The 144179-nt window shown below is 38.4% G+C and overlaps 6 protein-coding genes and 1 long non-coding RNA gene across 8 annotated transcripts in view; 4 read left to right on the forward strand and 3 right to left on the reverse strand.

Moving 5' to 3' along the window:
* Positions 1 to 17947: 17947 nt before the first annotated feature.
* On the forward strand, positions 17948 to 18544 carry LOC117288953 (perlucin-like protein). Its single transcript, XM_033769830.1, has one exon. It carries the CDS (start codon positions 17948 to 17950, stop codon positions 18542 to 18544), a length of 597 nt encoding a protein of 198 aa, XP_033625721.1.
* Positions 18545 to 30271: 11727 nt separating this feature from the next.
* LOC117288954 (perlucin-like protein) lies at positions 30272 to 30964 on the reverse strand. The gene has a single exon (XM_033769831.1). It carries the CDS (start codon positions 30962 to 30964, stop codon positions 30272 to 30274), a length of 693 nt encoding a protein of 230 aa, XP_033625722.1.
* Positions 30965 to 38005: 7041 nt separating this feature from the next.
* On the forward strand, positions 38006 to 68246 carry LOC117289484. Its single transcript, XR_004518946.1, has 4 exons — positions 38006 to 38090; positions 39895 to 39978; positions 65730 to 65896; positions 67329 to 68246. It is a non-coding gene; the product is annotated as an uncharacterized LOC117289484 (long non-coding RNA).
* A 1307-nt stretch (positions 68247 to 69553) lies between these two features.
* Positions 69554 to 87661, forward strand: LOC117288771 (protein FAM210A-like). The gene is made up of 3 exons (XM_033769608.1): positions 69554 to 69657; positions 85167 to 85656; positions 86428 to 87661. Exons 1-3 carry the CDS (start codon positions 69570 to 69572, stop codon positions 86711 to 86713), a joined length of 864 nt encoding a protein of 287 aa, XP_033625499.1. The 5' UTR covers positions 69554 to 69569; the 3' UTR covers positions 86714 to 87661.
* Positions 87662 to 91867: 4206 nt separating this feature from the next.
* LOC117289232 (dermatan-sulfate epimerase-like protein) lies at positions 91868 to 109013 on the reverse strand. The gene is made up of 3 exons (XM_033770252.1): positions 108837 to 109013; positions 95526 to 99030; positions 91868 to 94384 (listed from the first exon to the last, which is right to left on the reverse strand). The coding sequence occupies exons 2-3, from the start codon at positions 98896 to 98898 to the stop codon at positions 94176 to 94178; spliced, it is 3582 nt and encodes a 1193-aa protein (XP_033626143.1). The 5' UTR covers positions 98899 to 99030; positions 108837 to 109013; the 3' UTR covers positions 91868 to 94175.
* A 4732-nt stretch (positions 109014 to 113745) lies between these two features.
* LOC117288755 (protein disulfide-isomerase TMX3-like) lies at positions 113746 to 137031 on the reverse strand. Its single transcript, XM_033769584.1, has 14 exons — positions 136901 to 137031; positions 134742 to 134796; positions 128804 to 128843; positions 124048 to 124171; positions 123634 to 123679; positions 123365 to 123445; positions 121847 to 121958; positions 121066 to 121216; positions 119997 to 120107; positions 119033 to 119153; positions 118516 to 118572; positions 117242 to 117374; positions 115765 to 115833; positions 113746 to 115184 (listed from the first exon to the last, which is right to left on the reverse strand). Exons 1-14 carry the CDS (start codon positions 137013 to 137015, stop codon positions 114954 to 114956), a joined length of 1446 nt encoding a protein of 481 aa, XP_033625475.1. The 5' UTR covers positions 137016 to 137031; the 3' UTR covers positions 113746 to 114953.
* A 987-nt stretch (positions 137032 to 138018) lies between these two features.
* The window catches only part of LOC117288756, a 15875-nt gene continuing 9714 nt past the window's right edge, over positions 138019 to 144179 (forward strand). The window contains exons 1-3 of one of the 2 annotated variants that reach the window (XM_033769585.1): positions 138019 to 138191; positions 141715 to 141887; positions 142975 to 144179. The exon at positions 142975 to 144179 is cut by the window's right edge and continues 7469 nt beyond it. In XM_033769585.1, the coding sequence (XP_033625476.1) occupies positions 143086 to 144179 (1094 nt within the window). In that variant the 5' untranslated portion in view covers positions 138019 to 138191; positions 141715 to 141887; positions 142975 to 143085. The remainder of the gene's footprint in view (positions 138192 to 141714; positions 141888 to 142974) is intronic. The other variant, XM_033769586.1, reaches the window with a different exon arrangement.

Here is a 144179-nt window from a genome sequence, read left to right on the forward strand (position 1 = left end):
TTTTTAGACAAGCATCAATCACAATTACTTAAAGGCAGTGGACACTAATGGTAATTACTCAAAATAATTATCATCATAAAACCTTACTTGATTACGAGTAATGGGGAGAGATTGATGGTATAAAACATTGTGAGAAACAGCTCCCTCTGAAGTGACGTAGTTTTCGAGAAAGAAGTAATTTTCCACGAATTTGATTTCGAGACCTCAAGTTTAGAATTTGAGGTCTCGAAATCAAGCATCAGAAAGCAGACAACTTCGCAAGGTTTTTTTTCTTTCATTATTATCTCGCAACTTCGATGACCGATTGAGCTCAAATTTTCACATGGTTGTTATTTTATGCATATGTTGAGATACACCTACTGTAAAGATAGTCTTTGACAATTACCAATAGTGTCCACTGTCTTTAAGAGGAAAAGCGCCCCTCTGCGCCCCTCTGCGGTCTGGTTATCACGTTACCTTAAACTGTTGTTGTTGTAAAGCGCCTGGGAGCATTTGTAAAGCGCCTGGGAGCATTTTTAATGGATTTGGCGCTATATAAATGTTTATTATTATTATTATTATTATTATTATTATTATTATTATTATTATTATTATTATTATTATTATTATTATTATTATTATTATTATTATTATTATTATTATTATTATTATTATTATTATTATTATTATTATATTATTATTATTATTATTATTATTATTATTATATTATTATTATTATTATTATTATTATTATTATTATTATTATTATTATTATTATTATTATTATTATTATTATTATTATTATTATTATTATTATTATTATTATTATTATTATTATTATTATTATTATTATTATTATTATTATTATTATTATTATTATTATTATTATTATGTTACATCACATTACGTTACGTTACGTTACGTTACGTTACGTTACTTTACGTTACGAGTGTGGGATAGTGACGTCTTAAAGCAAGACTAGGGTTGCCCTTGAATTGGTTGAATGTTTCACCACTATTTTATCTCTCAACTTTAGCGATTAAATTCAAAGAGCGGTTGAGTGGATTTTAATCATCAGTCTTTGCATATAATAAACTTTTAGTGCAATAAGTTCTTGTTGTTGGTAAAACCGTGGGCTCTGTGGAACTCTTATTTTCCTTTCGGTTGTGATTAGGGCCAACATTATTATTATTGTTGTTTTTTGTTTTGTTTTTCATCTGGGCCCAATTTCATAGAGCTGCTATAAGCAAACAAAAATGCTTAGCAAGAAATTTCTTCCTTGATAAAACAAGATTACCAACCAAATTTTAATTTGTTGCATATTGCTTATTACTGGTATTCAGCTATTATCCTGAAAATCACGAGAACATTTGGTTGGTAATCCTGTTTTTATTAAGGGAGAAATTTCATGCTAAGCACATTTTCGTGCTTAGCAGCTCTATGAAGTTGGGCCCTGGTGAGAACAACTTGGGCAATCGCGCATTAGAGAGGGTATCACGTGGTCTAATAGGGGACTAACAACATCTTGCACCAAGACCAGCCGCCCGAGTTGGCTAAAAAGATGAATAGTTTTCCAGACTCGAAATTAGTAAAATATCATAGCTCATATTTTCAAGTTACTCAACGCTTACGTAAAATTATTTTTCATCCTTTTTAAAATAACTGTCATTGAATAACATGTCGTTCCAAGTTCGAACGGATAAGTCCCCAGGGAACAATACGTGCCTGTCGTTATGATTAATATTGTCATCAGTGTGGGGAATTAACACAATAGTTGTTGACGTTTTGTTTTTTTTTTAATACCAGGCATCAAAGGCTCATTCTGATGAATTGCAGGGTCGTGTAATTTTAAAATTTCCCATTTCAAATTTTGACTTATACAAAATTGAATTCGATAATGATGATGAAAATACGTAGATTTTGTAACAACAAATTGACTTTCTTTCATCATGATATTATTGTCTTTTAGCAATTATGGTGAGTATTTTTATGCCTACTGAAGCCTTGAAAAACCACTGTGTTCTTTTCAACCCGATGAGAAATAATCGCCGTACAAATTACCGGTAGGCCGTTAACGAGAGGCCTTGATTGTTCCCGGTGGACTTTCGAACTTGAATAGTCTGTTATTCAATAACAATATTAATGAAAAAGCAGTGAGATCGTACGTCAGTAATAAGCCCGGTGTGCCTCGAAAATTGAACCACGATTCTAGGAAGAGTACTGCACGAATCTTGAAAACGTAGCATCTTTTTGGCAAACTCGTGCGATGGAGGGACTATTTGGGATAAAATTACCAAATGTGTTATACCATGCGTTTTACTAGCTTGCTATAGGCCTCTGTATCATACCACCACTCGTCACCCGCCCCCTCCCCCCCCCCCTAAAAAAAGAAGAAGATGTTTATAGACACACAGCAAAAATTAGACAGGACTAAGGCACAAATCCGATCCGAGATTAAGTCAGAAAAAAATCTCGACTAAAGCAAAATAGAAGGCGTTTCGGATGAAGAGCCGAAACTCCTATTTAAAGGCTGTGGACACTATTGGTAATTACTCAAAATAATTATTAGCATAAAACCTTTTTTGGTGTCGAGTAATGGGGAGAGGTTGGTAGTATAAAACACTGTGAGAAACGGCTCCCTCTGAAGTGACGTAGTTTTCGAGAAAGAAGTAATTTCCTACGAATTTGATTTCGAGACCTCAAATTTAGAACTTGAGGTCTCGAAATCAACCATCTAAACGCACACAACTTCGTGTGACAAGGGTGTTTTTTCTTTCATTATTATCTCGCAACTTCGATGACCGATTGAGCTCAAATTTTCACAGGTTTGTTATTTTATGCATATGTTGAGATACACCAACTGTGACTTGACAATTACCAATAGTGTCCACTGCCTTCAAGGTATTGGTAAAAAAAAAGTAAAAAAAAAAAAATTAAATCAAAATTTAAAAGATACAAAATTGCCTGAACAATTTACCAATGAGACGTTTAATGTTAAATTTGGTTCTAATTATAAGGCTAAGCAGTAAAAGCACTTAGCGCAAGACAAAGGACCATATCGGAATACATCAAACTTGATTTATGTTAGAGCCAATCAAGAAATCGAACGTTTTTACATTTATCCCAACTTTGGGTAAACAGTATTGTCCAAAGGCTCACACTTCGTGTATCGCAACTGATATAAAAAATACCTGTGAAAATTTAGGCTCCGTCGGTCATCGGAGTCGGGAGAAAATAACGGTGAAAACCCAGCCTTGTTTCCGCACGTTTCGCCGTGTCATGTTTGTGTTTAAAATAAATCCGTAATTCTCGACAACGAGAATCGATAGTTTTTTTAAGTTTTCTCGAAAATTGGAGCATTTCATTGAATAATATTTCAAGATCAGTCTTTCACCATTACCTTCTGTGAGTTATTTGTAAATCTGTGAATTTTTTTTCCGGTGCCGAAAGTGTATAATGGCTTTAAAACGAACTTAAGAATTGTTCAAACCTCAATCACCCAACGTGTTGTGCTGAAACTCATCGTTTCAGGGGCCAAGTGTAATAGAGCTGCTAAAGCAGAACATAATTGCTCTGCTTAGCAGAAATTAGCAAAATACGAGTCACAGATTGTAAATCCGAGATGGTAGTTTTGTTGATAACCTTGTTCTTGGTAGCATACTTATGTTGTGCTAAGTATAGCTTTATGATATTGAGCACAGTGACAAAATTACATTAAATCGCTCAGTCTAGCATGGGAGTGTTGGCATACATAATGTAGCATAGCCACGCCTTCGTTGCAACACTTCTTTAGCTGTGTTTAATCACAAGATCTCCACGTGGTGTGCTTTCCACCAATAGGAATGGCGAGTCTTGGGTGCGAATTGAACCTCATATAAAGGAATTCAGCGGGGAAGGGGGTGGTTGATTCTGTTTCCCCAACCCTTGAACCTTTTCATTGCGTCACATTGTCATCCGTTGCCACGAAATCGGGAAAATATTGTTGTAGGGTGACATACAAACAGCCGATGTTTTGTTCACCTGCAAATTCTACTACTTCAACGCTATCGATCTTTAAAGCTATACACATCAACTAAAAGGAGCTGAAGAGAGCAGTCATTTTCTGTTCAACCGAACATTAGACATTCTACTGGATCTATCAACAGTCTTTATTAGGTCTTACAAGAGTACGAGATAGGCCTACTTTTTGACACCTGTCATACATCATGGATGCTATTCGAGTAATTTTGGTTGTGTGGGTTTTCTCTGGTCATATTTTGGCTGAGATCAACTGCCCTCCTGATTGGCATCGATACGGCGAGTCTTGTTACTTGTTTTTAAATGACAGGATGGATTTTTACGAAGCAAATCGCACTTGTACCGAAAAGTCGCAAGCCACCCTGGCCTACCCAACCTCACAAACCGAACAGGATTACATTTGGGGGTTATTCATGGAAAAGAATCCCGCCTGGAGTCTCTGGCTTGGTTGTAATGACATCGAGGTGGAGGGAACCTGGCAGAACTGTCCGTTGAAGGGTGAGAGTAACGCTTATGAGAATTGGCAGGATGGAGAACCAAATGGTTTTTCTGCTGGAGATGACTGTGGAATGATGAAATTGGGCATAAATGGCGAATGGGATGATGATCTCTGCACATATGAGGTGTTTGCTGTCTGCAAGCTCCCCGTCTGCAGCGTCCGTCTGACACCCAAGTGCCTGCTCCGCCACGCTATTGAGGAGCTAGAGAAATCGTGCAGCGGGAAGGGTTGCCGATCACACCCTCAATATCACTCCTCCCTCATAGACAACTGCTGTGATGATCAGTAAACGACTGAACCTTTCGTTGAGAATCTGTAACTACCCTTCAATATTTATGAACAAGAAACATTGAGGCATATTATTGTATGCGGCACCCGTAAACTCTGCATCGTCGACTCGAAAGTAACTTACCCACATTGAGGAATACAAATCCTTCATCCATGCTTGAAATAAGATGGAACTAGTAAGATGGCTTGTCAGCTGAGCAACGAAATTTATACTGAAGAAGAAGCTAAATAGGAGATTGATTTGAAGAGTGACATACATATTTCTGCACGGAAACCCGTGGACTTAAACTTGACGTTAGTTTCCATTGTCAGTATTTTGTGGAGGAGCTATATAGAGCGTCGTGTCGTGCGGGGAGGCCTGCCGATCACACCTCAGATGTCACTCCTTCAATCTGTTGGAGTAAGATGAAGGGAAGATGGTGTACCAGCTGAACACCGCAACTCGCTGAGAAGTGGCTGATCTTCGATCTGTAGAAATGGAGTTTGCGATCAATTCAATGACTCAGTACTTTGGGGCGTGTTAAGCATAGAAAGGACAAGATTTGGGTGGTTCTTTTTCATTTCTTTTAGTATTTATGATATTGTGAGTTGTGACTTCATTTTTTCCCCGGATTATCGTTGTAATTTTATCAATTGTAGAGTGTCACGGCCGAGTGGTTAAGAGCATCGAATTCAAGTTCTGGTGCTAATTCACCGGAGTGTGGGTTCGAATCCCGGTCGTGACACTGGTGTCCTTGAGCAAGATACTTTACTATAATTGCTTCTCTTCACCCAGGGGTATAAATGGGTACCTGCGAGGGTAGAGGTTGATATTGTGAATGAAAAGCTTTCGGAGCGCCACGGCAGCTCGGGGCTGTATACTCCCTAATGGGAGCTGAGAAAGATTAAAGGGAAGTTTATTGGCCCAATGACCAGGGGACTAATGTAAAGCGCATTGATACGGTTTATTGTGAAATGCGCTATATAAGAATTTGTTATTATTATTATTATAATTGAAATGGCTTATAGATATGAACATAAACGCATTCATATATGTAAACGTGGTTATGTTAGCATCATTACGTTTCAGCGTTAACATGCTTAGGCGCCTTGTCAAAACCTCCCGGGCGTTCCTCCGCAGACAGTCAGCGGACTGGACAGCAAATACCGCCGTTGCTAAGGACCTCGGACAGTCTGCGGAAGAACAGCCATGTGCGTTGAAGCGCGGCGAAGTTAATGAGCTATCCTTGCCGGGCGCTATTGTTAGTATAACAATAAGTCTCATGAATAAACAAGTTGCATTTTCAGGTCATAAATATCAGCGGCTTGGACGCGGACCGGCCGTGCTCTTCCAGAACAATACATTTTTTACTCATGAATAACATCCTCCTGGAAGCGGACAGGCCGCACCGACAAGACAATTACACCATCCAGCGCTTGTGATAATCAGGGAACGATTTCGCCTGTATACATCGCAATTTGTGATGCAATTTTGATGATTTGCTATGCAATTGTAAAAAGTGCATCGCAAATGTTGCGATCCAATTTGCGAAGCATAATTTGCAACATTTATGCTTGATACAAAAATATCGATTTTTAACTTGAAACCATTCACATTTAATCGATTTTCCCGCAAGAAAAACGATGCTAAATTAATAAGAAATCACCGCCGCCGCGACTACTTAACGTTTTCTTCCATGATGTTGAATACAATATGCTGCTCTGGCAGTAGGGCAAAATCGACCAATGAAAACATTCGTTACGCGCTATATGTAAATTCAACAGCCAATAGAAACATCGGTCTCTAAAACTGTGGCTCCCCCCCCCCCCCCAGACATTGGACAAACCAGACTATCTGGTTGTTTTGACATGGAGACACACTCGCACAGGTGTGTAGATTTGTTTATTGGTGACGGTGACTTGGGATTTTATAAATAAGAAACTAATGTTTTCCGCTTGGAAAGTAAGAACGAACAGTTAAAATTGTCCCCTGGATACTCTGACAACCCTCTAGTCACTGCACCGCCCGAGTTTCTGAAAACCAATTTTTCAAGATTCTTGCAGTAAACAACTGGAATCGTAGTTCAATTTTTAAAAGATAGCTTAATATTCATGCACAATTTTTTACCCTTTCGGTAATGTTTGTATAAAAGTACAAGCTCCCATTGGGAACAATAATCGGCTCTCGAATATTTTTTTGTAAGGATAAAATGGACACAATAGCTTTTCAAGGCTTTTATCTGACTCAATGCTCAAACTAATTAAATGCGAAGGCGTTAGTTTTCGACAATATCAATATTAATGATGAATAAATACAGTTTCCTTTGTGTTTACTAATTGGTATGAGCTAAATTATTTCATCGTCATTAGCTTCGATGAAATAATTTAGCTCATACCAATTAGTAAACACAACGGAAACTGTATTTATTCATCATTAATGATGATATTGTCGAAAACTAACGCCTTTGCATTTAATTAGTATGAGCATTGAGCCAGATAAAAGCCTTGAAAAGCTATTGTGTCCATTTTATCCTTACAAAAAAAATATTCGAGAGCCGATTATTGTTCCCAATGGGAGCTTGTACTTTTATACAATCATTACCAAAAGGGTAAAAAAAATGTGCATAAATATTAAGCTATCTTTTAAAAATTGAACTACGATTCCAGTTGTTTACTGCAATAATCTTGAAAAATTGGTTTTCAGAAACTCGGGCGGTGCAGTGACTAGAGGGTTAGCTTACAACGGAGTTTGCACGTAGCCTGGAACTTTTGTCGAATCCGGGAATAAAGACAACCATTTTTAAAATTCATGTTTTGGTAATGTAGGCCCAACCAAGTCTTAAAAATCACACATTGGAGGAAATGGATTTTAGTTACACATCCACCCTCACTTTGCTTTTTAATCTGCAAATTAAGGTAAAACCATTGTTGACCACCTACGTTCCTCCGCGGTTCCGCCGGTCAGCTCATAAGCTGGACCTTACAATGGCCGACCGGTCGCTCCGCGGAGCCCCCGGAATATTCATGTTTATTGACATGTAAATGAGCCGTCGTGGCCGTGGACATGCCCGGTTGCTACGGGTTCTTTTGTTACAAAAATCCGCGGACTCCCGCAAAATGCACGCGGAATGGAACAGCTTGGAGGTTTTGACAAGGCGCCTTAGCGCAAATACAAATGCATTAACATTCTCGAGGGAGCTATTCTTCGCGTTGAAAAATTAATATTATTTCCGTTGTTGCTCTAGCTCACAAAATATCGGTGAACACGAATCAACGCATGTGAGGCCAATAGTTTTATTTTTACCAATGAAATAAACAATAAATCGGGGGGGGGGGGGGGGGGGGCTTTTAAGGGACAATATGAAAACAAATCTTCGTTCTAAAGAAAACAAATTCGTTAGAACGAAGACAAAATTCATTCGAACAAACAAATGTTTCTGACCAAAGATAATTTTCGTTTGAACGAGGATTTGCTTTCCTCATTTTGACTCAAGAGAAAAATTACAGCATTGTTTAACACACAAAAAAATACAATATAATTAATAATAATGAAATACATGTTTCATTTTAATTTGCTCAACGTTAAAAGACTTGTAAAAAAAGTTTCAACCGTTTGCTGAAAAATCCCATTCTTCATTATACAGAACGGTAGCAAGTATGCTTGTCGCCTTCGATGTTTTGCTAAAAATTGCAGCATTTGTTTGGTATGAACGGTAATTTAAATATATTCAGTTGATTGTAATTAATTTGTGAATAGAAATAGTCTGGTTAGTAATGAATGATTCAGAAATGATGACATCGTGTGCTTATCATGAATGCTTTCTGTAAACATGTAAAGGCAGTGGACACTATTGGTAATTACTCAAAATAATTATTAGCATAAAACCTTTCTTGGTGACGAGTAATTGGGAGAGGTTGATTGTATAATACATTGTGAGGAACGGCTCCCTCTTTGAGAAAGAAGTAATTTTCCACGAATTATTTTGATTTCGAGACCCCAGATTTAGAACTTGAGGTCTCGAAATCAACCATCTAAATGCACACAACGTCGTGTGACAAGGGCGTTTTTCATTCATTATTATCTCACAAGTTCAATGACCGTCTAAAACGTCTGAACCATCTAAACGCACACAACTTCGTGAGAAAAGGGTGTTTTTTCTTTCATTATTATCTCGCAACTTCGATGACCGATTGAGCTCAAATTTTCACAGGTTTGTTATTTTATGCATATGTTGAGATACAACAAGTGAGAAGACTGGTCTTTGACAATTACCAATAGTGTCCACTGGCTTTAAAGGCAGCTCTCAATTACTCGTCACCAAGAAATGTTTGAGCTAACAATTATTTTGAGTAATTAAAAGTAGTGTCTAGTGCCTTTAAAGGACCTGTGTACCTTTTGTAACACAAAACACAATGTCCACAGATTTACATTTAACTTACATCACGATAGTAGAAATCGTACCTTATTAGTTGCTGAGGTGGGAAATAACTTAAACAATGTCGTGAAAATACGTTTTTTTTACATGCTAAAATAATTTTCGTCTGATGATCAGTGATACGAAAATTATTTTCATTGTTTTACTCATTTCTTAAAAACTACAGCACTTCAGCAAGTAATATTTTCAGGGAAGCTTTCTACTATCATTATCTGCAACGGTGCAAGTTTAATGTATACATCTGTGAACATTGTGATTTTTGTCCTACAAAAAGTACCTAAACTCCTCAGAGATGATCAAAATCTATCAGATACACATCTCAATTATGTAGTTTTCTTTTTTATAATGTCTTAAACTTTCAAACCCTAAATTTTTTAACCATTTGGAATCTTAGTATGCATGCCTTAGAAAAAGAAAACACTTTTGAAAAATAATACATTATTGTCACAGTAAAGCTGAAGTTATAAATATGCACAAATAAATAAAAAACTACATTGCAGTCGCAGTAATCTGTAAAAGGACACGTCTGCTGTGGATCGGACGATTTAGTCCATGGAAAGCTTTTGATATCGTAGGTGAGCCTTTAGACCCTTTAAAGCCATTATACACTTTCGGAACAGAAACAAAAAATAAAGTTCACACAGATTTACAAATAACTTTACAGGGTAAACAGAAGGAAATGGTGAAAGACTTCAATTGAAATATTATTCCATAAAATGATTCACTTTTTGAGAAAACATTAAAACAATTATCAATTCTCGATAACGAGAATTACGGATTTATTTTGAACAGATGTCATGACACGGCGAAACGTGCGGAAACAAGGGTGGGTTTTCCCGTTATTTTCTCCCGACTCCGATGACCGATTGAGCCTTAATTTTCACAGGTTTGTTCTTTTAAATAGAAGTTTTGATACACGAAGTGCGGGCCTTGGACAATACTGTTTACCGAAAGTGCCCAATGGCTTTAAGCTATGGCCCATTAAAAACAAATTTTATGACAAAATTGCTGAACAAATAATCCCTGCTTAGCAAAAGGAAGCGAGTCCTGCCTGACCAATTACGGGAATTTTAAATGGGTTGAAAGATGAATCAAAAGAGGGCGCCGTTAGAGGAAGTTTGTACACACATCGCCATAATGGGGGAAAGGGGGGGGGCAGAATCCCCTGCCAACACCGGTGTCGTAGGGAAATCTGTCCCTGGGGAATCTGTCACCTTGGAAAAAATTAATATGGGCTGCAAGAGAAGGATTGAAAGAGGGCGCTATCAGAATAAGTTTGTACCATAGAGTTTGTACACAGTTCGTCGTTAGGGGGTGGGGGGGGGGGGTCGGGGTGGGGTAGAGACTCGGTGTAAAGGGGGGGGGGCGACGACACACAGAATCGTATGGCGAGAGAAGTTCAAATTAATTAACTACATACTGAGTTACTAAGATAATTCATTTAAGAAACATTGATTATTTTCTTGGAAACACGGAATTCAAAAACAAAAATATCTCTGAAACATGGAGTTGATCTCAAGGCGCTGCTGGTTGGGTCTTGTTATGTCACATGCAAGGGGTCTACGTCACACGACCGCTTTCCACTACTCGTTTCCAAGTAAGGTTTTATGCTTATAATTATTTTGAGTAATTACCAATGGTGTCCACTGCCTTTTCGACGAATTTGATTTCGAGACCTCAAGTTTCGAAGTTGGGATCTCGAAATCAATGTGGAAGTGTCGTGGCCGAGCGGTTAAGAGCACCGAATTCAAACTCTGGTGTTTCTGATCAGCAGAGTGTGGGTTCAAATCCCCAGCCGTGACACCTGTGTCCTTAAGCAAGACACATTACCATTGCTTCGTCCTTCGGATGGGACGTAAAGCCGTTGGTCCCATGTGTTGTTTAAACGCATGTAAAAGAACCCAGTGCACTTGTCGAAAAGAGAAGGGGTTCGCCCCGGTGTTCCTGGCTGGATTGGCAGCATATTGCGCCACAGCACCTTGTAAACCATTACATTGTGCTTAAGGATTAGGTCTTATATTATCTCAAAAATCGCCCCCACTCCTTGCAGTAATAATACCTGGCACTTTGTATCCTTTGGCTAAAGGCGCGTTATAAATACGGTTATTATTTATTATTATTATTATTATTATTATTATTATCTAAAAGCACACAACTTCGTGTGACAAGGGCGTTTTTTTCTCTTTCATTATTATCTCGCAACTTCGATAACCAATGGAGCTCAAATTTTCACAAGGTTTTTAATTTTATGCATATACACCAATTAAAATTACCATTAGTGTCCTAGTCTAGCATAATGTAGCTGACATTTTATTCCACTTAATATGGCTTTTCCACTAAAGTATTAATGAACACTACACTTTGCGTGGCCGGCCGTGCGACCGAGCCAAGGCGAGGTCTATTATCGCACGTAAACAACCCTGCAAGGTTTTAAACGAAAGTTCAAGACCAAGTCTACACTCTTTTATTTATGCACTAATACTCTTTAATTCATAATTTAGTGCCCTTTTTCCAAATGCGTACAAAATGAAATTATATACAAAATTGGTTGTTTATTTGCAGGTTACGATCTCAACCTCCGTTTCGCGAAGTGTCAACATGCACGCGACACTCATCCGCTGGCAAAATGGCTTCTTCTTCTTCCTATAGTAGAACATGTTATCCTAAAATCTGTCCCGGTTTTTTTTTTCTTTTTAAAGGCAGTGGACACTTTTGGTAATTTCTCAAAATAATTATCAGCATAAAACCTTTCTTGGTGACGAGTAATGGGGAGAGGTTGATGGTATAACACATTGTGAGAAACGGCTTCCTCTGAAGTGCCATAGTTTTTGAGAAAGAAGTAATTTTCCACGAATTGTTTTGATTTCGAGACCCCAGATTTAGAACTTGAGGTCTCAAAATCAACCATCTAAACGCACAAGAGCGTTTTTTTGTTTCATAATTATCTCGCAAGTTCAATCACCGATTGAGCTAAAATTATCACAGGTTTGTTATTTTATGCACAATTGTGTTGAGATACACCAACTATGAAGGCTCGTCTTTGACAATTACCAATAGTGTCCACTGTCTTTAATAGATTCAGAAGAAGAAAAGGTCCAAAGTACAAAGCACGATGAGTGGCAGTTTTATGTAGGCCTATACACTCAGAAAAAGAATGGTAAAAAAAAGTTATGTTAAATGTGTTAAGTGAAAAAATACTTAACATAAGTAAAAATTAATGAAAAATTTAAACAAAATGTTTGTGTAAATAAAAAACTACTCAAATAGTTAGTAAAACTAATAGTTTACATAACTTAGCAACTTTAAACACATATTATGCAAATTTTACTGAACTGGTTGTAAAAGTTTACATGGTGTTTAGTAAACCACGATATTTTACTCAAGTATTGTGCAAAATACGCAGCGTGTGACTTGTCTGCTGGGGTCGCGCTCTGCAGTACCACAGTGTAACCACACACAACGTAACGAAATGGATCTCATGAAAAAAAAACCTTCTTGAGTGGAACTTCCCTCATTTAGTTGAGACGTTTGAAGGTAAGTACTATAACATATTTCTGTATTGATGTTATTATCTGTAGTGATAGACTATACACGACTCGTTAGCACGAGTTAGCACAGATAAAGGGACAGTTGAACGTCATATTTTGACTGACAACACTTTTCAACAGTGACTTGAATATCACAAATACATACGTAGGTCTGATCAATGGTCCCCGTATTGTGCACATAGTACACGTACAGCATGCATCGTTGAAGACCATTGTACACATGTACATCGCCACTGTGTTAAAGCACCACCACTGCATACAGCCACGGTGCATCAGGCCAATGATTGGGCTAACTTTAATCTCTCATTTGTTCAGAAGAACAATCAAATAACTTTTCAACATTTTGTCTTTACAAGATACTGACAAATGATACAACTGACTTAAAATGCAATTCTGGGAGAGGGGAATCGCACAAACACATCTACCCTTTGTTTATTTTAACCTGTTAAAGGAATTATTCAAGAAATCTCACCCCCCCCCCCCCCACACAAAAAAAAAGGACGAAAGAAAAAGAACAAAAAGAAAAATCAGATAAAGATCAAGAAAAATCAAAGTTTTCAGGTAGCCTACTGTTATGTGGGATTGCATATATAGCACCAAAATTATCTCTCCTCCTGGGATCCTATCACCTTATTCCAGAACTGCAAGTCTCCATCATTGAACCTTTTGTTGATTTGTTTATTTTTTAAGCCCCTATGTATTTGTTTATTTATTTTATTTTATTTCAATTTGTATTTGTACTTTTTTAAATTTATGTGCATGTACATCATGTACAAATTGTATTGCATATACATTGCAGTACTGGAACGTTGTCTCTATTGATCTATAAGTGTTGTAATATGATAATTAAACCACTATTGATATAAAATAATGGTTTAATCTGACATTGTGTGTACCCCATCCTTAAGACAATCAGATTAAATCATTATTTTACAGCAAAATTGGTTTAATTGTAATATTACAATACTTTAAGTTCATTACAGACAATATACACGTGTCATACAATTTGTACTGCACCCCCATTGAAATTTAACCTATTGTGTTTAATATTATTCCCCTTTATGCAGGAAAACACAAGTTTGGACCAGTATTTGAAAGACATCAACAGGGACACCAGATCGCAACCATGCTGATATTAGGTGGGTCTGCACTGGCTCCACAGCAAGTGTTCGTAATTTTTGAGCAAATGCATTTGAACAGTCATCCCTTGTGAAAGCACTGGATGTGTGTTTCAAAACACATTTTGTCTTCGACTTGAGCTACCAGGAGGAGTGTTCTGGCGTTTGGGAGTTCATTGAATTGGTTGTGTTTGAACTCAAAGGCGGTGTGAAGAGCAGCACTATTCGAGAGTTCAGGGCTTACTGTTCATCTCATGATGCATCTGATTAATGTTGACCATTCCATAAGCATTGTAGTTAAAGAAGTTCTTGCACAAAATGTTTGCAAATACGTATCAAAATCATAAGAGATGTGATAGTTGTGATAGTTTGGATTTATGGAACAACCTTACAGTTTAAATAGGAACTCAAAGGTCAAATTCAAATTTGTATTCAACACCCTTCCAGTTTTGTCAAATTTGTCAAAATGTCAAATTCAACGCCGTTTTGATTGCTTAGCGACAATGAGGATAAACCAATAATTCCCCATACAAATTGTTCAAACCCAAAATTGAATTTTTACCTTGGAGTTCTTCTTTAAGCTGTGTTAGCCTGGAAGTATTTATTCTGACCTTGCCAATTAATGTAATTTGACCATTCCAGAAGCATTGTAGTTAACCCTCTAGTCCCTGCACCGCCCGAGTTTCTGAAAACCAATTTTTCAAGATTCTTGCAGTAAATAACTGGAATCGTAGTTCAATTTTTAAAAGATAGCTTAATATTTATGCACAATTTTTTACCCTTCGGTAATGTTTGTATAAAAGTCAAGCTCCCATTGGGAAAAATAATCGGCTCTCGAATATTTTTTTGGAAGGATAAAAGACACAATAGCTTTTCAAGGCTTTAATCTGACTCAATGCTCAAACTAATTAAATGCGAAGGCGTTAGTTTTCGACAATATCAATATTAATGATGAATAAATACAGTTTCCTTTGTGTTTACTAATTGGTATGAGCTAAATTATTTCATCGTCATTAGCTTCGATGAAATAATTTAGCTCATACTAATTAGTAAGCACAAAGGAAACTGTATTTATTCATCATTAATGATTGATGATATTGTCGAAAACTAACGCCTTCGCATTTAATTAGTATGAGCATTGAGCCAGATAAAAGCCTTGAAAAGCTATTGTGTCCATTTTATCCTTACAAAAAAATATTCGAGAGCTGATTATTGTTCCCAATGGGAGCTTGTACTTTTATACAAACATTACCAAAAGGGTAAAAAATTGTGCATAAATATTAAGCTATCTGTTAAAAATTGAACTACGATTCCAGTTGTTTACTGCAAGAATCTTGAAAAATTGGTTTTCAGAAACTCGGGTGGTGCAGTGAAAGTTCTTGCACAAAATGTTTGCAAATACGTATCAAAATCATAAGAGATGTGATAGTTGTGATAGTTTGGATTTATGGAACAACCTTACAGTTTAAATAGGAACTCAAAGGTCAAATTCAAATTTGTATTCAACACCCTTCCAGTTTTGTCAAATTTGTCAAAATGTCAAATTCAACGCCGTTTTGATTGCTTAGCAACAATGAGGATAAACCAATAATTCCCCATACAAATTGTTCAAACCCAAAATTGAATTTTTACCTTGGAGTTCTTCTTTAAGCTGTGTTAGCCTGGAAGTATTTATTCTGACCTTGCCAATTAATGTAATTTGACCATTCCACAAGCATTGTAGTTAACCCTCTAGTCCCTGCACCGCCCGAGTTTCTGAAAACCAATTTTTCAAGATTCTTGCAGTAAATAACTGGAATCGTAGTTCAATTTTTAAAAGATAGCTTAATATTTATGCACAATTTTTTACCCTTTCGGTAATGTTTGTATAAAAGTACAAGCTCCCATTGGGAACAATAATCGGCTCTCGAATATTTTTTTGGAAGGATAAAATGGACACAATAGCTTTTCAAGGCTTTAATCTGACTCAATGCTCAAACTAATTAAATGCGAAGGCGTTAGTTTTTGACAATATCAATATTAATGATGAATAAATACAGTTTCCTTTGTGTTTACTAATTGGTATGAGCTAAATTATTTCATCGTCATTAGCTTCGATGAAATAATTTAGCTCATACTAATTAGTAAGCACAAAGGAAACTGTATTTATTCATCATTAATGATTGATGATATTGTCGAAAACTAACGCCTTCGCATTTAATTAGTATGAGCATTGAGCCAGATAAAAGCCTTGAAAGCTATTGTGTCCATTTTATCCTTACAAAAAAATATTCGAGAGCTGATTATTGTTCCCAATGGGAGCTTGTACTTTTATACAAACATTACCAAAAGGGTAAAAAATTGTGCATAAATATTAAGCTATCTGTTAAAAATTGAACTACGATTCCAGTTGTTTACTGCAAGAATCTTGAAAAATTGGTTTTCAGAAACTCGGGTGGTGCAGTGAAAGTTCTTGCACAAAATGTTTGCAAATACGTATCAAAATCATAAAAGATGTGATAGTTGTGATAGTTTGGATTTATGGAACAACCTTACAGTTTAAATAGGAACTCAAAGGTCAAATTCAAATTTGTATTCAATACCCTTCCAGTTTTTGTCAAATTTGTCAAAATGTCAAATTCAACACCGTTTTGATTGCTTAGAGACAATTAGGATAAACCAATAATTCCCCATACAAATTGTTCAAACCCAAAATTGAATTTGACCTTGGAGTTCTTCTTTAAGCTGTGTTAGCCTGGAAGTATTTATTCTGACCTTGCCAATTAATGTAATTTGACCATTCCAGAAGCATTGTAGTTAAAGAAGTTCTTGCACAAATTGTTTGCAATAAAGTATCAAAATCATAAGAGATGTGATAGTTGTGATAGTTTTGATTTATGGAACAACCTTACAGTTTAAACTGTGTTAGCCTGGAAGTATTTATTCTGACCTTGCCAATTAGGTAGATTTTTTGTAATTTTTTAAATTCACTGAAATTGTTGACTGATTATGAAACATACAGAAAACCCCATTTTGCACATGTGATGTTTTGGATTGTTAATATTATTACCATTAAATTTTTATTAAAAAGTTGTTATCTTGAAATTCATGTTGTAGTCGCCAAGTCTCAGTATTTATGATGTGTCCATTTATTACAGCCCTAAACTCCATGAAATAACACTTTGCTAGTATTCAACACAAGCATTGTGTATATTATTACCAGTTTTAAAGGCACACAGTTTACATTAAAAATCGGTAAAATCTATACTTCAAAATTGAGTAATTATTTTACATGAGTGGATTTATACCCAGCAATTCAGTAAAAAAAAATACCCAATATTGATGTAAAGTTTTACACAACTATTTACATTGTAAAGCGGTAAAGTCTTACGTCACAATTAAGTAATATTTTACATGAGTGGGTTTACCCAACAATTCAGTAAAGAAAACTACCCAATATTTATGTAAACTTTTACACAGCTATTAAGCAAGATATTACCCAACGCCTGTTGGGTAAAGTTTTACCTAATAGTTATGGTGTTCGCCCACTACATCTAAAACAGGTAATATTTTACACAAGTTGTGTAATCTTTCCTCTGTGTGTACAGAAGAATATTTTTTGCCCATTCCTTGTGCACCAGTTGTACATTGGGTCCGGTGTGTTTATTACATTACTATTGCTTGCCACGCCTATGTTTAAACACTTCTTCTATAGCCACACGTTTAAAAACACCCCACGTGACGTGCTTATCACCATTATGAATAGCGAAACTGTCTTGTGTAATGAATTGAGCTTCCTTTGGGGGACATTTGATTCTGCGTGTCCCCCACCAGTGAACCCGTTTTCCATTGCGTCGCAATGCCATTCGTTGCCATGGAAACGGGAAAACCCTGTTGTACGGTGACTGAGAAACAGCAGATCAACGAATAGGAGTTGTTTCACCTGCTTTTACTACTTCAACGCTATAACGCTATAAAAAGCAACACATCAACTAGATAGAGGGAGCTGAAGAGTTTTCTGTTCAACCGAAAATTACCAAGAGTCTTTATCAAAAAGTACGAGTAGGCCTACTTTTTGACCTAGTCATTATTCCTGTTAGAATCATGGACGGCGCTTTTCAAGTCATCTTAGTTCTGTGGGTTTGCTGTGGCTATATTTTGGCTGAGATCTGCCCTCCCGACTGGAACCGATACGGCGAGTCGTGTTACTTCATTTCAAATACCACGATGGATTGGTACCAAGCAAATCGCACTTGTACCGAAAGGTCGCGAGCCAACCTGGCCTACCCAACCTCACAACCCGAACAGGATTACATATGGGAACTATTCCAGAACAAGTTTCCTTCTACCGATCTCTGGATTGGTTGTAATGACATCGAGGAGGAGGGAAACTGGCAGGAATGTCCGATGAAGAGCGGCACCAACGGTTATGCAAATTGGGGCGATGGGGAACCCAACGATCAGTACGAATCCGATTGTGGATTGATAAGGTTAAGTAATAACGGCCTCTGGGATGATTATCCGTGCACCCATGGGCTGTTTGCTGTCTGCAAGCTCCCCGTCTGCAGCGTACGTTTGACACCCAAGTGCCTGCTCCGCCACGCTATGGAGGAGCTAGAGAAATCGTGCAGCGGGAAGGGTTGCCGATCACACCCTCAATATCAAACCTCCCTTATAGACAACTGCTGTGATGATCAGTAAACGACTGAAAGGGGAAACTGGCCTGCGATGAGAACTATCAACGCTTCAATTTATGTACAGAAAACATTGAGGCAATTTTTCTGACACTCGTAAACTCTGCACGGTCGACTCGTAGTAACTTGAATCATGAAAGAATGAAAATACTTCCTATGCTTGAAATAAGTTGAAAGAAACATGGTTTGTCATCTGAACAACGAAACTTATACTGAAGAAGTAACTAAGTAAGAGATGGACGGTGAGAAGAATAGTGAACTATTTGATTTGAAGACTTATATATTTCTGCACGGAAAAGGAAAGGTAAAGGAACTTTTCGTTACTTTCTAAAGTCAGTAAATCATTGACGAGCTACCGGCCGGGTAAGAGCGTTGTGTGGTGCGGGAAGGCTTGCCGATCACACCCCATGTCGCTCCTTCAATCTGTTGGAGCAAGATGCAGGGAAGATGGTTTGCCAGCTGAACAACGCAACGCGCCGAGAAGTGGCTGATGGTGACATGAAAGTCAATGAAAGATGCTACTTCTTCGATCTGTAGAAATGGAGTTTCGAAAACATTTCAATGACTCAGTACTTTTGGGCGTGTAAAGCATGGAGAGGACTTTCCAAACAATATTGGTGTTTTTTCCCTCTTTAAATAAAAGTGTTTATGATATTGTGAGTTGTGACTTCAGTTTGAATATATTACTGATGATATAAAACGCATCCCTTTATTATTAACCCCCTTATAATAATGTAAGCGAGGTTGCGTAACATCATTACGTTTCAGCGTAAAAATGCTAAGCGCAAAAACAAATGTATTAGCATTCTCAAGGGAGTCATTCTTCGCATTGAAAATTTGCACACAAAATAATGGTGAACACAAATCAAGTCGTGTGACGCTAACCACCAATAATTATTTTCACAATAACTAATGATAGAAACATATGAGGGGACCTTTAAAAGCAATGGACACCTTTGGTAATATTTTTGTCAAAAACCAGCCTTCTTACTTGGTGTATCTGAACACATGCATAAAGTTACATAAACAAAATTAAAAACTGTGAAAGTTGCGAGAAAATAATGGAAGAACAAAAATCTTGTCGCACAAGTTGTGTGCGTTCAAATGCTTGAATTTGAGACCTGCTTAAGTGACAAATAATTACCTCTTTAAGAAGAACTACGTCACTCCAGAGAGAGAGAGCTGTTTCTCACAATGTTTTATATTATAGAACTGACATACAGATCCTTGCCATTTGATTGGTGGAACTTACTTCACGTGACATTCACTATTACTCCCATCCGCGCACCGGCGATCAAAAACACCTATTCACCCATGGGGAATAGCATTTCCCATTCAACAGTTAGGATCATCCTTGTTCCCGATGTTTTTGAGCAGTACAGCGCCGCCGCGCCGCTGCTAAAACAAAGGAGCATCTGTGCAAAAGATTGTGATCCGATTTGTGCATCGTTGCCGCTATTAAAGCGGCGCTATATTAATTTTGGTTGTCAGTAATTTGTGTAATTTTTCATAATGTTATACTTTTAAAATACATCAAATGACAAGGATCTATGTCAGTTATATAAAACAAATATTGAGTGGCTTTAATTCGTGGAATGGAAGGAATATTATCGCTCGGTAAACTTCATACTGTTTCATTTTACTCGGCTGCGCCTCGTGAAATAAAACAGTCCAAATTTGACCCTGTCGATAATATTCCTCCCATTCCACTCTGAGCCTCTCAATATTTGTATATTATCAACAGCTCTCGTTACCAAGTAAGTTTCGATGCTAAACAATCATTATTTTGAGTAATTACCAATAGTGTACAGTGCTTTTAAAGATTATAGATTATCAAAATCTATGATTTTGCTTTTTACCAGCTACACATCTCATGTATTTTGTATTGTCATAATATCTTAAATTATCAAACAGTAATTGGTAAAAACATTTTGAATCTTAGAATGCATGCGTTAGAAGAAGAAACAACTTTTAACTTTTAAAGAAAACAAATAATAACACAACTGCACTTGAGTAGCTGAAGTAATAAGTACGCACAAAACAAATAAAAATACATTGCAATCACAAAACTCTGTTTATTTTAGCAGTTTTTCTTTAAAGGGACACGTTGCTTTGGATCAGGTGAGTTGGTCTATGAAAAGCGTTTGAAGCCGTTGTTGGGTCGTTAAGTCCTTTAGACTTAGCCAATCCAAAATAATTTGTATGATAAAACAATGTTTTTTAAAATATAATTCCAGCTTACCAAAGGAAAGCGGGCCCGGACACATTATTGGAAATTACCATGGGCTCAGTGAATGGAAGAAGGATGATGAAAGAGGGCGCTATCAGACGAAGTTTGTACATAGTTCGTCATAATGAGGGGGGGGGGGGGGGGGGGGCAGAATCCCCTGCCAACACCGGTGTCGTAGGAAAATAATCCCCCTGGGGAATCTGTCACCTTGTAAATAAACAGGGGCTGGATGAGAAGGATTGAAAGAGGAACCTATCAGAATCGTTTTCGGTTTGTTTGTTGTTGTTTTTTATTTATTTATTTTTTTTTTTTGGGGGGGGGGGGGGGCAAAGACTCCGGGAAGGGGGGAGGCGACGATACACAGAATCGCATGCCTCCGAAAGCTTAAATTAATTGACCTAATATTACTGAATTACTGAGATAATTCATCCAAGAAACATGGATTATTTTCTTGGAAACACGGAATTTTAAAAACTGTGTATCTGAAACATAGACGCTGTTTGGGTAATGTCATAATCACATGCAAGGTGTCTACGTAACACGAACGCTTCTACAGCAGTGCTCGAGTCCTATCCTAGACTTTGATTCAAGTTTGAGATCGCGGTCATTCAGCATCAGCCACGCAAAACTCTACCACATTATCTATCAAAAATAGGCTAATTTAAGACGGAGGTTAACACACAAGAGGGCGCTATAACTAAAGCCCGCGATTACAGAATTGGAACCAAGTCTTTATCCACCAAGTAACAAGAAGCCCGTTAGCTGCTTTGAGCTAAAAACTGGTTGACCTTGATCTCATGCGGCGAGAATTCATAAATCTCATGAAACGGCACTTTGCATTAAAAAACCCACCCGAACCTTGGAGCGGGTTTGCACTTTCGTGTTTGCCCGCTGTCTCAGTACTATCAGTGCTATTATGGAGTGTTGCTAGATCGACGGATATCAACAGTTCCTAATGCGACCAGGAAGCAAGTGTTTTCGGAGTATATAATTCATTATATTATATAAATAAATCCTGATTCCCTTTTGAATCGAAAAGACTGCAGTTGATTTCGATGAGAGTGGAGCTCGAATGCAAATACAGCGAACTGTGCATATTAATTATTCAAGGCGCATGCGGCGGCAGTACCCCCCCCCCCCCGCCCCTCCGCCAAAGTGTCAGGCGTGAAAAAAGACCAGCGCGAGCAGCAAGTCTTCTCCGCTACTCGCTTGTCTTTTTTAGCGCGCGACTTTTGGGGGCGTGCCTCTGACATCAGCTGGGTGCGCTACGTGCGCCTTGACCAAAGGCTTGGTGAAATGCCACCGATTGTCTTTATCGACCTGTTTGTCAGCGTACCGAGAGGCTCCAAGGAGGTATTTGGCGGCAAAACAAAACACAGAGATGACAATGTGCTCCTTTAAAGCCATAATACACTTTCGGTACAGCAACAAAAAAAGTTCACAGATTTACAAATAATTTACAGGGTTTACAGAAGGTAACGGTGAAAGAGTTATCTTGAAATATTATTCCATGAAATGCTTTACTTTTTGAGAAAACAATAAAACAATATAAATTCTCGATAGCGAGAATTACGGATTTATTTTAAACACATGTCACGACACGGCGAAACGTGCGGAAACAAGGGTGGGTTTTCTCATTATTTTCTCCTGACTCCGATGACCGATATAAGTTGTGATACACGAAGTGTGGGCCTTGGACAATACTGTTTACCGAAAGTGTCCAATGGCTTTAAGGCCTCTTTTGGTCTGATTGAAGAGATGCTGAAAAAATGTTGAAACATTAAACAAACAATTTCGTTGCGCTGCAAGGTAACCATCGTTTCCACGGCAACGGGAAAACACTGTTGTATGCCTGGCCGGGTTGATTGTTAAGTTTCCGGTTTATGAATAGAGCAGTGTTATGATCTGGTTATACCAAACGATATCAAAACTATATGAACTAAAGGTAGCTTGAGAGAGCAGTCGTTATTGTATCTGCTAACCATTATACACTTTCGGTACAGAAAAAAAAAGTTCAAAGATTTACAAATAATTTACAGGGTTTACAGAAGGTAATGGTGAAAGACTTATCTTGAAATATTATTCCATGAAATGCTTTACTTTTTGAGAAAACAATAAAACAATATAAATTCTCGATAGCTAGAATTACGGATTTATTTTAAACACATGTCATGACACGGCGAAACGTGCGGAAACAAGGGTGGGTTTTCCCGTTATTTTCTCCCGACCCCGATGACCGATTGAGCCTAAATTTTCACAGGTTTGTTATTTTATATTATAGGTTGTGGTACACGAAGTGTGAGCCTTGGACAACACTGTTTACCGAAAGTGTTCAATGGCTTTAAAGGAAGGATGGGCGCCTCAGACAAAAAAAAACTTGTTTGTTGTACCCTATCATATACCCATAATTTAAAACAAGTTGCTATTGTTGTACAGGCTTAACTGGCCTATATTCACAAAGCCCTGCTTTAAGCTATAACAAATCACAAAACATTTTTGCTTGTCACTAATGGTTCAGGGCCCCATTTCATGCATTAAAGCTAATCAGGGCCCCAAAGGCTCTAAGGAGGTATTTGGCGGCAAAACAAAACAGAGAGATGACAATGTGCTCCTTTAAAGCCATTATACACTTTCGGTACAGCACAAAAAAAAAAGTTCACAGCTTTACAAATAATTTACAGGGTTTACAGAAGGTAATGGTGAAAGACTTATCTTGAAATATTATTCCATGAAATGCTTTACTTTTTGAGAAAACAATAAAACAATATAAATTCTCGATAGCGAGAATTACGGATTTATTTTAAACACATGTCACGACACGGCGAAACGTGCGGAAACAAGGGTGGGTTTTCTCATTATTTTCTCCCGACTCCGATGACCGATATAAGTTGTGATACACGAAGTGTGGGCCTTGGACAATACTGTTTACCGAAAGTGTCCAATGGCTTTAAGGCCTCTTTTGGTCTGATTGAAGAGATGCTGAAAAAATGTTGAAACATTAAACAAACAATTTCGTTGCGCTGCAAGGTAACCATCGTTTCCACGGCAACGGGAAAACACTGTTGTATGCCTGGCCGGGTTGATTGTTAAGTTTCCGGTTTATGAATAGAGCAGTGTTATGATCTGGTTATACCAAACGATATCAAAACTATATGAACTAAAGGTAGCTTGAGAGAGCAGTCGTTATTGTATCTGCTAACCATTATACACTTTCGGTACAGAAAAAAAAAGTTCAAAGATTTACAAATAATTTACAGGGTTTACAGAAGGTAATGGTGAAAGACTTATCTTGAAATATTATTCCATGAAATGCTTTACTTTTTGAGAAAACAATAAAACAATATAAATTCTCGATAGCTAGAATTACGGATTTATTTTAAACACATGTCATGACACGGCGAAACGTGCGGAAACAAGGGTGGGTTTTCCCGTTATTTTCTCCCGACCCCGATGACCGATTGAGCCTAAATTTTCACAGGCTTGTTATTTTATATTATAGGTTGTGGTACACGAAGTGTGAGCCTTGGACAACACTGTTTACCGAAAGTGTTCAATGGCTTTAAAGGAAGGATGGGCGCCTCAGACAAAAAAAACTTGTTTGTTGTACCCTATCATATACCCATAATTTAAAACAAGTTGCTATTGTTGTACAGGCTTAACTGGCCCATATTCACAAAGCCCTGCTTTAAGCTATAACAAATCACAAAACAATTTTGCTTGTCACTAATGGTTCAGGGCCCTATTTCATGCATTAAAGCTAATCAGGGCCCTGTTTTATTTCTTAAAGCTATTAAGCAGAAAATACCGCTTGACGAATTTCTTTGCTAAGCACAAATTAAGTGGGGCACCAGTCACAACAATGTAAACTCTCAATTAAATTTGGGCTGGTAATCTGTTTCGCAATATTGGTCTGTGCTAAGCAATTAGTTTTTTGCTTACAGACTTTAAGAAATTTGGCCCAGGCTATACTATTATCATACTATCTGTGACTGGTTAACACTCGGCCTGTTTCCTGCTAAATGGGCTGAGCTGGATACTTTGTACTTTTTTTCTGTTTTAAGCAGCCGAGTGTGAAATATATGCCCCTGGTTGACTGGGTTTGAATTCGTGTACAGCTATAATTAAATTACAGCAAAGTGCAATATCACAATACGAATCACAATGGGAACATTGGCATTTCATCTTTTGATAAATACAGTATTTGTAAGTAGAAATCAGGCCATACCAATCGCAGTAACATTTGAAAGAATTTGCTCGTTTACGTTTAAACAAAAACGTAAATAATACGACACAGCCAGTGCATGTATCGAGTGTTAATGGTTGGATGAAGTTATTTTTACCGACCTGCAAAGTTAACCACCGTGAAATTTAAACTTTATTATTCAAAATATTTATTTTTTTCCAGTGGACGATTAAATCGCTGAATCGCTGAAAACACTTCTACATTTCATTCCGCATGTCTTCGGTATCAGGAATATTATTAGGTGCCTAAAAAGAATAAGGACACTTCGTGGATTTGTTTTTAAGTGTCTATACCTTTTAGAGGAACATTCCAGACTTGGTTTTGCTAGCAAAAAAGTTGCTCGCAGTGTAACCACTGTATGTAATCCACCATAGTTAATACATAAACTGACAAACCTGTAGAAGTTTGAGATCGATCGGCCATCTGGGTCACGAGAGAATAGTGAAAAACCGATTACAAATTTTGCATTACATCAATGCCAAAATAAAAATTATCAAGCCGCTCCCTGCCTGAGCGATAAACTCCAAACGCGAAATTAGATTATTTATTTCTCATCAAATATGAAATTTCAGACAGAAATATTTCAAGTGATGTTTTCTACTATCATCATCATTAGATCGTGTAAGTTTTATGTAAAACAGTTTTATGTAAAACTGTGATCTTCACGATTTTTGTTTCTTACCAATTCTGTAACGTTCCTTTAAACTAGGCAACATTTTTAGCTAATATTGTAATTTTTTCTCTCTCAAGAATGGAGATATTGATCGATTAATCTTTGGGTCGATAAAGTTAAACCACTCTACATGAACCTTGCACGGTTTCATATGAAACACTAAATTTTAGTCATTGACGTTCGCTTTATACAAAGGCCACTTTTTAAATCGTTTTAAGTTGTCCCTGATGTGTCGTCATCAGATGCACGGGTGTGTGTAGGATCTGTTCATTGTTGGTTTGCTATTACGGACCAAACAACATACACCATTAATTTTGACTCTCTCTTGGTTTAACCGAACGAGGAATTAATTTTAACTTCAAAACAGTTTTCCCGATATCAGAGCAAAAGGGAAAGCAAGAATGAATTTGATTCAACTGGTGTGTCTCGTTGTTTCTGTTGGTTCAACCACTACGTCGACTGAAATCTGCACTACCGGTGAGCGATACGAAGGGTTGTGTTACTTCATAATATCACCGGCCAAGATGACTTGGTACGAGGCAAGGGTGCAATGCGATGAATCGGGAGCAACCCTTGCCATCCCAAGCTCCCAGTCTGTACAGGATTTCATATGGGACATAGCAGAGGGAGAATTCGACCAGGGACTGCAGCGCACCAGTCTCTGGATTGGTTGTAATGACATCATGGAGGAGGGAAACTGGCAGCACTGTCCGTTGAAAGGTGAGACCACCAACGCCTTTGAGAATTGGGCTGATGGACAACCCGATGACGACTATGGAGCCGATTGTGGTGTGCTGTGGGAACCACAGAGTGGTGTATGGGACGACCAAGACTGCACTTATCCTGCAAACTACCCGGTCTGTGAGATCCCTGTCGTAAGCACCATCACCCCGCAGATCGACGCTGCCGTTCGCCTCACTCCTCAGTGCCTGCTTCGACGCGCAATGGAGGAGTACCAAAATGGCGCCTCGTCGTGCCAATCACACTCCCGATGTCACTCCTTTAATCTGCTGGAACAAGATTGTTCGACAAGTAACAAGACTACTTAGACAACGACCGACGAAGAAAAAGATGGAGGCATATATGACACCGCTTGTTTCATCTGAACTGTGGACGCAATCCTGTCTCTGGTGGTATATTGCAAAATACCGGTACTCCATATACTGGACTCGATGTACAACTTTATAGTATTACAGTAGTAAAAGTGTAAATTAGCTGAACTCTATTAAATACCGTCGCGTGGGTAGTTTTAGTGGTAATTGTAATATTGTCGTCAAATATTACGACTCTGCTTACTCTAATTATAAGCAACACTTTTTATCTATACACTTGATGCCGTGTCAGCAGAATAAGCTATAAAGCATAATGTCAAGTTAGGAACTTTTTATTTGAGATCGTTAACGTTACATGAGAAGAGGACACGGGCGTGGGCTCCACCAGTCATTTTTAAGGCATGTGATCTGAGTAGATACGGAGCTTTAATAAGGAGGACGGAGCCCAAGCCGCGGTCCAAACCAAGCCTTCGAAAAATGGGCACAGGCTTGTTGTTTCGGTTGGAGTTTAAAAAAGGCGCCCTCCACACGTTTTACTCATAATGACAATGATGTCTCAGTATTTTGAACGATGCTCACGACGACCCGGGCCCACTTTCATGGCTCTGCTTACCTCAGAATTCTGCGCTTACGATCGTGATTCCCCGCTTACGTGCAAGCGCCGAATTTCTGCGCTAGCCTTGTAAGCGTAGAATGCCTAGTAACGTACGCGCACGCGCAGAAGCCAAAATTCGCCGCTCACCCGTGAAATACGCTTGCCGTAAGCACAGAATTCCCTGCTTCCGTAAGCGCCGATTCTGTACTTACGGTAAGCAGAGCCATGAAATTGGGCCCTGGGCACTATTGGTAATTGTCAAAGACTATTCCAGGTTGGCGTATTATGCATAAAATAAAAAACCGGTGAACATTCGAGCTCAATCGGTCGTCGAAGTTGCGAAATAATAATGAAAGAAAACAAAACACCCTTGTCACACGAAGTAATAATGTCCGCCGGACGGTTTTGCATATGCAATCATGTCCGCCCGGATGCTGCTGCATAATGCAATTGTGTCCGCCCGGACACATTTGTAAATGCAGTTGTGTCCGCCCCGTGCAAAACCGTCTTGCAGTAAACGCCCTTGGTTCGACGGAACACGTTCGCCATTTTTTTTTTTACAAGCGAAGTGCATATCATGAATGAAATTGGAAATGTTCGGCCGTTGGGTATTCACTGCAATCATAAAATACTTGAATATTCATGCTGCGTATACGTAGGTTCAGTGCATGCCATAGGTACAGAATATTCTTTATCTATGGTGCATGCACGCTCGCTTTACGCGCGCACAAATGTACAGTCATGTTCATGTCCACCGGACGTTTTTTTTTTCATAGCCCCGGACACGATTGTATATGCAAAAGTGTCCGGAGCGAACAGTATTGCATGGCGGACACAATTGCATCTGACACCGCCTATTGACCTGTTGCATGAAAATTGGCAACAAGTAATCTCCCGGCCGCTATTATCCAAACATGCCAAACGAGCCGTAACAGTAATTACTGAATTCCCCAAAGTACGAACGAAATGAGGCGACCAGCCTTTAGCCAAGCGGAGAAGTTGGAACTGCAGAGAAGTTCACGATATGTATCATCATCATCATCATTATGCCTCTAATGGGTGTAATCTAGCTCTAATACGGTCTACCCGTAGAGCTCTTTGCATCGAATAATCTTACAACTACCAATTATTGCAATGCAATCTTTAAAAACCCAAACAAATACAATTTATAGCAATCTAGTCTCAAGCTACCCGGTGTCAGATGCAATTGTGTCCGCCATGCAATACTGTCCGCTCCGGACACTTTTGCATATGCAATCGTGTCCGGGGCTATGCAAAAACCGTCCGGCGGAAATATTTATGTGCGCGCGTAAGCGAGCGTGTGCGGTGCATGCATGCACTGAACCTCTCATGTCATTCATGGAATGCACTTAGCTTGTAAAAAAATAGCGAACGTGTTCCGTGGACCAAGGGCGTTTAACTTACTGCAAGGGCGGTTTTTTACGGGGGCGGACACAACTGCATAGGCAAATGTGCCCGGGCGGACACAATTGAATTATGCAGCAGCGTCCGGGCGGACACTGTTGCATATGCAAAACTGTCCGGTGGACATTATAGCATATGCAATAATGTCCTCCGGATAGTATTGCATAGGGGACATAATTGCATGAGACACCGGCTTTACCGGTATAGCGCAAAGACCGGTATATATTGCTTGGTGCAATACGCCCAATGTCACACAGAGCATTTTTTTATGAGAAGGAAAAACATTCAGTCACTTTCCATAGGCCTACTTTTCTTGGGGACGGTATACTGCATGGTAGAAAAGCGACTATTGTTCCTTCTGAATGATGTACAATTGGTTGCTGCGAAATTGCCTTAAAATTTGCCCTGCTATCTTACAATATTAGGGCCTATGGTCTATAAAGATGTTCGCTTGTTAAATGATGACTACTTTTTTAAAATGGACCTCCAGAGTCCACTCATAGCGACATACAGCATCTTGAATTGTCCATTATACAAAGCGAGATTTATCTAAAAGCTAAGCACCATAGCATGACCTGCTTGCTGTGTAATAACTAATACATGTAATAACAAACACTTTAAAAATAAAATCGAGATATTGCAGCAACGTATACCACAAAGACAATCATTTATAATAAAATACTAGCACACTGTGCTTGTGATTATCCAGAGATAACGAGAACTGATTTAGTTATAAATGAATAAAGAATAATATTGACTATTGTTATGCGGATCAAATATTATAATAAAGACTAAAAACTGCAAGTAAAAGGTAAAAGTTTGTCTTTGTGAGAGAAAGTCTACCAATCACATTATCGTGAGTGTACTCGTTCTCAATATCGATCCCCTCTCGACACGCTGATGGCACAAGGTAATGCAAACCATCTTCAGATAGCTCCTCCATAACATAGTGTAGCATGTACTTAAAGACAGTAGACACTATTGGTAATGGTCAAGGAACAGACTTCTCACTTGGTGTATCTCAACATAATGCATAGAATAACAAACCTGTGAAAACTTTTACTATCAACCTCTCCCGATTACTTGTTACCAAGTGAGGTTTTTTGCTAATAATTATGTTGAGGAATAACCAACAGTGTCCACTGCTTTGATGGTGTAAAACATTGTGAGAAACGGCTCCCTCTGAAGTACCATAGTTTTCGAGAAAGAAGTAATTTTCCACGAATTTGATTTCGATACCTCAGATTTAGAACTTGAGGTCTCGAAATCAACTATCTTAACGCACACAACTTCGTGAAACAAGGTTTTTTTTCTTTCACTATTATCTCGCAAGTTTGATGACCGATTGAGCTCAAATTTTCACAGGGATGTTGTTTTATGCATATGTTGAGATACACCAACTGTGAAGGCTAGTCTTTGACATTTACCAATAGTGTCCACTGTCTTTAAATAGAAGTGAGGTAGGCATCAGTGCCGGTCTGCAAGTAGAATGCCCGGATGTCGCTGTAGTCCATTTCTACAGATCGAAGAAGTAGCATCTTTCATTGACTTTCATGTCACCATCAGCCACTTGTCGGCGATTTGCGTTGTTAAGCTGGCAAACCATCTTCCCTTCATCTTGCTCCAGTAGATTGAAGGAGCGACATCGGGGGTGTGATCGGCAAGCCTTCCCGCACGACACGACGCTCTTACCCGGTAGCTCCTCCAAGACGTGGTGCAGCATGTACTGAGAAATGAGGCGACCGTCGTTGCCGGTCTGCAGGCAGAGTACCGGGGTGTTTGTGATGGGGCGCTCGCAGACTGCATGAAATTGGTATATTGACGAAGAGCACAACTTGTCATCCCAGTTGCCATTCTTTGCAACCACCATTGATCCACAATCTTCATCGAACAGATTATTGGGTTCTCTATCAGCCCAATTCTCATAAGCGTCGGGTTCACCCCTCAACGGACAGTCCTGCCAGGTTCCCTCCTCCTCGATGTCATTACAACCAATCCAGAGATCGGTAGAAGGGTTCTGATCAAACTGTTTTAGGTATAGTTTCCATATGTAATCCTGTTCGGATTGTAAGTTTGGTATGGCCAGGTTTGCTCTTGACTCGACACAAGTGCTCCTTGCTTTGTACCAATCCATCTTGTCCTTTATAATGAAGTAACACGACTCGCCGTATCGGTGCCAATCAGGAGGGCAGATTTCAGCTGCAGCCATGATGCAAAAGATAATGCAAGAAACTGGATACATTAGTGAGCGAAGCATCATCCTCTTTCGGTTTATATCTGGACCAATGTGAACAATAAAAGAGTTAAGTTGTAGTGTAGTGTCTCCAAGCAACTTGGTGTCCTCGTCTAGGTCTATGAGTCCCTGCTCGCCTTTTGATGATCTGAAGTCAGGGCAGTCGTGAAATGAATGATGTGACTGATGGTTTGTGTTCTGCCACTCTGCTGACACAAACTCAAGCTGGTAGCTCCGAAACTATGAAAGGAACTAGGCGTACGGCCCTAGCTAGTTCTTGAACGAGGAGTTGGACCCAGGTCTCACGAGGAAAATTCCACAGCCTGAAGGTTGAAGTTGGAATCAAATTTGCTGCAGAACTTTTTGTGACTTACTAACTTATTCAGTCTATAAGGTGTAATGGTTGCTCTGTGGTGCGAGTAATGGTTTAGTGAAGACTCATTTTATAGGCATAGCAGCGATCAGTGATCTTTCACCGAAAAGGCACAACGATTTTCAGAATTGTTTACCATCCATTTTCGCAGTTTCCAAGGGAACTGGAATTAGATCGCTCCATTAATTTTTTATTTTACATATTTAAACCATCGCGGCTGTTGCATGAATTATGAGATCTGGCTTTAATGTGAATAGTTTTAACGTGTGGTATTTTGTTTTTATATGTTGTACAGTGTGCGCCATTATATATTCTGTACGGTTGTGTTTTTGTTTTTTTTATCTTTTATTTATTTCAGGCCTAAAGGCCAGACCAGGTCAAAACTAAATTATTGAGGCATTGAACAGTCACTTAGTTTGATATTCACGCAAGGTGGTGTAGGCTTAGGAAGAACATGCTCTAATAAGACTCTTTTAGTCCAGTCCGGTTTAAAGGCAGTGGACACTATTGGTAATTACTCAAAATAATTATTAGCGAAAACCTTACTTGGTAACGAGTAATGGGGAGAGGTTGATGGTATAAAACATTGTGAGAAATGGCTCCCTCTGAAGTGCCATAGTTTTCGAGAAAGAAGTAATTTTCCACGAATTTGATTTCGAGACCTCAAGGTTTGGAACTTGAGGTCTCGAAATCAACTATCTAAACGCACACAACTTCGTGTGACAAGGGTATTTTTTTCTTTTATTATTATCTCGCAAGTTCGATGACCGATTGAGCTCAAATTTTCACAGGTTTGTTATTTTATGCATATGTTGAGATACACCAACTGTGAAGACTAGTCTTTGACAATTACCAATAGTGCCCACTGTCTTTAATTTGAACACAACATAAGCTGTGGCGTCCTTGTGACAAAAATGGCACTTATCTTTTTCTATTCCTTCATTTTAGTTTTGTTTTTAAGGGAAGGTACACGTTTGGTAATTGGCAAAGACCAGTCTTCTCACTTGGTGTATCCCAACATAAGCATAACATAACAAGCCTGTGAAAATTTGAGCTAAATTGGTCATCGAAGTTGCGAAAAAATGATGAGAGAAAAGAACACCCTTGTTGGACGACATTGTGTGCTTTCAGAAAGGAGTAAAAGACTTATGGCTAGAAGTCTTTTATTACTTTAGTGAGAAATAACCTCTTTCTAAGCTACTTCAGAGGGAGCCGTTTCTCACAATGTTTATACAACAGCTCTTCAATGCTCGTTACCAAGTCAGTTTTTAAGTTAATATTAATGTTTTGAGTAATAGTTACCAAACATGTACCTTCCCTCTAAGATGAACAACTGAAGTTTGGAAACTGTAGGAAAATATCACACCAAAAAGGTCAATACTAAATTAAAGAGGCATTGAGTATTAAAAATGGTATGCTATATTCAGGCAAGAGCAAGGATAGCTCAAGGATAGCATGATGGCTTAAAATATTGCTATGCCACCGTGGCCGTTCGTCCTTCTTGTGACAACAGAACCATTAATTTTGTTTCTATTATTTCATTTTTTGTTTACGGCAAAACACTGAAGTATTTACTTAACTGCAGAAAACAAAATAATTAAGTGGGTCAATACTAAATTAACGAGGCATTGGATTTCAGTAATTTGGTTTGCTGTGTTCAGGCATAGAAAATATTGATATCCTAAGACTGATTTAGCTAAGCCTGGTTTAATTTGAACACAAAATAAGCTGTTCGTCCTTCTTGCGACAAAAAGGCCAACGAATCTTTTGTCTATTCTTTCATTTTTGTTTATATAGAACACTGAAGTATGGAAACTGTGGGAAAGTATGCCATAAAATTAGTCATTACTAAATTAAAGAGCAGTGAACAGTAAATTTCGTTTGCTGTATTGGGGCAAAGCAGCGTAGCATATGCATAGAAAAACAATTATTACCATAATAAGACTGCTTCAATTTAAAGGCAGTGGACACTATTGGTAATTACTCAAAGTAATTGTTGGCATAAAACCTTACTTGGTAACGAGCAATGGGGAGCTGTGTTGATAATATAAAACATTGTGAGAAATGGCTCCTTTTGAAGTGACGTAGTTTTCGAGAGAGAAGTAATTTTCAACGAGTTTGATTTCGAGACCTCACAACTAGATTTTGCGGACATGTAATCAAGCATCTGAAAGCAAACAACTTTGTTTGACAAGGGTGTTTTTTCTTTCATTATTATCTCGCAACTTGACGGCCAATTGAGCTCTAATTTTCACAGGTTTGTTATTTTATGCATATGTTGAGATACACCAAGTGAGAAGACTGGTCTTTGACAATTATCAATAATGTCCAGTGTCTTTAAGTCTGGTTGAACACAAAACAGATTAATCTGTTTCGTATTCTAGTTGTTCCCCGTTTTTAAAGTTGTTTGTATAGGTGTTTTTTTTTCGGCAAAACACTGAAGTTTGGTAACTGTTTTACCGATATAGGAAAACAAACGCAAGTCAGATGCAATGAACAGTTGTTTTGTTTATGCTGTTTTCGGGAAAGGGTAAGGTAGCGTAGAATGGCTTAGAAAATATTACAATTGGCATACAGTTAAGCCTAGTTTAATTTGAACGCTAAATAATCTGTTCGTCCTTGTTGCGACAACCGAGAAGTAACCCTATTCTACAACGAATTTGACACACAATTAATGACCATTTGCAGGGTAACACACTGTGTTAAACAGAATATCATCAACTTCATAATTTCGAACTCGTTTTTTTTCCATTGATCTGAATAACTATTTGATTGTCCATCCGCGATATATAAGACAAACTATTACTCCCATCGACCTATATTATATTTTTTAAAACATCATAAAGTAAAAATTATGAATATTGGTGAAGATTGTGAAATGGTGAACAAAAGACCGATGGTTAAAGGCACTAGACACTATTGGTAATTACTAAAAATAAATTATATAAAATGGTAACGAGCATTGGTAATATGTTGATAGTAAAAAAACATTGTGAGAAACGGCTCCATCTGAAGTAACGTAGTTTTTGTGAGAGAAGTAAATTCCTCACCAAGATGTAATTCGGAATTACATCTTGGTGAGGAATTTACTTCTATCGAGACTTCAGCTAAGGTCTCGAGTTCAAACATCTGAAAGCACACAACTTGTGAGACAAGGGTTTTTTCCCTTCTCTTCTCTCGCAAGGTTTTTTATCTGATGCATGTTGAGATACACCAAGTCAGACTGGTCTTTGACAATACCAAACGTGCCCAATACCTTTAAAAGCCTGGTCGAAAGTATACAGCAAAGGTTGACAAAAAGTGTAAGTTACATTTAAAAACCCCATTAACACACCCAAGCTTTAAAGTGGTAAGAAATAATTTGTATTTTGGAAATTCTTTAACTCGCAGAGGGTTTCAATTCACATTATCTTAGAGTTTCAAGACTCAAATCACAACAATTTTACAGGAGGATCCTCTCACAATGTCACATGAACATCTACGAAGTCTAATTTAATGCTTGTAATGATTCTATAAAATTACTTGCATGATATGTTCATACGCTTTTTAAAATTGCCACTTGACTTTTTTTTATTACTGCGTTATACTCTAAACTAGAACATTTAAATTTAAATATTGGAAAAAAGTAATGTCCTTGCAAGTGTACTGACCTTTAACTGTCCGAATTTCTTGATACACCGAATGTCTTGATACACTTATTTTCTTCTACAAGTTTACGTTCTTCTTATATACAAGATTATGTAACATGTAACCTAAACATCTTCCAGATTGAAGAAGTAACAGTTCTCCATCACCTCCATGTCTCCTCGGGTCTCAGCCTCATTTCGTGTCGCCCCATTCAGCTCACAATCCCTCCTCCTGCCACCTTGCTTCAGATTGAAGGAGCGACATCTGGGGTGTGATCGGCAAGCCTTCCCGCACGACACGATGCTCTTACCCGGTAGCTCCTCCATGACGTGACGGACCATGCACCGGGTGGAGAGGCGGCCATCCTTGTCGGTGTCCAAGCTGAAAACCTGGGTATCTCCATTTTCGACAGCTTGAAGCTCACATATGGCGTATTTCGTTCGAGAAGTGCAGTCATAACTGCCCCATTTACCATCAAATGCCGCCCAAAGTAAACCACAGTCTGAGCCCGGCTGAGGTTCATTATCATCCCAGTTTTCAAAAGCTCTCATACTGTTCCCTTTCTGTGGGCAGTTTCGCCATTCCCCTGCCTCTTTGTAGCAACCAAACCACAGACTCTTCTCGTCAGGGTTGTTCTTCTTAAATGTCTCCCAAATAAAGTCCTGTTCGGACATAGTGGTTGGGACAGCAAGTGTTGCTCCCAAGTCTTCACAAGTGCGATTTGCTTGGTACCAATCCATCTTAATGTCCGTTTTAATGAAGTAACATGACTCGCCGTATCGGTGCCAATCAGGAGGGCAGATTTCGGCAAACAGACCTCCACCAATGCACAAAACAAGGAGCATATATTCAAAAATAATCATGGCTGCACTAATTTGTCTCGCATACTGCTTGGTGATATCTTATGGTCCTACCTTCTCTTTAAGGTTTATTACACAAAATGAATTTAATAGTTTTCTTACATCACGAGACTGCCTTCCACCATGCTTCCGTTGCATACGCATCCCCTTGGCAACAAGTTTGGTCGCAATGATCTCAACAAAAGACTATTTTAATTGTTAACCAGCAACACAGAACGCCCATTTCACATGCTCTAATTGAGCCCACGAAAAAAATCAACATCGGCGGTATAGTGTCTTTAATGAAGGTTAACAAATCGCAACCTCTTTTCCATGGCTGTGAGAATCCCCGGGTAATTATTTTTTTAGTGCAGGACTAGAGTACACTGCTCGACCATCATGGAGAAGACGGAACGACACACGGGGACAAGGTTGGTTAGCCAAATCAACTATGAAAAATAACAGTATTCGGACACCTAGCTTGCATGGAGGAGGCAGTACACTAATTATTATCATGCTTTGCCTGTCTTCAAGGTTCGCCCAGTTTTTGCACGGTGATGGGGTTTCGGCTTTCGAAAGTCTGTTTTGGGGGTCTCACCGTCTGCTAACTATGTTGACTACACATTATCCGTACACACCACTTTCACAATAATTGTGCAACTCAATTGCGAATTTCCTCAAACACCTTTGTCTACAGTGATATCTGTTATCCCCTCCCCCGGGGGATAACACACGAATATGGTGCTATCCTCTGCCCCCTAATCTTCCTTACCGTACAGCCACTGAACACTTTCGGTAAACAGTGTCCAAAGGTCCACACTTCGTGCATCACAACTTATAATATAAAATATCAAACCTGTGAAAATTTAGACACAATCGGTCATCGGAGTCGGGAGAAAATACGAGTGTTTAAAATAAATCCGTGATTCTCGAGATCGATAATTGATAATGATTGTTTTAATGTTTTCTCAAAAAGTAAAGCAATTCATGGAATAATATTTCAAGAGCAGTCTTTCACCATTACCTTCTGTAAACCATGTATTAAGTTAATTGTAAATATTTTTTTCTGTCTCGAAAGTGTATAATGGCTTTAAGCCATTCAAGCCCCGATTTGGTTACAGATGGTTAATACAGCATGGGTTACAGAGATTTGAACTGAGAGTTCGAAAAAACACTGCTTGATTATGAGAAAGGGTCATTTAATAGTGACCTAGTTGCAGTGCGGCCGTTGTCTCATGCAATAATGTCCTCTCTGCAATACTATCCGGAGGACATTATTGCATATGCAACAATTTCCGCCGGATGGTTTTGCATATGCAATCATGTCCGCCCGGACGCTGATGCACAATGCAAGTGTGTCCGCCCGGACACATTTGCATATGCAAATGTGTCCGCTCCGTACAAAACCGTCCTTACAGTAAATTAAACGCCCTTGGTCGACGGAACACGTTCGCCATTGTTTTACAAGCTAAGTGCTTGTCATGAATGACATGGGAAATGTTCGGCCGTTGGATCGCTGCAATCATAAAATACGTGAATATTTCTGCTGCATAAGAGGTTCAGTGCATGCACGGCTCGCTTACGCGCACATAATTATAAATGTACAGTCATGTACATGTCCGCCGGACGGTTTTTGTGTGCAAAAGTGTCCGGAGCGGACAGTATTGCATGGCGGACACAATTGCATCTAACGGAGGCTGGTCATCTCGCCACCTAGCAAGCTCGCCACCAACACAGTCGCCCCTGCAAAGTCGCCCCCTAACCGGCTCGCCCCGGGTCGTTACAAAAAGTCGCCCCATGTCGCCGCCTAGCAAAGTCGCTAGGACTGGGCCTTGCGTTTTCTTGATCTTATATTTTCAAAATAAAAACAATCTTATTTTTGTGCCCTTTAAGTAAAAAAACAAACAAAAACAAAAACATACGTGGTGATAATTATCGGTAATGTTGGTTTTATTTTGGGAAACCACTGCAATGAAAAAGTTGAAATCTTTTTCAGAATTTTTAAAATAATACCCAAGGAAAGTCAACAAACCTAAATAAACCACTGGTTAAAAGACTACTTTGTGATCAATATTCATTTTTTCCGAAATACGGCGATGCCATTGGATAAAAAACCTAACCATTTTGACGTCAACAAAAGCGGTGACACCCCGCCACCACACCGCACCGCTAGCTAGGATTTAGCAGTGCGCATGCGCGAGTTGAGCAGCGCCATTACAATTAAGAGGATCGGTGACGTAGTTCTTCATTTCACCAAGAAAAGGTAAATCTTTCTTTGTTTTAATTTCTTCCTTTCGAAATGCATGTTTCAAATGCATTTCCATAAAACCGCTGGTAATTCGTGCATGGTAATATTTGGTTATTTAGCCCTTAAAACACATGTACAAAATCCGCTCTATTTCCTTCTGACTCCGTGCCCAAAACACACTGTCATGAATGCGTGTTCTGTTCACTGTGTGTCACTCACTGTGGTGGTGCCACAGGACCTGCCTTACCGCATGGTATTCAGTAAAGAGACAAGACAAAGAGAAAGTGGGAGTCCTTTAGGGATAACTCTCCGTATGGCGCCACCACTTTTTCACTCATTTTTACAAAAAGGGATATATCAATCAGGTAAATTAGATACTATATTATTTTATTTCGAATGAAAAAGTGGTGGCGCCATACGGAAACTTTTCCGGCTATTTGCATGATAGTGCGTTTGTTCTGTTCTATGTGTCATCGAACCAAAAAATTGCAGCAAATTTGAACGCACAATCTGCTGATGAACGTACAAAACTGCAAGCGTCATGTGCGCCATGTTTAAAAGGCGCGTATATTTTTTTAGTACGTCAATCAAGTCGAACTTACAGTTTTCGTAGCGCGGATGTCGGGAATGGGCAGTCGCGTACGAAAGCGCACATGCCGAATTCCAAAAAATGGATAACTTTCCGTATGGCGCCACCACTTTTTCACTCATTTTTACAAAAAGGGATATCTCATTGAGGTAAATAAGATACTATATTATTTCATATCGAATGAAAAAGTGGTGGCGCCATACGGAAACTTTTCCCAAAAAATTGCGGCAACGTGTGTTCTCTTAAAATTAAAATCGTTCCGTAGTCACGCAACACATCAGACATGTCTACGCTCAGGGTGGCTTCAAAACGCGGAGCAAGTTAGCGCTCTAGTCAATATATATAGCTCTATGGTCTGCACCTGCTAGTTTCCACCTCAGCCAATGTGCGAGTAATAATAATAATAATATAGAGGAGGTTTCTGCACAGTATAGGAAGATGAGATGATTGATGATGATCTGAATAAATAATTAGTACCGCTTCTTACGTGGCCCTATGTCTATCTACTCCATGCCAGGAGGTGAAATCGTTTTTTTTAATAGAAACATCGTTTTTATGCGGATATCCTTGCCCCTATTTGTGTCACCTACCGTAGCGGGCACATTGGCCTGAAGAGCACATTCACTCGAATGTGGCGTTAGTCTTGGTGTATCTCTAGCAAAATCATCATCTGCCCAATGGTTGTATATATATCTGCCATCTCACATCTGGCGTTTATTGAGTCTCGTCTATAAATCTCGCATTAGGTTTTTCATACACGAATTGGGTTTTTCCATATTTTTTTTACGCGCAGAATGGTTAAGTCCAACTCTGTCACGGCTCAGCGGGTCATCAAGTATTCGGGTTGGGATTATTCCACTCATAGAGGGCGATCTGAGTGGTGATCGGTGATCTCTGTGGCGCTGAGCCAATAGAGGGGGTTTCGTGATAGTCGAGTATTGCTCAGCATGCCTAGTCTGTTTAAAAAAATGTACTTGTCGTACAGTTGGAGATCGTGTGTACCGTACCATTCAGCCGTCAAAGTGTCTGACGGGTCAAGTTGATATGACCTGTGGAATCGTCAAGTACAAATTGTTTGAACTCCCATTCTTACTCGTGACCATGTGCATCGTTAAACTTAATTTAACATCGGAGGTTGAAATAGGGCCTTCTGGCTCTCTGGTTCATTACAGAAAATGATATGAACCACATCTAGCCCTTTTAATGGAAGTTCTTATACTTTATTTGCAGATGTGGTTGAAGATGCATTCAAGATGTTTCAAGACTCAAGGTTGGATCTTCACATCAAGCTTGCAAGAAGAAGATTGGAATCAGGTCAGTGCAGATCACATCCAGAAATGGATCCAGTTGTATCAATGAAACATTAATTCTGTAAATCTGTACTCTTTAGTAAACAATCACAGTGCTAACTGTTGCTTCAGTAAATTCCAGTAATGATTGATGTAAAATTACAAATTCCTATGTTATGACAATCAGGGTTAAAATTGTGTAAATGGTTCTGCAGAACTCATGCAGCATCAACTTGTAAGTTCACTCAATATGAATGGCCTATTTTTGTTGTTAATGTATATCCACACATTATGTTTTTCGAATGGACCATGCAATACTACATATAAAATAGTATCAAAAAATCATTGAGGTCTTTAAAAATCTACACTTAGTATTGATATATCCAAATCATTTAATTTACTTCATACAATGGCTTTTGTGGAAATTGATTTAGTCAGAGAATAGACTCTGAATTGTAGAATCATTTAACTACAAAAGTTCTTGCCTTCAGCTCGTACATTCAATAAACAATTAGTCATTTATACACCTTCTTATGTGCTACTCAGAACTATAAGGTCGCTAATGGCTTTTTTATATTTCTAATGATCTCCAGATCTCCATGATCTCCAGATCATTAGGTGAAAAATGCATACAAATTTGAAAAAAGTAGATAAAAATCAACAAATTAAAAGTTTACTTTGAAATGATAGTTTCTGTTTTCCAAACAATTTTGAAGAACACTATTGATTAATAAACCCCATTTACTAGAAGCTCAACAATACTGGTTTAATTAAATTGGTGATGTGGTTCTCTTTGAGGCCAAGTTGTGGGTGGAGAATCTTGGTGAGATGTTGGCCTTGTTGTAGGTTGTTGAAACCCTGGGCGCCACGATGGGACGGAGGGGAACATCGGGATTGTGAACTTGGGTTGATCGAAGACACAAGGGCAGGTAGATGCAGAGGTCTTTTGATGGCAGTACCTGGGTGAGCTGATGGCCTTAGACTGATGGAGAGATCGGAGCTTGTTGCTGATCTTGCATTTAATGGCCAAGATGTGTTTTTTTTGGTAGGCGTCTGTAAGTGTCAGTCGACAGAATTTTAGTCACCTTGTGGTCATACTTTAGTGGTAGTTATGTCCACAGTGGTGTGTCGGCTGGCATGAAGTGGATGGATTGGTCTTTAGGTAGGGCTTAGATGGCAGCATTCTATTGCTTGCATTTGAATGGTCTTGGTAGGTTAGTGTTCTTGAGGATTAGCAGGATCTGGATATGGACTTGAGTTAGGTTTAGGGTAGAGTTATGGTTGAGTTAAGGTTAGGGTTTGTGGTCGAGTCCACATCTGACTTATAACCTCAAGGAGACTGCGATTCTGTCGACCAACACTTACATACATTTACCAAGAAACTCCATTCTGGCCATTGAACACAAGATCAGCAACAAGCTCCGGTCTCTCCATCAGTCTCGTCTCAAGCCATCAGCACACCCAGGCCATCTCAAGACCTCTGCATCCACCTGCCCTTGTTTCTACGGTCAACCCAAGATTTACAATCCCAATATTCCCCTCCATCCCATCGTGGCGCCCAGGGTTAAAACATTCTACAACATGGCCAGACATCTCACCAAGATTCTCCACCCACTACTTGGCCTCAAACAGACCACATCACCAGTTTAAGCCAGTTCGTCAACATCATAAATGACATTCACCTTGGTCAAACCGACATTCTTGAGAGTTTTGACAAAGTCTCTCTCTTCACCAACATACCGTAGAAAGAAGTATGTCTCATCGTCAAATAATGCCTACAAGTTAATCCCTCCATATGACAGCCCCACAAGCCTCACTATTCAACAAGTCATCTATTTTCTCATTACCTGCGTATTTTCAGGGACTAGTTCTATGATACAAGTTTCTAGTAGGCTTCATTATGGTCTTCCTTGCACACACTTAAATACCTCAATGAATTCTGATACTATTTTATTGGTAGTAATTGCATTGTTTATTCTTAAACATGATATGAGTTATTTGTAACCTATACAAATAGGGCATTCACCACCTTGAATGGACTTTTCACAGGACTCAGGAAAGTACTGAGTAAACAGTGTTAACACACATTGGTGTAAGGGTTAAACCAAAATTATCAATCTTTATCCTGGATGCAAATTTAACATCTTTTAAAATAGGAATGGTAGTTTTACATGGATCATTACTAAATTTTACCAAAGCAACAGCTGTCACTGCAGTGCTCAGAACTATTATACAGTCTTTGTTGCAATTTGTATGGGTCTCATAAAAATGCTTTGCATATTGTTTAGCTCCTGGTAATTGTATATGAAATAAATTAAATAAATTTGATTTCTCAATAATAAGTGTACATGTAGATTCCGCGAACGGCCACAAATCCCTGGCAGCCAAAAATGTATGTTTGGAGAAACCATTTTTAAAGTTTAGAAGTTAATTTTGAAATTACTGGCTTGTACATGGAGACTATTCACGGTTTAATTTTTTGAAATTTTACACTGGCAGCTACTTGGTCCTGTTACCGTAAACGTTAATATTCAAAAGTAACTTTTATCATCATGTTGTTGATTTGTTGAGGAACATTACATAATTGGTATGAACAACACTTGTCGAAGATCACAGATTTACATCAAACTTAACTAGGTTTATTGATGATTGACACTGACAGTAGAAAACATCCCTTTGAATGTTTCTGTCTGAAATGTCATATTTTATGAGAAGTTTATAAAACTAATTTCCCGTATTGAGTTTGTTGCAGTGTGAGCGAAAGTGTGTTAAAAATTTTCACTATTTTCTCGTGACCCAGGTGGCTGTTCGGTATTAAGCCTATACAGGTTTGTTTATGCACATTGTAAATGGTGGATTAATGTGCTTACACTGCCAGGATTGCCAGCAACTGTATTGTTAGCAAAAGCCAATAATGTAATGTTGCTTTAAACATAACTTTTACATTGTATTATTTTGTGTATAGTGTGATGAATTGGTTATAAGGCTAGTTATTAAGTTGTTTGCTTGTGGGACAGCCGTGTATTGGACCATGGTCCCTCTGTAATTTTCCTGAAATATAAAGAGAGTTTTATCAAAGGGTGTATAGAGGCACTGGACAATATTGGTAATTGACCTACTTTGTAACCAGCAATAGAGAGCTGTTGATTGTATGAAACATTGTGAGAAATGGCTTCCCCTGAAGTAACATATAGTTTGTTTAGAAAGAGGTGATTTCTCATTCAAACAATAAAATATATCAGCTTATATGCATCTTAAAGCACACACATTTATGCAACAAGGGTGTTTCGATGACCAATTGAGTTCAAATTTTCACAGGTTTGTTTTTTGATGTATGCATTAGGATACACCAAGTGAGAATACTGGTCTTTGTCGGTTACCAAGCATGTCAAGTACCATTAAATGCTTTATACAGCGTGTATGATTCCTTGAGTTTATTATAATTTTGAGTAGGAGTCTTGATCCACTTTATAAAACAGTATTCACATCTCTGGCAAAAATGATGGCATTCTTTATAGTTCAATGTCTGATCATCTTGCAATATTTGCAGTACAATGAAGGGAATATTTAACATTCATTCAATAAGCACATTCTGTTTCAACTTTGATCTTGCATTGCGTCTCTATTGCTGTTCGCTATTTTAATTTCAGTTTAAGTTTCACATAGTTTATATTTTATTTTATCTATCATAATAGTGTGATTGCAGAAAACAAATCACATACGTTTTGTGAAGTGTGTCTACTCCTGTTTAAACCCTGGGCGACTTGTGTGACTAGGGTCGACACTATTGATTGCTAATTAAACGTATACATTATTCCCATTTTTGCTTGTGATTTATGTATCTAGTAACTTTAAATGAATGTGTCATACAATGTAGTTACAATTCAGCTGTAATCTTGTGAAAACTTTACCTCTGATCTATATTGATCCATCTATCTATCTATCTTTCTTTCTTTCTTTGAACCTGTTGATCAATGGAGCCGAACAGCCAGCCACAGCGCTTTTCTCGAAATAGATAATAGTTTAAAACTGACATTGGCTCTAACGCCCGCGCTTAACTGGAAGGAAAGGTCAAATGGGGTCACACTCTGTGTAGCTTTTGTTTAAAAGTATGCAAAGCCCATGCAATGATTTATAGATTGTACAAATCCATTGTGTGGTTTATGTGTTATGTTTTTTTAAAGTTTTTTTTATACTTTAATTTAATGTATTGCAGTACATAATGTAGGATTTAAATTGACCAAAACATGGGGACAAAAAATCACCCAAAATATTCAACATGGTGTTGGAAGAGGTTTTCAAGAACACTTTACTGGATGAGAAGGAAGGGGTACATTATCGATGGGGAAATGTTATTAGATCTTTGCTTTGTAGATGATGGCTCTATCACCTCTTCTGCTATATGACTTAGAAGTGCAAATAAATGAGGTAAACAGCAAAAATAAAGACAATGATTTGAAGATGCACAAGGAAAGGTTCATGACCAACTTCAATACAGATGACTCAACACTGGTGACGGACCAAGGGATCGCCCGGGTCAATGAATATAAATACTGTACCAAACAGTAAAACTGAACGACGTCACAAAAGATGAAGCATCAACCAGGATTAAGACAGGATGGAGCTCTCCTTTGGACGACACAGAGGAATATTTTGTGATAGGAACATACCTACATGGTATATGGTATTGAGGAGAAAAATAATAGGATCATGGAGCAGAAATATGGACAGACAACAACAAAACTGATAGAACATAAACTTTGCACACCAACAAAAGCAATGGAGAGATGAGTGCTACATTTCTTAATATAGAGACAGGATTAAATGCACAGAAACAAGAGAGAACAGAGGAATATATGAAAAAGCCTATATGGAGATGGGATGGACACTTTACCCTTAGAACTGACAATAATTATATGGACAACAAGAATCATGGATTGGCAACCAAGGACAGGGAAGGGGAAAAGAGGTAGACAGAGAAGAAGATCACCATGGAGAGATGACATCATGCAGGAGCAACATGAACCAGAACTGCAAGTAATAGAAATGAATGGCATTTACAAGAGGAGGGACATACACTGGATGCGTACACAGCCTAAGTGATGATCTTTACAAGTATGGAATCGATCAAATGGAACTGGAACTGTTCGAATGACTGTTTTAGTTAACTGCTACGGGCTTACAGTGGACCAAATTGTTCTGGCTGGTGGACTCCAAGAGTGGATAATGGAATGAAGACCTGTGTGGATAATGCTAATTGCGTGCAGGCTTCCAGTGTACAGTGTGGGCGAGGGTGCTTTCTGCATTTCTGGTGACTTAAACATCATGGAAGATGATGGTATTGCTCTCCTTTAGTTCCATGGTCAATTTGATGAGTGCATGCTGTTTGTTCAGGTGTTGGAGGAACTGATGATCAAGTGTTGTCTTGACAAAACTGACATGAATGTTGAACTTGTGTTGGTGATATGGTGCTGTGTGAGGCCAATTGGGTGGAGGATCTTGGTGAGATGTCTGGCCATGTTGTAGGTTGGTGAACCCCTGGACACCACTATGTCGTGGAGGGGAGCATCGAGATCGTGTATCTTGGGTTGTCTGAGGAAACGACGGCAGGGAATTCAGAGAGCTCTAGAATGCAAATTAAAATTTCGCTAAATTGGTGTGCTAATGGCTTGAAACAAATGGAGCTGCTATTTGATCTTGCATTCAATATCCAGAATGGGGTTTCTTGTTGGTGTCTGTCCCTAACACAACTCTAACCCTCATCCAAACCCTCATCCTAACCCTAACCCTAGTTCTACCCGGGAGTTCTATCACTCTAACCCTTAATGTAACCCTAACCCCCTCACTCATGACCATCACTTACCGACACAAATGACTAGGCCTACAACCGACCCTTACAGACACTAACCTTCACTTAGACACCATCTGACACTTACAGTACCAAAGAAACCCCATACCAGATATTAAATGAAAGATCACATACCAGTTCCGGTCTCAAGCCATAGTGTTCGGTGCAGCGCAATGTGGCAGCTTTTGCTATTGCTCTACTGCAAATGTCTCTGTCTTCTCATGTTTTCGTGCTACATTGGTTGTCTGCGTATGTGCATCATGTCGCTTTCAAGGTGTTTGAAGTTTGATTCGCCTGGAGAGTTGTGCCATCCCTCGTGTGGACAGGCGGGTCATTGATGTTGCAAGGTTGTAAGCGATCACCGATTCTTCAACAAAAGAACTGGGTACAGATGCTGATTGCTGATGCCAAGATCAGGAGAGCATACTACTCTGACAAATTCTGCAGTGCCAATCCCAAGGACATTGTGCATCCTCTGACAAATTCTGCAGTGCCAATCCCAAGGACATTGTGCATCCTCTGACAAATTCTGCAGTGCCAATCCCAAGGAAATTTAGCATCCTCTGACAAATTCTGCAGTGCCACTCCCAAGGACATTGTGCATACTACTCTGACAAATTCTGCAGTGCCAATCCGAAGGACACGGTGCTTACGCAAATTCTCCAGTGCCAATCACAAAGGACATTGTGCATGTGTCTCTGACAAATTCTGCAGTGCCAATCCCAAGGACACTGAGCTTACGCAAACTCTCCAGTGCCAATCTCAAGGACACTGTGTGCACACTGCTCTGACAAATTCTCTGGTGCCAATCCCAAGGACCTTGTGCACACTCTACTTTGACAATGTCTGCAGTGCCAATCCAAGGACATTGTGCTTACGCAAATTCTCTAGTGCCAATCCCAAGGACACTGTGCAGACTACTCAGACAAATTCTCCAGTGCCAATCCCAAGGAAATTGTAAACCACAATTTAATATGGTCTATTGACTAACTGTGAATAACTCACTGGAGGTATTCTACTTTGAAAGCTGGAGATATTCTACTTTGAAAGCTGGAGATATTCTACTTTGAAAACTCATCCCCAGCAGACAAAGATGCCCAAAGACGACCTTTTTTGATCAATTGATGGAGGATACTGGATGCAGGTGCGAAAATCAACAGAGAAAGATGTAAGAAACATGTCAAAGAAAGCCGAGCACGCCCGACCTGAAGAAGATGATGAATATCTGTACCTACTGTAAAGCTAATGTCATGAAATAATAGTTAAATGTATAATTAGCTTAAACTAATTAGTTAATTTGCTTAATATTGACATAAAAAATGTTTTGATGAGAACCTTATCATCTTTTTGGGGACGTTAAATCAATGCAAGCACATTGAGATAGGTATTGTGAAATGCGCGCTATAAAAGTTTTATTATTAATTTTATTTATTTAATATTACAAAAATCTGGAGAGCCATAAAAGTCCCAAATGGAAGCACCACATGTTTTATTGAATAGGTTCGCTGTGCTCCTTTTCTATTTCCTCTTCTACTTCCCCTTCTCTCTTTTCAAGGAACACCATGCCAGTTTAGTTTTAGCTTTTGTTTAGTGTACTGTATATATTAGGAGGCGCCTGGACTCCGGAATGGTCGACACTTCATTGATGTCAGTTGGAGTATATACACACAGATCTCCTGCTGGCGGGAACGGCGTATCCCCACACTGCGGTATGGGTACTGGCCTGGTGTTCTACAATACTCTTTCTGTTGTGTTCCTCAAACCTCTTACACGTAGGTTATATTTTGTCCAGACTATTCCAACAAAGAATGCCACAGTGGACAGTACCATTTGTGGACTTGTATAAAGATTTTAGTAGTACTGCTGGTTAAGTGGGAATGATGTTTGAGGTTAGTGTAAAACAAGGTTGAAACAGACATGTAAAACATTATCCTTACACTTTTTTGTAAATTAAGATAAATGTCAGTAGATTTGACAATTTTAAGTTTCCAATGAGGCCTAGAGTGTTTAAAGCCATTGGACACTTTAGGAAGAGAAAAAAAGTTCACATATTTACAAATAACTTACAGGGTTTACAGGAGGTAATGGTGAAAGACTTCTCCTGAAATATTACTCCATGAAATGCTTTACTTTTTGAGAAAACATTAAAACAATATATCAAATATCGATATCGAGATTTACGGATTTTTGTCATTGATTATGTTTCAGTTAAATGGTTTTCTCAATAATAAGTGTACATTCATAAGATTACTGATATGCAAACATATTCATATGCTGGTCAGCATTCATTTGGTGTATGATCTTCAAAGAGAACAACATGCGGACCAAGAGAGGCCATCAGCAAAGCTCGATACTACACATGCGTACCAAGAGAGGCCATTAGCAAAGCTCGATACTACAGAGTCTGTAGCACATTCAATACATCTTCCGTCTCTTTCAACTCGGGAGAACTGGCATCTTCATCAAAAGACAGCCATCATCTCACATTATCGTTACCATTGTGATTCTAAAGTAAACTCATCTTGCTATTGATTAGATTGTCTATCATAGCTTTTAAAGATTATGTCTTTATAGTATAGTGTGACGACTTTTTCAATGTTTCCGGCCTAATTGTAAAGGCACTGGACACATTTGTTAATTGTCAAAGACCAGTATTCTCACTTGGTGTATCCCACAACACATGTATGCTTAAAATAACAATCAGTGAAACTTTGGGCTCAATCGGTCATCAAAGATACATAAGAAAATAATGGAGCCATTCCCCACAATGTTTGTTACTATCAACAGTTATCCATTGCACATTAACAAGTCAGTTTTTATGCTAACAATTGTTTTGAGTAATTACCAATAGTGTCCAGTGCCTTTAAGGCTCTTGTTTGTAGTTCTGTTTATTGCTACAGTTTAAACTCTGTTTTGTTTAAAGTTGTCACTCGGTAATTTTGTCTAATCAAGGGAGGTTTACAATACAGAGGACAATCATAATGTAGATATCCTACCACCACTTTTCCATTCATTATGAAATAATTTTAAATTGAATTTACTCAAATGAGATAGTCCTTGAGTAAGTTAAAAAAAGTGGTGGCAGGATATGGAAATTATTGCATATCAGTGTACAGTGTATGTTTCCTTATTTTTATCTAATTTTGTGTACTTTGTCAAACATTATCTATCCAGTACAGTGCCAGTTTGCTCAGTTCACAATTAAATTATTTTAACTGGAAAGTGTTTTGGTAATTGAAAGATAACATGTTTTAAGCTGTGTTTTGTTGGACATCATGTCTCTTTTTTTTGCAGTTGAGTGTAGACACACAAAAATAATCTACACTTTCATCAATAAAGTTTATTTCATTTGAAATTAAAGAGCGTCGAATTCAAGTTCTGGTGGTTAATCACCGGAGTGTGGGTTCGAATCTGGTCATGGCACTTGTGTTTATGGGGTATAAATGGGTACCTGTGAGGTTAGGGGTTGAAAAACCAAGCACCATACTGCAGCTCAGGGCTGTATGTTCACGGGGAGCTGAGAAGGATTACAGGAATTATATTGGTCCAATGTTGAGGTCACTTATGCAAAGCGCATTGATACAGTTATTGGAAAATGCGCTAAACACTAAAAACTAGTTTGTATTAAAGGAACAGACTGAGCAAACTTGTACTGGCTAATACAAAATATAGATTGATTTGAGAACATTTTTTGATGAATTGTAAAGGCACTTGGACACTTTTGGTAAGTTAAAAAATAGTATTGTCATTTGGTGTACGGTATATCTCAAAATATACCCAAAATAACAAAAGGGAAAATTTTGGCTCAATTGGTCATCGAAGCTGCAAGAAAATAATGGAGCCGTTTCTCCCAATGTTTTTTTAACTACCAACAGGGAAAACAAGTCAGTTTTTATGCTAACAATTATTTTGATTAATTACCAATAATATGCAGTGCCTTTAAGGTTTCTGTTTAGGGTTCTGTATTGGTACAGTTTACTCTGTTAAAACTTGTCACACTTTAATTTTGTTTAATCAAAGGGAATTTAAAAATATAGAGGATAACGCCCATATCCTATCACCACTTTTTCATTTATAATCAGAGATAACTTTGTATTGAATTTACTCAAATGAGATACTCCTTGAGGTACACATTTAAGTGATAAAGTGGTGGCAGGATATGGAAATCTTTCCAAGATAACAGTGTACAGTGTATGTTTCCTTGCATGTAATTGCGTCTAATTTTGTGTACTTTGTCAAGCATTATCTGTCCAGTACAATGCAAGTTTGCTCAGCTCACAATTAGATTATTTCAAATCAAAATGATTTGGTACATCGAAAGATAACTATTTTAAGCTGTGTCTTGTTGGACAATGATCATATTTATTTTATCTTTTAATTTGGGATGACAGCTATTTTCAAGTTGAAATATTCACTTTAGTCTGTAACGAATTGACAGTTGAGTTTAGATTAAATAAAATAATCTACACTTTCATCAATATAGTTTATTTCATTTAAAATTAAAGGAAGGGTGTCGTGGTTAAGAGCATCAAATTCAAGTTCTGGTGGTTAATCATCGGAATGTGGGTTCGAATCTTATCATGGCACTTGTGTTCGCACAGGGGAATAAATGGTCACCTGTGTGAGGGTAGGGGTTGAAAAGCCACTTGCACCTTACTGCAGCTCAGGGCTGTTTACTCCATAGAGAGCTGAGAAAGCTTAAAGGAATGTTATTGGCCCAATGACGAGGCCACTAATGTGAATCACATTGAAATGTGCTAAACACTTAGAACTAGTTATTATTAAAGGAACAGACTGAGCAAACTTGTACTGGCTAATACAAAATATAGATTGATTTGAGAACATTTTTTAGGCCTGGTGAATTGTAAGGCACTGGATACGTTTGGTAATATTTTGAAAGACTAGTATTCTCACTTGGTGTATGCCAAAATGTGCATAACATTACAAACAGTGAAAATTTAAGCTCAATTGGTCATCAAGTGCAAGAAAAGAATGGAGCAATTTTTCTGAATGTTTTAAAAAAAACTATCAACAGGGAGAAAGGTCAGTTTTTATGGTACCAATTATTTGGATTATTTACCAATTATGTCCAGTGCCTTTAAGATTTTTGTTTGTTGTTATGTTTATTGCTACAGTTTATACTCTGTTAAAATTTGTCAATCTGTAATTTTGTTTAATAAGGGAGGTTTGAAATATAGAGGATAATGTCCATATCAAACCATCACTTTTTCATTCGTTATGAAATATTTTAGATCGAATTTACTCGAATGAGATACTCCTTGTGGTAAAAATAAGTGAAAAAGTGGTGGCAGGTTATGGAAATTATTCCAAGATTACAGTGAACAGTGTAAATGTTTCCTTATTTTTATCAAATTTTGTGTACTTTGTCAAACATTATTGAGCACAATGCCAGTTTGCTCAGTTTACAATTAAACTATTTTAAATGGAAAGTGTTTTGGTATATCGAAAGATAACATGTTTTCATCTGTGTTTTGTTGGACAATGATCATGTTATCTTTTAATTTGTTGAGGTGGCTATTTATCAAGTTGAACAATTCACTTTAGTTTGTAACGAATTGACAGTTGAGTGTAGATTCACTAAAATAATCTACACTTTCATCAATATAGTTTATTTGATTTAAAATTAAAGAAGGGTGTCGTGGTTAAGAGCGTCGAATTCAAGTTCTGGTGGTTAATCATCGCAATGTGGGTTCGAATCGTGTCATGGTCACTCTGGGGTATAATGGTACCTTTGAGGGTAGGGGTTGAAAAGCCACTAGCACTATACTGCAGCTCGGCTGTCCATAGAGAGCCGAGAAAGATTAAAGGAATGTTATTGGCCCAATAACGTGGGCACTAATGTAAAGCGCATTGATACAGTTATTGTAAACTAGTTATTGTAAACAGTTATTGTAAAGTGCTTAACACTAATAACTAATTAAAGCCGTCACTCAAATCATAGTAATTTAATTTGTTGTCATGATTGGTAAAAAATGTAAAAAAAAATTATGCAAGTCGCCAGACACAAGAGGCCTGAAGGCCACTTCAAGGTGTGGGCTACAATTTTCTTTTTCAGAGGTCATTCATTGCCACCTACTCCTAGGGCTGAAACAGGGTTAACCCCTTTTAAACTCCATACGAATGTAGGCTTGGGTATCATCAGTCTGAAACCTGGCCGGTAGGGCAGAAAGCACTACGTCCCCAATTTTACGTAGCAATAAAGACAATTGTAAAGTGCATAATAACGCAAAAAGCCTCTCTAAGTGCCTAGCTAGAACAATAAAGTGTATGTCTGATGTACATTAGATATCAATCTGCTTGCAAACAAGAAGTATAAATAATTAAACGTATACATTATTCCCATTTTTGCTTGTGATTTATGTATCTAGTAACTTTAAATGAATGTGTCATACAATGTAGTTACAATTCAGTTGTAATCTTGTGAAAACTTTACCTCTGATCTATTGATCCATCTATCTATCTATCTTTCTTTCTTTCTTTGAACCTGTTGATCAATGGAGCCGAACAGCCAGCCACAGCGCTTTTCTCGAAATAGATAATAGTTTAAAACTGACATTGGCTCTAACGCCTGCGCTTAACTGGAAGAAAAGGTCAAATGGGGTCACACTCTGTGTAGCTTTTGTTTAAAAGTATGCAAAGCCCATGCAATGATTTATAGATTGTACAAATCCATTGTGTGGTTTATGTGTTATGTTTTTTTAAAGTTTTTTTTATACTTTAATTTAATGTAATGCAGTACATAATGTAGGATTTAAATTGACCAAAACATGGGGACAAAAAATCACCCAAAATATTCAACATGGTGTTGGAAGAGGTTTTCAAGAACACTTTACTGGATGAGAAGGAAGGGGTACATTATCGATGGGGAAATGTTATTAGATCTTTGCTTTGCAGATGGTGGCTCTATCACCTCTTCTGCTAATGACTTAGAAGTGCAAATAAATGAAGTAAAGAGCAAAAATAAAGACAATGATTTGAAGATGCACAAGGAAAGGTTCATGACCAACTTCAATACAGATGACTCAACACTGGTGACGGACCAAGGGATCGCCCGGGTCAATGAATATAACTACTGTACCAAACAGTAAAACTGAACGACGTCACAAAAGATGAAGCATCAACCAGGATTAAGACAGGATGGAGCTCTCCTTTGGACGACACAGAGGAATATTTTGTGATAGGACATACCTACATGGTATATGGTATTGAGGAGAAAAATAATAGGATCATGGAGCAGAAATATGGACAGACAACAACAAAACTGATAGAACATAAACTTTGCACACCAACAAAAGCAATGGCGAGATGAGTGCTACATTTCTTAATATAGAGACAGGATTAAATGCACAGAAACAAGAGAGAACAGAGGAATATATGAAAAAGCCTATATGGAGATAGGATGGACACTTTACCCTTAGAACTGACAATAATTATATGGACAACAAGAATCATGGATTGGCAACCAAGGACAGGGAAGGGGAAAAGAGGTACAAGTAGACAGAGAAGAAGATCATCACGGAGAGATGACATCATGCAGGAGCAACATGAACCAGAACTGCAAGTAATAGAAATGAATGGCATTTACAGGAGGAGGGACATACACTGGATGCGTACACAGCCTAAGTGATGATCTTTACAAGTATGGAATCGATCAAATGGAACTGGAACTGTTGGAATGACTGTTTTAGTTAACTGCTACGGGCTTACAGTGGACCAAATTGTTCTGGCTGGTGGACTCCAAGAGTGGATAATGGAATGAAGACTTGTGTGGATAATGCTAATTGCGTGCGCGCTTCCAGTGTACAGTGTGGGCGAGGGTGCTTTCTGCATTTCTGGTGACTTAAACATCATGGAAGATGATGGTATTGCTCTCCTTTAGTTCCATGGTCAATTTGATGAGTGCATGCTGTTTGTTCAGGTGTTGGAGGAACTGATGATCAAGTGTTGTCTTGACAAAACTGACATGAATGTTGAACTTGTGTTGGTGATATGGTGCTGTGTGAGGCCAATTGGGTGGAGGATCTTGGTGAGATGTCTGGCCATGTTGTAGGTTGGTGAACCCCTGGACACCACTATGTCGTGGAGGGGAGCATCGAGATCGTGTATCTTGGGTTGTCTGAGGAAACGAGGGCAGGGAATTCAGAGAGCTCTAGAATGCAAATTAAAATTTCGCTAAATTGGTGTGCTAATGGCTTGAAACAAATGGAGCTGCTATTTGATCTTGCATTCAATATCCAGAATGGGGTTTCTTGTTGGTGTCTGTCCCTAACACAACTCTAACCCTCATCCAAACCCTCATCCTAACCCTAACCCTAGTTCTACCCGGGAGTTCTATCACTCTAACCCTTAATGTAACCCTAACCCCCTCACTCATGACCATCACTTACCGACACAAACGACTAGGCCTACAACCGACCCTTACAGACACTAACCTTCACTTAGACACCATCTGACACTTACAGTACCAAAGAAACCCCATTCCAGATATTAAATGAAAGATCACATATCAATTCCAGTCTCAAGCCTAGTGTTCGGTGCGGCGCGATGTGGCAGCTTTTGCTATTGCTCTACTGCAAATGTCTCTGTCTTCTCATGTTTTCGTACTACATTGGTTGTCTGCGTATGTGCATCATGTCGCTTTCAAGGTGTTTGAAGTTTGATTCGCCTGGAGAGTTGTGCCATCCCTCGTGTGGACAGGCGGGTCATTTATGTTGCAAGGTTGTAAGCGATCACCGATTCTTCAACAAAAGAACTGGGTACAGATGCTGATTGCTGATGCCAAGATCAGGAGAGCATACTACTCTGACAAATTCTGCAGTGCCAATCCCAAGGACATTGTGCATCCTCTGACAAAGTCTGCAGTGCCAATCCCAAGGACATTGTGCATCCTCTGACAAATTCTGCAGTGCCACTCCCAAGGACATTGTGCATCCTCTGACAAATTCTGCAGTGCCAATCCCAAGGACATTGTGCATCCTCTGACAAATTCTGCAGTGCCACTCCCAAGGACATTGTGCATCCTCTGACAAATTCTGCAGTGCCAATCCCAAGGACATTGTGCATCCTCTGACAAATTCTGCAGTGCCACTCCCAAGGACATTGTGCATACTACTCTGACAAATTCTCCAGTGCCAATCCAAAGGACATTGTGCTTACTCAAACTCTCCAGTGCCAATCTCAAGGACACTGTGTGCACACTGCTCTGACAAATTCTCTGGTGCCAATCCCAAGGACCTTGTGCACACTACTTTGACAATGTCTGCAGTGCCAATCCAAGGACATTGTGCTTACGCAAATTCTCTAGTGCCAATCCCAAGGACACTGTGCAGACTACTCAGACAAATTCTCCAGTGCCAATCCCAAGGAAATTGTAAACCACAATTTAATATGGTCTATTGACTAACTGTGAATAACTCACTGGAGATATTTTACTTTGAAAGCTGGAGATATTCTACTTTGAAAGCTGGAGATATTCTACTTTGAAAACTCATCCCCAGCAGACAAAGATGCCCAAAGACGACCTTTTTTGATCAATTGATGGAGGATACTGGATGCAGGTGCGAAAATCAACAGAGAAAGATGTAAGAAACATGTCAAAGAAAACCGAGCACGCCCGACCTGATGAAGATGATGAATATCTGTACCTACTGTAAAGCTAATGTCATGAAATAATAGTTAAATGTAATAATTAGCTTAAACTAATTAGTTAATTTGCTTAATATTGACATAAAAAATGTTTTGATGAGAACCTTATCAATTACATGATAAGCTTACTTGGTAATTGCATATCAAAACACTTGATGCATATAAATACATGTATGTTATAAATCTTGTCTGAAGTGTGATCCCATGTGACTTTTACTTCTGGCCAAAACCGGGAGTTCAAACTCAAGAGTTCATGTCTCATGAACCAAACTAAATTCATCTTTTGGGGACGTTAAATCAATGCAAGCACATTGAGATAGGTATTGTGAAATGTGCGCTATAAAAGTTTTATTATTAATTTTATTTATTTAATATTACAAAAATCTGGAGAGCCATAAAAGTCCCAAATGGAAGCACCACATGTTTTATTGAATAGGTTCGCTGTGCTCCTTTTCTATTTCCTCTTCTACTTCCCCGTTCTCTCTTTTCAAGGAACACCATGCCAGTTTAGTTTTAGCTTTTGTTTAGTGTACTGTATATATTAGGAGGCGCCTGGACTCCGGAATGGTCGACACTTCATTGATGTCAGTTGGAGTATATACACACAGATCTCCTGCTGGCGGGAAAGGCGTATCCCCACACTGCGGTATGGGTACTGGCCTGGTGTTCTACAATACTCTTTCTGTTGTGTTCCTCAAACCTCTTACACGTAGGTTATATTTTGTCCAGACTATTCCAACAAAGAATGCCACAGTGGACAGTACCATTTGTGGACTTGTATAAAGATTTTAGTAGTACTGCTGGTTAAGTGGGAATGATGTTTGAGGTTAGTGTAAAACAAGGTTGAAACAGACATGTTAAACATTATCCGTACACTTTTTTGTAAATTAAGATAAATGTCAGTAGATTTGAACATTTTTAAGTTTCCAATGAGGCCTAGAGTGTTTAAAGCCATTGGACACTTTAGGAAGAGAAAAAAAAGTTCACATATTTACAAATAACTTACAGGGTTTACAGGAGGTAATGGTGAAAGACTTCTCCTGAAATATTACTCCATGAAATGCTTTACTTTTTGAGAAAACATTAAAACAATAAATCAAATATCGATATCGAGATTTACGGATTTTTGTCATTGATTATGTTTCAGTTAAATGGTTTTCTCAATAATAAGTGTACATTCATAAGATTACTGATATGCAAACATATTCATATGCTGGTCAGCATTCATTTGGTGTATGATCTTCTAAGAGAACAACATGCGGACCAAGAGAGGCCATCAGCAAAGCTCGATACTACACATGCGTACCAAGAGAGGCCATTAGCAAAGCTCGATACTACAGAGTCTGTAGCACATTCAATACATCTTCCGTCTCTTTCAACTCGGGAGAACTGGCATCTTCATCAAAAGACAGCCATCATCTCACATTATCGTTACCATTGTGATTCTAAAGTAAACTCATCTTGCTATTGATTTGATTGTCTATCATAGCTTTTACAGATTATGTCTTTATAGTATAGTGTGACGACTTTTTCAATGTTTCTGGCCTAATTGTAAAGGCACTGGACACATTTGGTAATTGTCAAAGACCAGTATTCTCACTTGGTGTATCCCAAAATACATAGTATGCTTAAAATAACAATCAGTGAAACTTTGGGCTCAATTGGTCATCAAAGATACATAAGAAAATAATGGAGCCACTCCCCACAATGTGTTTTACTATCAACAGCTATCCATTGCTCATTAACAAGTAATTTTTTAAGCTAACAATCGTTGTGAGTAATTACCAATAGTGTCCAGTGCCTTTAAGGTTCTTGTTTGTAGTTCTGTTTATTGCTACAGTTTAAACTCTGTTTTGTTTAAATTGGTCATTCTGTAATTTTGTTTAATCAAAGAAGGTTTAAAATATAGAGGACAATTACATGTATATTGTTCATATCCTACCACCACTTTTCCATTCATTATGAAATAATTTTAAATTGAATTTAATTAAATGAGATACTCCTTGAGGTACACATAAGTTAAAAAAATGGTGGACGGATATGGAAATTATTACATATCAGTGTGCAGTGTTTCCTTATTTTTTATCTAATTTTGTGTACTTTGTCAAACATTATCTATCCAGTACAATGCCAGTTTGCTCAGTTCACAATTAAATTATTTTAACTGGAAAGTGTTTTGGTAATTGAAAGATAACATGTTATAAGCTGTGTTTTGTTGGACATCATGTCTGTTTTTTTTTGCAGTTGAGTGTAGATTCACAAAAATAATCTACACTTTCATCAATAAAGTTTATTTCATTTGAAATTAAAGAGCGTCGAATTCAAGTTCTGGTGGTTAATCACCGGAGTGTGGGTTCGAATCTTATCATGGCACTTGTGTTCACCCAGGGGTATAAATGGTCACCTGTGTGAGGGTAGGGGTTAAAAAGCCACTCGCACCATACTGCAGCTCAGGGCTGTATACTCCCGGAGAGCTGAGAAGGATTACAGGAACAATGTTTGCCCAATGACGAGGCCACTTATGTAAAGTGCATTGATACAGTTATTGTAAAATGCGCTTAACACTAAAAACTAGTTATTATTAAAGGCACAGACTGAGCAAACTTGTACTGGCTAATACAAAATATAGATTGATTTGAGAATTTTTTTTAGGCCTGATGAATTGTAAAGGCACTTGGACACATTTGGTAAGTTAAAAAATAGTATTCTCACTTGGTGTATATCCCAAAATATGCCCAAAATAACAAAACGGTAAATTTTGGCTCAATTGGTCATCGAAGCTGCAAGAAAATAATGGAGCCGTTTCTCCCAATTTTGTTTAACTGTCAACAGGGAAAACAAGTCAGTTTTTATGCCACCAATTATTTTGAGTTATTACCAATAATGTCCAGTGCCTTTAAGGTTTTTGTTTGTGGTTCTGTGTTGGTACAGTTTACTCTGTTGAGCTTGTCACTCTTTAGGCCTAATTCTGTTTAATCAAGGGAGTGTTAAACTATAGATAGGATAATGTCCGTATCCTACCACCACTTTTTCATTCATTATGAATTCATTTTAAATTGAATTTACTCAAATGAGATATTCCAAGATTACGGTGTACAGTACAGTGTAAATGTATGTTTTCTTGTTTTTATCTAATTCTGTGTACTTTATCAAACATTATTGAGTACATTGCAGTTTGCTCAGTTTAAAATTAAACTACTTTAAGTGGAAAGTTTATTGGTATACCAGTATCAGAGGATAACGTGTTTTCAGCTGTGTTTTAATGGACAAGGATCATGTTATCTTTTAATTTGGGAAGACGGCCAATTTCAAGTTGAACAATTCACTTTAGTCTGTAACGAATTGCAGTTACGTGTAGATTCACAAAAAAATAATCTACACTTTCATCAATATAGTTTATTTCATTTAAAATCAAAGGAAGGGTGTCGTGGTCAAGAGTATTGAATTCAAGTTCTGGTGGTTAATCATCGGAATGTGGGTTCGAATCTGGTCATGGCACTTGTGTACACCCAGGGGTATTTTATGGGTCTGTGGGTAAGATGGACGCATACGGCCCACTGGGAAAAAGCATTGTGCACGACGCCATTATTTGGCAGTTTTTGATTTTTATTTCAAGACATGCAAGAGGTCTACTTTCTCTAAATCATAAAAGTTTGTTGGATACCTATCTTTCTGAAATGAATAAATCAGTAACAATTACATACTGGTATGTAAGTGGTTTTTTTTTAATTTTTTATTTTTAGAAAAGTAATAGTTTGAATTCAATAGAAGATATTCTGGGAGAAGGAGTGGGCCTACATGTTGAATATTTGTAAAACCTGAAATGAAATTTAAATTGCAGTACAGAACTTTATTTAAATTATATGTGTTTTATTTTGTAATTTCCTATTTAAATTTTTCGACATTTGGTTTGCAATCAAGTGCTCCAGTATAAGTGAACCGGTTGGAGTTGAACTATTTAAACAAGTGACTCGTGACTCTGACACAGACTTGACCCAAATGATTCGTGACTCGGACTCGGACTCAAACAAGTGACTCGGGACTTGGACTCGACCCAAGTGACTTGTGACTCATGACTCGGACTCCGATTTGACATAGGTGACTCGACTGCAACACTGCTTAATTGTATCTAATTTTGTGTACTTTGTCTTGGCCGTTTGACAATTGGCAATTGAACTATTTTAACTGGAAAGTGTTTATGTAAATCAAAAGATTACATGTTTATGCATCCAACATTAGCTGGGTAGTGGCACATTGAATCTCGCACATTGTAGGCCAACACTGAAAGAAATAATCCGGCAGTTCTTGCCCTCCTTTTTGGCATACAAAACCTAACTTAGTCTCATCATCTACTTGGGTTTTTCTTGTTTTTTTCTTTTTTCGCCATAACCAACAACTTTTTCTCTTGTGTCTCTTTTCTAAAATGCTCTGGGACCGTTATGTTTTTACTGCCCTCTCTACTCTACCAGTTGTTCCTGGCTACACTGCTTGCATGGTTGTCAAATGCACCCTGGTATAACTCACTCCACTACAACAATCTTGACTTCTCTGTCAGGGCATGCAAAAGGCTCTGCAAAGCCCTGTATGAACCCTGTATGGCCAAGAATCCTTCAAACTCTTGGGGACAGGTTTACCTTCTGTAGTCTATATTGAAACACCTTTGTACAACATTGGTAGCCCACAGGCTATACGAGCGTTCTATCGCACCTCTTTTCTTTATGCCAACAACCTGTCTTTGTATCTCTCCTAAGGCAGTCAGAGACCCATCTTGGTCTCTGTTTTACTGGCCTTGCATCTCCAGTGGTTATGTGGTGTTTCATAACATCCGTCCTACCTACATGTATATCGTGACCCCCACGTCTTCGAACTCTACAAACACATCCTGACTGGAACCACTTACTCGTTTTGTACATTGTCTTTACTTCCTGTAAATAAGTCTAGTAAATGCAAAGACAAACCCTGCTTTGGCTCACTAGCCTCATTTTTGCCTTATTTTTAATAGCCTCATGCTCCGCAGTGGAAATTAAACCCACTGTGATAGTTTTTCGAGCCACTACAGAATCATCTGGTTCCTTACTCTACAAGTGATCTGGCTGATACTACTCTTTTCCTTTATCTAACACTCTAGCCTATTCCCTTGTGATAAATGTCTGTCCTCATGAGCTTTCTATACTGAGCTACTCTGTCCTGGCGTGTTATGTTTAAGTCTATAAACAATCCAAGTACAGCGGTCTTCATTTCTTTCTCTATTTCTCTGAGAATTGAGTAGATCCAATGGCAGCCTCAGCGGTTCCCTCATTTGAGTGGTCCCTCCATCGGAAGCTTGATGAAGATATGCAAGTAATGAGAACAACTGTCATGGGGTGATCAACTTGTAGGCGTTGTTTTGTGATGAGGCATGCTTGTTTCGGGGTATGTTGGTGAAGAGAGCGACAACGTGTACGTCAAAACTTACAACAATGTCCGATTGACTGAGGTAGATGGTGACGAAATGACTTCGGTTGGTGACGTGATGCTTTGTGAGGCAGCTTGAGACTAATGGAGAGATAGGAGCTGGTTGGGGATCTTGTGCTCGATGGCCTGGATAGGGTTTCTTGGTAGTTATCTTTCAGTGTCGGTTGAGCGAATCTCAGCCACCTTGTTGTTCGTAGTCAGAGGTGGACATGACCGCAGTGGCGTTACCCTTGTTGGCTGATGTGTAGTTGGATTGGTCTTTAGGTATAGGTCAGATGGCGGCATTTTATTGCTGCGTGTCGTGTGTTAGGTTTTGGTAGCTTAGAATTCTTGATGGTTTGAAGGATCTGAATTCGGACTTCTTTAGGATTAGGTTTAGCATTAGGATTAGGGTTAGCATTAGGATTAGGTTTAGCATTAGGATTAGGGTTAGGGTAACTTTGATAGTGGATGTAAGGTGTTCAGGTGTTGTAGGAACTGATGAAGTGCTGTCCAGGCCATTGAACACAAGATCACCAACCAGCTCTGATCTCTCCATCAGTCTCAAGCTGCCTCACAAAGCATCACATCACCAACCGAAGTCGGTTCGTCAACATCATTAAGGACATTCACCTCAGTCAATTGGACATTGTTGTAAGTTTTGATGTAGTCTTTCTCTTCACCAACATACCCACGAAAGAAGCATGCCTGATCACCAAACAACGCCAACAAGCTGATCCCTCCATGACAGAACACACAAGCCTCACTCCTCAACAAGTCAACAGTCTACACCACTTTCAGTCTCTCTTTCATTTCTTAAACTGTGTTACCTAAGACATTCAAGTCCTCTACATAGGTCAGCAGGATTTCCCACTGCAACACTCTCATGACCTTAAAAGTAGCTGGGTCATTACAGAGCCCCAAATGCATACATTTCCATATATTTAGTCCATTTCTCTCAACAAATATGGGATTCTGACAGATTCATTATCTAAAGCAACCTGCTAATATCCCCATGCCTAATCTAGTGTTGAGAACCACTCACTCAAGGGTAAAGAAATGTCTCACTCTTTGGTTGCGCCGTCAACAACATAAATATCTCTTTCTTCGGCTGTGCTGTCAACCACAGAAATATCTCACTCTTTGGTTGTGCTGTCAACAAAATAAATTTATATATCTTTGGTTGTCAACCACAAAAATTGCCATGCTTTTGGTTGGCCCATCAGCAACCACATAAACTTCTAATTATTTTGGTTGCACCACGCCGTCAACCACAGAAATTTCCATATCTTTGGCTGCGCTGTCAACCACAGAAATTTCTATATCTTGCAACCAAAGAAATGTCTCACTCATTGGTTGTCGCCGTCAACCACAGAAATGTCTCACTCTTAGGTTGGCCTGTCAACCACAGACATGTGTCACTCTTTGGTTGCCCTGTCAACCACAGACATGTGTCACTCTTTGGTTGCCCTGTCAACCACAGACATGTGTCACGTCTTTGGTTGCCCTGTCAACCACAGACATGTGTCACTCTTTGGTTGTCATCATCAACCACAGACATGTGTCATTCTTTGGTTGCCCTGTCAACCACAGACATGTCTCACTCTTTGGTTGCCCTGTCAACCACAGACATGTGTCACGTCTTTGGTTGCCCTGTCAACCACAGACATGTGTCACTCTTTGGTTGCCCTGTCAACCACAGACATGTGTCACTCTTTGGTTGCCCTGTCAACCACAGACATGTATCACTCTTTGGTTGCCCTGTCAACCACAGACATGTGTCACGTCTTTGGTTGCCCTGTCAACCACAGACATGTGTCACTCTTTGGTTGTCATCATCAACCACAGACATGTGTCATTCTTTGGTTGCCCTGTCAACCACAGACATGTCTCACTCTTTGGTTGCCCTGTCAACCACAGACATGTGTCACTCTTTGGTTGCCCTGTCAACCACAGACATGTGTCACTCTTTGGTTGCCCTGTCAACCACAGACATGTGTCACTCTTTGGTTGGGCTGTCAATCACAGAAATGTCTATCTCTTAAGTTGTGCCGCAACCACAGAAATGTATTGCTCTTTGGTTGTCATGTCAACCCCAGAAACTTCTATCTCTTTGGTTGTCATGTCAACCCCAGAAACTTCTATCTCTTTGGTTGCGCTGACTACCACAGAAATGTCTCACTCTTTGGTTGCCCTGTCAACCACAGAAATGTCTCACTCTTTGGTTGCCCTGTCAACCATACAAATGTCTCACTCTTTGGTTGTCCCCGTCAACCACAGAAATGTCTTATTCTTTGGTTGGCCTGTCAACCACAGACATGTGTCACTCTTTGGTGGCCCTGCCAACCACAGACATGTCTCACTCTTTGGTTGGGCTGTCAACCACAGAAGCGTATCGCTCTTTGGTGGCCCTGTCAACCACAGAAATGCTTCGCTATTTGGTTGCCTTGTCACTAAAATGGTTGTGCCAGAAGAAATGTCTTATTCTTTGGTTGCCCTGTCATCCACTGAAATGTCTTTCTCTTTGCTTGTGTAGTCAACCACAGAAGTTTCTATATCTTGAGTTGTGCGGTTAGCCACAAAAATGTGTCACTCTTTGGTTGCCATGTCAACCACGGAAACAATGTCTCGCTCGTTGGTTGCCTCACAACCACAGAAATGTCTCGCTCTGTGGTTGCCCCACAACCACAGAATTATCTCACTCTTTGGTTACGTGGTCAACCATAGAAATGTATCGCTCTTTGGTTGCGCCCTCAACAACGGAAATTTCTATCTCTTTGGTTGCGCCCTCAACCACAGAAATTTCTGTCTCTTTGGGTGCGCCGACAACCACAGAAATGTCTTGCTCTTTGGTTGCCCTGTCAACCAGAGAAATGTCTCAATCTTTGGTTGCATCATCAACCACAGAAATGTCTCGCTCTTTGGTTGCGTCATCAACAACAGAAATGTCTCAATCTTTGGTTGCAGCATCAACCACAGAAATGTCTCGCTCTTTGTTTGCCCTATCAACCACAGAAATGTCTTGCTCTTTGGTTGCGTCATCAACCAGAGAAATGTCTCACTCTTTGGTTGCGTCATCAACCAGAGAAATGTCTCACTCTTTGGTTGCGTCATCAACCAGAGAAATGTCTCGCTCTTTGGTTGCGTCATCAACCAGAGAAATGTCTCACTCTTTGGTTGCGTCATCAACCAGAGAAATGTCTCACTCTTTGGTTGCGTCATCAACCACAGAAATTTCTGTCTCTTTGGTTGCAGCATCAACCACAGAAATGTCTCGCTCTTTGTTTGCCCTATCAACCAGAGAAATGTCTTGCTCTTTGGTTGCGTCATCAACCACAGAAATGTCTCAATCTTTGGTTGCATCATCAACCACAGAAATGTCTCGCTCTTTGGTTGCGTCATCAACAACAGAAATGTCTCAATCTTTGGTTGCAGCATCAACCACAGAAATGTCTCGCTCTTTGGTTGCGTCATCAACCAGAGAAATGTCTCGCTCTCTCGTTGCGCCGTCAACCATGTAAATGTTTGCTCTTTGGTTGCCTTGTCAACCACAGAAATGTCAACCACAGAAATGTCTCGCTCTTTGGTTGCGCCGTCATCCACGTAAATGTTTTGCTCTTTGGTTGCGCCGTCAACCACATGAATGTATTGCTCTTTGGTTGCCATGTCAACCACCAAAATTTTCATCTGTTCGGTTGTGCTGTCAACCACGGGAATGTCTCACTCTTTGGTTGCCCTGTTAACCACAGAAATGTCTCACTCTTTGGTTGCGTCATCAACCACAGAAATGTCTCACTCTTTGGTTGCCCTATCAACCATACAAATGTCTCACTCTTTGGTTGCCCTATCAACCATACAAATGTATCACTCTTTGGTTGTAGCTGTCAACCGTAGAAATGTCTTATTCTTTGGTTGGCCTGTCAACCACAGAAATGTCTCACTCTTTGGTGGCCCTGTCAACCACAGAAATGCCTCACTAAATTGTTTTGTTTACTTTGTTTAGGCTTTTACTGTGTTTTTCTTTGTGGTATTTAAGGTTTTGAAAAAATTCATTGTAGGGTTTAGGTAACTATTCATATTGGTCTAAAGATGTTTTTTATTCTGCTTTACCTTGTAAGTTCCGTTAGTCGGATTTGTGAATAAACTCCAGCAACTAATGGAACACACTAACTTCCGAGTCCCAGCAATAAAATAAGTATTTGACCCACTGCATCATTGTCGTTTAAGGCTGCTGATTGCAGCATTTGCCATTATGCGAGTCAAATTGCATATGAATTTTATGGTAGGCATTTAAAAATCTTTTTAATGAATTGAGTGCCACCTAATATGTGCACTAACTGGACAATCATGGAGAAATTCATTGTACACTCCCAAAATGGCGCAACATGGCACAAAAAAGATTTTCCTGATCATCAAATTTAAGTTCTGGTGGTTAGGTCATCGGAGTGTGTATCGAATTCTGGTCGGAACACTATAAGTGGGTACCAGCTAGGGTAGAGGTTGATACTGTGTATGAAAAGCCCTTAGAGCATAGGGTTGCCCAGGTTGTATACCCCCAAGGGAGCTGAGACAGATTAAAAGAATGTTATGGCCAAATGACCAATGCAATAATGTAAAGCGCCTTGAGAGGGTTATTGTGAAATGTGCTCTATATAAGAACTAGTTATTACTACAGATATTATTAAACATCAGGTGGTTTGGGTCAATAAGTTGTTTTATCATGTGTTGTTATCTTTACTTATTTCACTTATCAAATAATAAACCTCAAGGTAAACAGACTGGGCATTTTTTTCTTTGCTCAATCCCAATATTCTTTTTTTTACTTGTAGGAATCCTTGAGAAGATGACACTCTGAGATGTGCGGGAAGATGTGTGGGGAGGCAGCCCACCTGCAAGGCCTCTCCTGAAATGGCTGCTGAAGAGACTCGAGTACATAAAGTGCCATAGAAGCTTTACTGTAGTGAAATATTGGCCATCATCCTGCAATACACACATGGTAAGTTGCAGTCAAGTTTGTTGTTATTCTATCTTTAAATAAATTAGCTAAAGACAGGACCCAATTATATGGCTCTGCTTACTATAAGCACAAAATTTAGGTTACGGAAGCAGGGAATTCTGTTCTGACAACAAGCGTATTTCACGGGTTAGCGGTGAATTTTGGCTTCTGTGCGTGCATACTCCCTGTTACTAGGCATTCTACACTTAAGGCTAGCGCAGAAACTCGGTGCTTGCTCATAAGCAGGGAATCGTGATTGAAGCACAGAATTCTGCAGTAAGCAGAGCCATGAAATTGGGCCCAGTCCCGCTAACAAAAAGCTTTTACCAAACTCCTGTATTTGAGATTTGCTTCCAGAGTTGAAACAGTTTTCATTTGAATGATTTTGTTGTGGCATGTTATGGCCAAGTTTCTGCGACTGCCTAGTGCCCAACTTTATGGTGTGTGCCAACCAACAATGTCTGTACAGGTATGCATGAATATATTCAGGGTATTTCATTGTCACCAATTGAAAGATTTCACTGTGCACATTTTTCTTTACCAGAATGTATGGTGTGATCATAACCCCAGCGGTGCGATTTGGCAGTTGTAACGAATAATATTTTTGGTTGAATCAGCCAACAGTTAATCACAGGCCAATAATCAAAACTTTTATTGGTTACTGTCGCCAAAACGCACCCCTTGAAGTGTAACTTTGAAATATCCTATATTTACATTAATCCTGTGATTGTTCATCTTATGGTGAAGACTATACAGAGCGTACTGTAAAAAGATGCATCAAGATAGAGCTACTGGTCCCCTCTCAATGTTATTCGATCTTGCGGAATGCTAATTGCATACAGTTTTAGGTCATCATGTAAAAGCATGAAACACAGGCAATTTGACACCCATGTACTTAAAACATAACTGTTTTGAATAAATGGATTAAAGGAGCACGTTGCCTTGGATCGGTCGAGCTGGTTTTTGAAAAGTGTTGCAACTGTTTGCTATAAAACGCATTGAATAGAAAGATATTTTAAAAGTAGAGTACAACGATCCACACATATTTGCCTCGAACTTGGGTAGTTTCCTCATACCTCGTCGAAAAACACGGTCGGCCATTTATGGGAGTCAAATTTTGGACTCCCATAAATGGCCGTCCGTGTTAGTTCGCAAAGTGAAAGGAGAACCATGCAATTTCGACGCAAATATGTGTGGATCATTGTATTCATTGTATCCAAGGCAACGTAATGTGACAGCACTCTATACCAACTGAGCTATCTAGACCTATGTCGGTGTCCCTATTTTGTACATACATCGTTTTAAACTGTCGTGTAGCCAGGGATCATATGACACAGTTGGTAGAAATGTCTACAGGTTAATCTGGAGGTGGTTGGTTCGAGTCCCACTCTAGTCAATTTTGTTTTTCAACCCGAAATTGTTTTCTTTACAGGTCTAAAAGAGACATGACAAGGGTGACTCCAGGAATGCGTCCCCATTACAATGTGAGCATGAGGCGACCACGGACACATGTTTATGCCAGACCACAACACTGTACTAATGAAACTCAATGCATGCATCAAGGACATTCACCAAGCCACTGCAAACAAGATGATGCTAAATGCTGCAAAGCATTGGTTATCATTTTACATCAAGATTTTTACGACAGCCACTTCCAGTCATTTCCACCATGGTTGGTGATGTGAAACCATGAAACGTAAGCCAGAAATCTCTGTTCAGTCATGGATGAACATCTACATGTATCACTGGAGGCCCATCACCACCCTATGCCGCTCTTCAATGACTGTCATCCAAAGATGTTTAAAATTTAGAAAATAATGATCCGCACAAATACACCTGGAAACTGTTTGGTTTTCCTTGGCCGTCTTGAACTAACATGATCTGCCATTTGGTTGATGCAGTAGTTTGACTCCCCAAAATGGCAGACCATCATAGTTCACAAAGTATTTGGAGAACCTCACAGTTTTAAAGTACATAACCTCACAGTTTTAAAGTACATTAGTTTAATTATCCACTAGTTTTAAATGCTTTTCTGTCCAACCTGTATCATGTCATAACAAACTTTTTCATAGCCCAAAACGCCCAAAAGCAATATGTATCTCTAAAAAATGTACTTGATGAAATAAATGAAATCATTGATTGTGCTTGCTATGAAATGGATGACGTTGGAAATGTTTGATATGAATGATAATTTTAAAACAGGTTTCCCAACCAGATTCATATCCACAAACACTTCACAGTCTAAAAAGCCAAATATAAAAGCAATGTGTTTCTTAAAGGTTTTAATAATAATATTGTTGAAAATCGAGATGTGATGAATTTTTAAAAAGGCAAATTTTGATTTTGTGTACTGAGCCTGACCTTCTAATTGAATTGGATACATTATACAATTGTTGCAAGCTGTGATGGGGTCCATGGCGTTTTGTACACCCGAGGGGGGAAATGGAACCCGAGGCGAAGCCGAGTTAAGCAATACTTAAGAAATATTTCATAAAAATTAAGAACCATAAAAATATGTTTGGCCTATCATTATATTTAAAATTACCCTATAAAATAGTAGAAATTTTCTTGCACAAACTGCAAAGGAAAGTTCATTTTCTAACATTTTTTTCCATTTTAGTTCACATAAATTATGCTTTAGAAAGATGTCTTTTTTAAACGGTGATTATTAATTTCTGAGTAAATGTCCAAAAAACATTCTCATTGATATTTTAGTTTTGCACTTAACAACTCATTATTAAGCTTTCCACCAAGTATCCACTATAGAAACAGTTAGTCTTACGATTTTTTTTAAATGTTACATCTGTAATTCAGTTATTGCTATTTAGCCTATTAATATTATTGGTTTAAAAAAACAAAAAGATTAAATATTTGTTTGGTTAGTTTAGCGACGTTAATAAAATCATTGACCTAAAATTTGAACTTTGTGCATGGAGTTTATTATTATTGATGATGTTTTTCCTCAAGCAGACTTTACTTTATATTATTTCCAGTACAATACTTAAGCCATTATCATAAAGAATCCTTAATAATTTTCTGGGGGCGAATTTGCTAGGGGGGCGACATTGTCTGTGGCCGACTTTGTCAGGGGGTGACATATCAGGGGCGACTTTGTAACGACCAGGGCGAGCCGGTTAGGGGGCGACTTTGGGCAAGTTTGAGTGAGGCACTTTAGTCGATAATAGTCAACTACAGTCAACCATTGGTTGAGATGACCAACACTCCATCTGACACACCAGCACTGCAAGTCACTCCAGGGCCCAATTTCATAGCGCTGCTAAGCACACAAATTTGCTTAGCATGAAATTTCTTCCTTGATAAAAACAGAATTACCAACCATATTTCCATTTGTTGCATATTGCTTGTTACTTGTATTCAGCTGTTGTTTATTTATCCTCAAAACCACGTGGAAATTTGGTTGGTAATTCTGTTTTTGTCGAGGCCAAAATTTCATGCTAAGCAAATTATTGCTATGAAATTCGCCCCGACATCGACACGACGAGAGATCATCACGAGCGGAGACTAGCACATCACTAGTCTGGTAACCTAAGAGGGGCAAAATTTAAATAACTACTTTGAACGTTGGAGGCGTCTAAGTATGTTCTCACTATTTACATTTTGTGGCTTACATGTACGTGCAAATCGATGCATGCTTTCTGCACAGACAACAAGCATGGCGATGTTTCGGAGCTACTGCAAACTGCAGAGAGCTGTCGTACCAGAATTAAAGATTTTGAAGGATAGCTGCTCTGCTGTAAAAGGTTAGTTTGGATATGTGGTTGGCTATGTTGTCTATAAGATCTGACGGCTAAACATGAAATGAGAATAACTTTTCATTTGTAATGATCTGTTGGTTACTCCTAGTCCTAGAACTATTTCGGTTTCGTCCGGCTATCGTCTCCCGTAACCTCATAGGTTTATATCTCTCACGCGTTAAACGATCATCATGGTTCAATCATTGTTCAATGAATTTTGGAATCAGAAATCTCTCTTTATTTTTGTTTTAATCTCGCCAAAATTAGGCTCTATGTGTCCTTTGATATCTCAATGTCCGAGGGGGCGACCCGAGAACCCACTCCGCAATCTCAAAAAATTTTAAAAGTTATAAATTATTACCGTAATTCAGTCCCCAAATACTCCGTGTTACCACTACACTACAAATGCTTATTTTTTTGTCCTCGAACGCATCGCGAAGTCACGGCACGTAACGAGCGTGCGCATATTATCTTTAATAGAATAAAAAACACTCGATCCGTGCTTTGCGTACAAAAACATATGGACACACGTCTGGGAACCAGACGTGTGTCCATATATTTTGTACACAAAGCACGGATCTAGTGTTTTTTTTAATTCTAGGACGGACGAACGTGTGCAAAAATTCTCCACGTTTGTCATGGAAAAAAAATAATGCACATGCTCGTCACGTGTCGTGACTTCGCGGTGTCCGGCAGAGTGCGGGGACAATCAGCATTTGTAGTGTAGTGGTAACACGGAGTATTTGGGGACTGAATTACGGTAAGAATTTGATACTTTTAACGTTGTTTGAGATTGCGGAGTGGGTTGTGTGGACTCCCCCTCGGACATTGAGATATCAAAGGACACATAGAGCCTAATTTTGGCGAGATTAAAATTAAAATAAAGAGAGATTTCTGATTCCAAAATTCATTGAACAATGATTGAACCATGATCGTTTAACGCGTGAGAGATATAAACCTATCAGGTTACGGGAGACGATAGCCGGACGAAACCGAAATAGTTCTAGGAGTAATATGGACACACGTCTAGGAGTCAGACGTCTGGTTCCCAGACGCGTGTCCATATGTTTTTGTACGCAAAGCACGAATCAAGTGTTTTTTTATTCTAGGATAAACGTGTGTAGATAATTTGTGCGGTTTGATGTGTAAATTAACAAGCCCGCCAAAACAAAACTGCTGGCGCTTTGATTAGTTAAAGACAGTGGACACTATTGGTAATTGTTGAAGACTAGTCTTCACAGTTGGTGTCAACATATGCATTGAAATAAACAAACCTGTGAAAATTTGAGCTCAATCGGTCGTCGAATTTGCGAGATAATATGAAAGAAAAAACACCCTTGTCACACGAAGTTGTGTGCTTTCTGATGCTTGATTTCGAGACCTCAAATTCGTAAATTGAGGTCTCAAAATCAAATTCGTGGAAAATTACTTCTTTCTCAAAAACTTTGTCACTTCAGAGGGAGCTGTTTCTCACAATGTTTTATACCATCAACCTCTCCCCATTACTTGTAATCAAGAAAGGTTTTATGATGGTAATTGTTTTGAGTAATTACCAATAGTATCCACTGCCTTTAAAACAAAAACACTGTTATACATTGATTTGCTACCTTATGTAAGACAGCATGACCCAGAAACACAGCAATGAGTTTGGAACTCTGCACTATGCAGGACAGGCAAAACAACAACTTAATGCTTGAAATTATGCCCTGTGTGTAAAAAGCTGGGAACATGCCAAGCACAATGAAGGTTGCGCTGAGTCATGTGAGAGTAAGGCCTTTTATCCTTTACTAGCGGGATGCCGCGCTTTGCGCGCAACCCCGCTAGAAATCTTTGTGTATAAATAAAAATGCAGCAAATGTAGCATTGTGTACAGGGGGAGGGGGTACAACACATTCACCGTGCTTTTGTTAAATCGTATACACTTGCCCAATTGTTTTCCGTTTCTCATTATTTGTTGATCTCCCCATACGATATTTTCTAGTTTCGCAGCGTGGACCCGCGAGTGGTGGACCCGCAAGTGGTTCTTTACCAGTCCCGTTTATTTCCCGTTAAGTATTTTTTTTCTAGGTTCAGTTTATTACTATTTTTTCACCTTTCCCGTAGGCCTATTATTTGCCATTCCCCCGTCCCCTGAAATTAGAAACCGTACACTTGCCCGTCTTTTTTCCCACTTCTTTTTATTTGTCGGTCCCATCTATGTTTTCTAGTTCCGCGCGGGTCCCGCTAGTGGTTCTTCTCAGTCCCGCTCATTACCGTTTCGCTTATTTTGTTCCCATTCAATTTACTATTTTCCTGTCCTGTATCGTTTTCAAGTCCAGTTTTTCCCTTATTATATCCCCAGCCCCGTAATCCCGCGCCTCCTTGCCTCCTGTCCCCGCTATCCCATATGTTGGGATTGTTTGTTGCTTTCCACTGTTTGGCCATAACTCATGTTTCCCAGTTTCGCGCAGGTCCCACTATAGTGGTTCTTTCCCAGTCTCGTTAATATCTCGTTCTAATGTTTTCCAGTATTGCACGGGTCCCGCTTTTACTGTGGCTCTATCCCAGCCGTTCGTATGGTTTGATTTTCTCCAGTTCGGTTTAATAGTTTCCTTTCCCATATCTTATATCTTCATAGTCCTTTTTCATTTTTTCATGTCCCTACCCAGCCCTGTTAATTTTATCCGTCATTTTTGTTTTTACCGTTCCCCGTCCCCCGGCCCCCGTCCCCCGGCCCCCATCCCCCGTTCCAAAGACGTACCACTGTGTGCCCCTACCCACCCTCTCCCAGCCTGTCCCACGTGCTCTAATAAACCCACACATCCATTGTGCCTCCACTGTGATCCCCGTAATGATCCCGTGCATTGTTCTTTGCTTCCACTGTGTACGCGCCAAAATACTGCTAGCTCGCTCGCGCTATGACTGTGACATCACAAAGGGCGCTTGACGGTTATGAAACAGTCAGCCCGAGTCCTGGACCAACTGGTTTCCAGGATGGTTCACCAAAAAAGATTTCTACTCAGCAGAATAGACGCATCACATATATGACAGTCTTACACTTCACAACGTCAATCCTGGCCGTGGCAACACTCGACTCCGATTAAACAATAGTTGAAAGGTGGCGTTGGAGTTCGAATAGTACAGAATGCGAGTGCCATAGTATTTTCTTACAGAATGGTGCTGGCTAGTCTGTCTACAAGATTCATGATTCTGAGTAAGGCTAGCTCCTTTGCTCAGCAGAACAATAGAGACAAACAGGGCAAGCTTGACCAGTTTCATTGTTAGTGAAGATGTCTATTGTTCACAGTCAATTGTATTCCCTACACACCCCAGCGAGCAGGCTGCTGTACTATAACAATATGGAGTATTATAGTCACCTTTATGTAGAATATGAGCCACAATTTGTTTCAGGTAAAACATCACACCAGGCACAAATTAGGCTGTAACTGTAGTCCAGTAGCTTCCACAAACTTATTCCAACAAGTCATGAAATTACACGAAGCAGAAACCTAAGCCAGAGAGCGCCCTCTCCATCGTGCAGACACGATCGGCTTGTCTGGGCCACCAGCGGTGCTCCGAAGGGGAGTTGTGCTGGCGCCCCTTACCGGTCGATCGGCACCGCCGCTACACTGCCCCCTCCTAGGACCCTTTTTGTCCCAGAAGCAGGCAGTGAGTGACATCGCTCGCCAGCGAAGCAATCCCTTCACAATGGCAATTAACAAAACAAATATTATGTGGAAACTGTCCTGTGATGTGTTCCAGTCTGTCTGCACTTCCTGCCTGCATCACAAATTTTTTTATTTTCGACCAAAAACACAAACTCACAAAATTCTTTAAAAATCCCAAACTTTCGCTAATTTACCCAGTCCGCACTGATAAAATGTCTTCAGTAGTATCATCTGTATCATTTGAAAAGTCACCGAAATTTTTTTCTCCCCAAATCTGAAAAATCGACCCATGCCGGTGTGGCGGTTTCAGTCTTTCGCCGTGTTCAGTTTTCCGGATAACGTAGTCGGGCATATCAGCACGTTGTTCGAACCATTTTAGCTTTTCGGCGTGTTCAGTTTTCCGGATGACGTAGTCGGGCATATCAGCACGTTGTTCGAACCATTTAAGCTTTTCGGCGTGTTCAGTTTTCCGGGTGACCTGTCAGATACCGCCGCGAGTACCCTGGCGAGTACTGTTGTTCTCTCAGCAGTGACCCCACATTGTTTATATTACGATTCTTTTCTGTGTAGTCACATAATGTATTCATGGGTACAACTTTAGGCAGGTCACACTCTGCTTGCATAAAAAACAACTCATACGATCCACGCGTTTGCCGCTAGTTGTACTCGACTCGTTGACGTCGCCATAACAGCTACCGGAGGGTAACGGATGACTCAATACAGCACTAAAAATGGACTACTTTCGCTTGCTGTGCGCAGGCATCACATGACGTAATGCTACCGTATTTGGTCATTCGGAAAACTGAACACAGCGGAAAGTTGAAACCGCCACACCGGCATCACAGATTTTTGGGGATTTTTGACCAAATACACAAAGCAGAAAGTCTACGAAATTTTTTTTTCCCCAAATCTGAAAAATCGACCCATGCCAGCATCACAGATTTTTGACCAAAAACACAAACTCACAAAATTCTTTAAACAAATCTCAAACTTTCGCTTATATACCCAGTCCACACTGATAAAGGTCTTCAGTAGTATCTTCTGTATCATTTAAAAGCAGAAAATCACCGAAAGTTTTTTCTGAAAAATCGACCCATGCCGGCATTACAGATTTTTTGGGATTTTTGACCAAAAACACAAACTCACAAGATTCTTAATAAATCTCAAACTTTTTCTAATATACCCAGTCCGCACTGATGAAATGAATTCAGTATTATCTTCTGTATCATTTAAAACCATAAAATCACAAAAAATTTGTTCACCCCAAATCTGAAAAATCAACCCATGCCGGCATCACAGATTTTTTGGGATTTTTTGCCAAAAACACAAACTCACAAAATTCTTAATAAATCTCAAACTTTCGCTTATATACCCAGTCCTCACTGATAAAATGTCTTCAGTAGTATCTTCTGTATCATTTCAAAGCCGAAAATCACCGAAAATTTTTCCACCCCAAATCTGAAAAATCTACCCATGCCGGCATCACAGATTTTTTTGGATTTTTGACCAAAAACACAAACTCACAAAATTCTTAATAAATCTCAAACTTTCGCTTATATACCCAATCCGCACTGATGAAATGTCTTCAGTAGTATCTCCTGTATCATTTAACGCCATAAAATCACAAAACATTTGTTCACCCCAAATCTGAAAAATCACCCCATGCCGGCATCACAGATTTTTGGGGATTTTTGGCCAAAAACACAAACTCACAAAATTCTTTATAAATCTCAAACTTTCGCTTATATACCCAGTCCTCACTGATAAAATGTCTTCAGTAGTATCTTCTGTATCATTTAAAAGCAGAAAATCACCGAAATTTTTTTCACCCCAAATCTGAAAAATCGACCCATGCCGGCATCACAGATTCTTTTGGATATTTGACCAAAAACACAAACTCACATAATTCTTTAAAAATCTCAAACTTTCGCTTATATACCCAGTCCGCACTGATAAAATGTCTTCAGTAGTATCTTCTGTATCATTCGAAAGCATAAATTCACTGAAGTTTTTTTCACCCAGAATCTGAATAATCGACCCATGTCGGCATCACAGATTCTTTTGGATTTTTGACCAAAAACACAAACTCACAAAATTCTTAATAAATCTCAAACTTTCGCTTATATACCTAGTCCGCACTGATAAAATGTCTTCAGTAGTACCTTCTGTATCATTTAAAAGCAGAAAATCACCAAAATTTTTGTCACCCCAAATCTGAAAAATCGACCCATGCCGGCATCACAGATTCTTTTGGATTTTTGACCAAAAACACAAACTCACAAAATTCTTAATAAATCTCAAACTTTCGCTTATATACCTAGTCCGCACTGATAAAATGTCTTTAGTAGTAGCTTCTGTATCATTTCAAAGCTGAAAATCACCGAAAATTTTTCCACCCCAAATCTGAAAAATCGACCCATGCCGGCATCACAGATTTTTTTGGATTTTTGACCAAAAACACAAACTCACAAAATTCTTTAAAAATCTCAAACTTTCGCTTATATACCCAGTCCGCACTGATAAAATGTCTTCAGTAGTATCTTCTGTATCATTTGAAAGCATAAATTCACAGAATTTTTGTTCACCCAGAATCTGAATAATCGACCCATGCCGGCATCACAGATTTTTTTGGATTTTAGACCAAAAACACAAAGTCACAAAATTCTTAATAAATCTCAAACTTTCGCTTATATACCCAATCCGCACTGTCTTCAGTAGTAGCTTCTGTATCATTTCAAAGCAGAAAATCACCGAAAATTTTTTCACCCCCAAATCTGAAAAATCGACCCATGACGGCATCACAGATTTTTTTGGATTTTTTGCCAAAAACACAAACTCACAAAATTCTTAATAAATCTCAAACTTTCGCATATATAGCCAGTCCGCACTGATAAAATGTCTTCAGTAGTACCTTCTGTATCATTTCAAAGCAGAAAATCACCGAAATTTTTGTCACCCCAAATCTGAAAAATCAACCCATGCCGGCATCACAGATTCTTTTGGATTTTTGACCAAAAACACAAACTCACAAAATTCTTAATAAATCTCAAACTTTCGCTTATATACCCAGTCCGCACTGATAAAATGTCTTCATTAGTAGCTTCTGTATCATTTAAAAGCAGAAAATCACCGAAACTTTTTTCACCCCCAAATCTGAAAAATCGACCCGTGCCGGCATCACAGGTTTTTTTGGATTTTTGACCAAAAACACAAACTCACAAAATTCTTAATAAATCTCAAACTTTCGCTTATATACCCAGTCCTCACTGATAAAATGTCTTCAGTAGTATCTTTTGTATCATTTCAAAGCAGAAAATCACCGAAAATTTTTCTACCCCAAATCTGAAAAATCGACCCATGCCGGCATCACAGATTTTTTTGGATTTTTTGCCAAAAACACAAACTCACAAAATTCTTTATAAATCTCAAACTTTCGCTTATATACCCAGTCCGCACTGATAAAATGTCTTCAGTAGTATCTTCTGTATCATTTAAAAGCAGAAAATCACCGAAATTGTTTTCACCCCAAATCTGAAAAATCGACCCATGCCGGCATCACAGATTTTTTTGGATTTTTGACCAAAAACACAAACTCACATAATTCTTTAAAAATCTCAAACTTTCGCTTATATACCCAGTCCGCACTGATAAAATGTCTTCAGTAGTATCTTCTGTATCATTCGAAAGCATAAATTCACAGAAGTTTTTTTCACCCAGAATCTGAAAAATCGACCCATGTCGGCATCACAGATTTTTTTGGATTTTTGACCAAAAACACAAACTCACAAAATTCTTAATAAATCTCAAACTTTCGCTTATATACCCAGTCCGCACTGATAAAATGTCTTCAGTAGTACCTTCTGTATCATTTAAAAGCAGAAAATCACCGAAATTTTTTTCACCCCAAATCTGAAAAATCAACCCATGCCGGCATCACAGATTCTTTTGGATTTTTTGCCAAAAACACAAACTCACAAAATTCTTTATAAATCTCAAACTTTCGCTTATATACCCAGTCCGCACTGATAAAATGTCTTCAGTAGTATCTTCTGTATCATTTAAAAGCAGAAAATCACCGAAATTTTTTTCACCCCAAATCTGAAAAATCGACCCATGCCGGCATCACAGATTTTTTTGGATTTTTGACCAAAAACACAAACTCACATAATTCTTTAAAAATCTCAAACTTTCGCTTATATACCCAGTCCGCACTGATAAAATGTCTTCAGTAGTATCTTCTGTATCATTCGAAAGCATAAATTCACAGAAGTTTTTTTCACCCAGAATCTGAAAAATCGACCCATGTCGGCATCACAGATTTTTTTGGATTTTTGACCAAAAACACAAACTCACAAAATTCTTAATAAATCTCAAACTTTCGCTTATATACCCAGTCCGCACTGATAAAATGTCTTCAGTAGTACCTTCTGTATCATTTAAAAGCAGAAAATCACCGAAATTTTTTTCACCCCAAATCTGAAAAATCGACCCATGCCGGCATCACAGATTCTTTTGGATTTTTGACCAAAAACACAAACTCACAAAATTCTTAATAAATCTCAAACTTTCGCTTATATACCCAGTCCGCACTGATAAAATGTCTTCAGTAGTAGCTTCTGTATCATTTCAAAGCTGAAAATCACCGAAAATTTTTCCACCCCAAATCTGAAAAATCGACCCATGCCGGCATCACAGATTTTTTTGGATTTTTGACCAAAAACACAAACTCACAAAATTCTTAATAAATCTCAAACTTTCGCTTATATACCCAGTCCGCACTGATAAAATGTCTTCAGTAGTATCTTCTGTATCATTTGAAAGCATAAATTCACAGAATTTTTTTCACCCCAGAATCTGAATAATCGACCCATGCCGGCATCACAGATTTTTTTGGATTTTTGACCAAAAACACAAACTCACAAAATTCTTAATAAATCTCAAACTTTCGCATATATAGCCAGTCCGCACTGATAAAATGTCTTCAGTAGTACCTTCTGTATCATTTAAAAGCAGAAAATCACCGAAATTTTTGTCACCCCAAATCTGAAAAATCGACCCATGCCGGCATCACAGATTTTTTTGGATTTTTGACCAAAAACACAAACTCACAAAATTCTTAATAAATCTCAAACTTTCGCTTATATACCCAGTCCGCACTGATAAAATGTCTTCAGTAGTAGCTTCTGTATCATTTAAAAGCAGAAAATCACCGAAATTTTTTCACCCCAAATCTGAAAAATCGACCCATGCCGGCATCACAGATTTTTTTGGATTTTTGACCAAAAACACAAACTCACAAAATTCTTAATAAATCTCAAACTTTCGCTTATATACCCAGTCCGCACTGATAAAATGTCTTCAGTAGTACCTTCTGTATCATTTCAAAGCAGAAAATCACAGAAATTTTTGTCACCCCAAATCTGAAAAATCGACCCATGCCGGCATCACAGATTCTTTTGGATTTTTGACCAAAAACACAAACTCACAAAATTCTTAATAAATCTCAAACTTTCGCTTATATACCCAGTCCGCACTGATAAAATGTCTTCAGTAGTATCTTCTGTATCATTTCAAAGCAGAAAATCACCGAAATTTTTTTCACCCCAAATCTGAAAAATCGACCCATGCCGGCATCACAGATTTTTTTGGATTTTTGACCAAAAACACAAACTCACAAAATTCTTAATAAATCTCAAACTTTCGCTTATATACCCAGTCCGCACTGATAAAATGTCTTCAGTAGTATCTTCTGTATCATTTAAAAGCAGAAAATCACCGAAATTTTTTTCACCCCAAATCTGAAAAATCGACCCATGCCGGCATCACAGATTCTTTTGGATTTTTGACCAAAAACACAAACTCACAAAATTCTTAATAAATCTCAAACTTTCGCTTATATACCCAGTCCGCACTGATAAAATGTCTTCAGTAGTATCTTCTGTATCATTTAAAAGCAGAAAATCACCGAAATTTTTTCACCCCAAATCTGAAAAATCGACCCATGCCGGCATCACAGATTTTTTTGGATTTTTGGCAAAAACACAAACTCACAAAATTCTTAATAAATCTCAAACTTTCGCTTATATACCCAGTCCGCACTGATGAAATGTCTTCAGTAGTATCTTCTGTATCATTTAAAAGCAGAAAATCACCAAAATCTTTTTCAGCCCAAATCTGAAAAATCGACCCATGCCGGCATCACAGATTTTTTTGGATTTTTGACCAAAAACACAAACTCACAAAATTCTTAATAAATCTCAAACTTTCGCTTATATACCCAGTCCGCACTGATAAAATGTCTTCAGTAGTATCTTCTGTATCATTTAAAAGCAGAAAATCACCGAAAATTTTTCCACCCCAAATCTGAAAAATCGACCCATGCCGGCATCACAGATTCTTTTGGATTTTTGACCAAAAACACAAACTCACAAAATTCTTAATAAATCTCAAACTTTCGCTTATATACCCAGTCCGCACTGATAAAATGTCTTCAGTAGTAGCTTCTGTATCATTTCAAAGCTGAAAATCACCAAAATTTTTTCACCCCAAATCTGAAAAATCGACCCATGCCGGCATCACAGATTTTTTTGGATTTTTGACCAAAAACACAAACTCACAAATTCTTTAAAAATCTCAAACTTTCGCTTATATACCCAGTCCGCACTGATAAAATGTCTTCAGTAGTATCTTCTGTATCATTTGAAAGCATAAATTCACAGAATTTTTTTTCACCCAGAATCTGAATAATCGACCCATGCCGGCATCACAGATTTTTTTGGATTTTTGACCAAAAACACAAACTCACAAAATTCTTAATAAATCTCAAACTTTCGCTTATATACCCAGTCCGCACTGATAAAATGTCTTCAGTAGTACCTTCTGTATCATTTAAAGCATAAATCACCGAAATTTTTTCACCCCAAAATCTGAAAAATCGACCCATGCCGGCATCACAGATTTTTTTGGATTTTTGACCAAAAACACAAACTCACAAAATTCTTAATAAATCTCAAACTTTCGCTTATATACCCAGTCCGCACTGATAAAATGTCTTCAGTAGTAGCTTCTGTATCATTTCAAAGCAGAAAATCACCGAAAATTTTTTCACCCCAAATCTGAAAAATCGACCCATGCCGGCATCACAGATTTTTTGGATTTTTGACCAAAAACACAAACTCACAAAATTCTTAATAAATCTCAAACTTTCGCTTATATACCCAGTCCGCACTGATAAAATGTCTTCAGTAGTATCTTCTGTATCATTTAAAGCAGAAAATCACCGAAATTTTTGTCACCCCAAATCTGAAAAATCGACCCATGCCGGCATCACAGATTTTTTTGGATTTTTGACCAAAAACACAAACTCACAAAATTCTTAATAAATCTCAAACTTTCGCTTATATACCCAGTCCGCACTGATAAAATGTCTTCAGTAGTAGCTTCTGTATCATTTAAAAGCAGAAAATCACCGAAATTGTTTTCACCCCAAATCTGAAAAATCGACCCATGCCGGCATCACAGATTTTTTTGGATTTTTGACCAAAAACACAAACTCACAAAATTCTTAATAAATCTCAAACTTTCGCTTATATACCCAGTCCGCACTGATAAAATGTCTTCAGTAGTACCTTCTGTATCATTTCAAAGCAGAAAATCACCGAAATTTTTGTCACCCCAAATCTGAAAAATCGACCCATGCCGGCATCACAGATTCTTTTGGATTTTTGACCAAAAACACAAACTCACAAAATTCTTAATAAATCTCAAACTTTCGCTTATATACCCAGTCCGCACTGATAAAATGTCTTCAGTAGTAGCTTCTGTATCATTTCAAAGCTGAAAATCACCGAAAATTGTTTTCACCCCCAAATCTGAAAAATCGACCCATGCCGGCATCACAGATTTTTTTGGATTTTTGACCAAAAACACAAACTCACAAAATTCTTAATAAATCTCAAACTTTCGCTTATATACCCAGTCCGCACTGATAAAATGTCTTCAGTAGTATCTTCTGTATCATTTAAAAGCAGAAAATCACCGAAATTTTTGTCACCCCAAATCTGAAAAATCGACCCATGCCGGCATCACAGATTTTTTTGGATTTTTGACCAAAAACACAAACTCACAAAATTCTTAATAAATCTCAAACTTTCGCTTATATACCCAGTCCGCACTGATAAAATGTCTTCAGTAGTAGCTTCTGTATCATTTAAAAGCAGAAAATCACCGAAATTGTTTTCACCCCAAATCTGAAAAATCGACCCATGCCGGCATCACAGATTTTTTTGGATTTTTGACCAAAAACACAAACTCACATAATTCTTTAAAAATCTCAAACTTTCGCTTATATACCCAGTCCGCACTGATAAAATGTCTTCAGTAGTACCTTCTGTATCATTTCAAAGCAGAAAATCACCGAAATTTTTGTCACCCCAAATCTGAAAAATCGACCCATGCCGGCATCACAGATTCTTTTGGATTTTTGACCAAAAACACAAACTCACAAAATTCTTAATAAATCTCAAACTTTCGCTTATATACCCAGTCCTCACTGATAAAATGTCTTCAGTAGTAGCTTCTGTATCATTTCAAAGCTGAAAATCACCAAAATTGTTTTCACCCCCAAATCTGAAAAATCGACCCATGCCGGCATCACAGATTTTTTTGGATTTTTGACCAAAAACACAAACTCACAAAATTCTTAATAAATCTCAAACTTTCGCTTATATACCCAGTCCGCACTGATAAAATGTCTTCAGTAGTATCTTCTGTATCATTTAAAAGCAGAAAATCACCGAAATTTTTTTCACCCCAAATCTGAAAAATCGACCCATGCCGGCATCACAGATTTTTTTGGATTTTTTGCCAAAAATACAAACTCACAAAATTCTTAATAAATCTCAAACTTTGGCTTATATACCCAGTCCGCACTGATAAAATGTCTTCAGTAGTATCTTCTGTATCATTTGAAAACGGAAAATCACTGAAATTTTTTTCACCCCAAATCTGAAAAGTCGACCCATGCCGGCATCACAGATTTTTTTGGATTTTTGACCAAAAACACAAACTCACAAAATTCTTAATAAATCTCAAACTTTCGCTTATATACCCAGTCCGCACTGATAAAATGTCTTCAGTAGTATCTTCTGTATCATTTAAAGCCAGAAAATCACAAAAAATCTGAAAAATCGACCCATGCCGGCATCACAGATTTTTTTGGATTTTTGACCAAAAACACAAACTCACAAAATTCTTAATAAATCTCAAACTTTTGCTAATATACCCAGTCCGCACTGATAAAATGTCTTCAGTAGTATCTTCTGTATCATTTAAAGCCATAAAATCACAAAAAATTTGTTCACCCCAAATCTGAAAAATCGACCCATGCCGGCATCACAGATTTTTTTGGATTTTTTGCCAAAAACACAAACTCACAAAATTCTTTAAAAATCTCAAACTTTCGCTTATATATCCAATCTGCACTGATAAAATGTCTTTAGCGCATAAAAGGTAATTACTGATTACATAGGCCTATCTCTGCTGACATCAGTAATGTTTTGACCTTTTCAGGAGACAGACGCCTCAAAGGCTAACTATGCTAAAATTCTAAACTAACTGGCAAGGTGACCACAGAAGAAGACATAAAAAAGCTACAAAGCGGTATTAAAAAGATAGGTTTTTATAGAACATTTAAAAGAGATGAGTTTCTGTTAGCTACGTATGTGAAGCAGTAGCGCATTCCAAAGCAAAAAAAACCCTATCACCAAATGCACTCAACATTTTACCAGAAGGATAATCCAAGAAAATACCATTATTCCCTGACCTAAGTTTATAAGAAGATACTTGCCGGATGGAAACAAGATCCTGTATGTACTTTGGAGAAAGACCATGAAGAGCTTTAAATGTCAACAACAGGATTTTAAAATGAATCCTGTGCAAAGCAGCCAATGTAATTGACGAAGTATAGGTGTGATGTGATCAAATCGATGTGTTTTCGAAACAATTCTGGCAGCTGCGTTTTGAACCCTTTGTAGTTTAGCTATCTGTGACTTTGGCAGACCATACAAAAGGCTATTACAATAATCAAGACGACTGGTCACAATTGCATGAATGAGTTTTAAAAGAGAGTCTTGTGTAAGGAACTGACTAATGTGTTTGATGTTGTAAAGATGAAAAAGGCTGCAGAGCAAGATTTATTGATGTGGGTGTTCATTGTAAGTTCAGAATCGAACCGAGACTCCAAGTTACGAACACATGTTGTAGGAAAAACAGTAGCTTCACATATCCTTATATTGGAAATATTAATTTTCTTCAATTGCTGCTTTGATTCGATGATCAAAAATTCACTTTTAGCATCATTAATTAAAAGCCGGTCGTGTATCATCCATTGCCTGATGTCCCTAATGCAATCTTCGATTATAGTCACAGCAGCTTGACAAGATTTGTCATCGTAGGGTCTAAAAGATAGATACAGCTGAGTGTCATCGGCATAGCAATGGACATCAGGCAAATGATGCTCAACGATGTCAAACAATTTAGAGGCATATACAATAAATAAAAATGGTCCTAAGCAGGATCCCCGAGGAACACCACTGTTGATGTTAAACTTCTCTGATAAGGTACCTTGAATGGATACACATGATCAACAGTTAACATGTTGGGAATTCATCCTCATCAGTAAATCAGTTTTAAGCTTTTAATAAGAGCCGTCTCAGTACTGTGATGCTTCCGGTAAGATGATTGGAGAACCGGAAACATGGAGTGTTTTGACATGTGACTATAAAGTTGGTCACAAACAGCCCTCTCAGTTAATTTAGAAATAAATTGCAAGTTATAGATAGGCAAGAAGTAATGGATGGTCCAGTGGATTGCTCAAAAATCATCATTTTTTAGCCGGAAAATTTCCATTAGTGGACTTCTCAATATACTCAACACCCTATTTTTTGGTCACCAAGCGCTGTACACGCGGGCACCAGCCCACTCGCTTGTCGAACTGCCAAGCCCCGCCCGAGTTAGACTAAACCATTCTGTAGAAGGGGTGTTACACAGCAGTGCGTGTGCACGATATGTATGAACGGCGGGTATCATTAGCGGCCAGTGTGCCCACGCTACCGTGTAAACACCCTATTACAAAATGGTTTAGTCCAACTCGGTCGTGGCCATGCTCTGAATCTTGTTGATTTGTGAAAAAAACAGGGTAAAGTTTTGTCTTTTTCCAAAAGGATTATGAAAGAAGAGAGTTTATTAACCTACAGGAGTAATTTGAAGCCTAGACAGTGTCTATGGTCAAAGAAGCATTAGTTTGAAAAATCTATTTTTTTTTGTGCGGCCAGAACAGGAAATGTCAATATCGCACTACCTCTAACAATGCTATATAGAGTAGTACTTTTTAAAATAAGTTGTAAAACCAGGACTTGATGAAATCAACACATGTTAACTACTGTGTTTAAATATTTATACTTAAACTGAGCAATGACATTGTATATTATACATGTAGCTCCACCTGTGTGGCCAACTCGTCTCCTTTGCCACATGGAGGGAACCATATTTTGTGCAGCTTTGCTGACCCCATTTGACATACCGCACTTTCTACAAAATTCTACCGGCATTTCACTTTTTCTTTAAGCGGGCCATATTGTGATTGCCAGGCCTGGATAAACACAGAGGCATTGTCCTCTGTTGCCCCCAGTATTGGCCTTGGTACCTCCTTCAAAAGGTTTACATATAACATTAAGATTTTCCAGTGCAACTGCCCTAAGTGGCAGAATGCAAAAGGCCTTGGCCTCTCTGAGATGGAATTCCAGGCCTGGATTGCAAAATCATTATTGTAAAATAATTAATTTTTTTATATATTCTTCTTCCTTATAGGATCACCTCTCCAGAGAGTATTCCAGTCCAGCCAAAACATTCATCACTTCGCACCAATAACATCCGCCCATCAACACTTGAGACTCAAAGCCAGAACACCTTGTACTACATTGCCAAACAGCAGCTCAATCTTGGTGTGCAGTGGTTTGAGTCTTGACTTTAGTCACAGCTGCTTCCACAGCAGTGGCCATCCCAGAAACAACAGCACCTCCACCAAGACGGAGAAGAGAGACGGTGAAGAGGACGTGCAAAGAACATCACCGAGCAATGAGGACAAAGCGAGTGATGGAACTGAGAGACCAAAGAGTCAGATTGTTGAGGAGGAGGACGATGACGAGCCGATAGTTGCTTTGTACGACGAGACGGGGAAACCGTTGAGTAATTGGGTACGGATGAAGATGATGATGAAGGCATATGGGTATGTGATCATACCTGTACATTGGCTCATCGCTCCGGTCTGGTTTGGGGCGTTCTACTACACGATCAAGATGTAAGTATTATTGATAATTGGTGCTTTATCTATGGGTGCCTCAAACCAACAATTTCTATGGGTTTAGATCCAATGTTTAAGAAGCCTCCCCGAGAAACCTCAAAATGCCTTTCCAAGAGCCTCCCCAAGTAAACTTCAAAAAGCCTCCGAAGGAAGCCTCCCAAAGAAGCCGCCCAAGGAAGCCTCCCCAAGGAGCTTCCCAAAGAAGCTTCCCAAAGAAGCTTCACAAAGAAGCCTCCCAAAGAAGCCTCTCTTAGAAGCCTCCCCGAGAAGCCTCCCCAAGAAGCCTCCCAAGGAAGCCTCGTAAAGAAGCCTCCCAAAGAAGCCTTACAAGGAAGCCTCCCAAGGAGCTTCTTCCCAAAGAAGCTTGTCGAAGGGAAGCCTCCAAAAGAAGCCTTTCAAAGGAAGCCTCTCTTAGAAGCCTCCCAAAGAAGCCTCCTCACTTTAAACCTCCCCAAGGTAGCCTGGCCAATTAACCATCAAGTAACCCACTTGAAACCTCCCAAAGTAACCACAAAGAAGCCTCCACAATTAACCTCTTAAAGATACCTCCCAAGTAACCCTAAAGAAGCCTCCACATTTAGCCTCCCCAAGTAACCCCAAGAAACCTCCCCAATTAACCTTCCAATAAAGGAGCCTCCCAAGAAGCCTCCCCAGTTAACCACCCCATAAGCCTCCCCAAAGAAGCCTCCTAGGGTTACTCCCTCACCTCAATGTCTTTAAACAACCACCCTCACCTTTTCCAGTTCACCTTTTCCTTTCCTCCTCCAGGGGTGTAGACATTGGTCCCTTCCTCTTAAAGATCGGGGTCAGCGAACACCATGTTGAGACACTCAACAACTCCAAGGCAAGCAACGCCCTGTTGGCATATGCCCTTTACAAGATCTTCACGCCTCTGCGATACACCGTCACCGTGGGCTCAACGGAGATGACGATACGTTACCTGAGACGGAAAGGGTACATCAAACACGCTCCTCGCAAGGAGAAGACGTATCGAGAGTCACTTAAGGAAACGGTTCAAGGAGTCAAAGAGAAAATTAGAAAAGACGAGACGTAAGCATTTTTTTTTTTATATACAAGTTTGCACCAAAATCAGGATTGTAAACAAAATAAAAAATTAAAGGGTTGTTTATCAATGGTTTTTTTTTTCTTCATGCAACTTGTTCTTATTAAATGAACTTTAAATCTTGACGTCATTAACTTATACATTTCTACCATTCATTCCAGCTGTTTTTTAAGTTTGTACAAAATTATGTCGTCATTTTACACAGTTAACCAGTTGTCAGTTACATGGCTTTTGACTGCCACCCCCGAAGAAATATTTTAACAAAATAGGGATACCGCCAACATAGGACTCGATAGATGAGTCGGTAAAGAGTACCGTCACACTAATCCGGAGTTCGTTGGTTCAAATCTTGCAGAAGTCATTTTTCTTCTTTGTTCAACCCCAAATCATTTTTGAAAATAATAATTGATAGGAATTGATAGCAGCTACACTCTACGCAGCTACATTTTAAGTGAAGTCATCTAAAGAGCTTCCAACTCTTCTGGATTCTGCAGAAATGAAAACTAACCAATCTTTCCATGTTTTGATGAAAAACATTGACAATCTGGGTTTTCTGTGTATAACTCTAAATGTCCGGCTGTTGTAAGAAATCTCCCTGCAATGTGTAAATGTTGGCAGCTCTGTGTAATAATTGGTTTTATATAACACCCAAGCAGATCCTTGCCATTTGATTGGAGGATTGTCCGTCACATGGTAGCAAATAAAAGTACTATTGCAAGCTACGTCACTCACTGTGCATTTTTCGTTTCATCCGAAAAGTACTTTTGCAAGCTGAGTAAAAACATCACTGCGCGTGTCTAGTCTTTGGTAACGCACCAGTGTTACAAGGCACATACTACACAAAAGAAACGGGTGTACTTTCACAAAAATTGTAGGCCTACACTTTTGTAAAGTTATATCCTCCAATCAAAATAACAACGATCTACTTGGATGTTATATAAAACAAATAATGAATGTTTTTCATTCGTGCAATGGTGCAAATATGTTCATTCGTTGAAAGCTGGAATGTTCCATTCAACTCGGCTCAGCCTCGTTGAATAGAACATTTTATATAACACCCAAGCCGATCCTTGCCATTTGATTGGAGGATTGTCCGTCACGTGATAGCAAATAAAAGTACCATTGCACGCTGAGTCACTCAACGTGCTTTTTCGTTCCATCCGAAAAGTACCATTGCACGCTGCCAGCGTGCAATGGTACTTTTCGGATGGAACGAAAAAGCTGAGTAAAAACATCACTGCGTGCGCGTCTTTGTAACGCAGCAGTGTTACTGCAAGGAATAATATTAGTAAAATTACTAATACTACTAGCATTCGGATTATACTATCAAAAATTGTAGGCCTACGCTTTGTTTGTTTTGAAAGTTGTGTCTTTCAATCAAAATGACAAAGATCTACTTGGATGTTATATAAAACAAATAATGAATGTTTTTCATTCGTGCAATGGTGCGAATATGTTCATTCGTTGAAAGCTGGAATGTTCCATTCAACTCGGCTCCGCCTCGTTGAATAGAACAATCCATCTTTCAACTCATGAACATATTCGCACCATTGCACTCATAAACATTCATTATGTGTATAATATGTATGCATGTGTATCACATGTGAAGTTTCCATGCTTACTTATGTAGTTTATTTTAGTACGCGTACATGTACATAATGCAGATGAAGCGATCAGACATGATATTATTTATATTTTAATTAAACTTGAATCCTTAACCACGGTGTGATATTATTAGTTATCAGCCAAGCTCAAGTTGATTCTTTGAAAATGTAGTGCATCTGCTTTCCATATCTAAAGAGGCTGAAGAGCACTATCTTTGTCCATGTTCCACGTGTGATAGTGAGCAAACTTAAAATAGTACAATGTGTGGACTGACAACAGCGCGATAGACTTGATATTGTGGCAAGTGGTTTTGCATGTAGGATAGTATAATATCACACTATTGTTACTATGGATTGACCAATCAGAACCAAGGATTCAAGTTATATCCAGGAGTGCGTTTTGGTGACCCCAACCAAAAATGTTTCGGTTGTTGGTCAATGGTTCTGCTGTTCAGACTGAATGATAACCGAGTTGTGAGCTCGGTTACCGTTTTGGTTATGACGTCAGAAACAGTTTTTGGTCGGGTTCGCCAAAACGCACTCCAGGGGCCAAATTTCATAGAGTTGCTTATTGGCTGATTTTTTGCTTGGATGTTATGTACAATTTTCATTTCGTAGCGCTGCTAATAACCGTAGGCACACAATAAGGCATGCTAACCTTCTGGTGCTTACTCAAATTGTATACAAATTATAATGACAAGACAATGCAAATTCATATAGTTAGCACGAAATTTGCCCCTCGGTTAGCAGCTCTATGAAATTGGAAACTGTTAGTAAGGCTGATGTATTGAACAACCTGTAATCATAATCACTTATAGCAATTTCTTCTGGAAGCGACAAGTACATCTTGAAAGTGATTGATAAGCATTATAACTAAAAAATCTATTCAGAAAATATGAATGTTTAATGCTTATAGTCAATGTATTATACACATGAATTAATTATTAAATTTGCATTATAATGTCTATGATAAGCAGTTTTACAATGTTTGTTTATTGTTGTGCTGACTGAGTAGCAAGCCTTGCAATTTATTTTGAACTGTGGGCTACAATTTGATAAAATAACAAGGGGTAAGCCTTGCAAGTTTGGTTAACATTTGGGCCAAAATATTGATAAAGTCAAAAGGGGTAAGTAAGCCTTGCAATTTGTTTTTAAGCATTGAAATTTTTGTAGACATTTTGCAATTTTTGTGGAAAGTCTTGCCAAAATCCCAAGGGTAGGCATTGCAAGTTTTGTTGATACACTGGCTTAAATCACAAGGGGTAAGTCTTGTATTTTTCTTTCAATTTTTGTGGCAATTTTGGCTAATAGTACAATTTTTGGGGAAAGTCTGGCTTAAATCCTGCATTGCAAATTTTTGTGGATATTTCGGCTTAAAGTTTGCATGTTTTTATGTAAATTTTTGCTTAAATCACTAGGAGCAAGTCTTGCCATTTTTGAGAGATTTTGGCTAAATTCGAACAAAATCACATAGTGTAAGCCTTTCAATTTTTGTTGTTGAAATTTTGGCTAAACTTTGATAAAATCAAAAGGGGTAAGCCTTGCCATTTATGTGGAAATCACAAGGGGTAAGCCTTGCAATTTATATGGACATTTGGGCTTAAACTGCATAAAATCATAAGGGGTAAGCCTACAAGCCATATAAATTAACAAAACGGATAAATTGACAAAAACAAGTATCTCAGCTTCAAAATGAAGTTGTTTATTGTTAAGATGTAAAGAGTAAAACGGATCTTTGAATTCATGTACTTTACATAGTCAGCACCAAAGCAAAAAAGGTAGTTCGTTTATTACAAAAGAGGTTATGTTAATACATCTATGCAATAATACATAATCAATGGCAAATATTGCATAGTTTTTGACACTTAAGTTCTCGACGATTAATTTATAACAACTTGTTTGAAGCAGATTTTATGCAAAAAATACTAGTAGTAGCAAAAATAGTCTTGAAGTATTTTGGAAAAACATCTTATTTTTATTTTTGGTGGTAAACTGATGGATCGGATCATAACAAAATGTATTTTGTCCCATACCTTGAGAAAATCCAATGATTATTGCTGGCGATGAGGGCCCAAATTCATAAAAGCTATTAAGCAGACAATTACACTTTGGACTTTCAGTTCCTGCTGAGTAATATTTGTTTGTGCTTAGCAAGTCTTTGTGATTACAGGCCTTATGAATTTATACCCTTTTTGCTTACATTATATGAAAAAAGAACATCTTTAAACCGCTACTGCGTTCAAACTTTGAGTTTCACAAATCAACTTTTTACTGATAAAAACGGTTTAAAATCTTTATTTTTAACACCACACTAACTACTTTGAAAAATAGTGTTGGTTTTATCATAAAGGCCTCGTCAAAAAAGGAAACACTTTATTAGCACACAAAGGTAGTTTTTTATAGCTTTTATAAAATATAAATTGGGTGGAAATTCAAATGATAAAACCCCCTTTTTTTTCTTCTTTGCCTTGAATAGGTTGCCTTTAAAGGCAGTGAACACGATTGGTAAATACTCAAAATAATTATTAGCATAAAACCTTTTGATTACGAATAATGGGTAGGGGTTGATGGTATAAAACATTGTGAGAAACGGCTCCCTCTGAAGTGGAGTAGTTTTTGAGAAAGAAGTAATTTTCCACGAATTTGATTTCGAGACCTCAGATTTTAAATTTAAGGTTTAGAAATCAAGCATCTGAAAGCACACAACTTCGTGTGACAAGGGTGTTTTTTCTTTCATTATTATCTCGCAAGTTCGACGACCAATTGAGCTAAAATTTTCACAGGTTTGTTATTTTATGCATATGTTGAGATACAGCAAGTGAGAAGACTGGTCTTTGACAATAACCAATAGTGTCCAGTGTCTTTAAATTGCCTGATAGATGTGGTCCTTAAAGGCATGGACACTATTGGTAATTGTCAAAAACCAGTCTTCTCACTTGCTGTATCTCAACATATGCATAAAATAACAAACCTGTGAAAATTTGAGCTCAATCGGTCATCGAACTTGCGAGATAATAATGAAAGAAAAAACACCCACACCTGTGAAAATTCCAAAATCAAACTTCGTGGAAAATTACTTCTTTCTCAAAAACTATATAACTTCAGAGGGAGCTGTTTCTCACACTGTATTATATTATCAACAGCCCCATTACTCGTTACCAAATAAAGTTTTATGCTAATAATTATTTTGAGTAATTACCAATAGTGTCCACTGCCTTTAAATGCAGTTTGTTGACCAGCATCAATAACAGCAAAAGGGGTTAATCAAAATCGAAAGCTGCATCTAACGAAAGCATGGAGTAAAAAAGCAAAAAAAAAAAGCAAAACATTTGTGGTAATTGAAGTGCATTTTTTTTTCAAGCATAAAGCTTACAAGAAAGTATACACCATTCTAAAGTGTGGTTCAATGTGAACCATGATATACCGAGTCTGCAAGCAGTACAGACAAGCCACTTTATTGTAGACAATATTCTAGGGACTAAAAATAGGCACAAAAAAAGAAAATCAGCTGGAGTTGCATGCAGGTACAAATAATTTTAAAAAAAAACCTTACCCTGCTTAAAGTCTGGTTCATATTCCCTGCGAATGCGAAGTGAATTTTGACATGAAGCGAATGTTTCACAAGAGTTCAACACATTTCAATAGTTGCGATTTTTTTTGTTGCGAATTTATGACGTCAAAGTTTGCTTCACCATCGCATTCGCAGGAAGCACATATATTTTCTTTCTACCTGTCTGACGACAAGGTTGTTATGTTTAGCAGTACCCTGTTGACGTTGAGATCTACAAGTCTTAGATGGCGGACCAAGACCCAGAGGTTCAAGAGATCACAATCAAGACACAAAGATTCAAGAACTAGTTCCGAGGGTCCAAAAAGAACACCGAAACCTTCAGTGTCAATGGTACAAAAATATATAAAAATGGACAGGGTTAAAAAAAAAGAATTATAAATTATATTTTTAAATCTTTACTGATTGTCAAGTTCATATTAGAACCATTTTAGGAGGAAATATTTCCCTCAAATATAAGTAATTTTTGGAAAATCTGAAAACCTAAAAAAAATAGAAATGCAATTATTTTTTGTTTGTACTTACATGTATATCTGACCACATTTTTACTGGTTTGTTAATTCATAGGTGGATCACAAAAAAACATGAACTGTCTTGAATTGTGATCAGTTTGTCAGCTCAAACAATCATGTAAAATACCTTTGAACTTGATGCAATCAAACAAAATGAGTTGTTTGTCGACCCAGGTCATTAAACAAAACATTTGTTCACATTTGAAAAGAGCATAATCTTTGCTTTGATGCTGTTGGTATTTTGATAACATTTATTTTTGGTTCAGAAGTTGTGAAAGAAGAAACCCCAAGAGCATTTGTTTTTTGTTTTTTTTAAATTGAGTTGTTTATTGAAACATATTGGCACATCTTTTTTAAATGCTAATTTTAACCCCTTTCTGATGTCATTTATCAGGAAGTGAGTTTGCCAGTATCAATTTTGACGAATTTTGGCATTTAAGTTTTCAAAACAAATATTTTGAAATAAATTCACCCGCTAGCTTGTTTACTGATTTTTCTGACAACTGTCTCATTTAGCTTGATGGTATCATTAATAGTAATGCATATTTTGTTTTACTTCTAACTGTTTTATGTGTAAGAACTGGACGGCACTACTTCGTCTTGCACATTAATTACATACATTAGTCGTAATGTCAAGGTGGTTGATTTCAAGAGGCAAACAAAAAACTGGTTAAAAAAGTAAAATGGTGGAGTGAGGAGCTGTCAGCTTGAAGATCTAAAAAGTTTGAAGTATATAAAATGTACTTGACAATCTCTTCTCTTCTACATGTTTTTATCACCCAGCCAGGTTTCCCCAATTTATTTTAGGATTTTACTGCGATATTAGAGTATGATCAAATCTTGTATATTTCAGAAAAATTCACAGAAAAACCGTGACTTTACCCAAACCAGTAAGTAATAAAGCATTGGGAAACTTTAGGGAAAAAAACTTGGTGATCATTCATGATAATTGTTTGTGTATAAGTGTCAAGTTGTGAACCACCAATTCGTTTAAGAACCGACACTACTGAAAAGAGATTTTTCACATGTTACCGCAAAACCTCACCTACTTATAAGTGCCCCAATGGCGCAGCACCTAGTTACCTGTACCTATCATCTTGCCTGTCTCAAGCCTTCGCTCAGCATCTGACACTACTCGCCTCTGTCAAGCTTCTCAAGTCTGCATCAAGTCGCACCTTTTTCTCATTTTGCTCCCCATACCTGAAATGCACTTACTATCTCCAAAAGAGTATCTGACTCTTAATGCAAATACAAGAAGTGTATACAAAAGTAGTTAAATACACAATCTAATATGCTGCGTTATGGATGCACATGTAGTATTGGCACTATATAAATGCCTTTTATTATGAAACTAGTGAGGGAGATGCCATTAGCTAAGATCAAAACCAGACCTTCCTCAGAGGCATTAATACAAGGGTATGATGGTGGTGTAGCGGGCCTGACATTTCATTCATACAGAAACGTATGGCCATTTTCAATAAAAATAGTGAAGAAGGGAGACCAGGGCTGCAAGGTTGAGGCTCAATTTCGTCGAGCTGCTTAATGCAAAACCAGATATAATAACCAGAATAAGGCTATTAATTATAGGCCTTTTACTCAGGTGGGATAAGGTGCCCAGGTAAAATTATACCACCTATGACTGGCGTCCTGTTTTTGCTGAGCCGAAAAAATTGTTAGCAGTATTTTTCTGGTTAAGCAGCTCTAAGAAAACAGTCCCAGGTGCAACAGAGATTGTATTCTCACATAAATTCAGAAGCAGTTATTTATTCTTAGCTCTTGGTCTCCATGGGTTTGTACTCCAGTTCTTTCATTGCGTGTGAGCAGATAGCTTCGATATCTTGGATTTGGCTTGAGGTCAACTCCGTCTTCCAGATGTTCAGGGACGACGGACGGATGACGCCCTCGTGCGGGTTGAGGACCACACCGCTGTGTGCAGCTTGGACGAGTTGTTGCTCCATGGAAGGGGGCAATGGGAAACCTGAAGCGGGGAGGAAACGTGAAAAGTAAAAAATAAGTTGATGAATCTGGGGTCGGTTTCACAAAGAGTTAGGACTAGTCCTAACTTAGGACTAGTCCTTGGAGATAATAAAACATATGGCAAATCCTATAAGTTAGGGAGAATAACTTGTCCTGACTTGAGATAAGACTTAGTCTTAACTCTTTGTGAAATCCTCTACTGGAGAAACCAACAAGTAGCCTCTTGTCAAGGCCTTCCTTGCTTGGACAGCTTCATAGAGCCGCTATTCTAACTAAGCAACTGGAAGGGGAGGCTACGCAGCGAGTTCGTCTTTATAAATCTTGACTTTTGCTAACAAATCGGTAGCATTATATAAAGGCAGTGGACACTATTGGTAATTGTCAAAGACTAGCCCTCACAGTTGGTGTATCTCAACATATGCATAAAATCACAAACCTGTGAAAATTTGAGCTCAATCGGTCATCGAACTTGGGAGATAATAATGAAAGAAAAAACACCCTTGTCATACGAAGTTGTCTGCGTTTAGATGGTTGATTTCGAGACCTCAAGTTCTAAATCTGAGGTCTCCAAATCAAATTCTTGGAAAACTACTTCTTTCTCAAAAACTATGCCACTTCAGAGGGAGCCGTTTCTCACAATGTTTAATACCATCAAACTCTCCCCATTACTCGTCACCAAGAAAGGTTTTAATGCTAATAACTATTTTGAGTAATTACCAATAGTGTCCACTGCCTTTAATTGTTATGCGTCATTTAACAAAATAATTTTATTGAATATTTGTTAAATTTTTAAGAGTAAGCCACCTTGAATTAACCGGCTCAACCAGTCATATACCATTTGGTTCAACGAGCCTCGTCACAGCAGTTCAACCAAACATGCGAAAATGCTCAACCAGTAACCAAAGCTCAAACACGTTTTTGGATTTGGGCGCCAAATAGCACCCCTGGGGTTGTGATCAACCAAGGCATTTTGGCAAAAAATGCGCGTGAAGATTAAAAACAGCACTGGGAAAGATTGATTTGATTTTTTTTCCTTTATGGGCACTCCTCACAGTGAGGTGGTGTACACATGATGGCTGCAAAACAAAACAAGGACAAAAACACTCCGAGGGCCAAACATCCGAAGTCTTAATAACACTCACCTATAAATTTATAGATGTGGTCAGCCATACTCCTGGGAGATTTCACCAAGTCCTCATATTTAACCACTCTGTATCGTTTGCCAAGTTTCATCACTGACGTCAGCATCTTATCTGTATGCGCAGCCCACAGCGTAGCCAACAACTTGTGCGGCGTTGGCCTCAGTGTCTTGTACATCGCACTGTCCAGTGCATTGTAACTGCACGATGCATGGTGCTGCTGCTGCTGAGTGAGGGATTGTATGTGCTGCGCCACGTTCATCGAGTCGTAAAGCTTCATGTCGTCACGCAGAAAGTTTGCTACCCACGCCCGAGGGTCGCGGGCGACGTACAGACTGCGCAGGGTGTCGCCCAGAACGCTTTGCAGCCACTGGAGTTTGAGTCCCCAGCTTCCGCTCTGGAAGTGGAGGATGCTCTGGGCATTGGGAAACTCACTCTCGTGATTAATCAGATCGTCGTCCGTGTAAAATTTGTAGTTGACCTCTTCAGGTTTTTTGGCACTTGCCTCCCCTGTCTTGGCGGCCAACAAGTTTCTCATTTGCGAGCCTGATTGGTCATCCCGGTTACTATCCAACTGCTCGTTGGTTTCATTCCACATCATCAATTTCCTGGACTTTTTCTTCCTGCCGCCGAATATTTCATGTCGACTCCAGCGTAGCATTTTTATCCTACTCGCAAAGGAGGGAAATCGACTGACTTCCTTCTCCGTCCAAACACAAGCATCGGCGAAAGGATTAATGGAAGCCTTCTCGATCTCTGGAAGCTGAATTAGGTCTGATGGCACCTTCAAATGAAGAAAGTCAGGGTTATAGTAAAACAGCCATCCAAGTATTTCTGACCCTGCTCCTGGTAGAGATGTTATCACCACCGAGGGGAGACTCAAGACTGATTTGGGAATCTTGAGTTCTTTCTGTCCAACCTGAAGCTCTGGAGTTCCAATCAAGGGAAGGCAACTGGCGTTCTGGCACTCCAAGCCGTACCTTGATAGTGTGATCAGACATGTAAAGATGACCACAATGATAATGATGTTCTTGCGTTTTGTAATCTTTATGCGGTTGTTTCGTTTGGTAAAGTACAAAAGGACTAGTCCGAGCATGACGGCCAGGAGGAACAGGCTCATTTTGGTAATATTGTCCGACTTCTTAATGGGTTTACTGTTGAAATTGGCGGCATCTAGCGTTGTGTTGATGCCAAACTTGACGATTCGTTTTCCCCGTCTCACCACCACGTACCCTGGATAGCCAAGGTACTGCTGACGCGCAACGGGATCATTGTGCTTTGTGGCCATCGTAATGCGGTATTCCATATTGGCCATCTCTAACTGAAGTGAGACACCATTCTCTTTGGATTCCAAGAAGCCCATATCCAGAACCGTTTCAGACGGACCAACGAAAACATACGCCATACGTGTCACACGAGGCCTAAGTTTCATGGTGACGTTCACAAAGTTAGTCTCTCGCTTTTGAAACTCTGACGGGTGGGACTGCTTCGATACAAATGCCCTGGGACTCTGACCTTCCGGCGTGACCCAAAACATTTTATACTCCAAGTTTTTGATGACCGCTTTGGCGCCGTACATTTCTCTCAGTCTGGCTTGCTTGAAGACGGCCTCGACATTGTGGAAGAACGCGGCAGCGTGAGTGAGCGGAGATGTCGTCTGGGTTTCTATGTGATCCAGAACCACTAAGACATTTGGAGTGAGGAGGACCAGACTACGATAGACTGAATTCAATCGCATGGCAGGGTGATAGCTATCCCTGGCCTCGCCGCTAACATGCACCATACCGTTGGAAGAACTCGCTGTAATCAAATCCCCGCCGTACTTCTCGCTTTCCTTCAGCCGCCAGCCGAGCCACTTTGCGCATTCTCCCAACTGCCCTTCCCAGGGATTGAAACAACGACTCGTTGGAGACGGGGAGAACACAAGGACATTGTTTAGATATGTGTACTTAGGTCCGTACAGTCCATCGGAAATGAAGAGCTGACCGTTAGGGGCAAACACAAACATGTTCTGATCGGGATGCTCGTGCCCCGGGTTGAAACTCCTCCATTTGTTGACCCATGATGAATACATATTCCTCTGGACCACGTCAAAGATCCCCCGCCCGTGCATCTTGCCGGACTTGAAGGCGAGGAAGGTATCGTCGCGGTATTTCGGCGCCACCCTACTGTAAGTGACCACGCCCCAGTCACTGAACACATGCAGGTTGGGTTTACCGCTCTTGGCTGGTGCAGTCGGTGTGAGGGTGGGATCATACCACAAGAACTCAGTGTGGAGAGTGCACCAACGCTGTGATTCGGATGGGGCCAATTTGTTTTTTGGTTGCGTAACCCGATGGCGACGTATCTCTTCTGCTAACCAGTTCCCGTGCCCGTTCCTCAGCACGAAACTATCGAGGAAGACGAGCTGGCTCTCGGGGCCGTAAAACCAATTGTTATTGCTGTCTGCGATACCAACAGTGCGCTGAAAGTTTGGTAGAACAGTGTTGTAATAAAACCAGTAATGCTCTTTTAACCACAAGTCTTGTCGGTGGTCCACGCCAAAGTGGCGCAGGGCCAAATACACATACTGTGTCACCGAGCGAGCTGTGTAGCTGCCATAAGCAACACCTTCATCCAAAGTCCCATCTATAATATGATTTAATAGAACCATTGTCTTCTCAAAGTTCTTTCTGGCATGGGCAATCCATGTGTGTGCCTCTGGTGAATGCAAAGACACAACAAGGCTACCGTGCAACAGGGCCAAGTAATTCGTTGCAACATGATTCTGCAAATACTGGCTTCCCCACGAACGGATTTTAGATAACTGATAAAAGTCTCTCGTAACATCGGTGATTCGTTTTAAATAAGATGACCGCCGCTTTTCATCCATTACCGGATACAGAAAGTCAAACGCTGTCGTGAACCCCGTTAAAGAATGGGCGACTGGTACCTCGTCCTCAGGGATGCTAATCACCTGCCATTTGGGCAGGGTCACCATGTTATCCATGAAATTAAACGCAAACTCACGAGCTTCGTAGTCCTCAGGGTAAAGAACGCAGTACATAGCCAGTGCGGCTAGATTGTTCCCGTACACCTCATTCCAGTGGCTGCCAAACTTTTCATAGTTGGTCGACGGTAAATAATGATTTTTTTCTTTGATCATTGTCCGGGCGACTGTCTGTAGGATACTCGATACTCGAGTGTGAGTAGTTCTTGAGTTCTGAATCAAACTTGGTACTTTCTCCGCATCGTAGAACAGCATCGGATGGGTTGTGAACTCCGTATCCACAGGACTTAACAGTGCCATTGTCAACCACATCATTGTATGCATGGTGGAGATCAGTTTGGGCAGGGGTAAGGCACCACCCTTCAGAGTTCTTGACCTGTCTGCCATCTGGATTCCTGTGACCTCTACTTTTCACAGGCCAAAAGGTCAATGATATGGATATGGGTGTAATGTCAGCTGAAAAGAATCTCCATGTCGTTTATTGCTTGCTCGTTCACATTTGCCTCAATCCCTGGTCATCTGTGGGTAAAAAAACAAAATGTCAATCAATCAGGAAAAAGTCTTTTTTTTTTTTTTAATCTTCAGACAAAATAAATGAAACCAATTATTCAGGGAAGTCTTTAGTTCTCCTTGTGAATGTAAGAAAATATGCAAAGATTTGAGCAAAATTATCATATCTTCCAATACTTTATTATATTTCCGGATGATTTTAAATGACACTCCCTGAAGCAACCTGCCTGCATGTCTACATTGTATTTTCACGTACATGTACATGTTATTATACCTGTCACGTTTGTAAGACTAATGTTCAGTTAGTGACCTTCCACGATTTATACACACAAACCATGAACCATAGTAAGCCAAAAACCATAAGGAAATGTGTATTTTTAGATGCACAGCTGCAACAAATCAAAAAGTTCCACAACTTAATGACTTTACCAGGCAATGTGAGCGCCCTATCAAAGGAATACAAATAAAGCTGAAGAAGTGAAAGATCATCTGCAAGTTAACATGAGATCACTGTAAAAAAGGAATCTGACTGCCCGGCTGTATGAATACATTATGTTTACGTTAAGAAATACTTACTGATTATGTACATTATTGTACGTATGCATCGTTAATAAGAAGTTTGTTTGTTGTCTTTATATGGTCGACCATTGCTCGTGTTTTCATTAAGTCGTATTTTCATTTTGACAGTGGTAGGCCTATTATTATTACAAAACTTTTCACTCTGAAAAAAAAATTAAGAAACCAGGAGGGAACAAACACAAATTTTGTCCAACATGTCCAAGGCCACCCCATTTTATGGTACATGTACGTATTTGTATGTAACTTGAGATTAATTGATTGGACTGTACATGTACATGTACATGTACAGTACCACAGTGCTAGTGAACAGCTGATGTAAAGTGCATTTATAAGTAGGTTGATCCTGTGGCACTGGCTAATCACCCAGTGTTCAGTGTTCAGTGTTCGAGTGACCTTGTTTCATGCAAGTCACCAGACTAAAGGCACCCCCTGAACTTGCTGAATGATTTCTCTCATTCAATGACACCTGGGGATGTTATGCTGGGTGAGCATTCCATATTTAACCATGCACCAGACCTATGACCTTCAAGCACTAACCTGCTAACTGGGCCCTACTGCTACATAGTTAACAGCATTGAAAGAGTAACCAGAAAGCATACACCCTGTGACCCAACGAAGTACAAAGGGGGGGGGGGGGGGTCAATCCACTCTAAACAAGAAAACATTTTATATTGAAATATTCCAAAATAATCTACATCCAAACTAGCGCCAACAACAGGATGAATAGGAAACCAGAAGAAATGTGAAGTTTTAGATGTAGGCCTGTGGGCATGATAGGGAACGAAAACCCAATCCACAGTAAGCTTGGGCGATATCACGATATTATCGAATATCGCGATATAAATTTGGAAACGATTGCGATATCGGATGGATTTGGTTTTAATCGAAATATCGATATATCGATATATCTCGATATATTTAATCGATGCGATATATCGCGATATCGATTAAATATCGCAATGTATTTGCTAGCTGAGACATCTTGCACCCCATAGGTTTGGAGTAAAACCAGAAGAATAGGTCATTATTATGCTATGACTGTCTCTTCTACAACTTTCACTTGGAGTTTGAAGACTGATGATGTCAAATTTAATCAATCGCGATTATATCGAATATCGCGATATATAAATGTCGGCGATATATTGTGAATAAAATAAATCGATTTCGCCAAAGCTTAATCCAAAGTACAAGGCTCTAATCTGAGTTGGGATTTGAACCGTGGTCCTCAAAGGTGAACGGCAAGGAAAGAGCTAACGTGTTCCCCAGTTCGTGAAAGGAGAACTCAAACTAGGTCTGAAACCCATTCCACCTCCGAATCAAAGGCGAAAAGGCAGGGGGAAAAACCACTGAGCTAAACTGATCCCCAGTTGCGAAAACAAACCTGATTGGACACCCAATACACCTCCAGAAGACTAAAACTAGGGGAAACCCGCACCTGATGGGAAACCCAGTCCACCTCTGAATCTGAAGTGGAATTCGAAACGGGTCTACAGACACGACAGAGGTGAAAAGCAGAGAAAGAAACAACTGAGGCAACCTGCTCCCTAGTTCTGGAAAGAGGACGGGTACCCCCCCCCCCCCAACCTGATCGTAAACCAAGTCGACTTTCGGATTTGAAGTGGGATTCACACTGGGGTCCATAGAGGTAAGAGGCGGGGTAGAAACTACTGAGTCAACCCAAGACCCAATTTCAAAAAGCTGTGAAAGCAGAAAGTAATGCTCGTCAAATTTATTTGCTTAGCAAAAATTGAATCATAATAATGCAAAAATTGAATCATAATAATGCAAACTTAATGTAACTTGGGCTGGTAACCTGTTTCTTTTAAGTAATACTTGTCTGTGCTTAGTACGTGTAAGTTTGAATGCTCACAGGCTAAATATGAAATTGGGCCCTGATCCCTAGGTAGGGTACTTTGATTACTTTGATCAATAGAGCAAGGACCAACAAAAGGTCCTTGCTTGCTCTTGCTGACGACTAGGAAATGTGGGCCATGACATGCTGTCATGGTCTTGGCCTTGGTCTCAATTACAACAACAAACATTCCCAAAGACTTGTGTGATTCTAAGAGCCTTGGCACACAAGGCAACTTTTACCGGCAACTTGGAGGCAAACCAACTCCAGCGCATGCTACGGAACCACTTTAGCTAGCACATGAGTTATTTGTTTTTACATTGTCTTCCTATCTACAAGAAAAATAGGTGAACATTGAAATGTGAATGGCATTTCTGATTGGAGACTGCCTGGAACTGGTTGCCTGTAAATTGCCAGATGTGCCATGGCCTTATAATGCATGACAAAACTTTTCGGTTTCCTGTAAAATGCTGGAAAAGGGGGTCAAGTATGGGAAAACAAATAAGGTCACTAAACAGTTTTCAGATCATGTTATACATGCCCGGCAACCCAAGAAATAAAGCATCACCAAGGATGAATAAATGTTCTTCTGAGACACCTACCCCAAGTTTTAATTTTCAGAGAGCGTTAATATCAAAGATTTTTTTAAATGCCGGCCTTCTCTTCACCAAAAGTGGATTATTCCTTCATACTTTTATATTTAATGAGTTTTGGCAGTGAGTCAGAAAATTGTAATATTATGTTTTAGAATTAAAGATGCTATGTCAGATTTTTGCCCGATTTGACCCGAAAATTTTGATTTTAAATTCAATACGTATTTTGATAGGGGTCAAGAAAGTTACAAGCTTTCATTTGACCCATTGCTCGAAAAAGTCCGCCAATTATTAGTAGCAGTGTAATAAAGTGCTCAAAATAAGTTTTTGTCGAGATCCCGACAATATATCATGTGACCAATTCATGTGTTTTAAATAAGAAACGTTTTAAATTTTTGTCATGGTTCCTGACCATTAAAGGTAAAAGTTTTTCGTAAGAGCGGATGATACTCTTTGAAATACCATTCACTCAAAAAAATGTTTGGGGCCAAAAATCTGACATAGCATCTTTAAGGCCTGATGCTTCAATTTTGAGGGTTTTTCTATTATAGAAAGCAAACTCCATGAGACAGTTAAAATAATATTTGTAAATTTCTATTCAAACATTTTATGGGGCACTAAGGCAATAACCAGGGGCAACAGAGGCAACACTTGTCTCCATTGGCTCTGTGAAGTACTATGCCTGCATATTGAAACAATTGTTACCATCAGCAGGTTTCTGAACAAACTCAGGTCACAGGGAACGAACAAAAAATTGTTTCTAGTCAATGGTGGCCTTTCCATGACCACAGGTAGTCCTGCCCTGGAGAACTGGAATTCTTCCGGAACTGACATGAGTGACCTTGAAGCTTAGAGCTGAACAAATTACAAACAAGATTCAAAAGTAAAGTTTACAGTAAAATTGCATTTGTGCCATTATAATACTGTGTATTTTCCCCCACCGAGTTGTTTTAACTTGCTTTAAGGCAGTGGACACTATTGATAGTTACTGAAAATAATTATTATCATAAAACCTTTCTTGATTAAAGCCATTATACACTTTCGGTAAACAGTATTGTCCAAGTTCCACACTTCGTGTATCACAACTTATATATATAAAATAACAAACCTGTGAAAATTTAGGCTCAATCGGTCATCGGAGTCGGGAGAAAATAACGGGAAAACCCACTCTTGTTTCCGCGCGTTTCGCCATGTCATGACATGTGTTTAAAATAAATCCGTAATTCTCGCTAACGAGAATTTATATTGTTTTAATGTTTTCTCAAAAAGTAAAGCATTTCATGGAACAATATTTCAAGAGAAGTCTTTCACCATTACCTTCTGTAAACCCTGTAAATTATGTGTAAATCTGTGAACTTTTTTTTTTTCTGTACCGAAAGTGTATATTATGGCTTTAAAGCCATTGGACCCTTTAGGTTCAGAAAAAATAAAACAGTAAATCTGTGAACTTTTATTTTTAGGTATTGGGAGAGGTTGATAATATAAAACATTGTGAGAAACAACTCCCTCTGAAGTGACGTAGTTTTCAAAATCCCACTATTTTCTATTCAAATTGATGGTATACCAGTTCATTCCGTCGACAAAGCAAGAAACCTTGGTGTGACATTTGACAAATCTTTTGCCATGGATAAGTTTGTCAATACAAAATGCCAATCCGCCTCGTTTGCTCAACACAAGATCGGAGAAATTCGCCAGTTCATAAATAAAACTACAGCAGAAAAGCTCATCCATGCTTTTGTAATTTGTCATCTCGATTACTGCAAAAGTCTTATCTATGGATTGCCCGACTCACAGCTCAGAAAACTCCAACTCATTCAAAACTCTGCGGCTCGTCTCATCACCCGGTTAAAAAACGCCATTTAATTACTCCAGCTTTGCAATCTCTCCATTGGCTTCCTATTCATTCTCGCATCATCTTCAAAATTCTCCTTCAAACATTTCAATGCAGTCGTGGAAGTGGACCAACTTATACCTGAAAGATCTATTAACTCCATACACTCCTACTAGAAACCTCCATTCTGCTAACAAAGACACCCTCGTTATTCCTAAATTTACACCAAAGCACATGGTCAACGTAGTTATCCGTTTGCTGCTCCTCACTTATGGAACAATCTCCCTCTACACATCAAACAAGCCACCACGATCTCAAGTTTCAAGACTCTTCTCAAAACATGTCTATTCAAATCTTAATATACTTAATTATTCTTTTGTTTTCCTCTGAGTGCTTAGAGACTTTCTTTTGGAGGTGTTAGGCGCTATAGAAATACGGTTGTTATTATTATTATTATTATTATTATTATTATTATTATTATTATTATTAATGCTCAATGGTTTTGTTTCCATTTTCCAACAGCAAATATGTAAGAAAATAAACATTATTTAAACTGAGAAATTTGATTATCTTAGTATTCTCCTTTTTTAAATTATGAGTGAACCTCCCTCTGCATTTTCAATAACCGTGATGAAGTTGTTGAAAATTACCTTCCAGACCTCCTTTCAAAAGAAAAGTGAAACAATCAACAAAGTGACCTTTCCCATCTAATACACTAAAAAACTGTCTGAACATGTTACACCAATCATCCAACCAGCCCAATTGACCCTCACCTGCCAAAGGTCAAGCTTCAGAAGCTTTGCTGTGGAGTCACCATGGTATAGTGGCATAGTTCAGCAATGTAACCCGGATTTTTAGTAGAGTGTGGGAGAAATTGATCACAACAGCATTTTTTCAATTTGGGGAGTGGGAGGGAGTCGGAGGGGATGGGTTCAAAAAGAGTTTTGGAACTTTTGACTGCCCCCAAAAGTGATAACTCATCGGGTTAAAAGCAAACCCACAAAGGAAAATGTGTTTTTTTTTTGTTTTTTTTCAACAACATTTTTTATAGGCCTTTTGCTATCATTAATGTTCCAGTTGCTGGTCTAGTATTTTGTGGTAAAAGTTAATTAGCTTTGGAACTGTACCAAAACTTCAGTTAAACTGCCATGGCCTATAAATATGCACAACAAAGCAAGTTGGATAGTTTATTCACTTTTAGTGTTAATTGGCACGTAGACCTACTACATGTATGTGTAGGGCCTACATGTATGTTGAGGGCTGAGCCCATATTTTCTTCATAAACTTCCTCTTGAAAAATCTGTTTTGTTTTTCAAGGGAAACACAAGGGCTTAGGCCAATGTTTGAACCCACACACAGTTTTTTCAGTGTGGAAGTTGCTCTGCAAGAAATTTTTCAAACTACCGCGATTCCCCGCCATGCCGCGAAACTTGAATTCTTCCATCACCCACCACCGCACACGAGTTTGTGGCTTTCAGAGAATGCCCTCTTTTGGTGATATAGTCGCAACAACGTGTGTGGGTCGCGTGATTGGTTTTAACCAAGTTCTAGTAACTAGTAAGCGTGTCTTGCATTTTGACTGCAATGACACATTCAGAGTCAGCAAACCTTCACTAGCCCATACAGGGTTTCCCATTTTAAAACTTGTTTATCACTGACTGCCAGCAGGCTTGACGATCAACTGGTATTTTTGTTATTTGGCCTTAGCTTGTCATTTTACTAGTCCACCAGTTTTTCCACCAGTCTATTATTTGAAATGAAATAGGATTGTTTTTCAACACTGAACTAACAAGCAGTGACCAGGTGGAGTGAATTTTGCCTGGTCCTCAAGTGTTTTAACTGGCATTTGTCAAGCCATACACATGTAGAGTAAGGACAGAGACCAGCGAACCACTTTTACATGTAGTTAGGAGAACGCAGCCACAAGTCCTGTACCTCAGAACTGGACAACATAAAACCAATTTAAAACAAGAACTCATTTCTCTTTCCATTTGCTATTTGCTGACATGTTACTATGGAGGTTTTGAATTTGAAAAGCATTTGGAAAGCATTATTTAAAAGATGTAGGCTTAAGTCTGTAACAATTCAAGCACTTGACTGGACTCAGCCCAGCAGGTATTTTCAGCCCTGGTGCACAGAATGCAGACTAAACCCACATACAATGGCTAAAAAAAGGTAACAAACATGTGTGTCACACTATACATCACCCTACAATACCATGGACTTTTCCTCAATCACCTAGTTGCTATTTAGGATGGACTCAATGAGATGTTTACAGACATACGTACAAAACACTTTTGTTAAGAAGACTTTATATACTCAAAGGAGGCAATTACAATTGCCTGCATTGAGTATCATCTCAACAATGCCCCTGGTTACCATTGCCTTGGTGCCTCTTGAAATGTTCCAACCCTTCCAATTTGTATAATTTCTCTTGAAAAAAAAAAATTCCTTGCCCTTACATTGACGAAGTACCATGGGCCTGGTTACTATGTCTCAGTTCTTCTCAAGGCTAAATAAATACCACCACAACTTTGTTTGTATTACTTAGAATGTTAGTACATGTAGGCCTAAAGCTGAAAACCGTTCTGATACTTCATTCAAAAAAATGAATTTTTCAAATTCTATGTTCATTAGCTTCGTAACCAATAAATGATCATCTTTAAACTAAAGGAAAATTACAATGGTAATTGTTGTTGTGTAAACAGTGGATTTGTGAGGTAGGATACAAACAAAAGGAAATGTCCTTTCTTTGACCCGTTAGAAATTGTGTTATGACCTGATGACTGTCGAGAAAAAAACCAGAGCAAATGGTGCTCTTTTAAGCCCTCATACCAAAATTGTTGTATGGAAAGCTCATACATTGTTCAAATGATGGTCACCCATCCAATAAACTTTTATGCACACTTTGGAATAATTTACACTTTCAGTCTGAAGTAAGTTATAAATTAGTTTACTAGAAACTTACAAACACATTTTTTTGAGGTCTGCAATCAGATGCAATCTCAAAGTAACATAGCCAAAAAAATTGACTGACCCTATTTTGTGCAGCACACAAAACTTTGACTCCCATAAATGACCGACAGTGTTAGTCGACGAGGTAAAATGAAAACTAGGCACAGTACTTTGTCAGATTTCAGGCCACCATTTTCATTGACATTGAGCAATTTTCATTTTTCCACATGTACCATTGGAAAACCTGAAAGTCTACAATGGGAACTTGTGAAGGGGCATCGAGGCCAAGACCAGGGCAATGGAATCAATGGGGCCTTCATTGTTTTTATGTACTTCCAGGATTGGGATTTTGATAAACTGATTTTCAAGATATAACTGATGTATACAGTGGGTTGAGACAAACTTATCTAGCAATAAGTTTAGTACACACAAATAATATTTGGCATGGAGTAAATATACATGTAAAACATAGAAAATTGTCTAAAAGTTCCTAAGTTCTTCATTCTACAGGTTGGGCTGATGGTTGTAATGCACCAGGGTGCTATAGTTCAATGGAGCTGTTTTATGTTAGTAGCACTAAACTGGCGCATACATTCAGTTCAAGTTGCCAATCTATTCACATATTAAAAACAGCTGTTCTTGAACTATGTTCGCATTGTCGCTCTGCCTGTGCTGGTTGATGACAACATGACTTGATTGCAGTCATTCAAAAAGGGCCGCGCTCAGTAGGATACATTGAGGGAAGTTATTGGGGGGGGGGGGGAATTATATTATTATTATTATTTTTTTAAATCTTTTTAAAAGGTTATTTATTTAAACATCCATTTAAAGCACTCAGGGCAAGCTCAGTACATACAATGTGGTAAGAGGAAGTGAACACAAAGTTTAGTTGGTTTAAACCGCCAACCCGCCAGTACAGGAAGCGCCTTTGTTGATTGCCGTTGAGCGACTAGTGTATTTAAGAAATGGGGCCTTACACGTGGCCAGGGGTTCAGAGGTTGGCCACACAAGAGGGGCTACTTTCAATTACACTGCTGGTCAACAACTACCCCAATCGAAAGATCAACAGTGTAACTAAGTGTGTACTGTAAGTGCTCCATTCAAAGTTCCACGGGGCAACACCAACCCATTCAAGTACTCAGTCATCAATAGAACAATATTTACTTTAATAGTAGAGTCAGTTCTCAGTCGCAACCCTCACCCACCACCCCCCCCCCCCCCCCCAACAGACGTACACAGTTTACTGTAAAGTAGGGATTATTATACATTGTAACCATTGTGAAAGTAAACACGGAGGTAGACCCAGTAACTAGGGCGCTGTATTCCTTTTTTCAAAATTTTGACATTAAATTTTGACATTATCTGTCATACTTTTCTAAATTGTTCTCTCGCAACTTTGACGGCCAATTGAGTTCAAATTTTCACCGTTTTTTTTTATGCATAAACAAATGTAGAGTATGACAGATAAGATAATGTCAAAATTTATTGTCAAAATTTCGAAAAAATGAATACAGCGCCCAAGTTACTGGGTCTACCATGGAGGAAGTTCCTCCATGAAGTAACTTTACTCTAGTATAGGAAGGATAGCATTAAGCACCAGCACTTGAGCCTGAGGGTAGTTCAAGCTGCGATATATAAACGTAACCCTCCTCCCGACAGCAACAACAGCAAGGCAAGGGGGCACTTCAAAATCAAATACAATTTATTATCATGGAGAATCAGTAACGACCAGCACCCAGCTAGTTTAGATTCATCCTACTAGTCATGCTAGTGACACTGCCTGCTGTACATCAGCTGAGCTGTGCAGCTGAGTGAACACAGAGCAGATGGAAACAACAGAACGTGACTCCCTTGGACTTTTATAACTTCTTGGGTTTTTTTACATTCTCACCGTCCCACGTGCAAAATAAACTACTCCAACTCATTAACAACATAGAGACCTATGGATTGAAGCATAAATTAGATAATTTACCGACGTAAACCAGACAAAAATACAGTAATTTACCTTCACTTCACAAGACTTCGACGTTCGGTCCGGACGAAGCAGACTTTCAGGTACTTCAGCAGCCAACTTTACATACGCTTCCTTATGGTTTTAGTTCCACATGTGCGCTATCCGCTCGTCGATGCCACCAGACCACTGGGTACCAGACCGCTTTTGCAAGGCCGTACGGTCGCACAAGTTTCGTACGTGGCATTTTGTGTGAGTTTCGAATCATTGAATGATCAAGTGCTTGAGTTCGCGAGATGTCAAACTTGAAAAGGAAGTTGGTAAAATTTAATTTGATGATCTGCCAGAATGGTCGAGGTATAAAATAAACTACGTCGTTTACATAAATGACGTAGTTTGGCAGTCTATAACTCAATAGACTCTATTGTTTTCATAATCTAATTAGAAAAAAAATATAATCCTTATTTTTCAAAGTTCCGACTCCGGCAGGTTATCAAGCAATGCAGAACAAAAAACGGGCTGTCATCAGAGGGTCACAATCTTTAGCGCTCTACTGTTTGTAAACAAAGAACATCATGCACAACAAAAAGCTTCTTCAATCTGGCCACACCCTCAAAACCCCTAGAGAAAATTAATGTGCGAGTCACTCATAGTGAATCAACCATAATTTCAGAGTCACTATAATTATAGGTTAGACTGCGTGAGATTTCCGGTGGGGTTTTCACCATCGGGTAGAAAGCGGGCATATAGGCCTATGGCTACATAATCGTGCATCTCTCTTTTCATGCAGAAAAATTATCTAAAAATTTTCTCTATGAAATTATCTTTGTTCAAACTTGTTCATAAGAGTCTAATTCGTTTACCCGACAAATTTTCAATGTGGTAATGAATGCACCTTTACCTTTAATAAACTGATGGGTGGAAGTCGTCCATGGAGGCTGATCTGAAACATGGAAAACGTGCCAAAAGTGGGCGTGGCACAAATAAAAGAAACGCCCTTTCAATATGAGGCTGCTTGATGCACTAAAGACAGGGTAAGAAAATCGATGTTTTGACCCACATCCCAAATTCCGAATTTAAAAATTTAGATAAGAACAATGAAGCAGATTATTTTAGATCTTGAGGTCTCCAAAATCGGTAGAGTTCAATGTGAAAACAACTTTTACTTTTTGAAAATAAAGGCAGTGGACACTATTGCAAATTGTCAAAGAACTAGCCTTCACAACACAGTTGGTGTATCTCAACATATGCATAAAATAACAAACCTGTGAAAATTTGAGCTCAAGCGGTCATCGAAGTTGCGATATAATAATGAAAGAAAAATAACCCTTGTCACACGAAGTTGTGTGCGTTTAGATGGTGGAAAATTCGTAGAAAATTACTTCTTTCTCGAAAACTATGGCACTTCAGAGGAAGCCGTTTCTCACAATGTTTTATACCATCAACCTCTCCCCATTTGCCATTACTCGTCACCAAGAAAGGTTTTATGCCAATAATTATTTTGAGTAATTACCAATAGTGTCCACTGCCCTGTCCAGCTGGGTATTTTGTCTTCTTTGTATCGATTTTCTGGAAATTTCTTTTGACCCACCCACGCTCAATTTCGAAAACACTTAATGTATTTTTTTTACGTTGACTTTTTTTTAAACAAAATCTAAAAGCCCAACTGAGGTAATGTAGGCCTATTATTTTAATCAACAATTAATGGCTACTAGTTGAAGTAGGCCTACCCACACAATATACATTTTATGCATTTTACGGAGTTGTGTGGGATAGAAATCTACCTTCCTTCCTCAGATGCTTCTATATTAATGGCAGCACTCACCGACAATGCTTTTCCTTCAACTATTTTATTTCCCTCTCTATGGCCGCTTGGGGGTGTGGGGTGTATGGGGATGGGAAGGCTTATAGGCACATCTGTGTGGGGTTACCTTGGCATGTGTTTTTTTTTAAACTACTGGGGTTTGGGAATTTAAAATCTTGATAATCAAAGCATCTCCTTAATTATATAGAGAGTCTTGATAAATCAGCGCTCTCTCTCTCTATATATTATGCACTGTGGAAACTTGGGATCTATAAAAAAAAAAAGGGAAGGGGCAATATTCTTAAAACCGAGTCTTTTATTGCTGTTGGATTTGAGTTGCTATCTTTCAACGTTTTATTCATCTCTTATCAACTGTTTTACAAAATGCAAGTTACATCACAATTATTTTGAGATAATTTTAAGAAATTGAAAAGGTCAAACTGCTTGATAATTTCCTGCTTGACAAAATTAAGCAGGGAACCTGTTGCCTGGTAACCTTTTTCTGCTAAGCACAGTTGTTTGTGTTTGGCTAATTGTTTGCTTAAGCAGCTCTATGAATTTTAACATTGTTTTGTTGTGTATACACTTTCGGTACAGAAAAAAAAAGTTCACAGATTTACAAATAATTTACAGGGTTTACAGAAGGTAATGGTGAAAGACTTCTCGTGAAATAATTATTAGTCCATGAAATGCTTTACTTTTTGAGAAAACAGTAAAAACAATATAAATTCTCGATACCGAGAATTACGGATTTATTTTAAACATATGTCATGACACGGCGAAACGCGCGGAAACAAGCGTGGGTTTTCCCGTTATTTTCTCCCGACTCCGAGGACCGATTTTGCCTAAATTTTCACTGGTTTGTTATTTTATATAGAAGTTGTGATACACGAAGTGTGGGACTTGGCTATACTGTTTACCGAAAGTGTATAATGGCTTTAAAGTAATAAAAGGCTTGTGAGTAACTATCCAGAAAGTAATAGGAAAAGAGAAAAACCAGGCAAGAAAAAAGAGGAAAGATAATATTCCTATATTCCTATACTTTTTTTTACACAGAAAGTGAATGGAAAAAAAGGACAATCTCACATGCCTGTTATAACCTCTGTAGACATAGTCATTATCACAATATAGATCCATTGTGAAAAATATTGGTTTTGTGATATTTGTTTTCTTCAATTTCTCACAGATTATTAAACTTTTCTTGAAGACAAGAACATTTAAAACAATGCAATCATTTAAAAAGAAATTCCAGTTCCACATGTTTTAAAACAAAATTCAAGTCCAAACTTGGCTTTAATACCAAATTCAATTATTTTTACCAATTCTCTAAGAATTTTACAAACAAATGCCTAGCATTTCACATTGTAGGTATAATTTATGAAATAAAATAACTCAAATGCTGAAATGTCATTTTTTACAATGATACAATGGTTGAAAAAAAGTGAAGATTAATAAACTTTTTTTTTACGAGTACATTTTCTGAAAGGATATTGCACACTGCACATTTCAAATGTTCATGTAAATTATATCATCTAATAAACATACAAGTGTCTTTGTGATATGTTTTCAATAAAAATAATACAAGGACTAGACTAACATTTACTTTTGTTAATAAAAAAAAAAAGCTGAGGTAATCGCACAGTACTGGTACAAAACCGTCAATAGTTGGTCTTGTTTTGAACGAACACACTTTTAGTTTGCCAATATCAAGGTCCACTTTGCAGTACAATATTATGTAGGTCGGTCCCAAAGTACACCATTTTAATTTCTTTTTTTTTCTAGGCCCGTTTTTGTAGAGCTGCCTATGCACAAAATGATCTTTCTGCCAAGCAGAATTGAGTATGATACCAGTCACAGATAGTACACTTGACGTGGTAGTTTGGATGGTTACCATATTCTGGTAAGCAAAATTTTGTTGTGCTTCGTTCTTTTTTTTTTTTTTTTTTTTTTTTTGCCGAAGCAGCACTATGAAATTGGGTCCTGGGGTCGATTTCCCAAAGAGATAGGACTAGTCTTAACTTAGGACTAGTCCTATGAGACATTAAAATCTTACGGGTAGTCCCAAGTTAGGACGAGTTATACTAGAGACAAGACTAGAGTCTTAACTCTTTGTGAAATCCACCCCTGGGTGTGAAACCAAGGGCTCTCAGAACTTAATCACTGTACTAGCCAAAAACCCAGTGGTGATGAGAAGACAAGGAAGTTTAAGTTTTAGTTGAGGAGGAAAGAACAAGAGAATTAGGAGCAAAACCAAACGGAATCATTCCAGGGAAAACCGATGCAGTCAGACAGGGACTGTGTAACCCAATCCACATAGTGCCCCACATGGGATTCGTACCAGGGTCCTAGAGGTGGAAGGCGAGGTCAGATACCACTACACCAATCAGACCACCAAACCATCATTACAAACAAAATTTGGTTTTACCTTTGAACGCGTCAACTGTTCTTTTCTGCTTATAAGCAGCTCTATAAAATTGGGCCCAGGTGCTTTGCCGAGTCTTTATACACCAACAGACAAATCTTCTAAGTTACAATCTTAGGCCTAAAGGCTGAGTCACACTCCAGCGATATCGAAAAACGATAACAATCACGGCGCAAAGAGGACGCATTGAGTTGGTCGAGTTGCTCAATTAGTCCAGGGTGTGCACTGTTAACATTCTCCTTTTCATTCTCGCTATTGAGGCCTGTGTGACCGGGCCTTAACAGTTACTACACCCTACATCATATCTACATTTACTTATTGGTTGTGCTTTAGTGTGCTTAGCTACTTGTTGTGCTTAAACAGCTCTATGAATGGGCCCTGGGCAAAACATCAAATGCTATATTGTTTGTGGTTCCCCATAGTCACAATGTGTAGTTTGGCCAACACGTAGGTATTCCATACTTTCCCAGGACCCTACAGTGACCATATCTTGTGCGCATTCCAGGCTATTAATACCTTTGTTTAGTGAATACTTCGACCCTACACTACATAATTTGAATTTTAAATGTTCAGTTTTCCTCACTGCATCACAACTTACACAAACCTGCACAAAATTCTCTCGAAGGAAACGCTGGAAGTCCACTGAGGAATAATCTTTCGTCATTAACCTGTTTATTTCAATCACACTATTGGATTTCAGAAGTCTTTGTCTCGCCCCCCCCCCCCCCCTCCCACCCCCAAATGAAAATGTTTGGTTATGTTGGTTATACATGTCATTACAGCATGAGAAGGTAAGTACTTCTCATTTTTTGTGGGGAATTATGAGCTTCCAAGCGTTTTGAAAACTTTTGGTAATATTTAGTGGAAAATCTAAGGTGGTAATTGTTAGCACCAATCCCCATTAATAATTAATTGTTGTAGCTCCTTGGTATGTTACATGGTTGGGAAACAATAATGCCACTTCTAGAATAGTTAAAAAGTAAAATATAAAAATTAATAGCACTGTGAACAAAAAAACATCACAGCAAATTATGATATTACCTTAATCTTTCAGATATTATAACAGACAAAGAAATAAAATCGAACATTCATTTTGATATGAAACTGTTGTTCTAACAAACTATTATTTGACCACAAAATGGTCTACCCTCTAATCCCCTTACTGTGTCTGTTCCACAGGCAAAATACTGTGAGATATTCTACCGGAGTTTTCCCCTCGTAGTGCTGCACTTTAGAAATCCCATTATCTCAATGGGAGACTTTCTGGAACGATAGAGGGCAGCAGACTTACCGGGTAAATCCTTTGTTCTCAGAAGTATGCGCATGTTCAGAAATACGTAAACAATGGAAATTTACCCGGTAAGTCTGCTGCCACCTAGCGGTGGAAAGTCTCCTGTTGTCCATCATATACATATGTCATATACTGTGTTCCTCTTCACATTTTTCTTGTTTGAGGTCACAATAATCACACTAATAATCTGAATGGAAATAGCAATTAAGTTTTATCCCTTCCCAAGCCTCAAAACAACCTTGGCACCCACAGCGACTACCATGGTGCCATGTGCTTTTGCTGTGGTGCCCCTTGCTCAGTTTCAATGAAATTGTAAATTTTCCTCATATACATGTAAGTCCCCCTTACCAGAGGGAAATTGCTGTGCCCCTTCATAAATGAAGTTCGAGGACTGCTACAGGATAGTGTCAGGTGAAAAACAAATAGGACAATAGTGCACATACATGTAAAAATACAATTCTGTGCATTGACAAGCCTTTTTTTAATATTTTTACTATGACTATTTTTGACCCTAGGCAAGGTATGTTTTGGGTCCTTGGGACAAAAATAGGAAAATTGTTTCAGTACAAGAGCTGACCTTCATGATTTAGTATTCATAATAGACTTTCAGGCTTTCAGTTTTTCTGACTTTTCCCAAGGGTAAAAAGCTTTCACCTAGGCTGACTTGAGATGCCCTTCTGCCTCGTCCTCTAGCTCCTCCATCTTTCCTTCTTCCTCTTCTTCTCCTTCCATTTCTTCGTCTTCATCCTCGTCTTCGCTGTCTGGAGGAGGGTCACTCTCATCATAAGGGTCAGCCGACCAGATGCTGTAGCAGATGAAGATCATGAGGAAGGACGGGATGACCAGGAGACCGGTGGTCAAGATGGGGCTGGACATCCATAGGGCCTGAAAGATAGAGGATAGGATTAAATACAGGTGTTATAAACTGAGCAATTAGTTCCAGGCCAAATTATCATGTCACATATACAAAAAACTTGCGACTGGTATCCTGCTCATTTCTGCTGAGCAGAAAACCAGTAGCAACATTTTCTACTAAGCACCCATATGAAATTGTTGAATCCTTCTCCAAAATTCCTACCCTCAGGTTTAAGAGTCCATAGGTGACAAAAAAAGTATTAAAGTAGGATCCCAAATTAAGTTGGCAATTTCCACCTGTTTGTAATGGGAAACTTCTGGAAACAAACTTATACACGACAATAAAAACTATCCCAACCAGCTGTTTGTACTATTCAACATGATGGTCTAAACATGCACAATTCACTGATACAAACTAAAATAAAGCATTTATCATGTGATGGTCAAAACATACAAAAGCAACGTTTGTTGCAACCAAACTAAAAATAGACTTTCAGAAAATGATTGTAAAAACTAAGTAAAACACTGTTGTGTTTTTTTTTTCAAATAAAAAATCAAAGCAATGTCATATTCTTATTTTCACTCTTCACAGTGTTGTTGCTCCACTCACCACTAAACTTCTGACAACTTCGTAGATAACTCTGTAGATTTTCCTATACCAGCTGTTGCCACCTAATGGCTGTGGGAGTTAAAAGAAGAAAAAAGACACAATTTTAAGTAGGACAGCAAAAAACTTGCTAAGCACACAAAAGTCTCGCTTAGCGAAAATACAGTGACCGTGGGTAGAGATGTTTCAGCGCTTTGAGAACCTTTCCAGTGTGAAAACGCAGTATAAAAAACAACTATTTTTGATATATCTATATTATAAAAGCGCTTAAATCGCATGGGCGCCGCCATGTTGTTTTCATGTTAAGTGGTGCCTGCACCCTGCTAAAATGATGCGTCCTGGGGTCAATTTCGGGGTACCCGTGGGTTGGGATATGTGTTGTTTGTGATATCATAGTCAAGCGCGAGCGTGTATAACTTTGGGATTGAGTGCATGCGTCCTTTGTGATGTCACAGTCACAGCGCGAGCGTCCAGTAACTTCGCGCGTACATACAGTAAAGAACAATGCATGGGATCGAGGCACGACGACAGGACGAAGGCTGGTGGTGGTGGGGGTTATTAGAGCACCCTATGGGACTGGAAAAAATAAGTTGTGGGCAAACAGTGGCAAGCAAAGAACAATGCCAATGCACGGGATCGCGGGGACGGGAGGCGGGTAGATATGGGACGGGATAGGTTGAAGGGGCACACGGTGGGACAGGGAGTTGGGGGAAAAATTAACGGGGCTGGGGAGGGGAAAAAAGAAATAGGACTTGAAAACGATACAGGACAGGAAAATAATAAACCAAACGGGAACAAATAAACGAAACGGGATATAAACGGGACTGGGAAAGAACCACTATCGGGACCCGCTGGAAACTGGAAAACATGGATGGGATTGACAAATAATGCCGAAACGGGAAAAAACGGACAAGTGTACGATTTCACAAAGCACTAAGATTCGTCTTAGCTTAGGATGGGTGGTTTGCCACAGTGATTTGTATTGTGACCCTGCCCAGCCACTTTAACCCTCCCCTGTACACAGCGCTACACTTGCAGCATTTTATATGTAGAGCTTTCTAGCAGGGTTGCCGCGCGAAGTGGGCATCCCGCTAGTATAATATTACAGGCCGAAATACTGTACATTATTTTTCAAAAAATTTCCAAGCAGAATTTTCTAACACGGGCGGCCATTTATGGGAGTCAAATTTTTGACTCCCATAAATGGCTGACCGTGTTAGTTCGCCAAAGCAAAATGAAAACCACGCAATTTCGAGGCAAATTTGTGTGGATCATTGTATTCTACTTTTAAAATATCTTTCCAACCATATGCATTTTATAACAAACAGTTTCAAACGCTTTTGTTAGACCAACTCGTCCGATCCAAGGCAACGTGTGCCTTTAATGTGAGGCTCAGTTGGTAGAGTGAACGAGGCAATTGAGTATGTAAGGGATCTAAGCCTAGGTTTGGTTCATGGGTTTAAAGGCCCAATATACCTACCTCGATATTTCCCTCTTCAATGCTGACCAAGAATTCGCTCAATGATTCTATGGTAACCTCTAGCGGCTCTTCAAAATTATAGTATTCATAGGTGTCTGGATTGACCACCAGGATACCAGGTCTTTCTAACTGACTGTAAAGCAAAGAGGAAAAAAAATTCAATGAGAGATGTGGCTTAGGAGTAACAAAGAATCCGGATAAGAGCACCGAATTCAAGCTCTGGTGATTCTGTTTAGCGGAGTGTGGGTTCGAATCTTGTGTCCCTGTCCCTGAGCAAGACACTTCGCCAGAATTGCTACTTCACCCAGGGGTAAAGTGGGAACCTGTGATGGCAGAGTTGGTTCTTGTGATTGATTAGCCGTGATTGCGCTACATATTTGGCGGCACAGGCTGTATACTCCCCAGGGAGCTGAGATGGTTTTAAGGAATGATTTAAAGCCCAGTGACCAGGGATAATCATGTTGAAGCGCCATGAGCGCAGTGACGGACCTGAGCGCTATATAAGAAGCCACTATTATTATTATTATTATTATTACTAAAATAATTCAAAAGCAAATTACAGTTCAATTCCCTATTTTTTATGTTTTATATTACACAGTGAGGTACATGCATTGATACTCATTTAAAAATCACAAGAACGTCGGACTAGTCTGATCATACGTTTACTGGCCCGACACTTAATGGGAAGGTACATGTTTGGTAATTACTCAAAACCAATATTAACTTAAAAACCGACTCGGTAACGAGCATTAGTGAGCTGTTGATAGTATAAAATATTCGGGAAACAACTCCCTCTGAAGTAACAAAGTTTTTGAGATTTTCTCACTAAAAATACTAAAAGACTTTATTTAGCTAGAAGTCTTTTATTCTTTTCTCGTAACTTCGGTGACCAATTGAGCCCAAATTTTCACAGGTTTGTTATTTTATGGTTATGATGGGATACGCCAAGTAAGAAGACTGGTCTTTGACAATTACCAAACGTGTACCTTCCCTTTAAACCATAGACCAAATGTGTCTAGTGCCTTTAAAGGGAAGGTAAACGTTTGGTAATTGGCAAAGACAAGTCTTCTTACTTGGCGTATTCCATCATAACCATAAAATAACAAGCCTGTGAAAATTTGGGCTCAATTGGTCATCGAAGTTACGAAAAAATGATGAAAGAAAAAACACCCTTGTTGGACGCATTTGCCCACTTAAACCACTGGTGTCGGGCCTGTAGTCCAGTGTAACCTTTGAGCTCTGGAATGGTCCCCAAACTACGTGCAACTACTCACCTCAGAGTGATATCGTTTGCTATATCGTTATTCTCCATGAAACCAAACTGAAACTTTCTGCAAAGAAAGAAGAAAACAAAAACAAAATTTAGGTATTGATCAAATTCACCTGAAGAAAAGTAAAGTGAAGTTTGTCCCGAGCCAGGTTACTCCAAAGCTCTCAACAGTACTAATGTGCACTCCTGGCCGTAGAGAAGCAATTATGGTAAAGTGCCTTGCTCAAGGACAAAAACAACACATAATTTCAAGGGATATTGTTGTGAATTACAAATAAGGGCTGAGGTACTTGTGTATACATGGTGTAGGGTTAAATAGACTTTTTAGGCTATTAAATAACATTATTTGTTTAAAAAAAAAAAAAAAAAATCTCAGGGGCAAACAAAATTTGGTAATCAGACTAAACATGCTAAAGAAGGAAAAATATTATGCCTGGCATAATGATACTCTACTTTTAAGATACCTTTCCAACCATATTTAATTATAACAAATGACAACCCATGGGGGAGATAAGACTCACTCATGAAACTGCTGCCTGTGTTCCAGGGCCACTTTGCGTACAGTGTCCTTCATGATGTAATGAGGATGCTTCTTGTGATTGTCTACGCTAGGATTCACTAAAGCTAATACCAAGAATTTATCTGTAGACGGGAAAAAAACAATGACACTGTGAAAAGAAAATGTTTGAGAATAGCTAAAAGTCCAACAGATTAATTGACTAGAGTGGGATTCGAGCCAACGACCTCCGGATTAACGTGCCAGCACTCTACCAACTGAGCTATCTAGCCCTATATTGGCCGAGTCCCTACTTTGTCAAGATCTTTGTTCGGGGGTGCCAGTCAGAAGCCATACAACCGTTAACTGCCGTGTAGCCAGGGATTACACCAAAATTACGATACAAACTGGGAAGCCGCAGCCAGGAGATCACCTGGCACGTTAATCCGGAGGTCGTTGGTTCGAATCCCACTCTAGTCAATTCTTTGTTCAACCCCAAAAATCATTTCAAAATTTACCCAGTCAGTTTCCATTGTGGTTTATATTGATATAGATTAAAAATTTAATCCACGGTAGGGTGGCACTGCTTATTGGTGCACTCTATCCTGCCGGTAAGCTATCGATTGGACAAAACCACAATAATTATACAGTGGAAAGTAAAAACTGAAACCTTTATCCACTATAGGGTAACACAGGTACTTGTAGTTTGTATATGACACATTTGTATAACATAAGAACAAAGGTCTAGAACCAAGGATTACAATAAGCAATGGACATTGTATTTTGTGTTCTACAAAAAGTACCCAGACTCTTTAACTTTTTATCAATGTTGACCTTACCATCCTGTTGCAACTGGGAAAAAGAGTCACCATTTACTTCTGTTGAGACACCGGAAGGAAGCTGATCCTCTAAAAACAAAAGGGCGAGGATTCGCCAAAATATAATTGATAATAAATGCAATGATGACTTGGGTTCCCCACATTACATACCTAATTGTGCGAGGAGGTTTATGTTGTTATTCTCGATCAGAGGGAATGCTTGAAATCTTTCATTCATTATCCACGTCTTAACATCCTCCTCAGTCACTCCTCCTTCAGGAGCTAAGAAAGAGAAAAAATCAACAATTGAACATTTTTAGTGAAAAGTTTTCAGCGATATATTTTACAAAGGTGTAACAGTGAAAACAAATTATATTATTCTTAATCCCCGATGCAAAACTATCATACATTAAATCGTTGCGGTACCCGCAGCTAAAACAGAGAATTCCAACTGCATCTAGCCACTAGGGCCCAATGTCATGGCTCTGCTTACAGCGGACATCTGCGCTTACGGTCACGATTCCCCGCTAACTTGCAAGCGCTGAATTTCTGCGCTAGCCTTATAAGCGTAGAATGCCTAGTAACATGGAGTACGCACGCGCAGGTGCCAAAATTCTCCGCTAACCCATGAAATCGGCTTGCCGTAAGCACAGAATTCCATGTTTCCATAAGCACCGATCTTGTGCTTACGGTAAGCAGAGCACCATAAGCACTGATCCTGTGCTTACGGTAAGCAGAGCCATGAAATGGGGCCCAGGTTAGCTCAGTGGTCTATAGAGTTAAGACTTCTGCAAAACATGAGAAAGTATACAATACTTAATATACATTGGTGTAAGGGTGAAGGGTAAGAAGAGTTTGCTCCGAGCATTGATTGATGCTGGCTTAGTTGCCAAACACCGATGCATCTCAGAACCAACACTACTCAAAAGCAATTTACACAAGGTGCTGACGCAAACCTCAGCTGAATAGACCCTTCCCATGAAATGTGTAAAGTGCACATAACCCGTGCGCACTAACGTTTTGGTTGGCAAAATGAGGGAACATCGCGCCGTTTTGTACACGGCTAATGGGTGCGTGACGCAGACGGGATTGCGTGTCTGCTTAGTAAACCACTCTATGGCGTTTGCCAACCAACAGGGTCTGTACGCATGCGTGAATGTAACTAGCATATTTCATGGGAAGGGTCCATTGTGATGTAATCCCACAGAGAGACGGACGAACAGATGAATGTCAATCCTACCTTCATACTTGTAGTGCTTCTTATCCTTAAATACAACCAATGCCGGTAAGTCTTTCTCATCCACCTTCTTATCGGCCGGTAAGACTTTATTTGACCCTTGGTAGTAAAAACTCTCTAGAATTTTTGCTTCTGCTACAGTGCTATATAATTTCTGAAAAAGAGAGGCAGATACACATAATTGGAGGGTCACAATGGACTGTTCAAGTCTCGCACAAATCAAATCGAGAAAACAAGTCAAATAAGGACAAGATTCTTTGAACATTCTGTTCATTTATACATAGTTTTTAATGATTCCTGTAAGTGGCGGCTATCCGCTGTTGGATATCAACAATAAATAAATAAGAAAAAAAAATAAACCAGAATTCTTGAAAACTCTCATTTGAAACCTTTACATTGATCAAATATTTTGTTTGCAATTATCATAGAAACAAAATTAAAATTTGGGAGAAGGGTGCTTATTTGACCTAAATGATTCCAGCCTACGTGTGATTCAAATTGTGACTTATACCAAGGTTGTGCAGCCGTTACGTTACGAGCAGCAGAGTGTGGGTTCAAGTCCAGGTCTGGGCATTTACATCCACAAGCAAGACACTTTACCATAATTGCTTTGTGGAAGTCTGAGGAATAACCCTGGTGTTTTGGGTTCACATAGCAGCCTTGTTTACAGGTTTCCTCAGGCTTGCGAGCTACAAAGATTAAGTTCACTTATGAGGCATCCTTGGTTTCATTACCAGAAATATAGAACCTACTGATAACAAACAAGGAAACCTCCTGGACTCACAGAAAGATCGGACTCTGGATTCTGCTCCGCAGTCACCAGAAGAAAGAATGCTTTATGGTCCTTGACAGCTTGCTTGAACTCGCTGGTTTTGGTCATCTTACGTACTGCTGGCCTGAGTAAATAGAGAACCACATAAATAATGATAATAATAACGCTGGGTCTGTGGGTTCTCTTCAAGCCATTGGACACTTTCGGTAAACAGTATTGTCCAAGGCCCACACTTCGGGTGTCACAACTTAAATATAAAATAACAAACCTGTGAAAGTTTAGGCTCATTCAGTCATCAGAGTCGGGAGAAAATAACTGGAAAACCCCAACCTTGTTTCCGCACGTTTCGCCGTTTCACGACATGTATTAAAAATAAATCTGTAAATCTCAATTTCGAGAATTGATATTGTTTTAATGTATCAAGAGAAGTCTTTCACCACTACTACCCTGTAAGTTATTTGTAAATCTGTGAAATTTTCATTTTGTTTTGTTCCGAACGTGTCCAATGGCTATTAAGAATCAGAATTAGAGTAACAATTTATTTATTCAGCCAATAATAAAAAGTTAAAAACCAAAACAATTATAGTGCACCTTGAACTCCCTAGAAAAACACTAACAAAGAAGATAAACATATATTAAAATAAACATATCGGCTACAACAATAGCACAATACAAACTAGTTCCCATAGCGTTTGGTCAGTCACCTTAGGGTGTATCAAAGCGCTTATTTAAAAAAAAAGAGATTAAGCAGGAAATATACTCCCAGGCATGCAACTGCCCGTTGAAAACAAAAAGGGGAAAATTTTCGAAGGCACAGTTTGAAGCCATTGGACACTTTCAGTAAACAGTATTGTCCAAGTCCCACACTCCAGGTATCACAACTAATCTATAAAATAACAAACATGTGAAAATTTAGGCTCAATCGTTCATCGGAGTCGGGAGAATATATTGGGAAAACCCACCCTTGGTTTCCGCACGTTTCGCCATGTCATGACATGTGTTTAAAATAAATCTGGGATTCTCGCTATCGAGAATTGATATTGTTTTAATGTTTTCTCAAAAAGTAAAGCATTTCATGGAATAATATTTCAAGATAAGTCTTTCACCATTACCTTCTGTAAACCCTGTAAATTATTTGTAAATCTGTAAACTTTAAATTTTTTTCTGTACCGAAAGTGTATAATGGCTTTAAGTGCAGAGCGAGGCAGCCGAAACGCCACGGGAAACGAGACCCACAATGGTACCCTAGAAAATGTTGAGGTTTATTATGCTCTAAGGTGCATTGTTAGCATGTACTAGGCTTATTTAACATTATTGTAGTTGTACATTGTTGTTGCCAGGCATATACTAGGCTAAAAAAAAATTACGGCAATCATTTTCTTTTACGCGGAATTCCGCGGAAACGCGGAAAAGTTGCATGTCTGGATGAAGACCCAATTAGGTGACACCTTCTAAGGGTTTAAAAGGTGTTGATCAACTAGGCACATTCAACAGCTCAATGGTGTATGCCTTTATGTAAGTGGTTCTTACCCATTGGCCTTTACTGCAAAATCTACAATATCTTTAATTGTTCTGCCTCCTCGGTGAGTTAGATCCTTATCTCCATGTAAACTGAAACAAAAAGACATCAAATTAATGGTAAGTGACAAAAGCAAGTGTTTACTTCTTAAGTTACTGTCATTGGTATTAAATCGTCTTCTAGATCAAGCCAGCATGCCAAAAATTATGATAAATATAACACTTTGCGTCCTTATTGTCCAAAGCAGTTGCTGGTCGTCTTATAAAAAAAATGTACTCACAATTTTATTGTAGGAAACCCTCTAACGTCAAAGTTGTTCATAACACCTATGAAAAGAAAAAGAGAAGTATGGGTGAATAGCCTCCTACATAATAATTTCATAGAGCTGCTTAAAGCATAAAAAGTAGCTAAGCACAACAAAATTATTGCTTACCAGAAAAAGGTTACCAGCCAAAATACCATCTCGCATGTACCATCTGAAGCTGGTATCCTGCCTAATTTTGCCAAGCATAAATTTTTAAAGGAGTATTCCCGCTGAAGAAACTTCTCTTGACTTTTTTACTTTTGACTTTGCGAACCGGCGCCCTTGATGAATGGCACTTTTTGTCAGATACTTATTGTTATTATTATTAAACTGAGCCCTGCTCATTTTGTTTATAATACCCTCCTGCTGAAAGAAAACTGTTTGACTTACTTGAGAATCGGGTGCCGTCCAGCTTACCCACTCGTATATTGGGGTTGCTTTTGGCCAGTTTGGTCCCCACCTCCTGCCAGATCGGGGCGAGCTTTTGACAGTGACCGCACCATGGTGCATAGAACTATACATTTTAAAAGAGGAAACAAAAAAATAATAAGCAATATGGAATGTAGTTAAACTTGTTTGAAATGCATTGCATCGGGGAATCACACAGAGGCAACACTACACAGGCCGAGAAAGAAGAAATTTTCCATTAAGTTAATTTTGAGACCTCAGAATTAGAATTTGAGGTCTCGAAATCAAGCATCTGAAAGCACACAACTTCGTGTGACAAGGGTGTATCTTCTTTCATTATTACTTCGACAACCAATTGAGCTCAAATTTCCACAGGTTTGTTATTTTATGCATATATGTTGAGATACACCAAGTGAGAAGACTAGTCTTTAACAATTACATGTACCAATAGTGTCCAGTATCTTTAATGCAAAAAATTGTAAAGTGAAAGGCTATTGCAATTAGTGCAATGAACTTCTTTTATAATGAGAACTTGCATTTACAATTGGGATGTAATACATAGTACAATGTAGATGGATTCAGTATGCATATAGTGTTAAGTTTTCTCAATTAATTTTCTTTGTTCATAAACAATTTATTCACACAATTTTAAGGTAATGAGAATTTATTTTAATTTTAAACTAGCCTTACTAGGGGTAAATTTGTAAACACCAATAATATACTTGGCGTGTCGTGGCCGAGTAAAAAAAAAAACTGGACTAAAGCTCTGGTGTTTCTGTTCAGCAGAAAGTGGGTTCAAGTCCCGGTCGTGACACTTGAGTCCTTTTAGCAAGACACTTCACCATTATTGTTGCATCCTTCAGATGCGATGTAAGCCATTGTATGTGTTGTGTAATGCATGTAAAGGACCCCAGTGCACTTATTGAAAAGAGAAGGGGTTAGACTTGTTCAAGACTTGCTCAAGAACATGTACATTGTACATGTACTTCAAAAATGTAGCATCCAAAATACCTTGCATAAAAAAATTGAATGTTGATGCGCCTTGAGCAACGGATATGAGCGCTATACATTGTATAAGAAGCCACTATTGTTACTATGAATGGATATTGTTCTGTACAGCTACTACTAGTCACAGCAATGGTTGCCAATGACAACCTTATGTAAAACATCACCCAAGTCCAAGCAGAATTAATATCTGTGAATGAAGAACCTGGGCAATTAAACAGGGCCGAGAGTCATCGTTGATAAGTCTAAAACTATAGATGAAATGTTAAAATGGTGGCATAGCTGTTACCTAAAATGTGGGTTTGTGTGATTTATAATAAAACATCAGATGCTTTCTTTGATATCAATCATCGATAATTCTCTGAAGGTAACAATAATTTTGGTGAATATTTCACAATTTCTATTTTTCTTCTGAATGGCAAAAAAATATGTGTCATTTTTTTCAGTATAAAACTATTTTACAATATTAATAGGTATTTATAAAGCACCTTTACATAAGCAGCACAAAAAAATATAAGGAAAAAAAGAAAAAAAAGGTTAAGAGAAAACAAATATTTTAAGACAATTCCTAAAAAATGTTTACTACCAAAACTACCACTTTTGAATGTTTGTGTTGTTAAAAAAAAATGTCCCAAATGCATCGCAGTGTTAAAGGAACACGTTGCCTTGGATCGGACGAGTTGGTCTATAAAAAGCGTTTGAAACCGTTTGTTTTGAAATGCTAATGGTTAGAAAGATGTTTTAAAAGTAGAATACAATGATCCACACAAGTATCACTCAAAATTGCATGGTTTTCATTATACGTCGCGAACTAACACGGTCGGCCATTTATGGGAGTCAAAAATTTGACTCCCATTAATGGCCGACCGTGTTAGTCGACGAGGTAACAAGAAAACCACGCAATTTCGAGGCATATTTGTGTTGATCATTGTATTCTACTTTTACAACATCTTTCTAACCATACCGATTTTATAACAAACGGTTACAGAACGCTTTTCAAGGACCAACTCGACCGATCCAAGGCAACGTGTTCCTTTAAGGAACAATCAGGTGTGAGGGAGAAGCTCTGAATGACCTTGGTGTAATGTTATGCAGTATTAAAAAGGCAGACTCTTACACTATTATCATAATATGTCAGATAAACGCTTGTGTGCTGAAACGAGCACAAAGACTGTGTTCGAACTGGTGAATACGGCTATGTCTGTTGCTATAATGGCAGCGTGGATACATGTAGTCTTGGTACAAGACGAATTTGTTGAGTAAGGCCTGCATACTACACACCCAAAAATAAACACGTTGTAACTATTCCACCAATAGAAGTTGCTTGATCCGGCCACGAGTTTCATCTTTGAGAGGGCAACTTGGCCGTTTTCATTTGTATAAAGGAAAGGACACCTTCATTTTGGCAAACTTTTAGTCTACCTGTATGGGGAATTTGAAAGGGGCACCAAGGCCAAAACCAGTAGCCTTTGTGTACAAGTAATTACAGGCCTGCATAATCACAGAGGAGTGAGGGGCGCAACAAATAAAGTAGAAATTGCAAAATTAAATTATGATTACATCTTCCTGTCTTATTATTGAAACGCTTGTGTATCTTTAAAACTTCTTTCCTAAATTAGTAGATTTATGATTTTTTCTGGCTTACTAAAGGCAGTGGACACTATTGGTAATTACTCAAAATAATTATTATCATAAGACCTTTCTTTATTACAAGTAATGGGGAGAGGCTGATAGTATAAAACATTGTGAGAAACAGCTCCCTCTGAGGTGACGTAGCTTTCGAGAAAGAAGTAACTTTCCATGTAAGTATTTGATTTTGAGACCTCTGATTTAGAATTTGAGGTATCAAAATCAAGCATCTGAAAGCACACAACTTCGTGTGACCATGGTGCGACAAGAGTGTTTTTTCTTTCATTAATATCTCGCAACTTTGACGTCCCATTGAGCTCAAACTTTCACATGTTTGTTATTTTATGCATATGTTGAGATACACCAACTGTGAAGACTCCCAGGCGAGATGAAGTTCATGACTTTATGAACTTTCAAGAACGTTCATGATCAGTTCATGAACATTCATCAACAGTTCATAAAATGTGCATCACAGCAGTTCATGAACCAAGTTCATGAACGGTTCACCATTCAATTAATGAACATTTGGTGGACTTTTATTAACTTCATGATCAGTCCATGATTATTCATCAACAGTTCATAAAATGTTCATCACAGTAATTTTTGAACCAAGTTCATGAACTGTTTGATGGATTTTCCTGAAATTCTATCTCACCTTTCTATGCATCTTATGAACTTTAGGCTAATGAATAATCATATTGCAGATCAACAGGAATCATGAACGTTTGATGAACGTTCATGGTTTACAATGATCGTGAACGCCACAGGTTCATGAACACTTTTTTTTTTAAAATGAAGAACAGTGATGAACATTGATGAACTTCATGACCTTCATGACCTCATTATATATTCATAATGTAAAAAAATAGACGTTACATTGAACTAATTCCAAGGTTTTTATGTATAAAAAGTGGTCATTCATATGATGGCCATAACTTGGGTTTAAATTTGATGGCCAAAATATATAAGGTTTTAATTGTTCTTTATTATTTAACTGTAAGAAGTAAAGTATAAAAAAATAAAAGAAAAGTGGATAAAATCCCGCCATGACTAAAAAGGAATTTGAACAGGGGCACTTAAATAGGAAACCTGGTGTTCCTAAATTTTGTATAACATAGCTGTATTTATGTTTATCTTCAAATATGCGCTAATCCTCCAATCAGATTGGCAGAATGGAGTGGTGATAAAAACCTATATTGCACGGCTAATATCACTACCATGCGTCTTGTGTGTTCTATGTCACGCGCCAAGTTTGCTTGAAGATATATAGCGCGTCTGCGTCCCATATCCAACTCGGCCTTCGGCCTCGTTGGATATGGGACGCAGAAGCGCTATATTTTTCCGTATTCCACTCGCGCTTGTGTGATAACTTATAATGTATATAGTGTGAAACATGTAATTGTTAAGGTCACTGTACTTAGTACAAATGAAATATAATGACTATTATTGATTATAATATAATTCAAGTGAATTATAAGTTATTATCTGCCTGCCGCTGAGCAGAATCTAGAAAACGTCATTTGATTTTCTTCATGATGTTCATGTACAGTTTATGAATGTTCTTGAACAACAAATGAGACAATTGGTTGAAAAACTTTTCATGAACATTTGTTCATGAACATTTGTTCATGAACATTTGTTCATGAACATTTGAACATTTGTTCATGAACAGTTCATGAAAGTTCATGAATGCAATGTTCATGAAAACTCATCAAAAATTCATGAAAAGTTCATGAATAAATGTCCATGAAAAGTTCATCAACCAAATTGTCTCATTTGTTGTTCAAGAACATTCATGAACTGTTCATGAACATCATGAAGAACTTTGATGGCCAGGTCATGAACTGATGTCAATGAACAACCATGAACTATTCATGAATATTCATGAACAATTCATGATCATCTCGCCTGGGCGTAGTCTTTGGCAATTTCTAGTCGTGTCCAGTGTCTTTGATTTATCCTTTTATCTGTTATGCCCTTTGATCATGTTTTGGAAAAGTGCAGTGTCAATCCCTTTATTATTATTTACTATTATCTTTGGTCAAACTGAACCCCTTTCCTTTTTAGCATGAGAGGGCATTTTCTTTATACAGTAATACATTACCTCAATAAGCCATGGGCCTTGGTTCTTAGCTTCCAGTATCCTGCAGAGCAAAGAATGAGAAATATGTAACTCATATCACAGTCATCGTGTGAACGTGACACGATCTAACGAAATTGCAAAGAATGCTTTCATGAAAATTATCATCCAAAATTCACTAAAGCAGGGCTCGTAGTTTACAGTGGAATGCAGCTTGGAGGCCAGTGATTTTAGTGTTGGGACCAGTACTGTCATAACTGAACAAGTCCGGTGATCTTGTGTTCATTTTTTTTCTTCAAATATTGACTCTCTGATTAAATATCTATCAATTCTGTTGATTAGGCTATACCTATTGAAGTGTACTTAAACCCATATAACAAGTGAGAAATCTACTCTTGTTGAAACTATACATGTACACTTAAAATGATCCAAACTTTGGTCTTGTGAGGTGACATGTACACATTGTTCACGCAACATTGTGTACTTTTGCATTGTGTACTTTAGCCCAAAAAGAAACCAAGCACAAAATAATGATGCTTACCAGAATAAGATTACCAGCCAAAATACTACGTCACATGCACAATTTATGACTGGTATCCGGCTCCTTTTTGCTTAGCAGAAGATATATTATGCAACATTTTCTGTAAGAATTGTTTGAATTCACTTTGCATGGTGTGAAGAAAAAGGAAGAACTGTACACATGGTTGATTACAATTTATTTCAAGTTTCTTCGAATATTTCCTGCTTTTAAAAGCAGTCCATGAAATTTAAGCCCTGCTGACAGTTGTGCAGTATTATTCATTTCTTGCTGCTCTTGAAAAAAGGGGTTGGCTGGAAAATAATTATTTGTACCTTTTCAGGTGTCTGTGTTCAAATTAAAATTGCCTGGTCCGGTTTTTGTGTAAAGAATTTGATTCTGAAGAATTTGGACAGGTTATGTTGTTTTCAAAACCCCCCCAAAAACGTATTTTGTAGGATAATATGACACAAATTGAACACTAAACAATTCCTTAGTTTTGTATTAACCACCTCTTATTACCTTTGGGCTTTTTTCGTTTAACACATTAATAATGAAACCTTATTTGACTTTTTCATCTTAACTTGGGGATCAACTACATGTAGGCTATAAACCAGACCTCATATCATATAATAAATAATTTATTCAAGCGTGAAAAAAAAGTAATAGAACCTACACCACCTTCATTAAAAAAAAAAAATTTGTGTGATTAAATACCCACTGTAGGTATTAATTCAAATTAAGTAAAATTACTGCCACATGGCAGCTTCAGGCAGCTAGATGTAGGTTACTTAGACTAATTGATTGATGTAATTTTTAAACAATAATATGTGCGTTTATGCAGGTACCTTGAGCACTCTGTTTGTCAGGAAGACTCGTTGAAGCAATTAATTTTAAACCACCAATGTTTGCATAATTGGTAGAGCTGACAAAATAGTGGCAGACAAAATTTATGTTTCGGATGATCAATTTACCGTACATGAAATTTCTATAACAAACTTACGGAAATTTAGGCATACAAAAATAATTCTTTGTGCAAGTATTAAGGAGAAAGACCTGTGCACAATTTTAGTGTGTAAATGTTATTGTCCTCAATTTTGGGTGTCTCCCGAATCAGCTGGTTGTTTTTTAAAGACATTCAGACACAGTTTTCCCAAAATTGTGTAGGGTGTTTCATAGAACAAATAGCTGTTAATATGAACCTAATCAGTACATGTAGCTGTGACTGTGAGACTAAAATTAAGCAATGATGTGTTTCAACCATAATTATCCTGTATCTTGAGGGGAAGGTACACGTTTGGTCATTGTCAAAGACCAGTCTTCTCACAATAGTGTATCCTAACAAAAGCATAAAATAACAAACCTGTGAAAATTTGAGCTAAATTGGTCATCGAAGTTTGAGAGAAAAAACACCCCTGTTGGACGAATTTGTGTGCTTTCAGATAGGAATAAAAGACTTCTACAATCCCGGCCATATCTCGTTGGGCCCCCCTGCCCCCTTTGAATGTTGGTTTCAATTGCTGATTGAGTTACAGTCAAACTGCTGATTGAGTTACAGTCAAATTACTGATTGAGTTACAGTCAACACAGTCAACATTGAGCGGGGGGCGGGGGACAAATGTTTTGAATGTGAATGGGAAGTGCACAGGGAATCGTTGTATACAACGTTAGGAAAGGGTGGCCCAAGCATTTTGGCCGGGATTGTAGCTAGAAGTCTTTTATTATTTTAGTGAGAAATTACCTCTTTTTTCAAAATCTATGTTACACAATGTTTTGTACTATCAACAGCTCTCCGATGCTCGTTACCGAGTCAGTTTGTTAGTTAATATTTGTTTTGAGTAATTACCAAACGTGTAACTTTCCCTTCAATACCTTTACTCAATTGGTCCCACACATTATTCACTGCAAGGTTAAAGGAACACGTTGCCTTGGATCGGTCGAGTTGGCCTTTGAAAAGCGTTTTGTGACCGTTTATCATAAAATGCATATGGTTAGAAAGATGATGTAAAAGTAGAATACAATGATCTACACAAATATGCCTCGAAATTGCGTGATTTCCTTTTTACCTCGTCCAATAACACGGTCGGCCATTTATGGGAGTCAAAATTTTTACTCCCATAAATGGCCGTCGTGATAGTTCGCGACGTAAAAAGAAAACCGTGCAATTTTGAGAGATACTTGTGTGGATCATTATATTCTACTTTTAAAACATCTTTCTAACCATATACATTTCATAACAAACGGTTTCAAACGCTTTTTATTGACCAACTCGTCCGATCCAAGGCAACGTGTTCCTTTAATAATCAATTTCTAAGGTTATTCAATTCAGAATTATCTCACCAGAATCCTTCATCATCTGGACAATTTTTTTTCATTTTTTGTCTTAATTTAAAAGAAGTTCTTCGTAATATGTCTTTTACATGTTTTTTGTATCTTTGGTTTTGAAAGCGTTTTAAAAAGTGCAAAACTATGGGCACTTTTTGTGAATTTGAGATGAAGTAAAGTAAAAATAAACCTACATGTAATGTATGTCAATATTAATAATGTTTTTTTCCTATTGGCAGCAATTCATAACAGACAGCAACTGGCCTATATAGGGAGAACACTATTAATGCAACAGGAAGAACAATCTACTAGGACAATGTACATTAATGATGCAGAGGATAGTGATGCTGTTTTGCTTGTTACGTGTACGTATTATACACACACAAAAAAGGTTCCTTTTCCCTGACAAACCTAATTAAAAAATTAGTTACCCAAGCAATAAACCACCATTGGGAATACCAATGTTAATTGTAATTAAATTTGGGGGTGAACAAAGAAATATTATCCCTGAACGAGATGTCCTCCAGAATAATTACACACAAAAAACGTTCCTTTTCCCTGACAAACCTAATTAAAAAATTAGTTACCCAAGCAATAAACCACCATTGGGAATATCCATGTTAATTGTAATTAAATTTGGGGGTGAACAAAGAAATGTAGCCCTGAACGAGATGTCCTCCAGAATAATGTACTGGTATGTACCAGCATCCTACCATACCAAAGTATCTAGCCACAATGTTGGCTATATCAAATCTCCCTTTGTTTCGGGAGTGCCAGTCAAAAGCAGTTCAACCTTAAACTGCTATCATGAAGGATTCTCACTTAACCTCAACCAGATACACTTCATCTTACATAATTGATGTTTTTATGCAGCAGCACCAAACCTTTGGAACAATCTTCATTATCAAATTCGTCAAGCTAATTCACAACCCTTTTTAAAAATATCACTCAAAACTCACCTTTTCCATACTTATATTGCTTACTACATGTAGGTATGTAGGCTATTTATTTATTTCTCATTGCTTTGTATTATTAAGTTTTGATTGCTTGTAATTATTGTTGTTAAGTGTTGTGGTACCTTTTACGTGTAAAAGAAAGAACGCTACAAAAATTCTTAGATTATGAAGCTTGGGATCACACTCACGGTCATATACAACTCAGGAAAGGACAGTATACAAGGTCAACATTTATGGAAGGGACTGGGGACAAAGTCATTTTCACTTTGCAAAGGAAAATGTTAAAATCTATGATGATTGGGGAACTTCTGGAGGGGCACTAAGGCCAAGACAAGGGCAGGCGTGAATCTTCACAAAGACAACAGAGGCGATTGCCTCGTTGCCCCCTGGTCATTGCCTTGGTGCTCTTGAAATGCTCATAGAGAATTTCCTTGTAGGGTGCCCTTTACCAGCTCCAAGAGAATTTAACAATTTCCTCGTAGGGTGCTCTTTACCAGCTCCAAGAGAATTTAACATATTTCCTCGCAGGGTACCGTTTACCAAGGAGAGAATGCCTTGGTGCCCTTTCCTATTTCTAAAACCAAGCATATACAGGCCTGCATGGGGCAACAGCGGCCAGGCCTCCTTGGCATACAACTGTATGTTCCAGGTCTTCATTCACAATTTGCAAAGGGCACTTCCTTTCCTACCCACTCTTAATTAATTCTGCCAATTTCCTATCGGTTAAGAGTCTACACTGAGTGAATTTTTGTTTTTACTGTAGGCCTTTGACACAGACTTCTCAACCATCCAGGAACAATTGACTTATTTGCTGTTGAGGTTTGAACTGTGGTTTTAAAAGGTTGTTCACAGGGCTAGTGGCTGAGCAGTCATGGTGATGTGTACATTCACCTCACTCAGTATTTAAAGGCATAGACACTCTGGTTATTACTCAAATAATTGTGGGCATAAAAAATTACTTAGTAAGTAAAACGCGCAATGGAGAACTATTGATAGTATAAACACTGTGAGAAACGGCTCCCTCTGATGTGACATAGTTTTTGAGAAAGAAGTAATTTCTCGCTAAAATGTTTGAATTGAATTCGAGACCTCAGCTGAAAGGTCTCGAGTATAATGATCTGAAAGTACACAACTTATTATCGCACAACTTTGACGACCAATTGAGCTCAAATTTTCACAGGTTTGTTATGTTGTGCATATGTTGAGATACACCAAGTGAGAAGACTGGTCTTTTACTATTACTAAATGTGTCCAGGGGTCGGTTTCACAAAGAGTTAGGACTAGTCTTATCTCGAGTTAGGACGAGTTACTCGTCCTAACTTAGGACTACCCATTCATTTTTTATATCTCCTAGGACTAGTCCTAACTCTTTGTGAGTGCTTTTTAAAGTTGCACAACCTATAATAAGAGGTTTGAAGAGGTTGTAGGGCTACGTATGCTGAGCAGCATAATTTTCCCTCTTTTTCATTCATACATTAAACTCAGTATTGTTACATGTATTTAAGGTTTCAAAGTTCACTCGATTGGAATTTGAAATATTTTAAAACATAAAACTGTTGAGTGGAAAGGCTACAATGTCAAAATTGAAAGGTCAAAATTAGTTTAAAATGTGTCATTGTAGACAAGAATTTCACTCCACTCTTTGAGTGATCAACAAACATTGTTTTAAAAAGAAACAGTAGTGTACGGGATTTTTTTTTAATTGAGCAAAAAAGGTCATTTTTATAGTACAAGATTGGTTCAAAAAAAGTCCATTGTACAATTGTCTGGAACAGAAGTGGTAGTGTATGAAATAAATTATTGTTATAATTTTGTTTACTTTTTGTTCTTCAAATTGACTAACAAATGTTAGGTTCGCCTCAGAAAGTTAGGGTCCATCTGGTTATAACCTAAACATTTTGGGGAGCAAAATGCAAAGGTTTACCCAGTAAGTTTTCCTTGTGATTGAAAACTTGAGATTTAAGTACTACTGGGGTGCATTTCCACAGTCCTTGCCAATGACTGTTTTGGTTAAATTGGCCATTGATTAGTCATTGACTGAAACAGTTATTGGTTACTACGGCACAAAAACGCACCCCATTGATAGCTGAGAAACTGTCCTCTCAGATTAGAAACTTGTTTATAATCTTAATAATTAATAATAAAGGGTCAAACAATATCTTACCTGTCATCTAACTCATGAACATGTGCTCCAACGCCAATTGTTAATGCTAGTATACCTGGAAAAAAAAACAGTAAAAATTCAAGTGTAATATAATGTTTTTACTTTCCAAACTAACAAGCATGTTACACGTAAAAAAACCAAACCATCATCAGATGTTTTGGGCACTCTGCTATTTTGCATCCAAAATTGCAACAGTTGAAATGAAAACCATGTTTTAAATGCATCACGGTAAAAAATAATTTTCCAAAAAGTTTGGCTTAAGGCGCTGAATTTGAAACAAGGTCTTCTGAATGTTTTCTACATGGTGTTTATCTCGATTTTAAACGCCCCTAGTGTGCATTCTGCACTGGAGCATTCTAAATGGTTTATTGGAGAAAAAAAAGAGAGAAAAAAAGTATCCGCAGGCAATTCACGCTTATCTGCCCAATGTATGCCAGCCTTCATTGGAGAGAACCCTGTTTCGCATTGCAAAATGAACCAGTTGAAATGCCAACCTGTGCACTGAGCATTTTACCCATTTTTAGCGGCGCGAGGGCGCTATAAAGTAAGTAGTATTTTATCACTTCCAGGGGTATACACCAATTCGCCCTGCACAGCTAATCAAGAACAGGCTTTCTGTCACTTTTGTTCGCCGTGGTTTCAATTTGCTTTAGAGGTGGTCTATAACAGCTCCTTTAAAAGTCTTATTGTCCGTGATGGATTAGATGTCTGTGGTGGTAATGTGTTCCAATCTTTAATAACTGTTTTGGGTATGAATGAATTTTCCCCTGATAGTAATTAAGAACGCCCTCACACGGTCAAAAACATGGGTCATTGAAGTTTGCTTGGGTCTGATATTGCACAACGACGGACACACCAAGGTCAAGTAGAACCCTGCCGCATTATGAATGCAGCAAACAGTGCGACAGAGTATGGGATTTCAGTTGAAAGTGCTACAAAATACAAAATACAAAGAGTGTTGCCATTTGGCACATTTTGTTGTATTTGGCAGAAATTCGGTGAATATAAAATGTTCATTTATAGACATTTGGCCCCACAATCCTTTGTACTATTTTTTTTTGTGAAGTAAAGTTGCGATAATTGTAACCCTCTATCCTTAAAACATTTGGCCCCATATATAACAGGATTTTTATTGTTTTTTCGGCATTTTCTGTAAAGTAAAGTTGTGATGAACCCCTCCATTCTCTCGTTGGGAGGAGTGGGAATTATCATAACCATGTAAAATATCACACAGTAAAAAAGTAGCAGTTTGATTGAATTTGGGTGGGGCATGAAAGAGTAGAGCAAAGCAAAAATGAACATTTCTCATGAAAACAGCAACCAGAACAGTCCCAAATCCAACTACATGTATCGTGCAATATCTGTTTAGTTTTAAAAGTAATTAAGACACAAAAGATTATATTGGGATATAACTAGACCCAGCAACTGGGGCGCTGTACTCCTTTTTTCGAATTTAATTATCGGTCGTACCGATAATGTCAAATACTCCTTTTTTCGAATTATGACATTATCGGTCGTACCGATAATGTCAAAATTTGAAGAAAGGAGCGCCCAAGATACTGGGTCTCGGATATAACATTTTACATCTCCCCTATTTTTTTTTCATAAAAAAAAATCCAGATCTCAGTCAAGTCAAGATTAATTTAAATGTAGTTACTTAATTATTATATTCACTGCATGCTCTTTTTATTCTCTAAAAGTTATTGGTCTTATTCTTAATCTTACAGTTACAGACTTAAGTTTTTAACCGTCATTTTTACCTTTTTTCATATATTTTTTACAAAACAATACGTCAGCTGTTTACCAGTTTTACCAATAATCTACCTCTTTAATAAACAGTCAAAGTAAAAGGTACTCCAAGTAAAATTATCAAAGGAAAACTTAGAGTGAAGTTCGAATGATGCTGCTATAAGATTAAGAAGACTAGTCTTCCAAATTTCCCCATTTGTTTGTGTGCAGGAGGAAGTAATTTTTTATCAATCATGCACTGTCGACGATGCGCAGCAGCCTAAGCAGGGCCTACATTTTTATTTATTTATTCATTCCATAAATTTCTAGTATATTTTTCTGATCTTTTGTTCAAAATGATAAGAATATTAAAACACAATTGTTTTATTTATTAATTAGAATGAAGGAATATCAACAGAAATGTACATTACCTGATAAACAACACCATAAAATAACAACAGGATCCATTGTTGTGTTGTGTCTTTTTTTGTCCAGGAAGTAACACAGTCCATGTGCACAAAACACAGGGGGAAAAATGCAATGCATGTTTTGTCGGGAACTGGAGACCAACAGAGGGCGCTTTGCAATGCAAAACGAAAAAGATGACCCATATCGGGCACCATGATGACGATCTTTGGTAGTTACGTCTAGTTTGGTTCACTGGAAAATGTCGAGTCAACAGCCCTAGCCATGCCTTTCTTCTAGCCTTTCTTCTACGGTTCCGGGATTTTTTAGTATTCTAACCATGGAGGTAGAAATACCTCCATAATGTACATACATGTACATACATGTACATTATCGTACCAATTTATGGGCAAGGTCCCACTAAAATCATAACTACACATTATTATTTTGCCCCATAGGTGGATGCGTTGTGTACGTACATATGTAGCAACCGCCAGACGCAATGAAAACCCCCGCACTGTTCAATGGCGGAACAGTGGGATTGATTGGGTGTATGCGCCCACGTCCGTACGTAAAAACGGATAACAACTCGGGCCTTAATCAAACACATGATGAACAGCTACACGAGCTCCCCCTTCTGACTTTAGTCTTTATTTCCACCTCCATGTTATAAAGCAGAGTTGTACAGTGATGGCCCTAGATGATGCGTGTACGAGATCGTTCTGTCTTGATCAGACCACGAGAGATCGTTACCTGATTTTAACAAAAAATAAACTGCACTTTTTTTTATAAAGAGTTTTTTTCTTTAATAATACAAAAAGTAAAGAACACTTCCTTCAAAAAGGGGGGGGGGGGGTGGGGAGGTTAGTTATTGGCCGTTCACGGGTATCTATAAACCCAATGCTGTTTCATGTCATAATAATGGGGACAAAATATTCCCCAACGGCTGTGCGTGATTCACGTTTCATTACTTTCATTTTGACAAATTATGGATGCTTTTGTCAAATTATCAGTATTTCCAACGAATTGATAATTGAACGCGAGCGTCAGACGACGTCTTTATGAACGCACACATTACGTGCAGAGCGCAACCACACCGACGAGCTTGTCCGCCATGATTGCTTCGACCTCCATTTCGCTGGTAACCAAAGCTTGTTCCGCCATCCTTTTACGCGTGGGTGACGTCACTAGACAGTCCCTGGTAACGATATTATGAGGCGTGAACGTACGCTGCATGATAAAGTCTTTGTCCGTGAAAGTCGACGAAATCAACGGATTTCTGAGTTTTTTTTTCTTTGCACGTACTCGATATTTGAGGTGAGTATGTAGATGATGGCAAAATTGAGAATGCTGGGTGTATATTTTATGTTGGAAAATCTCGTTTCGTTTTCGCGGACCGACCATTTTTTTTTCCTTTCTTGGACGACATTATTATTCACTTGACCTTCTTTGGTCTCAAGAGGGCGCTAATTAAAATGTCCTAGTTAGTATGGTAACATTCGCGTTTTGTACTTGCGTGATTAGTACATGCGCCTGGATACTAGACATAGGTCAGCGCTCATTATTTTGTTCAGAAAAAAATGATTGCTAATCCGCCCTTCTAAAGACTATTTAAAGGCGTTTTTCAGTTTCCGGCATTCTTGAAAGAAAATATAATCAAATCTACAATGTAAGAAACACTGGTTTGTTTGAAAAAAGATAGAAAACCTTGTGTGATTTTGTATAAATAATGCTAAAGTAACATCAACATGCTAATTTATATTGAATATAAAAAAATTAATTTTAACAAACAACAAACAAACAAACAATCAATCTGCAACCTTAAATAATGGATGAAGAAGTGCTACAACCATTCTAAATATGAATAATTCATAGTCATGATTATTTAATTGTATGTATGTTTACGTCAGTGACAATTGAACAAAGGATTTCGGGACCTTTTTCAAAATGTCCACAGATTTACATTAGATTTAAAGTTATCTTCACACAGTTTAGAAGAGAAAGTACTGGAAAGCTTCCCTTCAAAACCAAATATTACTTACAGAGGTCAAGCTGAGTATGTTTTGGAGAAGTAAAACGGCGAAAATTATTTTAGCATTTGAAAACGTATTAAACAGTTATGATATTATCATACATGTACCATTACTGGTTAATACGTTTATCATTATTTTCTAACTGTGTAAGTTTAATATTAATCTGTGGACATGGTGTTTTTATGTTTGAAAAAAGTACAGACCCTTTAAAGGGTATGTACTTTTTCCTAACAAAAAACACAATGTCCACAGATATACATTAAACTTACACAGTTTGAAGATTATGATAGTAGAAAGCTTCCCTTGAAATTTTACTTACTGAGGTGCTGTAGTTTTTGAGAAATGAGTAAAAGTAATAATTTGCGTCTCAGTTAATTAGCATGTAACAACGTATTAACCAGTTATGCTATGGTTTGGGGATTTTACATGCTAATTGGTCTCATGAGACCAAAACTATTTTGTGACTTGTTTCTCAAAAACTACACAACCTTAGTTAGTAATATTTGAAGGGAAGCAAATTTCCACCATCATTATCTTCAAACCCTGTAAGTTAAAATGTAAATCTGTGGACATTTTGAAAAAAGTACCCGAATCCTTTAACTGACGAGAAGTCTGCAGTTAAAAAAAAAATGGATATTTTTCCAGAAACTTCAAACTCAAAGGTCAAACTGAGAACCAATCTTAAAATAAATATATTTATCAAGTATTAGGGGGGCCTATGCTTATGTGTGAACGCCCCCCCCCCCCCCCAACAAATCCCACAAAACCACATCATCAATGCCTACATGTAATTTTGAATGACACTTTTACAAACCTTGACATTAAAACAAAAATCACTCAAGTTAGGTCCAGACTGCCTTAGTTGTATAAATTTGGACTCAATCAATTTTTGGGGATTTAGTGATGCTTCAAAAATCAGCTGAAGATTGGGTATTCGGAGTTGTTTTTAAAGCACTAGTTATACCTACGCATGCACATTTGCCGTTTATTTTTAATGGGCCCCCCTAACTGATTTTTTTTGTCAATGGTTTGTTTACTGTATCAAGGGAAATGGAGTTCATTTAATAAATTTTCCAGTTAATCTTTTTTTTTTTAATGACCTTTGGAATCATATTCATTGACATCCTAAACTGGACCATTCCACAATATGAAATGGGCTCAGATTTTTTTTTTTTGAGGGACAGAAAAATATTTGCACACTGACTTGACTGACTCATTTTACTTTATCACACAAGTATGTCAATTTCTAACCATCTGATGGTGGAGCCGTCTGTAAATTCTTTGTATGCAGGACCATTCCACAGTCTAAAAAGGGTGGTCAGATTTTTTGGGGGGACTTGCGTATTAGTACATGACTCGTGTATTAGCACATGATGTCAATTTCTAACCCTCTGATGTAAGTGGAGCAGTTTGTAAGTTCTTTGTATACAGCAGGACCATACTGTAATACTGTATTTGAAATGACCTTGGGAGGCATATTCATTGACATCCTAAACTGGACCATTGCACAGTATGGAATGGGGGTCAGATTTTTTTTTTTTTTGACGGACAGAAACATATTTGCACACTGATTTGACTGACTCATTTTACCTTATAGCACAAGTATGTCAATTTCTATCATCTGATGGTGGAGCCGCCTGTTAATTCTTTGTATGCAGGACCATTCTATCAGGACCAGTCTAAAAAGGAGGGTCAGATGTTTTGGGGGGACTAGCACATGAGTCATGTAAATTAGCACATGATGTCAATTTCTAACCCTCTGATGTAAGTGGAGCCGTCTGTAAGTTCTTTGTATACAGCAGGACCATACTGGACCATTCCACAGTCTTAAAGGGGGGGGGGTCAGAATATTATTATTATATATTTTTTTTGGATGGACAGACAAATATTTGCACACTGACTTGACTGATTTGCGTATTAGCACTAGATGTCAATTTCTAACCCTCCGACAAGCCATCTGTAAGTTCTTCACCCCCGCCCCCCTCCCCCTTCCACCCACCCATGCGATCAAACTGTGTGGGCTTGCCTGGTGAAAACATGTCACTAAAAATCATAAATTTGAGGGAAAAGTGAGATTAGAATGGTAAAAAAATTTAAAAAGGAAAACCCATTTAAATGTCTGTGTTTACCTAAATCCAGAAAAAAAGTTTATGAAAATATCAAGATCAAAGCTTGATTTCCGATCCAAATTACATGTAACATTTAATTTTAAAAACGAAGGTCAATGATTCCAAGATTTAAAGATGGTATGTCAGATATTTGGCCCCAAACATAAAAAAATATATTTTTTGAGTAAATGGTATTTCGAAGAGTATCACCCGCTCTAACGAAAAAAAGTTTAACTTTTACTTTTAATGGGCAGGAACCATGACATTTTTAAAAACGTTTGTTATAAAACACATAAAAATTGGTCACGTGATTGTCGGGATCCCGACAAAAAGCTAATTGTGAGCACTTTTTTTCACTGCTACTAATAATTGGTTTGCTTTTTCGAGCAATGGCTCAAATGAAAGCTTGGAATTTTCTTGACCCCCATCAAAATACCTATTGAATTTTAAATCAAAAATTGTGGGTCAAATCGGCCAAAAATCTGACATAGCATCTTTAAGAAGACATCAAAACATTATTTTTTTTTTTTGAGCTTCTCAAATAATAACTTCATGACATCCTAATATTTAAATATTCAATTCTTGTTTTTGTTTACATGAAACAATCAAATCTTTTGCTATGCCACACGTAATGGTGCATGTATAGACTCAAGACTGCCAAAAGTGTAAAAAAAAATGTTTAAATGTATTTATTTGCAGAACTGTATACATGTACATAAGTCATCACATGGTAGTGCCCTCCAAATACCGCCAGTTCGTTCACAAAATTATGAGCAACCAGCCATACAAGTTTACAAGCCTTCACAAGCAAAAGTCTTCTTCAAAACTTTGAGCCGCAAGCAGTCAGGCCAATTTCATAACGCTGTTTATCGGTAAGCAAATTTGTATGGTTGTTATTGCAGTACGTTCCCATCTCAATTGTGGATTGACTGACTTTTTAGAGTCACAGGGTTTTAGTACTCTTTTTTTAATCCCGGCCAGCTTGAAATGGGTTGTCTTTGTCCTTATGAGTTCCCTGCTCTTCCTTCCCCCACCATGTCTTCCTGTCCTTTCCCAATCTACCCTAATCTCTCATCTACTCTTCACCATGATTCTTGTTGTATCCAAACCTTATGTCAGTCTTCATCATTCATGACCAGTGCATTAGTTGCCATTTTTTAGCATCGTCTATGCCTTTATGTAGTTCTGTTCAACATATTTTTCTATCCTTCCTATTACTAAATATATAATCTTATCTGCAATTGTATTGTTATTGTTCTTTATGAAATGGCCAAATAAATAACAATAATAATAATAGTACAAATGTGAAAGTGATGTAAGCACGAAGTGTTTTTTTCACATGTTTTCTTTTTGCTTACACCACTTTCACAAATTAATGATCAAGAAAACTTTACGGCACTTGGGCTGAACACAATGGTTTTTCACTAGACAAACCAAAAATAAACAGGCTACTTTTTCCAGGTTGCTTACAATAAGCAGAGATAATGGAATTCTGCTTAGGACTGCTCTGTAAGCAGAAACTGTCTGCTTACACAATTTTGAGAAATCAGACCATGTAAACAAATTAAAAATTTAAATGGAAAAAAAAATGTTCAGAGGGAAAGTGGTTATTGCACAGCTAGACAGTTACATGTGTTTATTAATTTAAAATAAGAATATCCGCAATTTCATCCTTTCTAATAATAATGTCTTATAAAGCTATTTAGGCCTATAGATAAGATTTAATCTAATCCTAATCTCATCTAATAGAATTGAATGGTTATTTAAGTCAAAAGTTAGCCAACTTTGGACATTTGCATATTTCGAATTACCTACGCAAGAATGACAACAACCTTCCATTCTTTGTTTACAAATCTTAGTCGTTTTTAATTATAAGTTTAAAAATAGTCAATCAAAACAAACAAGCATCTTATCAATATTTGTGTAAACAACCGCTTTGTTTTTTGTTTTGTTTTATAGGAGAAAACAACCAAGCAATGTCACGATACCACAGAACTTGTTCTTCATGTCTCGGCAATCACTTTTACATGCCCTCTTTGATGTTCTGAGCTCAATCAATCAACCAGTAAGATGGATTCACAAGGAAACAGATGGGCTATGAACAATGCTCTTCATCACTTCACTGCCCCTGGTTCTGATGTTCGGACGCCAGGACTATCAGGGAACGCCTTTGGGATGCAAGAGTACCCAGGTGACAGTGCGCCTCAAAGACTTTTACCGACAACGTCATGTCAAAGTGGTCAGCTGGGATGTGAGGACAATACTAACAACTTTCAAAAGCATCCGACTGGTTCTTTATCTTCAAATTACTCAGACCATAACATGAGCACTCAGCCATCTGATTTCAGTTGGGACACTGAAATAGCAAGACCAAATTTGCTCAACTTTGAAGGCATGGATTCCGACAGAATAGAAAAAAACTTGCCTGCATACCCGGAAAGCCGTCAGGTAGAGCCGGAAGCTTTTGAGGAGGACATGTCATGGACAAGTGATATTTTATCTGCAGATTCTCAAATGAACCTAGATGACCAGTCCTTTGAAACCAACAATGAAGGGACAGTCGAACAAAGTGAAGCTAGCCTTGTCGACGAACTCCTGTTTTCTAACCCTATCACTAAGGACATCACTGAGCCGCGTGCCACTCAGAAATCCAGTGCTATTTTTCAGCAGATTTCTCCGCTTCGACAATTTTCTTCAGCACTTGGTGATGAGTCCATTGACATGTTTAAAGCAGCATGGGAAGACGCAGATGAAACTGATTCACAACTTGCAATAAATTGTCAGGATTCCTTTGCCAAGAGTTGCAATTCCTTTGAGAGGGACTTGCTTGCCCTCAGCATAGTGCAGAAACAGGTGCCAGGATCTCCCTTACACTCCGACCATTCTCATTCTTGGAGCTCTACTGCTCCAAGCCAAGAACAGAACATAAAGACAGATATGCCAGAAGACCTCAACATGCAAGACCCTGAAAAAATCTGCATGGATGATTTGTCTGAACCTCTTAAACCAAGTGGAATTGATCCTAGTAATATTCATTTATTAGACAAAACGGCAGATCTCTCTATTATAAAAGCCAACAGCCCATGTCAGCATCATACAGGAAAAGAAAAAGACCCCATCTCCGATGCAATCCTGAACCCTTCCAACAGAATCACAGATATGCA

Source organism: Asterias rubens, chromosome 4 (genome assembly GCF_902459465.1).
Source record: "Asterias rubens chromosome 4, eAstRub1.3, whole genome shotgun sequence".
NCBI classification, from domain to species: domain Eukaryota; kingdom Metazoa; phylum Echinodermata; class Asteroidea; order Forcipulatida; family Asteriidae; genus Asterias; species Asterias rubens.

Coding starts and splice junctions, on each gene's coding strand:
- LOC117288953 (XM_033769830.1), top strand. CDS start 17,948: ATGGACGGCGCTTTTCAAGTCATCTTAGTTCTGTGGGTTTGCTGTGGC.
- LOC117288954 (XM_033769831.1), bottom strand. CDS start 30,964: ATGGCTGCAGCTGAAATCTGCCCTCCTGATTGGCACCGATACGGCGAG.
- LOC117288771 (XM_033769608.1), top strand. CDS start 69,570: ATGGCGATGTTTCGGAGCTACTGCAAACTGCAGAGAGCTGTCGTACCA. Junction 69,658..85,166: donor TAGCTGCTCTGCTGTAAAAG/GTTAGTTTGGAT, acceptor TCTTCCTTATAG/GATCACCTCTCCAGAGAGTA. Junction 85,657..86,427: donor TTCTACTACACGATCAAGAT/GTAAGTATTATT, acceptor TTCCTCCTCCAG/GGGTGTAGACATTGGTCCCT.
- LOC117289232 (XM_033770252.1), bottom strand. CDS start 98,898: ATGGCAGACAGGTCAAGAACTCTGAAGGGTGGTGCCTTACCCCTGCCC. Junction 94,385..95,525: donor CCACATCTATAAATTTATAG/GTGAGTGTTATT, acceptor TCCCCGCTTCAG/GTTTCCCATTGCCCCCTTCC.
- LOC117288755 (XM_033769584.1), bottom strand. CDS start 137,015: ATGCATTGCATTTTTCCCCCTGTGTTTTGTGCACATGGACTGTGTTAC. Junction 118,573..119,032: donor CACAGGCAGCAGTTTCATGA/GTGAGTCTTATC, acceptor CTTTCTTTGCAG/AAAGTTTCAGTTTGGTTTCA. Junction 115,834..117,241: donor TTGAAGAGGGAAATATCGAG/GTAGGTATATTG, acceptor TAACTCCCACAG/CCATTAGGTGGCAACAGCTG.